Source organism: Phyllostomus discolor, chromosome 5, assembly GCF_004126475.2.
Source record: "Phyllostomus discolor isolate MPI-MPIP mPhyDis1 chromosome 5, mPhyDis1.pri.v3, whole genome shotgun sequence".
NCBI classification, from domain to species: domain Eukaryota; kingdom Metazoa; phylum Chordata; class Mammalia; order Chiroptera; family Phyllostomidae; genus Phyllostomus; species Phyllostomus discolor.
This window is the reverse complement of record NC_040907.2, coordinates 16,724,109-16,846,004: the sequence shown is the minus strand read 5'-3', so window position 1 is coordinate 16,846,004 and position 121,896 is coordinate 16,724,109. Positions and strand designations below refer to the sequence as shown.

The following is a 121,896-nucleotide window of genomic DNA, read 5'->3' as shown; positions in this document are numbered from 1 at the left end:
GAGCACGTAGGAGGCGGCACTGAGAGGAGCGAGAACTGAGCAATTTGCAGGAAGTGCTTTAGGGTTGGGAGGGAAGATCGAGGGCGGAGGCGGGAATGTGAAAGCCGAGCCCTAGCTGCGGAGTTTGTACCGAAGCTCAAGAGAGGCGGGGCGAAGCTGGGGTGAAGGGGTTAGTCAGTAGACAGGCAAGACAAGCTACCTCCCCCGAAAAGAGAGGGCTGGGAGCGGGGGAGGCTCAGAGGTGGCGGCTGAGGAACTTGGGGGGAGGGGGAAAAGCGAACGCGCTCAGGAAAGGGGCGGGAAGCGCGAGCCCACCGCACGCATGCGCGCGCCCAGCTTCAGAGCTCGCAGGCCTGCGCTTCTGACCGCGCACCCAGCGCCGACGGTGCGGACCATAGAGGAGAAGGAGGAGCCAGGCAGCCCTTTGCCACCCCGCTGGGACTTATGGCCGGCCGCGTGTCCCTCACTGTGGCGGGTCGCCACTTGTTTCTCCAGTGCTGATTTAGGGAACAGGGAACGGGAGCAAGTTTCCTCTCCCCCTCGCTCTTTTCGTTCCCCTCCCCCACGAAGAATGGGGTGGGAGCTCCTGGGCGTGTCAAGGAGAGTCCGCTCCGGGTTTTCCCGCCCACTTTAACTCTGTGAGCACTTCGACCGCGCGGCGCTTCACCGGGCGCGCCCGAGCCCTCCGCCGGAACTCGTTCCGCCTCCCCCGCACTTCTTTCCCTAGGAATGGAAAGCGGGAGCCCGGACTTCTTTCCCTGGTTCTCTTAGGCCAGGCCGCCACTCCCTATCTTTTCGGGTTTCCGACTTCGACAGCTCCTGGCAGCTAGAATTCTCTAATAAGGTCGCTCTGAGGGACTACTTGATGTCTCCGTGCGCTCGGTGGTGCGACACTCTCTAAGCTCTTCCTGGAAACTCCCGCCTCGGAGCCAGGAGAACCCGGCCGGGGGGAGGGGAGCGGAGGGGACGCACACGCCCCTCTGTCCCGGGGGGAAAGCTCTGCTCCCCCGCCCTTTTCCCGGTGGGGAGGGGAGGAAAGGCCAGAGAGGAGGAGGGGAGGGAACGGGCGCGGAAACGGGAGAGGCGGCTTCCCGCCCCACCCCCGCTCGGAGAACAACGGGTTCCCGCTACTGCCCCCTGCCGCCCACAGCGCCCGGTGACCCGCGCCCCAGCCGGGCCGCGAGAGGGGGTCGGGCGCCGCAGCCGCTGGGGCCGTGGGAACCGGAGCCGAAACTTTTAAGAACTGACCAGTTTTCTGTCAGAAAACTTCCAGTTACTTCAGAGAAGCCGGTTGGGCCAACTTGGTCCCAGCCGGAGTTGGCCACATTTCATTCCAGCCTAGTGATGTCCCTTCTACTTCAAAACAACGGGGAATAAATTTGGGGGGAGCAGTCGGTGGATAAAAACCAAGAGCTACACCACGTTGTATGCTGACTCAAAGGAAGTTAAAATACTGATTGTGGAGAATTTTAAAGGGCTACTAACAGAAGCAACTTGGGTTTTCCAAAATAAGGCCTTTTTTCCTTAAACATGACAACGGTTTAAGTCATGAGAGTTTATTACAGAAGTACATCTACTTGTAAGCTGACGAGTTTGTGCCGCCCCCCCCCCAAAAAAAACAACCCTTTGTGAACTTTTAGGAAGATAAACGTCTGTTTCTAAATACAACAGGAAAAAATACGAAACAGCCTGAAAAAGTTCAATTAGACTAGCAGCCACATTTCAACATTTCCCAGATTTTGCAATATTAAACTGTGAGGGTTCGTGCCAAATTTTAAGGCAAGAATTCTTTCTGCCAAAATTACAAATTTCTCAAAATGAGGGGTGTTCAACCAAATTGCTGCCAGACCCCATAAACAGGCACTCACATAACTGCTATAATTACATCTTATTACCTCCCTCGCAGCCTTATTTGCTTCACTGCCGGAGCCTTTTTCTGGGGCTGAACAATCACACACCTCCCGCGCCTCAGGTTGTCCAGCGCCGCCTCAGCTGTAGCGCCAAGCGCCCTCTATTCCAGTCTCCACAGTCGACGTCTTCCTAAAACCCAGTCTGTGAGGTTATTTCCACCCCAGTTTCTCTAGGGAGTAAGAAATGTGGAAGATGAAAACAAATTTATCAGAATTACAAGAAAAAATGTTTTCTTTGAAGAGAAATTTAGGCCACGGAAACAAATTTGTTGTTTAATTTGAGCCCCCTACAGGGATTTAGCATAGTGGGTTGAATGCAGTTAAACTAGCTTAATCATTTTCTTTGTTCTGGGTTCTTTGCATTTATTTAATGTGTTTTGACACAATTTCACACAACCTAAACTAATTTCTTCTGTTCGTGTAGAGTCTACTCTGTAGCCCATACAACACAACCAAACTTAAGTTTGTATGGAATCTTGGACATTTTGTAGAATTTTGTACTAAACTGCTCTATGACCAGGACTAAAAAATATGGTGTTGTGTTCTGGTCCGGTAGCCAAGTTGGCCGAGGTGTGGGTTTCATCCCTTGTCAGAGCGCATACGCGGATCAACCATTGAATGTATAAAGTAAAACAAATTGATGTCTCTCCTCGCCCCTCCTCTTTCTCTCTAAAATCAATAAATTAAAAAAAATTAAGTGGGTTTTTTTTTGGAGGGTGTTGGGGGAGTGGAAGAAGTCATGTTTTCATTTTTTTAAATACAGAGATTTTAAAAGAGTGCCCATTATAGACCACTTGATTCTTTTGGTAAAATTTATAACTCCACAGCCCTCACTAGGACCCACATTTACTCATTTTTGTCTGAAAGCTCCCTCCCCCGCCAGGCAAAAAAGGATCTCTTCCCCAATAGATTCTAACCTTTACTCTCCCTCTGAAGTAACTCTTCTACCCAGCTTCTTCTCAACAGCCCCAGGTTGAGGGGCATTCATTCACAAATGACTCGAGCCTCCTGACTGCTTCCTTATAAAGCCAAAACCTCAGTACTGTGGCTCACTGAAATGAGGCCTGCAAGGATACAGGCAGAAAACCTAAGTGCCTGAAAGAAATCATCTCTTCTGTTCTAGCTATGAATTCTCTTCCAACATTCAGGAATAGTGATAATATCTGTCCTTTGCTATGTGTGAGCCAGGAACTATTCAAAGTTCTTGATACAAATGAACTCAGGACAGGCCTTAAATGTGGGTACAACTGTTGCCACTATTTTATAGAGAGAAAAACAAGGCAACAAAGGATTTAAATAACTAGTCCAAGACAACCTAGGCTGGAACCTACAGAAATAGGATTTTGAACCCAGGATGTAACCTATTATGCTTATTATTCAAGCTGGCTATCACCTTAACTAACCTAGAGTGAAAAGTTACCATTAATTCGCCACCTTTTACATTTAGGATGTCCCCTATGTGACCAAGTCCTGGGCAGTGTTTTTTCCTCTAGAACTTCAGTTAAAGTGAAGTTTGTTGAGATTTGCTTAAGAAATGCATTCCAAAATCACATTACTCCCTTGAAAGCCCGCCTCAAACTGTCAGCATTTGCATTGTAAATGCTAACTAGGACAGACACATCCAGCCTCACCAGATTCAGAACATGCCTACCTCACATTATAAAGAAGCAAGATGTTAGAAAATGATTTGCATTCTCTGATGTTGAAGTAGGTAGAAACCAGAAGTTGAAGTGGGAAAAAATAAGGTGATGGAAGCCAACAGAACATAAATGTAACACATGTGCACATAGTAATACTGTACAGAAAAACGAAACACGATCAAGGTCATGCAGAAAAGAAGCATGTGGGTGCGTTATGACAGAACTAGAAAAGGAACATAAACATGAAAACCAAGTGCGTGACAGGGAGAGGTAGTGGGGAATCAGATTGTTTTTTCCCCCTATAGAGCTTTAGATAAATTAAATACAATTTTAGGCTGGATTAATAGAAATACAGCATCAGGAACAAGCAAAGAAAGAGCTCTACTTCATTTTGTTAGACCACATCTAAGTAACATGTTCACTTTTAGAGGAATGTAATTAAGAGCAAACATCCAAGATAGGAGACTTGAAACCCTGGCTTACAAGAAAGAATTAAGTTATGAGTGATCAAAGAACCATCTTGAAATATCTGAAAGGCTACTGTGTAAAAAAAATAATTAGATTTGTCCCGAGAGGCTCCCCAAAACTGATGGTTAGGAGTTTCAGAGATATACATTTTAACTTAGAATATGAAAGAAGTCATGAAAATACTGCCTTAATGTAACAAGCTCCACATCCATTGCTGAGGCATTCAAAATGCACTTGGTGGATGGACTAATGTTTAAGGTACCCTTCATCCTCATTCTGTCATTCACTTGGACACTAAAACAGGGGGAAACAATATAGCCTACCACATTAGGTTGCTGAAAAGAATTTTGCACTCACTAAAAATCAGCTGATAACATTCTGAAGTTCTAAGATTCGGTATTTCTACATTTATAAGTGAGCAATTATTTAAGTCTTGTGTTTATAGATAACTGTTTTAGCATTACCAATATTATCCTAGCTCTGGATGGTGTGGCTCAGAGGACTGAGTGCCAACTTATGAACCAAAAGGTTGCCAGTTCAAATCCCAGTCAGGGCACATGCCTGGGTTTTGGGCCAGGTATCCAGCTGGGGGCAAATGAGAGGCAACCAATCAGTGTATCTCTCACACATTGATGTTTCCCTCTCTTTCTCCCTCCCTTCCCTTCTCTCTAAAAAGAAATAAATAAAATCTTATAAAAATATATATTATTCTGAATGTTGGCTTGGGTATCATTTGGTACCATTAGGATATCCTAGTGTCATTAAATTTTATTTAGTAGCATCCAGAGCTCAATATTGTGAATTCCATGCTACCAGGATCTTAAAAATCAATGGCAGACTGAGAGAATTCAAGCAGTACAGCTTTGTGTTGAAGTTTGAAAAGCAATAGCAGAGGAGTTCAGTCTTATATTTCACATACAGTATTCAGATAAGATGGCCCTCATCTTAAGCAAAAGTTGTCATGAAGCCCATGGAACCAGCTGGGTAAAGCTGGGTTCAAAGACAAAGACAAGCCAACCAGTGAAACTAGTTCTGTAAAGATTTTGCTGTTTCATGAAGATAAGGCTGACTTCAGCAGCATCTTTAAACAAAAAGAAAACATGCACACTATTAAAAGGGGCAATGAAATTGTCTTAACAGCCTTGTTTGGTTCTTTCAACCCAAAAGGGAAAATGGAGAGAAGGCAGTATGGCAGTAAAATAGAACAAACCTGGGACTAGGACCCCATCTCTGCCTCTACTAGCCAGTTTTCTCATCTGTGGAATGGAAATAACACCAATATCATTGCATTTTTGTGAGGATTATATGATATATTACATGTAAAATATACTTAGGAGTGTGCTAATTCAGAATTAAGTTTTATCGGGGATGGGGGAAGAAAGTGTGGCTATAATTGTGCTTGTGATACAGATTTTGCTATTATAGACATAGTGACATTATACAAAGGAAATGGAGAGCCATGACCATCACAAAACCGTCTCATCTTTGGTCACTAAAGAGCTTAAAGCTTAAAACATCCATAACTTATAGGAGATAGCCAGCTGAAATAGAATTTTGCACGTGTCCTTGCTCCAGATGCAAGGTAAATGATTTCCCTTCTCTCTCCTTTGGTCCTGTTTTTCACTTCATGCTTTAATCGTTTTGACACCAAGCTGTACCAAAGTAATTTAAAATTAACATGTCTGACACTTGGTAGCTAGCAGAACCTGATTCTGAACCCTGCCCCCTCTCCAGAGCAGCCAAAAGGCTTCTTTGATTGGCTACTGGTCCTGCAGCAGCTGATGAAGGGCCTAGGAAAATACATCCAACAATTAATTTGCTAATTTAGTTTTCTGTTTAATTTGAAACCAGAAAATCCTCAATCACCCAGGAGCTTGGCTTTCTGGCTCACACATTGGCTTTTAAAACTTTTTGTTCAGGGTTCAGCAAAGAAACAGAAGAGAGAGAAAGCTTACCTATGTACATACCATACCTCCTGTGTCCTTCCACCCTAAAAATGTTTTTTTACAGCATCACAATCCACAAGGCCTTTTTTAAAAAATATATTTTATTATTATTTTTTAAGATAGAAGGAAATGGAGGGAGAGAAACATCAATTGGCTGCCTTTCACATGAGCCCCAACTGAGGACTAGGCCCACAACCCAAGCGTGTGCCCTGATGGGGAATTGAACCAGCAACTTTCACTTTGCAGGATGCTGCCCAACCAACTGAGCCATGCCAGCCAGGGCCACAAGTTGTTTAACCAGGAGAATTCTGAGCAACACATTTTTACTCTGTGTAGGTAAACTGCTTCCTGAGTTACGGGGAATTTACAGGCCAGTATGTGCTCAGGATTTAGAAAACTACCTTAGGGTTACAGACAGAGCCATATGGGTTTCTAGCATTAAAAGTAAGCATTGCTCTAAGTGTGAAGCAGCTTTCAGGTTCCCTGGGAACTTTTCTGCTAATTTCAAAAGGAAGAGGCAAAGGGAATTTGTATCAGAGATTGAGAAGATTTGTATTAGAGAACTGGGTGAGAAGAAAAACACAGGTATCTTCCCACAGGTCCCTCTGCTAGTTTTCCTGTGCTGGAGAGAACCTCAGAATTAAGAGGAGGAAGGGGAAAACTTAACCTTCAAGTGTACACCAGAACCCATACCTTTTCTGCCACTCAGAGAGGATTTTTCTCAGTTAATGGTTTAATTTTACTCTCTATTTTCCCACCTCAGGAAGGTTAACTACTTCTGCCTGACTTCCAAGACCATGTATAATCTGGCCTAATCCTACCTATCAATCCCTATTGCTTATTCTTCATTAAATATGTGAGTGAGTATATTCTTTTTTAAAAAGGTTTTATTTATTTATTTTGAGAGAGAAAGGAAGGGAGGGAGAAAGAGGGAGAGACACATCAATGTAAGAGAGACACATTAGTTGGTTGCTTCTCCTACACCCTGACTGGAGACTAAACCTGCAACCCAGGCATGTGCCCTGACCAAGTATTGAACCGGTGACCTTTTGCTTTGTGGGATGACACCCAACCAAGTGAGCCACACTGGTCAGGGTCAAAGTATATTCTAATCTGACCAGACTCAATATTCTGAGAGTATGCTTCTGTGTTCCTGCCTCTGAACCTTTGTTCATTTCCCTACTGATTCCTCACCCTCCACATGCTCCTCTATCCTTTTATTCAAATCCTATTCGAAACTCAAGATTCACCAAGATCTTACTTATTCTATTTAATCTTCCCCACCACTTCTCCTCTTCTATCTTCACATTGGTAATATGTGTATGATGTCGACCAACCACTGTGCCAAACCATGTTCAGTTATTTCTTATCTCAGTTCTAACTTTCCAAATAACTATAAAGTTATAACATTTCTAAAGTCAGGGTCCATGTCATACACAGTACTTTGTTCATTACTCTCACAGGAGTTCCCCTGGGGATTCATGATAATCATCAGGTCTTTGTTTTATTATTATTTTTTAATTTATTTTCAGAGAGAAAAGAAGGGAGGGAGAAAGAGAGGGAGAAAAACATGGATGTCATTGCCTCTCACATGCCCCCAACTGCCCCCAACTGGGAATCCATCCCACAACTCAGGCATATGCCCTGACAGGGAACTGAGACACACCAGCCAGAGTCAGGTCCTTATTTGTTTGTTTGTTTGTTCGTTTTAAGATTTTATTTATTTTTAGAGAGGGAAGGGAGGGAGATAGAGAGAGAGAGAGAGAAACATCAGTGTGTGGTTGCTGGGGGCCTTGGCCTGCAACCCAGGCATGTACCCTGGCTGGGAATCGAACCTGCAATGCTTTGGTTTGCAGCCCGAGCTCAATCCACTGAGCTACGCCAGCCAGGGCAGGTCCTTGTTTTAAAACACAAATTATTAGGTTGTACCCTCCCTGAAATTCTGTTTTTTTAGATCTAAGATGGGACCCAGGGATATGGATTTTTTTGCTCCAGGTATAGCCAGTCCCCTAATAGAAGTTGGAGAATCACTGCTCACAGCTCATGGCATAAGAGTCACTCAACTTGAATATAAACATTTGGGTATAAACTACAATATGTGTAATTATTTATATTACATGATGACCTCATCAATGGGCACTCCCACTGCCAAATCTACACCTCAGGGCACAAATCGGGAGGTTAGATAGCCTGGCTTGCTTTGTGTGATACCAGTTTGGTTTGTTAGGAATCCAAATCTCCTCTTCCTCCTTAAGATCTCTTTGAAATTACAATTGCAGAGATCAGGTTGATAGAATTGAGGGAATTTTAGCTAGTTAGAAACACAGATCTTCCTTGATCAGTTGCAATCTATAGTATTTGTGGAGTGTTAGTTAAGGGCGCGGGGAATTTGGTAGGTGAAAAAGCTGGTCATCTTCTCCCTCAGGCACAATCGTAAAATTAGTAAAATGAGTGTTCCTGCCCAGTCCTTACCCCTTATCCTAAATCCAACTCAAGTGTTAAATGGTGAAGGATTAAGCTGTGATCCCTTTGTGGGGTATTTGTGTTTCAGAGAGAATGCCCTGGAAGTGAGAGAAGAGGATTATCTTAATGATTCCCAAACTTTCTTGACAGCCAACTGCCAGAGCCCAAGATTTGGGAGAACATTCTCTTAAAGAGATGACCCTGGGTATCCCTCTGCTTCTTCCTGTATTCTACTATCCTCAATAAAGTAAATAGTGACTATAACAGTTTCCAGTAATTATCTCAGAGTTGAGAGAAGGGGACCTTTTCAGTTTAAATGTGGACATTTTGGTCTTCTGTGCCCCATGTAAGAAGCTTTTGAGTACCCAGAGTCCCATCACTGGTTTGTCAAAATGCCATATTTTAGATTTTTCATATTCTTACACTATTAAATTTAAAGAGAAAATCCAGTGATATTTTTTAAATTTATTTCACAGATATTTACCAAGTGTCTCTTATGTCCCAAGTACTGTTCTATTTCTAGAGATACAACCATGAACAGACAAAATTCATGGAGGTTACATTATAGTAGTACAAGATATAAACAAATTAAATAATTATACATTAAATGATAAATGCTATGGAAAAAATAATAAGCAGAAAATGGAAATGAGAAATGTTGTGAAAGTTTTAAATTTTAAACTGAATGGGCCCTGACCCATGTGTCTCGGTTGGTTGGGCGTCATCCTGCAAAGGGAAAGGTTGCAGGTTCAATTCCCAGTCAGGGTACATGCCTGGGTTGCAAGTTCTGCTTGGTCAAGAATCTATTGGTTTTCTCTATCATCAATATTTCTCTCCTCTTTCTCCCTCCCTTCTCTTCTCTCTACAAATAAATAAAATTTAAAAAATTTTTTTAACTGAATGCGCAGGGAAGCTCTCACTGCAAAGGTGTCACTAGGTAAAGACCTGAAGGAGTAAGAAAGCAAGCTATGTGTAGGTACCTGAGAAAAGAAAATTTCTGATAATCTCGCAGATAAGTGGTTAAGAGTTAAAACTTGCCAATTTTAACCTAACTCTAGTGCCTTTGCTAAATGCACAATAACCTCCTCTTTGAAAGTTATTCAATCCTGAAAACTATAGTCTTCTAAGGCTTAATTGAAAATTTCATATCAAAAAGTACATTTTTTTTTCCTGAAAGCCAAATAGTACCAACACAGTCATCACTTAGATGTATGGAAGTCTACCCCCAAAACAAACAAACACATAAAATTTCTTTTAATTTTCAGCTAAAAGATTCTCATTTATTTTAATTATCTACTTAACTAATATGTATTCACAGAAATAGACATTGGATTTTATTTTATTTTAATTAAATTTATTGGGGTGATGTTGGTTAATAAGATTATACAGGTTTCAAGTGTACATTTCTATGATTCATGATCTGCACGTTGCATTGTATGCCTACCACCCAGTCAAATCATCTTCTGTCACCATATATTTGACCCCATGGATTTTAAATGAATTATTTATTTTTTTAAATGAAAAATAGTTTCTTTCATTTGGTTCTTAAAACAAACTGAAATCTGCGAGACTGGTACTATGCTCACTTTACACATAATGCTAAGGCTCAGAGAGATTAAGTGCCTTGCTTTAGGTCACACATTTAATAAGTGTTTGAGCCAGTGTTAAAACTCAGGTCTCTTGATTCTAAATCCCATTTCTTCCCTCCATCAGAGCTGCTATTTCAGTTCCCAAATTAGGAAAACAGCTCCACCACAGTATTTACTTACAGAATTTAAGCAACCTCTAGATGCCCTGTGAAACCACATCTGTCGTATAAAAGGGAAATATCAATAGTATATTGTAAAAGCTAATTGTGAAATTAAACTTATAACTAAAAGGACAGACAGCTGGCACCAGTTCCTAAGGCCTGAGTCTTAAAGGCTAGAAGTCTAAATCACAGGAGAAATATTATACCTTTCTACCACTGGGCTCTGGTACAAGGAATGCTTTCCACCTTGGACAGAGTAGAAGCTGAGAAGCAGCACAATGTTCTATTAAGTACTAAAATTTATCAATACCCTAGTTCAGGCAAAAGCAGATATAGATAAAGAAGTGGTTATATTTCTGGAATTTGGTTCTTTTTCTATTTCCACTACCACTCTAGTCAGGACCCTTGTCACTTACTCCTCATATTTCTATAAAAGCCCATTATCTGCTTTCCCCACCTCTGTTTCTCCCCTTTCTCTGACCTCTTTCCCAAACGCTTATTGTACAGTCTCCAGATTAACCTTCTTGAAGTGCTGTCACTCATTTACATAAAACCTTTTAATGACCCCAAAATATAGTTCATTTCAAGAAAACATGGTTCAGTTAACATTCAAAGCCTTATCTAACACAACTTATTGCCACAAGAGGCAATAGAATATCTGAGTTGTCCTTTAACTATTAAATAAATTGAATTTGTTATGAAAAGTCCCTAAAGAAAGCTCTAGGCCCAGATGGTTTCACTGGTAAATGCTTTTAGGGAAGAAGTGACACTGATCTTACGTGAATTCTTACAGAAAATAAAAGCGAACATTTCCAACTCACTAGATCTTATGTAACCAACCTGACCTTTGTCACTTCTGCCCCAGTCACCAAAAACTATGGGTGTTTCCTGAGTATTCCATACACACCAGGCTACATGCCATTGCTCACAATTTTTCCCTTTCTTGGACTGTCCTCCTACTCCCTTTGCGTCTGCAGTAATTTGGGTGGACAAGAGTGAGGATTCTTAAATAAATTGAAGCTTAGGTCTTTTTTTTTTTATTACCTGCCTCTAAAAACAAGTACAGCTTTGACAAGTGAGCACACACAAAAAATAGAAACCAGTGTTAGTACTATACATAGACATTAACCCCAACATAGTGTACACAAGAAAAGAGTCAAGGGCTTTCCTGATTCAACCAAGAGAAATGTTTCCACTTAGCAATGAAATGCAACAGAGCTGTGCAAAATGTAGAGAATATAAGATGTAAAAAAAAAGAATTACAGTAGAATACTAGTAAAAGTCTTATAAATCATCCAACATTCAACAAATATTTGAGAGCTGACTGTGAGCCAAGTGTTATGCCAGGTATTTCACATATACTGTGGTGGTCCCTGGCTTTATGAAACTTATAACCTTGTGGAAGAGACAGATAATAAGTGGGTAGACAGAATTTATAAATTGTGATTAAGTTATCTAAATGAAAAAGAACAAACCCTGCAAGAGAAAGAATAATGGGGGAAAACAATTTTAAAATAATGGTCAGGAAAGGCTACTCTGAGGAAATAAAGTCTCTTGCAATATGAGAAGGTATCAACCACTGATACCGAAATTCAACTGACACATCGAGTATCTTTGTACCAGGTACTTTTCTAAGTATTTTCACATCCCATTTAATTTTCACCATAGACCTGTGAGAGTGGTATTAATTAATATCATCATTACCACTTTCTTACTGATGAAGAAACGAATGCTCAGAGAGCTTCAGTGACTTGCCCAAGATTACACAACACAGAAGCCATGAATTTGAGATTTAGTGTGACCTCTGATTGAAGGCCTCTGTTCATTTCACTAGATTACCTAATAGTCACTCAGACCCAAACATCCACAATATCCAATCCTCCCCCGTCGTATTTGACTCCTCTCTATTTCTCATAAACCCCCGCCCACCACATCCAGCAGCAAATTCTGGGACCTTTACCTTCAAGATCTAACCACTGTTACCACCTCCACTGCTGCCACCCTGACCTAAGCCACCATCGTTTCTTGCCTCGATTCCTGCAGTTGCCTCCTAAGTGTTCTCCCCGCTTTTGCCCTTGTACTCCTATCTTCTGTTTTCTACATAGCAGCCAGAATAAACCTTTTAAAACATAAGTCATAACATAAAACACGTCATTTCTCCAGTGGCTTCCCATCTCACTCAGAATAAATACTTGCAATGCCTTACAAGGCCGTATAAAGTCTTCTCCCTGCACTTCCACTTCCCTGACCTATCTCTTACATCTCTCTCTTGGCTCACTCTATTCAACTACACTGGACTCCTTCAACAAGTAAACTTCAGTCTCAGGGTTTTTGCACTTACTATACCCTGTATCTGGAATGCTCCTCCCCATCACATTTGTGTGGCTTGCTCGCTAGCTTCTTTTGTTTCAGCTCAGGGAGTCTTTTGACCATCTTTAACAAATAAAAAACTCTCTCCAAACCATAATTCCTATCTCCCTTACCTATGCTCTCTGATTCTCCATAACTTATTACCCTTTGGTACACCATATGCTTACTTATATGTTTATTGTTTGCCTTGCCCCTTTAGAATGCAAATTCCAAGAGGACAGGAATTTTATTTTATTTTCTGTTCTTAGAACAGTTTTCAGCTCCTAGAACACTGACTGGCACATAGTAAGTATTCAATAAATAGAGGCAGGTGACTAAAGAACAGACCCTATTCTTTCAATGACTGAAAAGTCATTCTGAGGATGGGAAAGCACTTTGTAAACTAGGAAGTAGCATAGAGGTTTATTTCTTCCAGTTGGTTCTTTGGTTTCTAAGCCTAAGAACCACTTAGGTCACCAACTACATAACTAGAAACTCAGTCTTGCTCTCCTTGTCTTCTCCAGTTTACTGACAAAGCCAATAAGGACCCCTTCTCTTTTCTAAGGCACCCTTGCATGCATGTGGCTTTTTAGAGTTTTTATTCTGGACAATGGGAGAGATGGTTGGTGCCCTATCTGTGGTTGGGATTCTATACAGGGAAAGTCATTCAATTAAATCAAGCAGTATTGAATTCTTAATTGACACAAATGAGACAGACAGACAGCTGGAGGAGTGGGGGAGGAACAGGGAGCAGGTGCTCTACATAATAGAGAAAGAAAGGGGCAGAATATAAATTCAAATTGATGTTGTAGAAGCTCACTTGTGAGTCTAGATCTTGTAATACATAAAAGGTAAATGTTGCCATGACTTACTTTACATATAGCAGAAAGGACTCAGTGGTGTCTTTGCCAAGGATAAGGCAACAGGTTCCAAATATTTGTGCCATTTTGTCTCACCTGATGGCCAAGACTGTTTCTCTTCATGTACTTTCATTTCTGAAAATCACTCTTGGTAAAGATCGTTTTTTTTCAAGATAAGCTTATGAGATAATGCTTGAATAAAAGAAACCACTTTTTAAATTCCATTTCTAAAAAGAAAAGGAGTGGGGGGGTTCTTAACACATGAGTCAGGAAAGGAAAGGAGAGGATGTTTCCATATCTTCAAATGTCAGTTATAAAGGTATTCCTTCAGAAAAGGCAGGTCCATTGACAACTCTGAAATTTCCTCTGAGAATGTTGGGGGGCATTTCTCTTCTCAGACCCATCTTGGTCAGAGCTTTGACTCCCCAGCTCAGACAATTCTTCTCTGTATCCATGGGAATTGCTCCCATAATTAGCAGTGTCTCCTGCCTGAACACAGAAAAGTAAATGTTCAAACCTGGCAGCTGATCCTGGGAAGGAGAGCTGATTAAATCTTTTCTGTTGAGAGGCACCTCTTTGATTTGAATGTGACACCTACATCCTCTACCTCAGGTTTGTCTGAGGGAAGCAATTCCACTTATACCTTCATAAATGGAGATCCTAATATTTAAAGATGCATTTAATCTTAAAAGGAGCCCACTGACATGACCTAGGGAAGAGCATAGGCTTTTCTTCTCTCCCTCCTAGACCCCTCTCCACTAAACACCACCCTGTGTTTGGTATGATGAAAGCTCCTGCTGCACAGGTATATCAAATGCCACGGGACTTGAGGAATGGAAGGAGTTCAGAACACCACTAAGCACAAACAGTATTAACTACAAATGGAAGAGTAAAAGAGTGGGCAAAGTATTTGGAAGTTTTTAGTAAGACAGCCTGGAATCATCAAACCCCAAAGTGAATACTCTTGGTGATATTACAATCCAGGAAAGCTTTCTGTGGGAGGAGGTGTAGTCTTATCTGGATGTAGCTAGGATTATGTACTACCATTCAAACATGTTCAGGAGAGACAATATCCATTTTCTTTTGACATCAAGGTAGCCTTTTAAGTTTATTCAGATTTATTTTGGTTAGTGTAATAAAAAAGCCAGGTTGTAGAATTGTGTCTAACAAAAACAAAGCCATTGTATGCTTAAAGTTTCCCTCTGAAAGTCTGCTTTTAACGCCGTTTGCTGCTCCAGAGCTCCAGTCAGCTCGCAATACTTGCATTTAGGAAGGTTGGCTATGAACAAAGCAAATTTGCTTCACACGCAACAGCCCTAAACCTACACTGTCAGGACAAAAGTTTTTCTTAGCAATGTTTTCTACACGGGTCTGGTTAACAGCCATTCACTTACCTCCAAACTCTTTCTCCTGGGAGACAAAGGCACCTTTGGGCTGCAGTGACACGGGAGAGTTAGAATCAGATTTGTTATCAACATTGCAGCCTTCAGTTTCAGTAAGAGGCTAAGTCTGTCTATTCCAACTACAGGAAGGCAGTCTTTATAACCCCTGGAGCACTTGGCCAATTATGCACCTGCAAATATACCATACAGGACATTTCAGGTTCCTAAGCACTTTGAAAACTGATACTTAAACAGTCTCAAGGGATCCTATCACCCACCTCGAATAATAGCTGCTTTGGAATCTGTTGTTGGCACCAGAAAAGGAAAGAATCCTCTGAAGTCATTCTAAAGCCATTTTTATTGTGTATTTTCAAACAAAGGACCTCACCAAAAGAACTTCTGTTACAAAATCAGGGTAGAAAGTCAAACTCATCTCATCTAAGAGTCAATTACCCTGGCAATTTTGTGAAGGGATGGGAAATGAGTGCTAGGGGAGAGGGTTATGGGGAGGGAGTGAGATTGGCTTTTAAAATCCCCTGGGTGAGAAGGGTGTTCCCACTGACTCTAAACTCTAACAATTACAACAGAAGGGCCTCTGTGACTTTCTGGCTATAAACTTTTTATGATTATTAACTGGGGAAATCTAGAATATGTGGAATTTTAACAATCGGCTTTCAACTTCCATTTGCTACTTTCTGAGAAATTTGTTTTGTACAGACATAATAACCTAAAGCTCAGAATTTATTTTAGCTACCTTGGTATTCCTTGCTGGAAATCCACCTTTTTATATATCTTACTTTCAGTGAAGAGACACATACCCTACATACTATTTATCTCAGGAAAGAAATACATGTGGGAAAAGCAATTTCTTCTCATTGCAATTAAGTCATGACAACCTGTTGTGGGATTATCCTGCCATCTGCTGTTCAGAAGAGAAACAACAGCCAAGAAATGGGATGACCAAGGTAACGGTTTTGGAAGTTAAAATCTTCCTTCTTTTAAGAGTATTGCTCTCTATTTTTATTATTGTGAGGTAGAGAAAATGTGATTAATAGCAAGAGTTGCTGATGGCCCTGACTGGTGTGGCTGAGTTGGTTCAGTGTTGTTCCTCAAAGAAAAGGTCACTGGTTCAATTCCCGGTTAAGGCACATACCTGGGTTGAGGGTTCAGTGTCTGTTCAGGAAGCTTAGGAGAGGCAAATACATAAAATCTTTAAAAAAAAAGAGGTCCAAAAAATGTGGGTACAATCCTTTTTGAAAACACTTGACAATATTGTATCAAGAGTGATAGAGAATGTTCTTTGCTTTGACCCAGTCATTCCACCCTGGAAACCTGTTCTAATGAGTGAAGCCAAAATTCAGAGAAAGCAATGTGTATAAAGATGTTTATCGCAATGATCATTTTATATTGACAAGAAAATTTAAGAAGCACACCAAATGTCCACCAACTAGCAAATGATTAAAACTTGGTGAAATATTCTGAACCTAGTAAAAATATTAAAAGTGTGAGAATACATGATCTAGTGTTTATTTTATAATGTAACATAAAAATAAAACAGATTAAAACCTAAACATAGAAAATAAATATTTCGGGGGGAAAATGCCACACCAAAATACTATCGGGAAGGTCTTTATAAGGCCATGAAGGACTAAACACTTTTTCCTAATTTTTAATGTTTTCAAAAATTTAATGACACATTAATTTGTGCAATGGAGGAAAGACTCATTTCCCCTAAAAGATGCCTGGGTTCTAATTCCATATTTTATTAAGCTAGATCAAAGGAACAATTCCTGTGTGACTACAGGCAACAAGCTTTGCTTCTCTGTGGTTTAAGACTTTCATCTGTCAATTGCTTCCCTCCTCCCCCAGGGTTGTTCTAGGATCAACCCAATAATGGCTGTGACAGTACTGTACTTTGAAGAGTCTGATATTCCATATGATTTGTTATTAATAATTTATTTTGGCTACAGGTTCTCCCCAGTCTTATCCGTAATCCCTGGTTTCCTGCCTGGGATCAATCCTTTACAATTGGCAAAATAATACTTTCTTTTCTTGGTTAAAAGACACCACTCTCCACCCGGGAATCTAAGTCGTGTGGGTGCTTCCCCTGAACTCTTGATTTGGCCACTCTAATCGTCTCCCCTCTGATCTCCCTGTCTGGTCTCTCTTCCACCACTGCTGCCTGCCTAGTGATTGTTCTAAAATGCAAAGTTGGTCAAGCCATTTCCCAGCTCAGAATTCTTCCATGGCTCCCACTGCCTTCCAGGATTAAGTTTAAACCCCTAGGCCTGGTATTCAAGGCCTCTGTGTTGAACTTTCAAGTCTCCTGATATATCAGGCAGTTCCATACCTTTTTTTATTTTGTTTGTGCTATTCCCTCTACCAGAAATGCCCTTTCTGGCTGTCTGCCTGACAAACCCCTCCCCATCTTTTAGGCATCAGCTCAATCCACTTGAAAACTTCCCTGACACCCTGCCCTGTACCACTGGCTCCATTTCCCCACTGTTACTTTAATAACATCACTTATACACTGTCAGATAATTTTCTATTTCCTTATGACTCCCTCACTAGATTAAAAGTTCCTTAATAGTTTACAAATCCTGTATTAAGATATATATCATCTCTATCCCAACAACTAGTACTGTGTCTGATTTATAGAAGTTCAGTAAATGCTTGTTGAATAAAAAAAAATAATAATTCATCTAACATTTTAAGTTCCAGAAGGCTTTCATTATGTTGTTGCATTTGATCCTGGTAACTAGCAAAGCAAGGACTTGAGCCCCACTTTTCAAAAGAGGGAAAAAACCCAAATCCTATAGCAGATAGTATTCTTGCTCAACCCATACCTTTTTAGATCTCTTACCAGTTTCTCTCACCCTTCCCTTGGCTGCTGTTCACTTTTGCTTCCAGTAACCACTGCCTGAAGCTCTTCTGAGAAGGATGGTCCTAAGGCTACCAGAATGGCTTTGATCCTTCATTTCCTCTTCCTTGGTTTCCAGCAAATGACTAATTGGATATGGGAGTTTGAAAGCCCATTTTACTTGTCTCCAATGGAATTTATACTCCTGAGTTCCCTGGGGGATTAAGGTACCCTCACTGGGACTGCCTAAAGTCTCATTTTGCTTGTCTTCTTTCCCTTCCCTGACCTGCATCCCCTATGCCCTTACTGACTTCTTATAACACTTCCTTAATCTCTTACCCAGGAATCTTTGTTTTGGGCTCTACTTCCGAGATTCCCTAGGCATTCACTAAGCATGTCCTTAGTTCCTACTAAATGTTAGAACCCATTAGGGAAAAAAAATACAAAAAAAAAAAAAAGAAAGAAAAAGAAAAAAATAACCTGTTAGGTGCTTTTACAAAAGCTAACTTAATTGACTTCTTACAAACTCTATATAAGTATATATATTCAAATTTTATTACTGAATAAACAGGCTCAGAGAGGCTGGGTAAGGCCACACAGCAGTTGAAGAGTCAACAGTTTGATCTTGGTCATTTTTCTCCAAGATATATTCCACTATGTCTTGATCACTCTTCTAACTCTAAATTCAGTGTTTTTCTCTTTGTGGAGACTATATGATAGGTTGGTCAAGGTAAAAATCATTTGGTAAGAACTCTTATTTTTTATGTTTATTTACATATGTGGTTGACTCATTTGCCAGTTTGTAAACTTTTAGTCATGTCAGAATGAGTGACAAAAGCAGATAAGAAACAAGATCTTCTTCAAAATAGGCTCTCTTTTTTTTCTTCTACTACAACAATTCCTTAGTTTAGCCATAAATCACTCTAATAATGTGAACGCTGGCAAGTTTCCTAACCTCTCTGGGCCTCAATTTTCTTATAAGATAAAAGAACACCTACTTTTTGGGGTAGGTTAATAAAAAACACTTGGAATAGTGTCTGATACAAATTGTGCACCAAATAAATGTTGGCAATTATTATTACTATTAATGTTATTCTCCAAAAGGCTGTTTGTAAGTCCTTTTGTTCATATGTACATTATAGTGCTCAACCACAGAGACTCAGGATGAACAAAACACTAACAATGAGTTACTCACATAAGCCCTGGGTGTTACATACTAAGAGGGAGCTGGTTGCTCAGATATCATTATTGTTATTTTCAAGAGAGTAGATAAAAAATAGTATTGAATTGTTTTCACAGTCTACAAGAGTACATTCCTATTCCTTCTTGCGGTAATTCCTAAAATTACTATTACCACTTAAATAAATCATAGACCTTATGAGACCAAATTTAGAAGAGTTCTTAGAGACTGTTGAAAGGCCATATTTAGTTCAAAGGTTATCAAGCTGAAGCCCCAAACCTCTATATGTCAGAGAAGGTGTTAATGACTATTTCAAAATTTGAAAAAGTCTGGCTACAATTGTTCAATTACCTACGACAGAGAAAAAAATGTTTTTAAGCACATTAACCCTTTTAATCCTCATAACAATCTTTTGAGGAAGATACCACATTATCATTCCCATTTTACAGATGGAGAAGTTAATTCATAGAGATGCTGAATGACTTGCCCTAGGAAACAAATAGCAGAGATGGATTGCAACCCAGGCAGTCAACTCCAGGGCCTATATACTCAATTACCCTGCTGTACAGTTACAGTAATACTAGCTCTATTTTCTCAGCACCTTCTATGTGCCAGACCCCCCAAGCTCAGCTCATATCACACATCCTTACAACTGAGCTGCATTTTGCAGATGAAAAAGTTCAGAATCAAAGGGGCACAAGAAGTTTTTGTGGGTGAAGGATATATTTATTATCTATTTGTGAAGATGGTTTCACAGGCATACACAAATGTCAAAATACATCAAATTGTAGCATGCACAGTTTAGTGAATGTCAGTTTTACCTCAGTAAAGCTCTTTTTGTTTATTTATTTTTAGTAGTTTATTTTTATTGTACTTTTCCCCATTACTATTTATCTCCCTTATACCCTCTTCCAACTCTACCTACCTCCCCACCCCACAATCACCGCACTGTTGTCCATGTTCATGAGTTCTCAGTAAAACTCTTTTTAAAAACAACATGGAGATATCAGAGTATAACATTAGATGGGCAAAAAATTAGAAAGCTGTGTAATGTTAAGTGTTACCCAAAATGGGAGGATATTGGGACTCTAGTGCAGCCTTTCTGGAGAGCAATTTGCCAGTATACAATCAAATTAATTTTGGCTATATCCTACATTCCAGTAATTCTGATCCTGGATCACTATTTAAAAAAGAAGAATCCCATCATAGTCAGACCACACAAAGTCAAGGAAGAGAACATACAAAAATATATGAGAGGAGGACAAACTTTTTGACATTAAGACTTACTACAATGGCATGGCTGGGTAGCTCAGTTGGTTAGAGCATCATCTCAATACACCAAGGTTTCAGGTTTGATCTCTGGGGCACATGCAGGAATCAACCAATGAATACATAAATAAGTGGAACAACAAAAATCAATGTTTTGTTTTTTCTCTCTCTTTCCCTCCTTTCCTCTGTCTCAGATATCAATAATTTTTTACAAGATTTTATTTATTTATTTTTAGAGAGAGGAGAAGGAAGGGAGAAAGAGAGGGAGAGGAAAATAGATTGGTTGTCTCTTGTATGCCCCCAACCGGGGACCTAGCCCACAACCCAGGCATGTCCCCTAGCTGGGAATCGAACCAGCAACCCTTAAGTTCACAGGCCAACAGTAAATCCACTGGGCCACACCAGCCAGGGCGGATTAATAAAATGTTTAAAATTTTTTATTATTTATTTATTTATTTATTTATTTTTTTGGGCAGAATTTTAAGGTTTTATTAACACAAATACAATGTGCACACAATCTGTCTATTCATTTTCTTCACTGCGCAGCCTGGCATTGGGATTGGTGACTCTGATGGCCAGCTGGGCTGCTCTTTCCACAATGGCTTTGCGGTTCTTTGAGGAGACGTTGTGAGCAATCTCAGCACAGTAAGATTTGTTGCACATCAGCAGCACTTCAAGCTCCTTGACGTTATGGACCAGGAACTTTCGAAAACCACTGGGCAGCATATGCTTTGTTTTCTTGTTGCTCCCATAACCAATGTTGGGCATCAATATCTGGCCCTTGAATCTTCTGCGCACCCTATTGTCAATGCCTCTGGGTTTCCGCCAGTTCCGCTTAATTTTGACATAACGGTCTGACTGGTGCCGAATGAACTTCTTGGTCCTCTTTTTGACAATCTTGGGTTTCACGAGGGGTCTGAGGGCTGCCATGGTGCCGAGTAAGAGATGGCTGCCACCTCCGTAGGCAGCGCCGAGGAAGAGAGAGCAAAATTTTTTAAGAATACACTATAAATACTATTAAGCTATGGTAGTCAAAACAGTATGGTATCATAAAGACATATAATCAATACAATAGAGAGTCCAGAAACAGAGCCACACAATTGATTTTCAACAAAAGTGATTTAAGCCCTGGCCCATGTGGTCAGTTGGCTGGAGTGCCATCCCATAGATGGAGAGGTCTTGGGTTTGATTCCCGGTCAGAGCTCATGCCCAGGTCACAGGTTCCATCTCCAATTGGCAACCAATGAATGGCAACCAATGAATGTTTCTCTCTCTCTTAAAAAAAAAAAAAAAGCAATGAAAAGATGTCTTTAGGTGAGGATTGAAAAAAAGGGCAAAAGCATTTTAAAAGGATAGTCTTTTTAGAAAAATGGTATAGAAACAACTGGGTATCCATAAGGATAAAACAAATATCAACCCTTGTTTCATACCATGCAAAAAAATTACTTTGAAATGGATCATAGACCTAATCATAAAACTTTTGCAAGAAAACAGAAAAAAAAATATTTGAGACTTTAGGATATAAAAAGCTTTTCTTAGAACAGAAAAAGAAAATTAACCATAAAAACTTGATAAATTGGACTTCATCGGCATTACAATTCCCTGCCCTTCTAAGATACCATTAAAAAATGAAAAGGCAAGCCCTGACTGGTGTGCTCTGTGACTTAGGCATCCTCCTGCAGACCCAGGGGTCACTCACTGGTTTGATTCCTGGTCAGGGTACAGGCCCGGGTTACAGGCTAGGTCCCTGGTTGGGGGTGTGTGAGAGACAACAGATCGATTGATGTTTCTCCCCCTCTCTTTCTCCCTTCCTCTCCCTTCTCTAAAATTAAATAAATAAAATATTTTTAAAAAATGAAAAGGCAAGTTGCAGACTAGGGAAAATATTTGTAAAAGACCTGTATCCAGAATATGTAAAGAATTCATCAACTTAATAGAAAGAAAACCCAAGGAGAAATAGGCAAAAGATTTGTACAGACTCTTTTCCAAAGAAGACATGTGAATAACCAATAAGCACATGAAGAGATGCTCAAAATCATTAGGTATCAGGGAAATGCAAATTAAGCTACAATGAGATATCTGTGCACATCCACCTGAATAGCTATAATTTAAACTGACTGATAATAGCAAGTGTTGGTGAGGATGCTGAATAACTAGAACCCTCATATGCTGCTGGTGGGATTGTGAAGTGGTATACAGAAGCATTTTGGAAAGCAGTTCAGTAGTTTCTTATAAAATTAAACATATACTGCCCTGGCTCAGCTCCAGGTGTGGCTCAGCAGATTGAGTGCTGGCCTGTGAACCAAGGGGTCGCAGGTTCAATTCCCAGTCAGGGCACGTGCTTAGGTTGCAGTCTAGATCCCTAGTAAGGGGCACATGAGAGGCAACCACACATTGATGTTTCTCTCCCTTTCTTTCTCCTTCCCTCCTCCTCCCTAAAAATAAATAAATAAATAAATAAATAAATAAATAAATAAATAAAATTAAACATATACTTAAATTATGATCCACTGATCGACCATTTGCTTTGTGTCAAACATGGTGCTGGGTAATTTACTTAATTATCTCAGTCCTCTGAAACACCTCTGTAAAGTAGGTACATTACACAGAAGATGATAGAGGGAAAAACTGAGGTTCCAAAAGGCTGGATAATTTGCCCAAAACCATACAGCTAGTGGGTGGTAGAGCTAAGTTTTCAAATCTGGATTGGTCTGATTCCAGGGTCCAGTCTAGTTGCAAGAATTCCTTTGTATCTGGGGGTTCTTGTTTATATCTGTATCTGATCTCCTTTCTATAAATCACTACAGAGCAACAAATTATTCATCTATGCTTCTTCCCAGTGCCTCCTAATATATGCTGTGCACATAATTGGTGTTCAATAATGGTTGTTGATTGAATAATAATATATGCACAAAGTGCTTTAAAAGTATACAATCTTCATTTAAAAACTTAAAACTAAAGCTCTGAGTTGTTCAGTGGTTTGTACAAAATTACACTGTAAAAACAAGATTTCATCACAGGTTTTCTAAATCCAAGTCCACTGCTAGTACCAGCTTTACCATGTTTTAACAGGGTGATCTTGGGTAGGAATTTAACCTCAAACTCATAAGTAAAATGTATATAATCAAAGCTTTACTCCATTTGTAAGTAAGTAAAGGCAAAGATACTTCTAAAGCACTTGGGACAGTGGTTGGTACCAGATAAGCACTAAAAAAACACAAACTATTGCTCTGACCAGTATGGCTCAGTTGGTTGCAATTTTGTTCCACAAAGCAAAAGGTTGCTGGTTTGATTCCCAGTCAGGGCACAGGCCTGGATTGTGGGTTTGGTCCCAGGTAGGGGTGCATTAAGAGGCAATTGATTGATGTTTCTCACATCAATGTTTTTCTCCCTCTCTTCCCCTTTCTCTGAAAGTAAATAAATAATTTTTTAAAATCATGAATTATTGATTAAGGAATTTAAGTTATTTGATATTCTATTTGATTTAAGTTATCTGACATTCCATTTTTTCATGTGTAAATGGAAATACTACTATCTCCTTCCCTAGAGATTTTGATAATTAAATGAGCTGAAGCGGTTAAGGCCCATAGTAGAGTGCTGAGTGTGTAGAAAATGGGAGGAAGGAACAGAGGTTGCCTTTTAACAAATACCAAACCAAAGTCATACTTTTTTCTTCCAAAAAATTAAGTGTTGGGTGGGTGCCCAAAAAATGTGTGTTGACTGACAAATGAGCAGATGCCAACATCGCTGCAATGTGTAATATAATAAACAAATTTCATCTTTCTAAAATATGTTGTTTTTTAGGCAATCAAAATATTCACCTACCCGTATGTAGGCTTTCTAGCTTCTTGGGTTGGGGATCAGTAAGTCATTTTCTTTTTGCCATAGTGTCCCTGTAAAGTGTCTGGGGATTAGTTAAGGCTTTCCTTTGATATCCTAAAGGCAGGAAGATGGCTCTATAAGACTATGGTCAAGGGTACAGCCTGCTATTTCTGAATCTCCCAACCTCTTCAATTCTTAGGATAAATGCTTGGGGCAGGTCTGGGTTGTGGAAACACACACAAACACACTTTTTAAAAAAATGTGTGTTTATTTTTCTAAATTCATATCTTCATTTTAGAAAGTTTTGTCACATATTGAAAAACACAAATAAAAGAATCATTGTGAGTATTTTGTTTCTACCATTTTGTTTTTTTCCTCTACATATGACATTTTAAAAATAAATTGATCTTGCCTGACTAGTGTGGCTCAGTTGGTTGGGCACCATCTGGCAAAGTGAAAGGTCGTTGGTTCAATTCCAGTCAGAGCACATGCTTGGGTTGTGGGTTTGGTCCCCAGACAGGGTGTGTATTAGAGGCAACTATTGATGTTTCTCTCCCTTTCTCTCTTCCCACCCCTCTTTCTAAAAATAAATAAATAAAACCTTTAAGTGTTTTCTCACCCTTTCCCTGACTGGCGTGGCTCAGTGGATTTAGTGCTGGCTTTCAAACTGAAAGGTTGCTGGTTTGAATCCCAGTCAGGGCACGTGTCTGGGTTGCAGGCCCAGGTCTCTGGTTGGGGGCTTTATGAGAGGCAACCAATATCCCTCAATAGAAATGTTTCTTTCCCTCTCTTTCTCCCTCCCTTCCTTTCTCTCTAAAAGTAAATAAATAAAACACTTAAATGTTAATCTCATCCTCAAAACAAAAAACACACACAGTAAACTGAAACTTATATGTATTTAAACCCTTGCTTTAAAATATATTTTATTTATTTATTTATTTATTTATTTTTAGAGAGAAGGAAAGGGAGGGAGGAGGAGGAGGAGAGAGAGAGAGGTAGAGAAACATTGATATGTTAGAGATACTGGTGATCCGACCCACAACCCAGGCATGTGCCCTGACTGGGAATCAAACTGGTGACTTTGGTTTACAGGCTGATGCTCAGTCCAGCCAGGACAACACCTTCTTTTTAAAAGCCATTATATCAGCGCTGGCTGGTGTAGCTCAGTGGATTGAGAATAGACCTGCGAACCAAAGGGTCACCAGTTCAATTCCCAGTCAGGGCACATTCCTGGGTTGCAGGCCAGGTTCCCACTAGGGGACACATGAGGGGCAACCACAAATCGATATTTCTCTCCCTGTCTTTCTCCTTCCCATCCTCTCTCTCTAAAAAATAAATTAAAATCTTTAAAAAAAAGCCATTGGCCCTGGCCAGGTAGCTCAGTTGGTTAGAGCACCATTCCCAACACACCAAGATTGTGGGTTTGATCCCCATTCAGGGCACATACAAGAATCAACCAATGAATGCATAAATGGGTGAAACAGCAAGTCAATGTTTCTCTTTGTCTGTCTCCCTTCCATTCTCTCTCTCTAAAATCAATACATTAAAAGACATTATGTAAAGAATACTTTCTCATGTTCTTAATAATTTTCTCATAGTCACAAATTTTAATATAATATAATATAATATAATAAATATAATATTGTATCATATTATAACATCATATATTATACTCTATGCGTTTGGGACTTTATTGATATAATTTAAGTTTGACCAATTTTCCACCAATATAAAACACTGTGGAAAGAGATTAGCTAAAGAACATAGGCAAAGCCTGTGGACACAGATAATAGTGTGGTAAAGGCCAGGGGAGGGGAGGCAGGAGCTCAATGGAGGTAGGTAAAGAGAGAGGGGAAAATGTGGGACATTTGTAATAGTGTCAACAGTAAAAAATTACAAAAAAACCAAAGCACTGTAGGGTATACTTTTACATAATTTTTTATATTCATTCCTAATTCTCTCTTTAACATAAATTCAGTGGTATGTCAGAGCCTATTTATACTGGCTCATAAGGGTTAACTGTGAGCATCTCTTCCCAACTAAACTTTCTTTTTTTTTTTAAAGATTTTATTTATTTATTTTTTGAGAGGGAAGGGAGGGAAGTAGAGAGAGAGAGAGAAACATCAATGTGCGGTTGCTGAGAGCCATGGCCTGCAACCCAGGCATGTGCCCTGACTGGGAATCGAACCTGCGACACTTTGGTTCACAGCCCGTGCTCAATCCACTGAGCTACGCCAGCCAGGGCTAAACTTTCTTGTTAGTAGCTTGAAATTGGCCATCGTGAAAAAAAATTACATCACAAAATCAGTAAAGGCTACAAATCAGGGGTCCTTCCCTCTGCCCCTGTCAGTTGTTAAACATTTCTCAGAATACCACTATATAAGTTCCTCAAAGTAGTATTTCAGAAGCATAGAGTATGTATATTTTATGCACATTTAAAATATTTTGTTATTACCACATTGCCCTCCAGGCAGTTCTACTAGCAACTTATGAGAATGAGGCCTGGCAGAATTGTTAATTTTGTCAGCTTCCCATGGAGAAGCCAGGATAATCCTTGCAGATTTTAAAAGTAGAAATCAATGAAATAGGCAAGAGAAAAATAATACAAAAACATTAAGGCAAAAGCTAGTTCTTTGAAAGTATCATCTGATAAACCTCTAGGCAGACTAGTCAGAAAAAAAAGAGAAAGACACAAATTACTAATATTTGGAATGAGAGAGGGGATGTTACTAAAAATATCAGACATTAAAAGAATAATTAGGAGATATTATGAGAACTTTATGCCAATAAATTAGATGCCAACAAACTTAGATGAAATTCCTGGAAAAACACAAACTACCAAAGTTAATTCAGGAAGAAATAGATAACTTGAATAGCTGTATAGCTCAGAAATGCAAGGTTCATGCAAGATGAACAACTAAAATCAATCTTGGTAATTCACCACATTAACAGATGGAAACAACAACAACTAAAACATATGATCACCTCAAGAGGTACAGAAAAAGCATTTGACAAAATCTAACATTCATTCATGATAAAAGCTCTCAACAAACCAGCAAGAGAAGGGAACTTATTTAGCCTGATAAAGGACATCCAAGAAAACCCAACAGGTAACATCAAATGTAATAGTAAAAGACTGAGTGCTTTCCCCCAAAGACTGAGAGCAAGGCAAGGATGTTTTAAATTTTAATATTGTACCAGAAATTCTAGCCAATACAATAAGCAAGAAAAAGAAAAAGAAATAAAAGTCATACTGATCAGAAAGGAGAAGATAAGACTGTCTATTTGCAGAGGATAAGATTGTCTATGTAGAAAATTCTAAGGAATCTACAAAAATAGGTATTAGAACCAATAAGTTAAGCAAAATATCAGAGTACACAGTCAATATACAAAAAAAATTGTATTCCTATATACTAACAACACACAATCGAAACTGAAATTTAAGAAACAATGCCATTGACAATATTTTTTAATCAAATAAAGATAAAGTCAATAAAAGATATGTAAGATCTGAACACTGAAGTCTACAAAATGTTGTGGAGAGAAATTAAAGAAAACCTAAATAAAAATGTACTATGTTCATAAATTGGAAGACTCAATCTTGTTAAAATGTTAATTCTTCAAATTAACCTATAGATCTAATGCAATTCAATAAAACTTTCCAGATATTCAAAGTTCCCAGAGTAAGCATCACCTTGGCTTAAAATTATGGAGGGTGTAAAGTTGTAAAGGTGGAGCAGGGAGTTCCAGGTTAGATAGACAGATGTGAATTTAATCCCAAGTTCTGTCCTTTACTAGCTGTGTGCCCTTAAGTTTATTCAACTTTTCTGTTTAGGTTTTCTCATCTTTCAAGTGGAGATGATGAATTACCTCATGGAGGTGCATGGTGCCAAGGGCTCAGTAGTTGGCAGTATACTTTTCATTAAAATTATGGATTTCCCTTGAATGAAAATCCTGTGACCATTGGATTAAAAAAATAATTTTTGGATAGGAAAAACATGAAACAAAATTAAAATTTGAGAAATAATTTGTATTTTAGAAAAAATTAAAACTTCTGCTCTTCAAATAAAATGACAAGTTACATATTGGAAGAAAATATTCACTATACATATATCTGACAAAGATCTTGTAAGGAGAATATACAAAGAAGTTTTTACAATCTGTAAAATGAATAACTCAGTTTTTAAATGGGGCTAAAGATTGGAACAGACAAAAGAATATATAGAAATAGCCAATAAGTATATGAAAAGATGTTCAGCATCATTAGTCATTAAAGAAATGCAAATTAAAACCACAAAGGGAAACCACTTCACACCCACTAGAAGGTCTAGTTAGAAAGACCAATACCAAAGATTGGCAAGGATACAAAGCAACTGGAACTCTCCTCTATTGTGACTCAGAGTATAAAATGTACTTTGGAAAATAGTTTAGTATTTTTTTTAATTTATTGACTTTTTTAATTTTTAAAGATTTTATTTATTTTTAGAGAGAGAGAGAAACATCAAGGTGAGAGGGTTGCCTCTGGTAGGTGCTCTGACTGGGATGGAACCCACAACCCAGGCAAGTGCCCTGACTGGGAATCTAACCAGTGACCTTTTGCTTTGCAGGACAATGTCCAACCAACTGAGCCACATAGGTTAGGGCCTAAATTTATTGATTTTTTTGATGGGGGGAAGGGAGAGAGAAAAAGAGAAAAACATCCATTTTTGTTGTTCCATTTATTTATGCATTTATTGGTTGATTCTTGTATGTGCCCTGACCAGGGATTCTTGTATATACAATCTGGGTGTATTAGGTATCGGGATGACACTCTAATCAACTATGCTAGCAGGCCAGGACTATTCAGTAATTTTTTTAAAGATTTTATTTTTTTTTAGTTCTAGAAAGAAGTGAAGAAAGGGAAAAAAGAGAAGGAGAGAAACATCAATGTGTGAGAGATACAATGATTGGTTGCCCCTAGCACATTCCCAGATGGGGACCCAGTCTGCAACCCAGGCATGTGCCCTGACTAGAATTGAACTAGCAACCTTTGGGTTCACAGGCCAGCACTCAATCCATTGAGCCACACCTGTCAGGGCTATTTAGTAATTTTTTACATAGTTAAACATACACCTATCCTGTGATGCAGCTATGCCCCTTCCATGTATTTACCTATGAAAATAAAAACGTTTCATATAAATACCCTACATGAATATTCATATTAGCCAAAAACTGGAAAAAATGTCCATTAACAGATAAATAGATTAAGCAATTGTGGCATACTCATCCAGTAAATACTACTCAGCAACAAAAATGGGTGAATATACAATGGCATGGATGAAGCTTCACAGACATTATGCTGAACAAAAGTCAAAGAAGAGAACATACTGTATGATTTCATTTATACAAGTTCTAAAATAGGAAACACTAATTCATGGTGATAAAAATCAGAATAGTGGCTTCCTCTGACATTGGGGGAGAGAGAGAAAGGGACATAAGGGAATTCTGAGTAATGAAAATGTTCTACATCTTGAGAGTAGTATGGGTTTCACAGGTGTTTGTCAAAACTCATCCAATCATACTTAAAAACCTATGCATTTTATTGTATGTAAAGTAAACCTCAATATAGTTGATATAAATATATATGTAGAATTCCCTCATGGTCTGTGGCTTATGTTAGAGTTTAGGAAGGGGAAATCCCTCCCTAAATTGGCTCAGAATAGGACTAGTCATAGAAAATGACCTGCCACCTGCAGGCAATTCATCAGCACACCCAGGTGGTGTGCTGACAGGTCCAATCTGGCTCTCTCAATGTGACCTCAGGGCCTTTCTTATGGAATGCTCATCCTGTTGGTCTTGGCCAACCAGAGGGAACTCGGGCAAGCCATAGACCTTTGAGAGCACCTCTAATGAGATACAAAGTGGACAGCTTTGCAGTCAGAGATCTGGGGTTCCAATCCTAGCATTCTGCTTTCTTCAGAAGTGTGTGACCTTGGCTGTATAAATCGCAACCTCTCTGAAGCTCAGTGCTCCAGAAGGGCAAGGAGTATTTGTCATTGTATCTCCAATGCCTGGAACACACATGACTATTAAATGAACAGCACAGTGCTGGGGCAGGAAGGCTGTTCTACATACTTATAAAGCAAAAGTTTTAGTTATCTGGTCCCCTGGAGACAATGGTTGATATTGTGGGAGGTCACAAACCACATTAAGAATCTGATGGCCCTGACTGGTGTGTCTCAGTTGGTTGAGTGTTGTCCTGCAAAGCAAAAAATTGTGGGGTCAGGGCACAGGCCTGGCTTGCGGGTTTGGCCCCTGGACAGGGTGCGTATTAGAGGCAACTGATCAATGTTTCTGTTTCTCCTTCCTTTCTCCTTTCTTTAAAAATCAATTTAGCCCTGGCTGGTGTGGCTCAGTGGACTGGGTGCTGGCCTGTGAACCAAAGGGTCACTGGTTCAATTCCTAGTCAGGGCACAAGCCTGGGTTGCAGGCCAGGTCAGGTCCCTGGATGGGGGGGGGCATGAGAGGCAACCACACATTGATGTTTCTCTCCCTCTTTTTCTTCCTCCCTTCATCTCTGTCTAAAATAAATAAATAAAATCTTTTTTAAAGGTTTCACTTTTTAAAAAAGAATTATTTATTTTTCAGAAAGAGGGGAAGGAAAGGAGAAAGAGAAGGAGAGAAACATCAATGTGTGGTTGCCCCTCACACACCCCCAATTCGGGACCTGGCCTGCAACCCAGGCATGTGCCCTGGCTGGGAATTGAACCAGTGACACTTAGATTCACAAGCCCATGCTCAATCCACTGAGCTACACCAGCCAGGGCAATAAATAAAATCTTTTTAAAAATCAATTTAAAAATCTTTTTTAAAAACTTAAAAAGAATCTGATGAAAACCCTATATTCTCTTTTCCCAGAAAAATACACATACAGACACCATTTTACATATCATTTTCACATTCCTGGGAAGCCCATGGATCCCACATTAAGATCCTCTGGTTCTGGATGGTCTCAATCTGCTCTGAAGATTCTATCAAGAATTCTTTTTACTTTTTAAATAGATGTTTTTAGGGGGAGAGAGGGAGGAACATCAATTTTTTCTTCACTTATTTATGCACTCATTGGTTGATTCTTGTATGTGCACTGACTGGGGATTGAACCACAACCTTGGTATATCGGGATATCACTCTAACCAACTGAGCTCCCTGGCCAGGGCTATCAAGCCTTCTTGCAACTCAGCTACTATTTATTTTGTACCTAATCTCTTCCAGAACATTTGCTCTTATAACCCTCTGAAGATGGTTTACAAATGAGGAGAATGAGGCTCAGAATGGCCCAAGATCACACAGCTAGTCATAGCTGGTATAGAGATTTGATTTCAGTCTCATGCTTTCTGATTCCAACCTTCTACTTAATTCTCTAGGTAAGAATTTAGTTCTCTTCAGGTCCTTTTGGAATCCTGTGCAAAGGAGCTAGTAACTATAAAGCTCTTTAGTGCCCAAATCCAGCCTGGTAAGAACATTCTGCAATGAGTGAGTGACTCCAGGCCCATCCCAGGTACACCCCTCACGCCCAGCTCAAACATCTGCCCCTTGATTTCTCAATTCAGCCCACAGCCTGGGGGGGTGGGTATGGAGTGGAAGAGGGAAGAGAAACAGAGGAAATTACTTAAAAAAGAAGTTTCAGATTGAGTCATAAGCATGAGTTATAACTCAAAGAAAGGCTTTGGGGTAGGAGGGAAAAAAATAGAGAAGATCCTATGAGAGTACTCCCTCTTCTCCCCATTGGGTGAAGATGCTCAGATGAGCTGACTTCTCTCCAGGCTCTGGATGTGGTTCCCCCTACTAAAACAGGGAAGACAGAAAGGGAGAGAACTGAGAGGTTGGAATATATGCTCTGGGAGGAGTGCATAGTAGCTGACACGTATTAAGCACTTCCCATGTGAGGCCCTGTGCTATGTGCTTCTGATGCATTACCTTGCTTCACCTTTGCCAAAGAGTAGAGCCATTTTAAAGATGGGACAGAGAGGTTAAATGATTTGCCCAAGGTCATATAGGCAATCTGTCAAAATTGTATTCTAACCCAGGACTGTTTATACTTCAAGAAAAAAGTTAAAACACCAAAACAAGGGCAGCCTAACCCCAGAATCTGCACGTAACCACAACTCTAACAGCTTTTTATATCCTGGTTGCTGTTTGCTTGTAACTGAGCAGCTCTATAGAAGCTTCACACACCCTCTCCTTTATTTTTAATTTGTGTTTAATGTTTTATTGATTTTAGAGAGAGAAACATTGACTTGTGGACCCACCCATCTATGTGTGATCCACCCATTGGTTGATTCACATATGTGCCCTGATAGGGGATTGAACCCACAACCTTGGAGCATTGAGATAATCTTTAACCAACTTAGTTACCTGGCCAGGGCCATACAACTTCTTCTTTGATGTTCATAGTAGCTCTGTTTGACAGTTGAGAAAACCTCAAAGCAGTGAAATGACTTGCCTAAGATCACACAGAAGGTCACCGTTGGGTTTGGGACGTGATCCCTGGTCTGTCTGATTACATGTCCAGTGCTGCTGTTCCTACTACCCACTCACTACTGCCTTCACAGATGAGTTGGGCAGAAGTTGAGGTGGGAGCACATTGCAAATCCCTGGGAAAAAGGGGATGATAGTGTAGGAGGCCCTCCTGCACACCTCAAAGGGTCTTTCTTGTTAGTGTATAGCCTTAGCACTTTTTTTTGCCTGCCACTGCAGCTACCACCACTGGGGGTGGGAGTGAGGGTGGGGGTGCTCATTTAGATTTCCCTCCTGCCACTGTTGAGTCATTTCTCTGAGCTCTTTGGAGTTAGTGGGAACCCCCCAAGAAATAGAAGCTACTCAGAAGATCTCAGTTCAAAGTGCAAGAACTTTCCAACCACGAGGGGGACTGCTTTGTGATGTGGCGGAGTCTCCATTGCAGGGGGCACTTGAGTAGAAACTGGATAACCGTCTATGGGAGATTCCTGTACTGGGTGGAGATCAGCCTTTAGGGCCCCTTCAACTGTGAGATTTTTATGAGTCACTGTGGAATAAAATGTAGCCCATGCATCAGGGTGGTACAGCATGAACTCTGGGGCCAGAGAGACTTGGGTTCAAAACTTAGCTCAGCCACTTCCTTGCTGAGAGACTGTGGGCAAGTTTCCTGTCTTAGCCTCAGTTTCTTGTGATAAGATAGAAATTATAATACCACCCTCATGAGATTGCTTTGAGTATTGGGGGGTGATGTATATATTGTGCCTTGTATAAAGCAGAACTCAATAAATCATGCCTACTATTATAGCCATTACAAATGAATGATGGCCTTTTATTACAAGTTTGGGTGAGAGAATTGAGTCCATGTGTTAACTAAAGTACCAAATGTTTGGATACTTAACATATGTAGAAAAACAGCTTTTTCTCTGAAAGTGCCTGTCTCACAGTCATGGAAAACATGATACATAAGTAGGTAAAATGCAAGAAATGCTGAGAATCTGATACTTTGACTCAGAGGAGTCATGTAAGTTCATCTAAACAGTCCGAGACTGGGAATAGGAATCTCCTCCAAGATTGTGGCAAGTGTCATTAGTTTTCTGTGTGTGCAGCCCAGGCAATGGGGAACTCACTATTTTATGAGACTGTCCATGGGAAACTCCCCAAACTCCCCAGCTTGTTTCCTATTGTTTGCCAGCTGGGAAATGTAACTTTCTAACTTCAACCCCTGAATGAGACCAGACCCCAGTATTGTAGGAAACTTTATGACCACAAGGTTGGCTGAGGAAAAGAGCGATAACCCGACAGGTCTCTGGAACATTGAAGTAGTCTCAGAAGCAGAGAGGTGAGGCAGCACACTGGTTAAGAGTGAGTTTCAGAATCACACAGATGTCCTTCTGAGTTCCACTCTTACCATTTAGCTGTGTCCTTGGACAGATCACTTAACCTCCAAGCCTCAATTTTCTCATGTATGGGATGGAATTAATCATATCTCCTTCACATAAGGATCAAATGAAGTACAGCATGGAAAATACTTGGTATTCAGCACTTCCACATAGTATTGGTTTAATAGATTAGAGCCACTTGGGAAGGAGACCTCTACAAGATGGGAGCTCAGGGATTACTATTTGAGCATTACAGGCAACAATGACTCTGGAATTTAGGGACCTCTGGATTGGCAATTTTTTCCCTCAAGCCAGTTACTTCTATTAGTGGGTTTTGCCCAGGGAGTCAGCTCGCAGAAAGGGAAGTTCCTGTCTGAGATGCTAGTGGCTGGGAACTGTGTTTCTGGAGTCTACTGAGTTCTTAGGGGACTGTCGTAACCTTTGTAAAACTTAGAACAAGCTCACGCCTTAGCCAGATAGCTCAAGAGCATTTTTCTGATATGCCAAGGTTGCAGGTTCAATCCCTGGCCAGGGTATATATAAGAATCAACTATTGAATGCATAAATAAATGGAACAACAAATCAATGTTCCTCTCTCTCTCTAAAATCAATAAATTTTTTTAAATTAAAAAAATATAGCTCTTGGTTGGTGTGGCTCAATGGATTGAGTGCTAGCCTGCGAACCAAAAGATCGCCAATTCAATTCCCAGTCAGGGTACATGCCTGGGTTGTGGGCCAGGTCCCCAGTTGGGGGCATGTAAGAGGCAACTGATAAGTGTTTTTCTCACACATTGATGTTTCTCTCCCTTCCTCCCCTCTAAAAATAAATAAAATCTTTTTTAAAAAATAGAGCAAGCTTAACTATACAGGCAGCATTTACCTTCCTAAACTTATTCATATTTACTTGTTCATTTGATCTTTAGGTAATGCTGTGAGAGGAGTGTGAATTATGACCCTATTTAGCAAATGGGAAACAAGCTCAGAGAGGTAAAGTATTTGGATTTTGAAGTTTAGTTGTCAATGAAGCACCTGTGGACTCCCACTCCTCCCATCACCATTTCCTGGATTTTGGTGCCTGGGGAAGATGCTATCTGCTCTGTGCCTCAGTGCACCAGCTTCCCTTTCTGACCCCCAGATACCTTTCCAGGCTCTGGAAAGTCTGAGATGTAGTTTCTATTGCTTCTCCCAGCATCATCAAGTCCATGGGTCCTGCATCCTCTTCTACTCACCCATTCAACAAACACTAGCTGAGGACCAAAATATTGTGCCAGGCCTGGTGCTACGTGCTGGGGAGTCCTGAAGTGAACAAAACACAGCCCATGCCCTTGAGTTCACAGGCTGGTGGGACATGGAAGATGAGTGTCTGGGAATTTCAAACAAGGGCTAACAAACCCTGTCTGGGGTGTCCCAGTTGGCTTCCTGAAAGGGTCACTTGGGCTTTTCTAAAGGATCATTAGACGTTAGGCAGAACATGCAACAGCAGAACCAGTGGAGGGAGGAGCATGGCAAGTTCAAGTCTGAGAGCTGATACTGGGGTTCAGGGTGGGGGACCAGTTCACCAGGACACTGACTGTCAGGCTAGGATACCTGGGCTCTAGCTTGTGAACAATAAGGAGCCACTGCAGGCAGATGTTGGGTCAGACTTGTGATTCTAAATGGAGGATGCTGCGGACACAAGACTGGAGAGAATCAGTAGTCTGTGGCAAAAAAAACAAACAAACCACAAATAAAAGGACAGGGAGGAAGATGAGGGCATGGAAGCCAAAACTATTTAGGAGATAGAACTGATGGGGCCAGGATGAAGATTGAATGTGGAAAGTGTGGGAAGGAGTCAGAGAGGATGCTCGGGATTCCAGCTGTGGGGTCCAGAGTGGACAACCTTGGGTGGTGGGTGGGACAGGAAATGGTTTCACTGTACAGGTGGAGAACTAAGCCTCAGAGAATTACAGCACACCCAAATCAGGCTGTGTGTCAGTGTGTGTTCAGCCCTTGGGGATATAATATAGCCTTCCCTGCTCCTGTGGGGAGGCTGCTAGCTCAGAATCTTCATGCTTAGGCCAGTTCTGAAGCCAAGTGGCTAGTGTCAGAATCTCCTTCCCTTATAACAGAATTTATTCACCTCTCAGGCCCTGGCTTTCTCATCTGTAAAGTGGGGAGGTTGAGAAATAACATGAGCAGAAGGACCTGGCTCATAAGGCTTTGAATCTTCCAAGACTGTCAGGTCCCTGCTATCACATCGCAGTCTTCTCCTGGCTCTCCCTTCAGAGGTGCCATCTTTAAACACTCGTATGTACTAGGACACAATCACAGTCCCTGCAATAGCACTTCTCAAACTTTAATATACACACAAATCATATGCAGATTGTTAAAATGTAGATTCTGACTAAGCAGGTCTAGGGATGGGCCTGAGATTCTGCATTTCTAATAAGCTCCCAGATGACAGCAATACTGCTAGCCTACTGACCACACTTTGAAAAGCCCAGCCTCTCCAAACTTTCTCCAAAGTAATGTTCCCAAATTTATCCTTATAATCCAGGCCCCTCTCCAGAACTCCAACTTCTAATTGCAACTCTTAGTCAACAGTTTTCTTTGGATATTTAAAGGCATCTCCCAAAGAGTTCTCAAACCTGCTCCTCCCCAATTTCTCCCTCAGTGCTCACTTGTTTAAGTAAAAAATCTAGAAGATATCCATAAATCTCCTTTTTCTCTTAGTCTCTACACCCAAACTACTAGCAATTACTATCTGCTTGACTTCCTAAGCTTATCTTGACTTTGTTCACTCCCATCTCCATTCCCACCATCCTAGTCCAGGCCACCTCATCTCATCTGAGCTCCTGCAGTAGCCACTGACCTGGCCTCCCTGCCCACCCCTTCCTTCCTATCAATTCTCCACCTATTAGTTAGAGTGATCTTTTAGCAACGTAAATCAAATCATGTCACTTTCCTGCTTCAGTTCTTTTGGTACTTGCATGTCATTTAGAATTAAACCTGAACTCTTCACCCTGGCCTACAAAGCCCAGCACAACTGGCCCCTGTCCGCCTTTCCAACTTCATCTTGTGCTGACCCCTGATCCTGACATCACAGCTACACAGGCTTCTCTTTTGGAACTGAGCATGCCCAGATTGTTTCCTCTCTGAGGCCTTTATCCCAACACTGCCTTCTGCTTCCTGGTCTTCACTTGCCTCTTTTCATCATTCAGATCTTAGCTTCTGGATCATGTCCCCAGGGAGGTCTTTCCTGATCACCCTATCTCTCACCCCAATTTAACTGTGCAAGTCCTATCAGTAGTGGAACTTGATTTAGTAACTGTCCATTTTCCCTACTAAGTGGTAAAACCCATGAAAACAATAACCGTGTTTTCTATTTGGTTCACCAGTGTCTGAAGCAGGGCCAGAATAGGTACTCAAGAAAAATTTTATTGTGTAAGGCAATGTCATTTCTTCTCTGAGACTCAGTTTTTCCATTTATAAAACAGGGATAATAATAGTATCTACCTCACAGGGTTAAGATTAAATGAGATACACACATAAGGCCCAGGCACAGTACCTGGTACTTGGTCACTGGTGACTATAATTCCATTACTATTATAAATAGCATAATGAATCCCCTGGCAGGAATGTTAGGGCAGAGGTGGTGGGACTCCCACATGCTCCCCAAATGACTTGAGCTGTAAGCACCTGGGCTAATTGGCCCTTGTCCATTCCTTGTCTGTCACTGCCAAAGTCCTTACCACCTGAGAGCAGAGAGAGGGAAAATTCAGGGATGAAAAGGAGGCAAGCGTGCTTCAACTCAACTGTAAGTTTATTAGAAAGGCCATGAATAGATGAACCCTGAGTTACCAGCTGAGGAAAAAATTAAAAAAAAAAAAAAAAAGCCCCTGTCCCTCCTGACCCACCCCAGAGGCCTCCTATGAATTCTGTCCTGTGGCAGACTCCAACAGAAGTCAGCTAAAAAGTGCATTCCAGATCCTCCTCTGGGAGCAGCCCAACTTAACTGCAGGGGACCCAGTGGAGGGGCTGATGTGGATGCTGGTGCCTGGAGCTAGGAGCCATGGGGCCTTGGTCCTCTCCTCTACCAGGAAGTGGTTCCAGACCCCCCAGCAGAACAGTACAGAAAAGGCGCTGACTGGGGATACAGCAAGTTCTGCTAAACAACCAAGGGCTCTGGAAGCTGATGCTGGACTGTCTCAGAGGTGGGTGCAGATGGCTATAGAAGGCCAATCATGGGGTTCCCAGGATAGGACCCCAAAGCTGCTCTAAGGAGTCTCAGTCACAGAGAGCCCTAGTGTGACTCAGTGTGCCTCCTGGGGCTGCACTGGCTACTTCTGCTCCCAGAAAGGCAAATGGATCTTGTAGAAATCCATGGTGGTTGATGTCATTTTTCCTTAAAAAAGGTAAGAGTTTGTACAGTGAATTGATTTCAACCAGCAGAGCCTGAGCTGAGAAGAGTCTGTTCTTGGGAAGAAGGCACTTCTCACACCCTCACCGGGGTGATCTGGGCTGGCTGCTTCCTGGGCCCCTTGGGGCTCTGCTCCCTCTGGCCCTGTGACTCAGGCCTGCTCTCTCCGGGAAGTGTGCCACCTCCACTGAGCTAGCACTGCCCTGCAGCCTGGATGCCCTGGCCTCTCACAGGGTGGTGGATGGCAGCTTCCTCACCCGCCGCTGGGCCAGGATAGATGACTCAATGGGCTTCAGCTGAGGGGTGGGCTTGGAGCTGTTGAGTGCAGAGTATGTAGCTGCCATGGCTCCCTGGGAGAGAAGGTAAGAGGTCAGTTCATGATGATGGGAAGTATAGGCAGGAGTGGGGATATTGTATTCTAGGGCCAAACCAGCTCCTCCCAGCATTCTACAAGCCCACCCAGCCCCCTGTTAATGCAGCCTTGGTGGTCCTTCATGGTTGTTAATCCCATCTCCTATATCAGAATGAAAGCTTCAGAGGTAAGGGGCTGTGTCCCCAGAGGAATGGAGACCTTTGAGTATACTGTTGACACCACACTCAATTCTGCATGTTAGACTGGGGCTCCAGGACAGACATAGCATCTCCTGGCTCTACCACCCCAAGTCCTTGACATGGAACCCTGGCCTGGGCCCCCACATGCCCAAGAGCCTGGGGTGGCCATACCTTCACAAGTTGTAGGTCCTGGTGGGACAGCTGGCTCTGGGGAAGCTTGTCTTTCTGGGTGATCCACGGATGCTGCAGGACCTGCTTAGCTGTGAGGCGCTGATGGGGATCCACGTGCAGCATCTTGGACACCAGGTCCTGGGGACACAGCCAGCAAGGGGGTTGGTAAGAAGGGCCAGCAGGGGAGCAGACAGTTGTGTCTCACTGATGGGAAATGGGAAAGGCAACCATCTCCCACCATCTCTTGCTGCCTAAACCCTGGCAGTAGCCTCTCCCTGTGATCCATTCCCCACACTGCTCCAGGGCCTCCCTGGGCACAGGACGTTCTTTGGGAGTTCTTCCTAGAATACCATTTCCTTTCTCTTTCACCTTCTAGAAGTCATGCAGAAAGGTGAGAAGAACATAAGGTAGGGGGTTAGGCAGACTCAGGTTCAAAACCTGACTCCGCTGCTCATCAGTTGAGTATCCTGGGCCATTTACTTCAACTCTTTGAGCCTCAGTTTCCCTTCTAAGAAACAGAAATAACAGTAATACCTGTCTCATAAGGCTGATATAAGGTGGTACTATTCATTAAAGGCTCAACCTAGTGTCCAGCACAGAGGTTCCCATAACTGGAAATCTGCTAACATTGAAAGAGCAAATGTACCCTCCTCAGAAAAGGCCTCTCTGCTTGGCATGGTTAATAGCCCTGCTCTGTGCCTCCATGGCCCATACCCCTGGCCAGGAATACCCATCTCTCTCTGCTGCCTGGCATCTCTGTTCCCTGTATGCAAGCCTGTACCTCCCCCCACACTAAGTTCCCACAAAGCATAACCACATCCCTCTGTGCCCTGCAGGCCCAGAACATGGGAAGGGTCAGTGAATGATTACCCAATTGTCCCAACAAGGTGAGGGGGCAGCCTGCCTGGGAATCTTCCACTTGGAGAAATGAGATTTCAGGTCATCTGTTCATAATTTGCTGAAAAACCCAGCGATGGTACCCTGCCTCCCCACCCCAGATGATCTGGGTCCAGGCCTCACAGACTAACCTTGGCTGTCTCTGAAACTGTGTTCCAATTTCCCCCACTGAGGGTAAACTTCCCACTGCCGATCCGGGTCAGGATTTCCTCTGGTGTGTCATTGGGTCCATTGGCAAATGGAGTATATCTGGGAAAAAGTCCACTTAGTCGGCGTATAGCCTCTAGCCTCCATCCTGGGGCTAGAGGTAGGGGGCCGTCTCTCCTTTCAGATGGGGAGCTCCCAAGGGCAGCATCTATTTCCTTAAGGTGAAGCATACAAAGATAGGGCCAGGCCCCTATCTTCAGACTTTCCTGAGGCAAGGCTAATTCTCTCCCATCATACAAGCACCACCCCAGCCTGTACATTAGGGCTGGAGGGAGGGGCAAGTGTATTGGGAGGAGGCCCAGGCCAATGGGACACTTACCCTGCCAGCATGGTATACAGCAGAATGCCCAGGCTCCAGATGTCACAGCCCTCATCATAGCCCTGGCGCTTCAGCACCTGGCAGGAAGAAAGACAGGAGAGTAGTCAGTCTGAAGGACAGTGGCAAGTGGCCCCATATGCTTACCTGCTATTCCCAGAAGGGTAGGACATGGGTCCCAGTTATAAGCTGGATCCTCCTTGATACCAGGGCCAAGGCCACCCAGACTGCGCATCTTCACTTGCAACTGAAGCCAGGCCACTCACCTCAGGTGCCACAAAGTTGGCAGTGTAGCAAGGTGTCATGAGGAGCCCATTCTCAGCCCGCAGCTGCTTGGCGAAGCCGAAGTCACAAATGCGCAGGCACTCAGGGTTCCCAGACTCATCCACATACAGGATGTTGCTGGGCTTGAGGTCTCTGTGCACAACCTGGGGACAGAAAGCTGGTCAGTTCTCAATGTGGGCAGACTGCTGTAGCTCAGATCAATGCCCAGGATGGGAGAGTTAGGAAGATGGGCCCAGAGGGAGGGAGAAAAGGAAGCAGAATCTGAAAGGAGGGGAAGGGGCTGAAATGGGGCCTTTAATGCTGCTGGTACTGCCCACTTGAAATCTCCATGTCATTGTCTATGGGCCAGCTCTAATTTCACCTATTCACACTCAAGTCCTTATTTCTCCCCTCAAATCTGTTTGTTACACAATCTTACCTAATGGCAACTCCATCCTTCCAAATGCTTGGGTCAAAATCTTAAGAGGAATTCTTGTTTTCTCATATTCCTCAACCAATCAATCAGCAAGCTCTGTTGGCTCTACCATTTAAATAGATCTAGAACCCATCCACTTCTCAGCCCCTCTACTGGCAGCACTCTGATCTCAGCCCCTACCATCCCACCCCTGTATTTCAGCAAACAGCTCATAATTGGTCTTCCTGCTTCACTCTCGTCCCCTACAGTCTTTTCTAAATACAGCAGCTAGAGCAATTCTGTTAAACGTAAGTCAGATCACGTCATCCCAGCTAAAAAACCTCTAAGACTTCCCCTCTTAAGAGGAAAAATCCTTACAATGGCCTAAGGAGCACCATGTGATCTCTCCCCTGCTCCTCACCAGTATTTCTTGCACTCTCTGGTCTAGCCACATCAGCTTCTTTGCTTTTCCTCCCACATGCCAAGCACACTTCTGCTTCCAGGCCTCCTTCTCGAAGACTCTTCCCTCAGGCATTTACCTGGCTCATTCTCTGTTTCTTTTAGGTCTCAGCTTGCATGTCACCTTATCAGTGAGATCTGGGCCATTCCATATAAAATAGCAATCACCAACCAGTGCTCCTTGGTTTCCCTTCCCTATTTTACTTTAATCCATAGCATTCACCATCATTTGACATAATATTTACCTAACTATTTTCTGAATCTACCTACTAGAATGTAAGCTCCATGAAAGTTTTGGTCATTGCTATATCCCAGCCTTTAAAAACTTCCTACCACATAGTAGATATTCAAGAAATATCTGTTGAATGAATGGATGAATGATACTTACTATTGAGGCCTTAAGCAAATGACTTTTCTCTACCCCCCATTTGCTTATCTGTAAACTGAGGGGGCTGGATCACTTCACTTTTCATCCTCCCTCCTCCCTCTGTACAGTTCTATTCAGCCACTCCTCTATCACCTAATTATTGACAACTCAGGTCTCTGGCCCTAGCCTGGACCTTTCCTGAGTGTAGGCTTCTACAGCTGCTTACCAGATGGCAACCACTGGATATTCCACAGACCCTCCTCACACCTAACACAACCCAGACTAAACTCATACTCTCACTCCTGCTCCAGCTCCCCAGAGCTAATGGTACCTCCTTTGGCATTGTCAAAAGTCTTCAATGGCTCTCTTTACCTACAAGATAAAGCCCACAGTCCCCATCCTGGTGTGGGAGGCTCGGCTATCCGTTCTAAGCTCATTGTCCACTATATCCCTCAAATGTCCTGAGCTCAGGCCAGTGGGGGCTCCTTTGGCCATAAACAGCCTTATCTGTCTGTGAAATGCCTGCTCACTTCCAGCACTTAGCACAGGACCTAGCACAGAGCAAGTGCTAAGTGAATTCTGCTCAGTGAATGAATGAATTACACCTCCAAAACATGTAAGCCCTTGGAGGTTAGATGCACTGAGTCTTGTAGATTAGCTGGCTTTATGAGATGGTCCTTTCATAGTCTCAATTGAGTCCTGAACCCTCTAGCACAGGGGTCCCTAAGCCCCAGTCCATGGCCTGTTAGGAACTGGCCGTACAGCAGGAGATGAGTGGCTGGCGAGCCTGTTAGGAATGGAAAAATTGTCTTCCATGCAAATGATCCCTGGTATCAAAAAGTTTGGGGACCACTGGTCTAGCAGATGTCACGGGGTGGACAGGTTGGAAGGTAAATATGACCCAGGACAGTCCACCTCTACATAGAGAGAAAAGTGTCAGTTAGATGAGAAGAAAAGGCTACACTGGCAGGGCTGTCCTGGCGATGCTGTGAATTGCATCCACGCCACAGGGAAGCACCTTCCTGGGCAATGCCTGACCAGCCTCTAGGGCTCTCTCCTTCTGGTCCAAAGGACAAGCCCAGGCCCTTGAGAATGTAGACTCTTCTCTTTTCCCTGCAGAGGGCGCAGCCAAGATTACCAGATGTCAGGGATGCTCAGCTTGGCTGAGGACATCAACCATGCTGGACAAATGATCTTTCTGGTTTACAAAATACTTTCCCAACCACACTCTCTCTGGGACCCATTTTACCTTGGTAGGTGTGCAGTGCAGGGACTACAGGCTCTATTTTACAGAGAAGGAAACCAAGGCAATGAGAGAATTGACATATTGTGTAAGTAAGAGCAGAGGTAAGACTTTGATCCCAGCTCTGACCTTAATTCCAGTCTTTCTAGTTTAGTGTAGCATAGATGACACTTTTGGGAAACAGGGATATGAAAGTTTTCAACACAATACAGAAAAACAACAAACTCCTGCGGGGAACTATGGCTCACCATGGCAGGTAGTCCCATAAGTGACTGATACCTGTCCCCTAGGTTATATGTAGGGAAAGAGGGGAGTATATTCTGACATCTCACTACACTGAAAAGTGCAACAGGCTGGGCAAACAATGAGTGAAGCCAGGCTGAGTGGGAGCCATACCAAGAAATCTAAAGAGGTATCTGTTACTTACTCTAGCCTATAGTCACCACGTAACAACTCAGGCCTAGGTTCTAAAAGCAGCCACATTACCAAACCAAAGCAAACTCCAAAAAGAAAAACACCCCACATCTTGTAGGCCAAATGCAGACACTGAGTCATTAGGCAGAGTTGTGATTTCAGTCAAGAGTCAGGCAGGCCAAGGTGTGAATCCTGGCTTTACCAGATGTAGCTGTGTGACCTTGGGTATGTCATTAACCTCCCTTGCCCTTGGTTTTCTCACTTGTAAAGTGGGGCTGGTAATAGTGCTCAGCCCCCAGGGCTGCAGGAACATGAGTTGTTTATCAGGAATACTTAGCAGAAGGCTTGGGAAATGGCAGCTGCTGTCATAGTAACCCCAGCACTCCCTGGGGCTGAACCCCATCATAATGAATGTTAAGATATGGTGATTGCTTGCCAAGTGCACTTAAAAATTAGAGGGCAAGAAGTACAGGTGCTATCCACAGCAGTATCTGATCACACACAGTTAGGAGCATAGACTCTAGAGCCATATTAACTATAAGACTTTTACTTAAGCTCCCAGAGCCTCAGTACCCTCACTTATAAAATGAACATAATGACAATACTTGCTTCATAGGTTAGCTGGAACAATTAAATGAGTTTAAATATAAGTGCTTACAACTCTGTCTGGCCTGTAGAAAGTGCTATGTAGTGCCAGCTGTCACTAGTAGCAATAGCATCTCTGTCATCACCAGCATCATTGGAGGATGTGCAATGAGGTGCCCATGACCAGCCAGAGAATAAAAAGATGACCTTCTTTTATGTAAATCATCTGTTAAACAGAGAAGGCAAGGTGTGACTTTCTACCAAGTTCTCAAACAGGCTGTCCCTGGCATGCTGGGGCCCTTACAGAAAAAATATGAGGGAAGCCAGAGACTTAAAAGGGTTCCACATGTTAAACAAAGAACTCTTGCAAAAGAGGATGAAAAAGGCAGACAACCCAATTTTCAAAGATGAACAAAGGACTTGAACAGACATTTCATAAAAGAGGCTGTCCAAAAGGCAATAAACATGAAGAGGTGCTCAACTTCACTAAACCATCAGGGAAATGCAAATTAAAACCACTATGTGATACCGCCCCACATCTACCAGAATGGCTATGATTAAAAAGATGGAAAATAACAAGTTTTGGTGAGTATCAGAACTCTCACGTTTCTGATCAAAGTGTAAATTGGTAAAACTTTGGAAAACTGTTTGGCAACCTCTACCGAAGATGAACATACATATACACTGTGACACAGCAATTCCAGTGCTAGGTGTACTAAAACGTACATATGTTCACCAAAAAACAAGTACTACAATGTCACAACAGCATTATTTATCATAGTAAAAAACTGGTACATAACAACCCAATGTCTAATAGTAGAATGGACAATTAAATTATGGCCTATTCACCCTGGCTGGTATGGCTCAGTGGATTGAGTCCCGGGCTGCAAATCAAAGGATCACTGGTTCAATTCCCAGTCAGGGAACATGCCTGGGCTGCAGACCAGGTCCCCAGTTGGGGGTGTGCAAGAGGCAACCACACATCGATGTTTCTCTCCCTCTCTCTTCCCCTCTCTCTAAAAATCTTAAAACAACAACAACTGTAGTCTGTTCATACAGTAGAAACTATACATCAAGAATGAAAAAACTGCAGCTACACTACAATGTGGATTTCAGAGAATGTTGAGTGGCAAGAACCAGACAGATATAAAAGAGCATGTTCGTATAAAATTTAAAGATATGCAAAACCAATCTAAGCTATTAGAAGTTAGCTTAGAGCCCTGGCTAGTGTGACTCAGTGGATTCAATGCAGGCCTGCGAACCAAAGGGTCACTGGTTTGAGTCCCAGTCTAGGGCACATGCCTTGGTTGCAGGCCAGGGAGGGCCCCAGTAGGGGGCGTGTAAGAGGCAACCACACATTGATGTTTCCCTTTCTTTCTCCCTCCCTTCCCCTCTCTACAAATAAATAAATAAAATTTTTTTAAAAAGAAAAAGTTAGCTTAGAATGATTATCTGGGAGGTAGCTGGGACAGGAAGGGGCACAAGGGGATTTGGGAAAACCAGAAATATTTCATGCTTTGATATGTGTACTGGTTATATTGGTGCATTCACTTTTTGAAATTTATTGACTTGTACATAATGATTACGTTTAAATAATACTTCAATAAAAAGATATAGGAGATCTCAGTGAACCTTGCTCCCAGTTACCCCCTTCCCATCCCTTGGTTCATATGGGAGTACCAACTTCTAGGCCACAGATACTGCCAGTGTGTAATCAGCCCAGAGAATCTCCCTCTATATTTGGACTCAGCAAAAGCTTCCCATTTCCTTATCATCTGCCCCTGATTTTTGGAAAGGGCCAGAAGCTTTGGAGACCCACAGACTTCTGGCTTTGAGAAAGAGACAATTTTCTCCCCTAACACCCCCACCAAGTGGTGATCTGTGCTTGGATCAAGTGGAGGAGTCCACTACTTTTTTTGGAAGCAGTTTCCACTCTAGAAAAGTCCTTCCTTGTTCTGACCCACCTAAACTCACTGCTTTAGCCCTGTCTTCTAAATCTTCTTGGGGGTAACTTTAGTACCTACCTAAGAACAAAACAGGAAAAGGAAACAAATTTACCATCTGACCTGACATATTTAAATATTAGTTTGCTGAACCTGGCCATTTCAAGAAACCAAAACCACTTCAAATATGACCATAACAGTACATGTGGTAACCAAACTGAAGTTCTGGTTATGAGGTGAAATTCTTTTTTATAAAAGCATCCCCCCTAATAAGTTAAACAGAATCAGACATTGCCATCTTTTGCAAACCATAATTGATTCAGGCAAAGATCCTAAGGGGATGGAATCATTCTGTAAGATGACGTTGAGGATCTTTACCATCCGTCCCACCCACTGCTGGCCACCTGTTCACTTATCCCTGGACTGTTACCACCTGACATGATCAATGACTAATGGGGGCAATGTGACATGGCACTTTGGTCGTATGAAGTACGTCCCATGAAGTAGTCTTTAGCTCCTCGCTCTCAAAAAGAAACTAAAACTGAATCTAAGTGAGATGTTAGAGCACTTGAAGTTTACAGAAAATACAGATAATAGAGAAACAATTAAAATGATGCCATAAGGAAGCAGACACACTCTGCATAAGAACTGATCTCTTCAATAAGACAGTGGCATAAGGCCCTAGCCGGTGTGACTCAGCTGACTGAAGCATTATCCCATAAACCAAAAGCTTACGGGTTGAGTTCCTGGAGTTCCTTGTCGGGGGCACACGTCTTGGTTTTGGGTTCAGTCCCCAGTTGAGGCATGTGCCAGAGACAACTGATCAATGTTTCTCTCCCTCTCTCTCTCCCTCCCTTCCTCTCTCTCTACAGTCAATAAGCATATCCTTGGGTGAGGATAAAATAGAAAATAAATAAATATAAATAAATAAATAAAAAGAAGGTGAGGTTTTACTCTGGAGGTTACATGGATGCCCACATTTAACAAAACTCATCAAACTGTATAGCTAAGATTTACTGTGTGCAAATTTTACTGCAATTTTAGAAAAGTAACTTAAGGAATATAATGAGTGAATAAAGGGTGTGAACCTTACAGAGACTGATTTCAATAAACCAATCACAAAAAGATATTTTTGAGAGGACAATCAATAGGGGAATGTGTCTACTGACGGGATACTATATGAAAACAAGTAACCATTAAATTTGTTACATGTTATGAAAGAAAATGTTTGCTTTCTTTAGAGTTACAGATATATAACAAAGATGCTATGAGGTCTGAGATATGCTTTAAAATATTTTAATTATACATAGTTGTAAGTCAAATGTCATGTTTTCAAATTCCTTTCAAATGTACCCATAAAAATTATATATATAGAGAGAGAGAGAGAGAGAGACAGAGAGACAGAGACAGAGAGACAGAGAGAGAAACAAAGGAAATGTGTCAGGCTGTGAAGATTTGGTGAATATAGGAGGGAAAGGATTTTATTGTATCATTCTTTTAATTTTTTATAGGTTTGAGCTCTTTTGTCAATAAAAAGTTAGGAAAAATACATCAGCAACAAGAAAGAAAGAGAAAGAGAAAAAGGGAAGGAGGGGAGAAAGGAAGAGGGAAGGAAGGGTCAGAAAAATCTTGATAATTCTTGAGTCCAAGTGATGGGGATCTGGGGGTTCATTATCTATTCTTCTAGTTTTATATAACCTTGAAAATTTTCATAATAAAAAGTTAATTTTAGCCCTGGCTGATGTGGCTCAGTGGATTAAGTGCTGGCCTGTGAACTACCAAGGGGTCATTAGTTCAATTCCCAGTCAGGGCACATACCTGGGTTGCAGGCCTGGGGTGCCCAGGTGCCCTGGGTGGAGGCAGGCCTACCGTGCCTCCAGTAGGAGGCATGAAAGAGGAAACCACACACTTGTATTTCCCTCTCTTTCTCCCTCCCTTCCCCTCTCTCCCTTTAAATAAATAAATAAATAAATAACTTTTTAAAAATAAAAAGTTAATTTATTAAAAAGGCATAGCAACGATCTGGTCCTATTTCTCCCTAATGTTTCCGTGGCATCTTCCACTGGCCTGCACTGGACCATGGTGGCTTCCCAGTGCAGCACCTCACTGTATCCCTCCTCCGTGGATGGAGGTCTTGTTACTGGAAGTTTGTAGATGACAGGTGAGAGAGTATCAGAGAGGTAAGACTTTCCCAACCTCTCACACGGGACTGGAACACAGCCAGTCAGATTCCAGAGTCTACATTCTTAACCCCCACAGTGTCTGACTGGTAGCCCTTAAAACATCATCTCCTCCAGAAACTCATGCTAGCTCTGTTTTGGCTTCAATACACTATAAGGAAATTTTCCACCTCTGCCTTGTGCAATGATAAAGGCTGAGTTCTACTGTTTGGACATGCTCTTTTTCTGTAGCACCTGTTATGTTTCCAGCATTTCCTCCTACATCTACTTCCTCTGTCCTAATGGCTGAACTCACAGCCAAATTCACCTCCCTGAAGCACTGAGTGCTCCACAGTGACCCTGCTGCTTCCTAACTCAAAAACCCACTTTCCGCCTGTAGCTGCGCACCCAAATTCCTCAGTCACACATCCTGGCTCAATTCTTCCCTGGCTGTGTTATCTTGGGCAAGTAAGCTCACATCTCTGAGCCTCAGTCTTCTTATCTGTAAAGTGGGCTAGTAACAGCACCACAGAGTTTTGTGAAAATCAATTGAGATAATGTAAGGAAAGAATGTAGCAGGTGCCTAGCACAAAGTAGGTACTGAACAAATGTTGCTTTTCACAATTTGGCCTTGTCTTTTCCTTCCTTCTCTCCCTTCCATTCATCCACTCACACACCATCCACCCTTAGCCTCCCCTCTATCTGGTTGTTGAAGATTGTCACTGCCTGGGCCAGTCCACAGCTCATGAGTTCTGCTGATGGTATGACCCTCTCATTCAGTGGCTCCTACACCAGACTTACCCCCTGGGAGTGAAGATACTCTACAGTCTTGCTGATGGTGTACAGGACAAAACTGGCCTCCCTCTCTGAGAAGAATTTCTGCCGTAGGATCTTGTCCAGAAGCTCCCCACCCCGCATCAGCTCTGTCACCAAGTACACGTGTTTGCCATCATCATATACCTGCCAAAGACATTACCATCAGGTCCTTCCCCTCGATGTCAGGCCTGGGCCCCCTGGTCACCAGTTCACCAGGCCAGGAAAGAATGATACAAGCTCAGGCATATGTTCTGCTCTGTGCTTCAGTGGCTCTGGTGGGGCCTTCGAATGTTTGGGCCCCTGTCCTCCCTTGACAGGAGGATACTGATACTTGTCCCCTGATGGGGGCCTGCTGGGGTACAGCCTGACCAGAGGCACCAGGGTCCTCCCCCTCCCATGAGCAGAGGAAGATCAACAGTCAAAGGAATGGCAGCCTGAGACAAATCCTAGAGTCAAGTACCTTAGTCTCTACCCCATTTCCCCCCACTATCACTCACATCTTTTAGAGTGATGATATTGGGGTGCTGCCCATACCGCAGAAGAATCTCAATCTCTTCTGAGGGATCCCGCTTGCTCTTGTCAATGACCTGAGGAAAAGAGTGCATGTGACAGGGTCAGGGAAACAGTCTCCAGAGTCCTTCCCTGACATGGAGCCCACACTGCAGGGCCTAGGGTCCAGCCACACACCTTCATGTATCCACAGAGCCTCAGGCATCAACCCTCCTTGCCAAAGAGCAAAAGCTACATTGGCTTCCCCCAAGCCCGGCAGCCATAGCAGATGCATGTTTGGAGGCTCACCTTGACAGCATACTCCATGTTGGTGGCCTTGTGGACACAGCGCTTGCACACGGAATAGGAGCCCACACCAATCGTCTCCTTTACCACGTAGCCATCGCTAAAAACCAGGTTCTTCCCATGTAGTTGCTGCAGAGACCAAGAGGTGGGGCTGACCTTCTGCTTTAGAATACAGGGAAAGTTCCCCAGCACCCAAGGCCTTGGCTCAATGGAGATGGCACCAAGCAAGAACCAGGAGGCCTGGGGTAGAATGTTGGCTGTGTGACCTTGGGTAAGGATCTGCCCTTCTCTGGACCTGTATGATGGGCACACTTGCTGGCCCCCACCCTGTAGTCAGAGGGCAGTGAAGTGGGTAGGCTTGAGAGGGATGCAGGAACCTGAGCTAGGTCCCAGCTGTCCCTGGGCTAGGGAAGGCAATGGTGGCCTTGGGCAAGTTGCCTTCCCTTTCTTGGGTGTCACAACCTACCTCATAAGGTGTCTCAAGGTCCTGAGACATTAACAATAGCAAATTCTTCTATAATGCTTAGTGTATGGCAGGCACCATTCTAAGCACTTTCTATCAGGTAACCACACATCCCATAGACAGCCCTAATTTATGCCTGTTGCTCTCACATCCAGTTTGGTTTAACATTTGTCCTGGACAAAAATGTCCAAGTTGAGCCCGAGCCGGGTGGCTCAGTTGGTTGGAGCATCGTCCCATACACCAAAAGGTTGCAGGGTCAATCCTGGGTCAGGGCACATACCTAGGTTGTGGATTTGATCCCTGGTTAGGGCGTGTACAGGAGGCAAGAGATCAATGTTTCCATTTCACATTGATCTCTCTCTCTCTCTTCCCCTGCTCTCTCTAAAATCAATGGAAATATCCTCAGGTAAGGATTAAAAAAAAATTCCCAACTGGATAATAAATTACAGTTACATTAACTTTACACTAATTAACTTACATAATCCTCACAACCTATGGAAAATTTTTATCATCACACTCATTTATAGATGAGGAAACTGAGGCACCAGGAGGATAAGTGTCTCAATCAAAGTCCCTCATCTTAGAAGCTCTGAATACAGGCAATGAGCTCCAGAGTCTATATTCTTGCCGCTCAGTTCTAAATTTTCCACAGAGCCAGGGAAGTTGGAAATGGGGGGAAAGTGTGAGCAGACATGAGACCCTCCTTCCCAGCCCTGTTGGGAACTTGACAGCCAACCCCCAGCACCACCAACCTGGGCACCTTCTTGAACTTAACCAGGTTCTACAATGTTCCTGGATGTGCCAGAAAATTTACATCCACGCTATCATTCTTGTTTTACAAATGGGGAAACTGAGGTCCAAGGAGGTTTGGAAGCCCAATGGGCTACATGGTGGCAACCAGGGTTTGAACTCAGGCCTGTCCAACTCCAGAGCCTGTGTTCTCAGTCATTCTGCCCATAGCTTGTAGGTGGAAAAGGACAACTAGGCAGCAATTTCCTGGACCCCTCACCTGTACCACTGAGTGCAGTGGTGCCTGCATGGTCCGAGGCTTGCTGTCATCCTCCATCAGACCAGTGGCCACGAAGCTGAAGCCACGGAACAGCTGATGGGCGCCAGCGCTGGGGGGGATGCCTGGGGAATCTACAGGGGTAGGAAAGGGATGTAAGCCTGAGGAGGCGCCCATAATCCCGAGGTAGCCCAGCAAAGGGTGACTACAGGGCTTCTAGGCTTGCCTCAGCAGCTGGCCATAGTGGGAATTTGGGCAGGACCCCTCATCCCAGCCCTTAACTAGCCCATCTGTTCATGTGTGCTTAGACCAGCCCAGCCATGATATTAAAGAATAAAAGACCCCACATCCGGTATCCAGCCCAGGCCAAGACACTTTATCCCTTCCTGGATGCCTCCTTCTGGCCTCCCTGCCTCAGGTCTCCTCCTTTAGATCCATCTTCTGTGCATCAGCCAGAGAGGTGGTTCCAACCACAAATCTATCCCTATACCCTTCAAATGCTTCCCTCTGCCCACGGGAAAAAGTCCAGCTCCTCGGCCTGACATTTGAGGTCCTTGTGACCTTAGCCTCCTCTCCCTCAGACTTCTCAGATCCTTAAAGGAGACCCTGAGCCACTGCACATGCTGTTCCCTCTCACTAGATAATTCACTGCTTGTCTATCCTTCAAGGCTCAGCTCACCCACTCTCTCCTCTGACAGGCCTTGCCTGAGGCTGCTTCTCCAGTCCCTTGCCCCTATTAAGCTGTATTTGTCACTGCCCAGTAGCTAGTTTCACGTCTCTTCCCCCACTGTAGCCTGAGCCATGTGAAGTCAGGGCCTGAGTCTGTCTTGTTCACCATCAATCCCACCATGGCTGGCATACAGTAGGGACCAAATACATATTTGTCGGATAAATGAAGAAAGATGGGACAAAATGTTTGGAGAAGTGCTAAGTTCCCTGTCATCAGACATGTGCAAGCCACAGTGAGAAAAGCACCCATTCTGCTAAAACCTTCCTCTCCAGAACGCCCTCCAGAACTAACTCTCCACGCACCCCCCCACAAAAACTGGCCAAAATGTCAAGATTTACCAAGCTTCCTCCCAGAAGCCCCTTCCTTGGCTTCTTACAAGGAAAAAAGGGACTGAGTAGGTATACGGCTGAGCCCATACACCAGGTGAGTACACTGAGTCCTGGCAGTAGAGTAACTAGAGCAGTTTCTCACACTTGCCCCTGACCTGTGGGCGCTGTCACCTCTGCTCTGCCAGATCATCTCCACCTCATTTTTACTGGGTCAGATTCTTTACCCCTGATGTGAATGTGAGCCTGATGTTTTTGGTCTTTCCAGTGGGCTGGAAGATGCCTGGGGCAGGGGTCCTGACTTTTCTATTGTGGCCTTAACCACCCACTCACTCCCACCCCCTCACCCAGACACAAAGAGCCCATAGAGCCCCAAAGTGGGAGAGTCAGGCAGAACAAGATGGGGACAAAGAGTCAGAGATCCACCCATATGCCTGCCCACACACCTGGGCCTGCCAGAGTCGTGGCCACCCCTGCATCTCAAGGTGCCCCCAACTTCCTGCTTCCCCCCTATACCAGCTCAAGACAAATCAGACAAGGGACACACCCTTGGGTGTACGGGATGTGAACTCAGTGTCAAAGTAGAAGGTGTCATCAGGTTGTGCCACAGCTGGCTTGAAGGGTGGCTTGATCTCGCGACGGTACAGCTTCTGCAAAATGGAGTGGGCATTCAGTTCACTATGGCACCCCCACAGCCTGCCAGAAGCCCCATGAAGGAGGAGGTGATAGGCTTGGAGCAGTCTACACAGACAGGGGCACAACTGCTCACCCTCCCAAGGCCAGCCCTTGCCTTATAGGCCATGCTGTCACTTAGGTTTCACACCTAAGGCCTTCATCAGTAAAAGCCCCTCCCACCACAACTGAAACTCTGATGGGGTGACAGACATACTCACATTCCAGTCAATGGTGGAGTAGAAGATATGCCGCTTGATTTCCTCTGCCCCATCAGGGCCGGACCCTGAAAGAGCCCAGATGAGGGGTCTGCAGATAGTTCAAACTCCAGACACCACCGAGCAGCCTCACTGGTCTGAGACCAGCAGCTGGAGCAGTCCATTGGGAGCAAGGGGGATAAGCTTATCCTGCCCCAAATCCACCCAGCCATCACTCTAAGGCCTTTTGCCCACTCAGCATTTTCCACTCTCTGGGGCCTCTTATCATCAAGCTCCAACATACTGATAAAAGAAGGAAGGCTCAGAGAGGTTAAGCAACGTGTCCAAGGCCACACAGGACAGAGCCTGAACTTGTTCCAAGATATGCCGAGGGCCTCTACCTCCCTCCCATGCCAGGCCTCATCTCTGTTATTCTTATCCCACTGGCCATGTCAGTCACCAGACAGGCTCTTTTTCCATTCAACCCCAAGGACCTGGTTCATGGCTCATTTGAACACAGGAGCCAAGACATATTGAGCAACTAGTACACACCAGACACATTCATGTGATTTCATTTAATCAGCAAAGCTTGAGGTCATCCTATCCCACAAAGATGAGGACCTGGTGCACCAGGAGGTGAAGTCAACTGCCTTGGGTCACTTAGTTCATAAACGGCACTCATTCATTCAACAAATATTTATGAGGGACTACTGCATGTCAAGCAGTGGGAGGACCAGACATGGGTCTGGGATTAGGACCTGAGCCTTCTGGCTCTTGAGCTCATGCTCTTCCTCTTGTGCCAGCAGCCTTGGCAGAGGAGCTATGTGGGGCCTCTGTCCTTGTCCCCAGGGGAAGTGGAGATGACTCAGTTCCTGCCCTCCCCCCTACACACAGGTCACCCCACTGCCCCAAACACCACACATGGAGCCAGAAAGCAGGATGGCCAGCGGCATTGTCTGCCCACACAAAGGACAACGGTCCCTTTCAGCCCCAGATGTGGCCCCGTGGCCTGGGCTGCAGCTGTATCCCGCTCCCCTCCCGAGCTGGGGTAGCTTACCGAGCCGATTTGCAGGATTCCGCTTGAACAGGGCCCGCAGGAGGCTCTGGGCTTCCGTGCTCAGAAACTGGGGCATGCCTAGCTTTGCCCTGAAACAGCCCCCAGGTCTCATCAGGGCCAAGCTCTGCCCCTGAGACCCCATTTCCCCTCCCACTTCTGTCCAGGTCTAGTTTCCAGCTCAGTCCTGACACAAGCCATCCACTAACTCACCTTCTGGGATTCCCCTCCTATAGGCCTTGGTGGATAAACAAGGGGCCTTAGAATGCTTTGCCCAGAGGAGTGTTCAATTAATGGAAGAATCTGAGGCAGGTATAGGGTAATATTCTGGCCACTCAAACTAGGCCCTGAGGGGACCCTAAGGTGTCAGGGAAGAGTTGATGCTTACTTCAGAATCAGTGTCATGGTCTCCTTTCGGTCCTTCCCCTGGAAGGGCAGGGAGCCTGTCAGCATCTCAAACTGCAGAAGACAAGGGTCTATTCAGGCTTTGGTCCCCATCTTCTATGACCCCCACCTCCTCCCACCAGGCCACTTAGCTCCATTCCCAGGATTCTTGCTGGCCTGTTGGAGGTTCACCCGAATCAAGAATTGATTCCCCCTCCCCTCTGTTAGAACACCAGGAGTAAGAAGTAATAAGGGCCCAAAGCTGGGGAGAGGCCTGGGCCCAGTCCCAGGCTGGGGGCACCCCAGGTGGGTACAAGCCTAAAATTCTTCCAAGGAAGGAAACTGCAGCTGGGTAGAAGGTGAGACCAGCTTGGCTATGAGAGGAAAAGAGAGCCTTAGAGACCATCAGTCCCCTGATTGTATGTATGAGGAAACTGAGGCCTGAGGCCTGGGTCAGATACATTACCCCTGTCTGGGCACTCACCATCAACACCCCATAGGACCACCAATCTGCACTGTGGGTGTGGCCCTGGCGGTTGACGACCTCAGGGGCCATGTACTCCACCGTCCCACAGAAGGAATAGGCCTTCTTCTCGTGGTCAATGGCCTCCTTGCTCAGGCCAAAGTCTGCAGCAAAGAGGGGAAGAGGGTACATCTTCAGGACCCGCCAACCTTCTTTGCCACCATACCCTGCACAGCCAGCCTCCTTGCCCAGAGGCCTGAGTGCATTACCCTCAGGACATTCAGGAGTAAACTTAGGCCCAGAGAGGCTAGGTAACTTGCACAAGGTTACACAATGGGAAGCTGGGGTTCAAACCCAGGCTATTCCAAGTCTGGGACCTCAGCTTTTGACCACTTCTGAGTGCCCGGCACAGACCCTCAGGAAGAACGGATCCCTCAGCACTCAGCCAAGGCCCATCAAGAGCCCATCCTGCCCTTTCCTGGGACTGGAGGGAGCGGGTGCCCTTCACTCACCGGTGAGTTTGATGTGGCCCTCCTCATCCAGAAGGATGCTGTAATGGAGAGAGGGGAGTCAGGGCCCCTCAGCTGTGGCTCCTTGATGGGTTTTAGTGACACCATGGGGGCTGTGGGGGTTGGCCCAGCCCAGGGAAGATGATCTACCCAGATGCATCTAATGAATGGGTGGGGGAAGCAGGGTGGTGGCAGTGTCATACAGGTGAATTCGCTATCTTCTTTGCTAATCTTTGAAATACTGTGTGAGGTAGGTACTACTATAGCTGTATTTTAACAATGGGGAAACTAAGGCTCAAGGAGGTTAAGGAACTCCCATGGTAACAGAGCTAGTAGGTGATAGAGACAAGGTTTGAATTCAAGTCTAACTCTAAAGCCAGATCTCCTTTCAACTTAGCACCTGCCCCTGGCTCCCAAGTTACCATTTAAGGATATTTATATGTTAAGGAAAATTCTAGAGAGGCCATATCAAGGAATGACCTTTAAAATGGTAGCATCTCAGGTGTCATGCTGGATTAGCAAAAAGGTAGGCAACACACTTTCATGGAGGTACCTGGCCCTTGGTAATGGTAACACTAGTGATTAGGCAGCCCCCCAGGTAAGCCTGCCACCACCACTCCACTGTACCCACCCATTCATGGGGCAGCCAAAGAGAGAAAGATTTTTTGGGGGAGAGTCACAATCAGCCTCATTGGTGCACCCCTGTCCTAGAAAAAGGCCCCAAGGCCTGCCTCTGTACTCCCCAGGGAGGCCAGGGGGAGGCTGGAGCTTCACTCACTTCTCAGGCTTGAGGTCTCTGTAAATGATGCCCAGGCTATGCAGGTGGTCTAGGCCCAAAGCCAGTTCAGCCAAGTAAAACTTCACGTCCTCCTCTGTGAACATAACCTGCAATAGGCAGGAGGAGGCTTCAGCTGGGATTGCCTCTCCTTCAGGAGCTGGGGCACTAGGCAGTCAGCAGCTTCCTAGTCCTGAGGGTCCAACTTGAGGAGGACCTTTAGTGACTCCAGTGTCATCCACCCTACTCTTTATAAAAGGGTTTGAGGTGTGAAATGACTAATATACATGTCACCCACTGTGGCACTGCTTAGAAATAGCGTAAGGTTGGAAACAGCCCAAGGACTGAGGAGTAGAAGATGGAATAACTGCCTCTCCCTGCATGACGGAGTGCTGGGCAGCCATAAACTACAGAAAGGAGTTTCCCGATGTTCTGATACGGATTGATCTCTCAGAAATACTGCCTTGAAAAAAAGCATGGTACAGAACAGTATCACAGAATAATACTTTTTATGCAAAAATGCGGGGGTTGGGCCCTGGCTGGTGTGGCTCAGTGGGTTGAGTGCCAGACTGTGAACCAAAAGGTTGCCAGTTCAATTCTCAGTCAGGGCACATGCCTGGGTTGTGGGTCAGGTCCCCAGTTAGTGGTGTGTGAGAGGCAACCAATCGATGTGTCTCTCGCACATCACTGTTGCTCTCCCTCTCGTTCTCCCTCCCTTCCCTTCTCTCTAAAATAAATAAAATCTTTTTTAAAAATGTGGGGGTTGAGATTCAGAACATATATAAGAATGGTGTATATTTCCAAAGAGACATGGGAAGCTTAAACAAGAAACAAATAAAAATGTTTACCTATGTGGGGGTAGAGGGGATTGGGGTGGGCTGAAGACATCTCAATGATCTTTTTCAATTATATAAATGTATTATCTATTCAAACATTAAAATAGCATTTTAAAAAATTTTAAGTTTAGTTCTCTTCTAAAGTTTGAATCGTATTAATAGTCCCACTTTTATATCTAGCTCAAATTCTTTTAGGTCAGTTAAAAATCCTTTTGATTAGCACATGGAATATAACATTAAAGTATCTAGCTTTTGGGGTGGATTTGGGCTTCTCCCCATCCTCATGGCCCTGCCCAAGGCAGCCCTGGAAGAATGGAGGTGGAGAGGTAACAGCCACCCTTAGCTCCAGCATCACAGTGACATCAGATCCAAGACCTGATCCTCCTCGACCCATCTTAGGGGAAACTCTCTAAGTCTTTGAGAATGTGAACTCTGTCCCAGGGTAGGTTCCTGGGTCAGGGACTGCTACACAGGCCTGGGTGGTTCCAGGTCCAGGCCACAGTGGACATAGCGTTCACAGGGCCCTGGAATGGGAGGAATTGTCCTTTCAACTTCATTCTGGGACCCTCTGGTAGTAGGTTGCCACCTCACCTCTTTGGAGAGCCGTGTGAAGAGATCTCCGCCACGTAGGAAGTCCAGAATAAGGTAGAGCTTGCCCTCCGTCTGGAAGGCTGAGGAGAGGGGAAAAGGCAATGGTAGGGCCAGCTGATCCCTGACCCTCTGTCTCCAGCTCCTTTGGCTTGCCAGATGGGCAATGTACAGAGAAGATAGCAGCCCATAGGCAAGGGCAAAGGCTGGCAGGTAGGGTGGTAACTCAGGGAGGGTCTGCGGTCTCACCATAGTGCAGCTTCACCACAAATGGGTGGTTTACATCAGCCAGGATGTCTCTCTCCATCTTGGTCCGAACACGGTCACGCACTGGCCAGAGGAGAAAGGAGGTAGTCAAGAGCCTGGTCACTCCCAAACCCTGGCTGAGAAGAGTTCTCTTGTCTGCCTGCTACTCACACTTCATGGCAATGCCCAGGGCTGGGCCCTTGGTGCCCTGCCCATCCCTCTGGCCCCATGTCAGGCCATTTAGCCCAGTCAGTCTGAGCAACCTGTTCTTCTGTGTGCCCGCAGCCTCCTTTGCCCCAGGGCTCCCTCAGGATGCCTTCACAAGCCCTCTCTCAATCTGGCAAGATAAAAATCCCCAATTCCAGTCTGGAGGCTGGTGAGAACAGTCACTTAGGGAGCTACTTATAAAGGCAGATTCCTGGGGCATCAAATTCAAACTCATAGGTCTGAGCAGACATACTTTTTATTTTTAAAGAATAAAAGTCCTGTCCTGACTGGTATGGCTCAGTTGGTTGGAGCGTTGTCCTGCAAACCAAGGGGTCACGGGTTTGATTCCCAGTCAGGGAACATGCCTGGATTGCAGGTTTGGTCCCTGGTCAAGATGTGTACAAGAGGCCAATGAACGACGTTTCTCTCTCACATTGATGTTTCTCTCCCTCTGTTTTGCCCTCCCTTCCCCCTCCCTAAAAATGAATAAAAATATTTTTTTAAAAAAAGAATAAGTCCCTAAGCAAGTCTGATCATCATCAATTCCTTCTTTAACTTAGTTTAGGCCTCAACTCCTCCAGGAAGTCTTCCTTAACCCTGCCTAGCTAAGTTAGGGCCCTCTCCCCTACAGTGCTCTGCTTCTCCCTCTATTTTAATGGTTTTGTTTCCCTCACCAAACATGTCAGGGACCGTGCTGGAGTTAAGTATTCCAGTCACTGTTTCCCAAATACTGTATGCCTTATATTTTCAAACCACTCCTATGATTTTGTCAAGGCAAACAGTTGCTCCTTCCTGGGGTACCCTTCCTTTCCTATTTTCAGTCTGGAGAACTCCCAACTCATCCTGCAAGGCATTGTTTGACTGGTTACTCCTTATATGAGCCTATTCCCTGGGAGTCTGCACCCTCTCTTCCCCAGAGCTCCCTAGTCACAGCACTGACTGCACTGCACTACAGGGTCTGCTCAGCCTTTCCAGTCCCAGCCTGGGAGCCCTTCAAAGCAGGGACCAAGTCTCTTCATCCTTCTCTTCCCCTATGGCTCCCATCATTACTCCTGGGGAATGACTCTCACCCCTAGCAGGCTGGCCTTGGGAAATCAAAGCTACCTTACCCCACGGACAGCCCTTTGTGGGCCTGTTCTCAGCCATCCCTTACCCTGCACCCCACCTTACCACGAAGACAGGGTCCGTTCACAAGAATGGACCTGTAACATCCCCAAGGCCAACATTTCCAATTTTCCCCATCTCACCCTAGCCCAGGCCCACCCTACCTGGTCAGTGGCTATACTGGCTCCCAGGCTAATTAGAGTCACTGCCCAGCCCAAAGCCTACTACCAACTACCCCCATTCCCTTCCTAAGTCCTGGAATTATAGACCTGGGCTTGGGCTCCCTTCTGAACTTTGCCATCCTCCTCCGTGGCCCTGCTTTGACTCACCCTCTCCTACCTGCCCAGCTGCCTCACATCCTTCTCTACCCTGAGAGGTCTCCCTCTGACTCTCCTAACATCATGAAGCACTATGCTGACTGCAGGCCTCTGCCCAAGCAACCTGACACCTGATGGGCCCCACCACAAACACACACCCTCCTTCTAGATATTCACCTTCAGCTATAGGCATTGGCACTTGGTGTCGGGGGTGGGGGTGGGAATGCAATTAACCCCAGAAGTCTTTTCTTCTGAATGGACCCTGTCTTTGCTATACAGTGGGATGCAAGGTAAGGGGTGGCTGAGAACAGGCCTGTTTCTCCACCTTCAGACCAGGAGCTCCTGGAGACAGAGCTATGTCTTCTATCAGACACAAGGCCCTGGAGAACTGGGCTGTCTCCCTTGATCCGGTGCCCAGCCTGGGCTCTGCATGTGGAAGTGCTCTCCACTTACCTTTCAGTGTTGCCTTTTTCAGTACCTTCATGGCATATAAGTGCCCACTGTCAGGCCGTGTCACCTTCCGTACCAGGAAGACCTAAGAAGGCAGTTGGGGGGAAAACAGAGAAGAAGCTGGGGTCGGGGCTGAGCCCATCAGCTCCCATCCTCCAAATCCCAGAATGAACTCTAACTTCCCTGCACCCCACGTTGACTTTTTGTCTTCCCTGGGTACTAAGGTGACCTCTTGTCCTACCCTCAGACCCATCAACCCTCGCCCTCTGATCCTTTGAACCCTAAGGTGTCCCCTCACTCCCACCTCTGACATAACCAGTGCTGCCCTCCCAGCTATGGGCTCAAGACTCACTTTGCCAAAGGATCCCTGGCCCAGAACCTTGAGCAGCTCAAAATGGGATGGATCAGCCTTCTCAGAGCCAGCCTTGACATGATGTGTGATGGAGATCTCCTTGAGGACACCCTCATCCTGATGGACGGATAGAGCTGGTGAGCATGGTGAGCCCCATCTGGGTCATATGGGGCATATCCCCCTTCCAAGTCCACTCCCACCAGACATCAGCAGACAGGGCCCTGCAGGCCCTGACAGGGACAGCCTCCAAGTTCATCAATACCAAAGGGCTTCAAAGGCCAGGGAGGGTCAAACTATCAAGGTGCCAGGTGAGGTAAGGCACTGCTCCTATTGCTTCGGCCTGTTTGGGCCCAAGGGGATGTGCAGGCACAGCCAGGCTGGCCAGGCTGAGCCAACCGCAGTCTCTGGCTAAGCCCCAGAGACCTGCCTCAGGTCCTCCCCTCCCCCTGCTGTAAAGGTTTTGGTTTTGCCACAATAGGAAGTAGGACTTGTTCTCATATTGGGGAGGCAGAGCTGGGTTTTTGTCCCTGAACAGGATGGGTGACAGGATCCCTCCAGCCAAAAGGACAGGGCTGAGATGCATAGAGACCCACAAGTCACCTGAGACTCCCCAACCAACCAAGTAAGTGCCAGTCTGGGATGGGCAGGAGCTAAGGCCAAAGACTCAATGCCTCACCCTTCAAAAGTTCTTTCATACAAATCTACTAGAAACCCCTCACCAGGTCATAGTTGTTCTAGAACCCTTCTACCCTCCCTCCAATCTGTCCATGTTATCGTGGAGCCCTAAATTGCCTCCTCACTTCCCCAGGAAGCAAGTCTGGCCAGAGTCCAACCACCCAGCAGGGCCAGGTCTGGGCTAGGAGAGCCCAAAGCCAGCTGAGGCCAAATTGGCTGCCCAGGCACCTGCTCCAAGGGCCACAGCCAGGCCAACTCATCTGGGCACACTCACCGAGTCCCGCCTGGGGCCAGAGCCAGGGCCAGGGGCAGGCAGAGAGATCTGGCTGATCCTGGGCCGCTGCTTCCTGGGCAGCCAGGGGAGCAGGGCCCAGAGCCGCAGACGGGGCGGCTTGGGATCCTGCTCCATCCGCCCAGCAGGGCCAAGGCACCATGGCAGGAGCAGGCAGCCTCCGGGGCTGCCTCAGAGGTGGCCAGGCCCAAGGCGGATGTGCAGGTTGAGGGCGGGGGCTGGGCCCAGGCCGCCAATCACTCGGGGCCTGTGGTTTCCTCGCTCCAGGCCTACACCCTTACCACGTTCCCTTCCTCTCTCTTCCCCCTCCCCATCGCCTGAGGGCTGCCCTCTGGCCCTCCACCCCCATCCTCCCTGTGGGCCTGCAAAGGGAAAGCCCCATGGCAACTTAGCTGCTGAGGAGCAGATAGGTACCCAATAGGCAGAGACAGGCACCCAACATGTCGAAAGAGATAAAGAGGGACACCCAACAGGCAGAGGCAGGCACCCAACATGTGAAGGCAGATAAAGAGGGATATCCAGTATGTAGAGGCAGGCACCCAACAGGTGAAAACTGATGAATGCGGGCAGATGTAGAGGCCAGAGGGCAAATATGCCCAAAGGGTAGGGACGGATAGAGACACCAACCCAACCTGATAGGCAGAAGAAGAATACATATCCAACAAGCAGAAGCAGGAGAGGACTCACATCTAACAGGCAGAGGCAGATGGGGACACATTCAACAGGCAAAGATAGATGGGGACATGTGTCCAACTGACACACACAGAAGGGGACATGAACCCAACAGGCAGAGGCAGATGGGGACCCAACAGGCAGAAGCAGATGGGGACTTATATCTAACAGGTGGAGACAGATGGGGACATGTACTCAACAGGTAGAAACAGAAGGGGACATGAACCAACAGACACCTAACACATGACATGTACTCAACAGGTGAAGACAGGCCCTCATCAAGCAGTAACAGACAGGAGCCCAGCAACAGAGGCAGATGGGCAGCAGACAGAGATAGCCGGTCAGTGAGACCCAAGTAGATAGACAGGTACCCAGGGCAGACACACAGGCAGGAAAGACATAGATACCTAGGAAGTCAGACCCTGAACTCGAAGGCAGAGTTCTGGTTCTTGCTGGTCTGCCTAGGGGTGGGAAAAGAGGTGAGAGGATGTCGCCTGAAAACCCCTAGCACTTGGGAGAACAGTCCAGCATTTGTGGCAAACCCATCTCTAAGGTCCTCCACTTCTGAGGGGGGCTCAGAAATAAAAGAGTGGGCAAGTGGGACATCTAAGTGCAAACTGATGACTTTGACTCTAATCTAAATATCCTAAAGACCTACGCCCATTTCAGGAAGAGAAAACTGAGACTCAAGGGACAGTGACTCACCCAGGCTCAAAGTAAAGTGGTGGCAGAACCCAAGTCCTTCCCCTGGTTATTGCCGGGCCTGCAGCTGGCAGGCCTCAAATGCTAGGAAAGGGTGGGTAGGTAAGTCACCCATCCAAGCCTGCCCCCTCCCTCTGTACTAGGGTCAGTCCGGGGACTTCCCATTCCAGGTCTTGACCCTCAGAGACACAGCCAAATCTTCAGGGCACCCTGAACAGCCACAAAAAGCTGCAAGCTAATCAGGCCTGTGTGTAGCACAGAGTCACAGGTGATAAGGTGCCGATGCAGCGGTGGGACAGGCAGAAAGCTACACGGCAACCCCTCTCCGCCCCACCCTGAGGTCTGAGCTTCCATTTGCTTATCTGTCTGTGACTGAGAACACTCCTAGCGACAGAGGCAGTCACCCGGAAACCCCAGGGGACAGAGCTACCCCCATAGCCATTCCTTGCCCAGAGTCATGGTGACAGACACTGCTGGAGGCAAGCCAACCCTCTGCTCACCTTTCTGGGACAGGAGAGTGAGTCTTTTTCAAACCTAAGGAAATCTGCCGGGGTCTGCATGGTGGGGCTCAAGTCGGTGGCCACAGTGCCCCATTGCTCCTTTTACTTCTGCTTTTTCAGCCTTCCCAACCCAAAAGGCAAGGTCCCTGACACCCTCCTTCTCACTTCCCCTTCTGCAGGGAGGAGGGACACAAGATAGGTCAGGCTCCCTTGCTGAGGAGGGGACTATAGACCCCAAGCCCATGATTGTGGGGTAGGGGAGGGATACACTCCTCCTGTCTCCTCTGATCCTAAGGAGGGAAGACTAGAACACAGAGTCACAGTGATGAAGTACTGACAGCGGGCATGCAGCACCTGTGAACATGCCTTAAGAAAATGAGAAGCAGAAGTCAGCAAGCCATGAGCTCTGACTACCCTGGACCCAAAGAGTAGACACTCCTTACCCCATAGTGACTGTCCTATGGCCCACCCAAAGTGACAGCCCATAGAGCAGGCACCACCACACCCAGACCTGTCCTGAAGAGCCTGACAGTCCAGGGCCCTGGGATGGGCAAGGGGGCTGAAGGCCCTGGCCAGGAACCACAGAGCTCTGAGATGAGGAGCAGGTAGCCTTAGGCAGGGGTTGACCAGGCCCAGCCCCCTTCCATGTGACCTTGCTGCATCACTCACACCAGTATACCCACAGGAACTGACACACACACAAATACACCAGGCCGATGATCGGAAATCATTTCCACACACATCCCCTATGTGGAAACACACGCCCCCGCATACACACGGACTTCCCCTTCCAGTCCTCAGAGGGCCTCCAATAGCAAGGCTGATGATGGCCTGCCAGGGTTATAAAAGATGCCTCCTTAAACTGGGGTTTCTCATTGCACTCTAGCTTCTTCAGGCAGGAGTTTGGAGGCTGGGACAGCCTGGGACCCCCTAACCCTTGAACCCCTGAGAAGCAGAGGAAGATTCTCTGTGGCTAGCAGGGCACAGGAAGGGGCAATAAGAAGGAAAAAGTCTCAGAGCTGCCTTCATTCAAGGGTATGTGCAGGGCCCATGAGGCCTCTGGGTGGCAGAAGGGTGAGGACAGGCACCAGACCACATCCCCTGGTCCCTGCCCCATTCCCCTCTATAGATACTTCCTCTTATTTACTTCCTCCCACAAGGCAGCTGGGAGAGAAGACCAGAGCCCCCTGCCTGATCCCTTGTCCCTAGGGTTCTTAACCTGGGCCTTCCTCCACCAGCCACAGTCCAAGTCCAACTGCCAATCTCTGGCTCTAACAAATAGCAACAGCCCCTTCCCCAGCTGGCAGCACCTGTGGGCTCTTCCAGGTGCTGCCCCTCTAATAGGACAGCTATCTACAGACATGTCTCCCAGCATGCCTCTGGGCAGGTGAGGAGGGGTCCACAGTTCCCAAGCATCCTTGATGGGGGAGCTGGCCTCAAGCACTAGGTCAGGACTGGCATGGAGTGACAATGAGAAATGTCTCCTATTATTGAGCCATTCATTGCATGAGGCCATTCTTTCCTTCAACTGTTGATGGTATGGATTCTGCCAGGCCCTATGTCTTGGCCCCATTTCAGAGATAAGGAAACTAGACTCAGAGATAAAATGACTTATCCAAGGCTGCATGGCTAGAAAGTGGGAGGGCTAAGAGCAAAATCAAAGTCTGTTTGTTTCCAAAGCCTACAGACACTCCTAAGCATTTTATTATTGCCCTCCTTGCAAGGCCAGCCAGCCAGTGTCCCATCTGGACATCACTCACAGCTACTGGCCCCCTGCTTTGTCCTCCAGGCCAGGAGGCAGACACTAGAAAGCACACACGTTAAGGCAGATGCCAGCCTTGACCTCAGGTAGCTCCAAAAAATCAATACATAACAAAACACAATTGAACAGAGATAGAGCTACAGTCAGGGGCTGTGGGTACCCAGAGGCTGTAACTATCTGCATAGGGTGAGGTTCAAGTACCTTCCAGAGAGGGGGCAGTCTAGCTAGACCCTGAGGAAGAACAGGTGTTGGCCAAACAGAAAGCAGAAAAAAGACACTTCATGTAGAGAGACCAGGGTGAACAAGAGGTTTAAGGCTACAAGTCCAGGCTGGGAAGTTAAGAACTGTCCATTCACTAGCTGAGCGCTCCCAGGCAAACTCTCTCCCTGCCTAAGCCTCAGTTTCCTCCTCTATAAAACAGAGGTTAAAATGAGATGTTGTTTCTAGAAGCAAAATGGGCTACAGGAGCAAAGGGACATAGTAAACAGAACTTCTCTCTGGATTAGTGGGCAGTCTTACTGCGGCAGTGTCTCCTCTGGGCAGATGGAAAGGACACAACCCAGCCACAGGGTCCCAGGTGCTGGGAGGGTGGGCTAGCTTGCCCTAGCCAGTCCAGGGGAAGTTCCCTACAACACCTGAGGCTACCCGAAGTCCACAGTCACATCCTGCCTGAGCTCCAGCCAGGGGAGCAAGAGGGATCCGGGAGGGATCAGGGTTTCATAAACAGGAAGAGAGGAGGGGAGGGGGGAGAAGCTCAGCTCTCAAAATAGACCTACAGGCACTTCAAAGGGTCCAGCTCCGGAGATAGCCAGGGGAGGGGGCCTGGGGTGCCCAGTCTACCCCCAGGAAGGAAGGGAGGGTAAATGGAACCCCACTGTGCCTGAGGATACCAGGTGCACCCTAAGTACTGAAAAGATCCAGGGAGCTCTCACCCTAGACTGCTGTCTGCACTACGGCTGCTAACCCCAAATCCCCCCTTCTGCTTGAAACAAACAAATTTTGAACACCAACACTGTACCTCACACCTTGTTAGATTTTTTTAAAAGATTTTATTTATTTATTTTTAGAGAGGGAAGGGAGGGAGAAAGAGAGAGAGGGAGAGAAACATCAATGTGCAGTTGCTGGGCGCCGTGGCCTGCAACCCAGGCATGTGCCCTGACTGGGAATCAAACCTGCGATGCTTTGGTTCGCAACCCGCGCTCAATCCACTGAGCTACGCCAGCCAGGTCAGATTCTTTAATTTATACGCATCCCATGCCCACCTCCATGCTTCCCTCTGGGTAGTCCTGAAGGATGGACTCAATTCTACAGAAAAAGCATCTGCGCTTCAGAGGAGCAAACCACTCACCCAAGGTTATGAGGCAAACAGGAAAGAGGGGAAGGATTCTGAACTCAGAACACCTGACTCCCAAGTCCCCCTCCCACCTCTTCTCCAGGTGGAATATGCACTTTTCTCTCAAGCTGCCCAAATCCTGCCTTTCAAGGCCCTGCCAAATGCCAGCTCTATAGGGAAGATGGCCTGGTGCCCTGCAGCCTTTCCCAGTGTTTCTTCCTCTGCCAGTAACCATCCATCTGGTCCACGCCCAGTCCTAAGCTCAGATGCCACTAGCAGGGTTCTCCAGGACTTGCTCATGTCACCACACCGAGAGAAATGTAGCCATTGGAAGGTGGTGTATTTCTGTGACCAATATGGGGCCTGGCACAGAATGAAAGTTCTATGTGCCCATAGTCATCTTCTCCCCCATCACAGTGCCCCCCACATAGCTTTCCTGTCTCCACCTGCACCCCTGGGAGCCCCCTGAGGGTGGGGATATTGCTTTCATTTTGTAGTTCCTAGTGCCACAGCAGGGTGCACTGAAGGTCTGAGGAAGCAAAAGATAAACCAGCCCTTTGCCAGCTCATTCCAGTATACAAAGTGATGAGGTCCTGACCATAGGCTGAGCGCCCCCTAGTGTGTTGGGCCCAGAAGTGAGCATTGGGGATACTGTGCCGTTCTGGGGAAATGGAGAAGGTAGATAAATAAATTCCTAGGAATGGTGGAACTTGGGGGTCACAGGAACCCAATGTTCTTCCTCTTCAGCACTGAGTGTTCCCTGGGCTGGGAGGAATGGGCTCTGTGGTCAAACAAGCCCTGACTCCTCTGCCCACCAGCTATGAGACTGTGGGCCTCAATTTTCTCATCTTATAAAATGGAAATAATAACAATTTCTACCTCTAGGGGTATTGTGAGAACTAAAGGGATAGCTCCTGGTGTGGTGCCAGGTGTGTGTTAAGTTCTTTTTCTTCTTTAATGTGGCAGTTGAGGCTCTCACCATCCCACTCATTCCCGGCCTCGTCTCCCCTACCCCAGAATTTTCTTCTTTAGAGCAGGAGTCACAGGCTTGGGGGATCAAATATAGGTTACCTGACCGGGTAAGCTCCGGTCTTCTCTCAACCAGCCCCTCTAGCTCCAGATGAGAAGCTGTACTTACCACCAGCTCCCCCCCCCAAAGCTGCTACCCCCAGAACCTTAGCTGAAGATATGTACATACTAGTTCTTCACTGGGGACCTATAGCCCCTTCATTTTTGTTACCAGGCAACTAGGGGCATCTACTGTGTAGGAGGAGATTCTGTAGACATGGGGCCAAGCAAACCAAGGGGCCCAATCCCCACCACTTGCCTGGCTTCTGGTGGCCCAAGGTTGCCATAGTAACCAACAGAAGAGCGGGTAGGAGCCTACTTCTCTTACCCAGCCCTACCCCAGGCAGCTCAGCAACCTTATCTTAGGAGGCTGAGTCAAGACAAACATGGGGACCAACCCTGGGTCTATCTCAAAGGTTGAGCTTATGGCTGGTCTAGTGCCCAGGCAGACCCATGCTTGGAAGATGTGACTACTGGTAGGAAGTGGAGTTGAACCAGACACTGGGATATTCATGCTGCTGATGCTGAAGTCACTGTTTGCCAGGCAGTTATTATTTCATATGTCCTTCCCATCACTTCTATGAAGTAGGCACTGTTATCCCCAATTTACAGATGAGGAAACTGAGACTCAGAAAGCAGAAGAGCTTCTGGCAAAATGGTGAGGGTAGAGCCAGGACTTGAACCCAGGTCTGCTTTATTCACACTCTGCCTGCCTAGGTGGCTTCCAAAGTCTCTTCACAGCCAGCAACTCCGTGACCTCGCACAATTGAGTGTGGGAGGAACCCAGGGGAAGCAGAGACAGCAGGGGTGAGGGACCAGCCTCATGTTGGGAGCTGAGAGCCCTGGGAAATAGCCTGTGTGCCCACCAGGTCCCCTCCAGCATCACATGCCCAGATGATGTCAGGCCCAAATGACCTGAGCCTCTCCCATCACTCCTTCAGCCCTCTCCTTATAGCCAGCCAAGCCACCAACAGTAAATAAACTAAGGAAGTGTCTTAGCCTGGGTGATAGGTAACTGTACTTCTAACATGAATTCTGCTTCTGACCCTGCAGTCTGGACTGCAGTCCTCTCACCTAAGGAACAGGAAGGGATGAGCAAGTGATCTCCACGCACAGGGTTGCCTTGAGGGTTAACTAGAACCAGAAAAGGAAAGCTGAACTGGGAAAGGGGTGAGAGGCCAGGGCCCTCACACCCAGGTGAATTGAGGGCAGGTCTCCTTCCTCCTCCATGGCCATGTAAACAGTGCCCCCCCACAATCCCTAGCCCAGGCTTCTAGCCCTAGTCCTCACCTTGGATGGCTGAAGTCCAGCTTCTTCCCCTGAGGCCTGTCCATTCTAGAAAAGAGAAGAGAGATTAGGGAACACTGTCAGAGTTTACCAGCATGGGACAGAGCAAAGACAGACCCTGTGAGGCACCCCATCTTCCGCTGTTCCCAGTAACCAGAGAGGCCATGGAGGTGGGATAGGAGTTCGAGATGGGTCTCCCACCTCCACTTGTACAGTGCGGGCACAGGTATCAAGCCCTCCTGCAACAGCCTCTCACCACCCAGGCAGTGCATTTCCCGATACTCCCTCACTCAGCTCTCTGCCTGGCAAAGAACACTATCTTTGAAGACTACCTATCTTTAAAGACTCAGCTCAAATGTCACCTCCTCCCAATAAAGAAAGAATATGTGTGGCTCCCAGCTCTGCCAGAGACAAACTGTGTGACTTTGTGACAACTGATAGACTGTAAGTAGCCTCAGTTTCATGACCTGTGACATGGGGATAATTACAGCTACTTCCCAGAGATGCTGCAAGTGTGGAAAAACAGTCTGGGTAAGTGTCCAGCCCAGAGACGGTGGCTACCCTGGCCTTGCCTCCTCTGGGACCCTTGCCCAGCCAGACAGAATTGCTGTTGGCCCACTATGCCCTGCAGTCCACTATGCACTGTACCACTTGTCACATTGCAGGAACTATTTACACACACACTTGCCCTTCCGAACAAAGGGAGTCCTGGGAGGGTAGAGATTACAGCTCCGTGCTAACAGCTGCTCTCTTCCGAGCCCCTGTCATACGCCAGGCACTGGGCTCAGTGCCTCACACCTGTGGCATCATTAAATCCTCATGACCTGGGAGGAAGGACCTAGCCCTACGACAGAGAGAGAAACTGAGGCTGAGGGGCCTAGTAATGATACCTAAGGTCACACAACTGATAAGTGGGGATTCAAATTCTGGTCTCTGACACCCAGGAAGTGCTCAAAAAAGTTCTGCTGAACAGCAACCCACACCCCAGACAGGGGAACAACTTGCAGAGGAGTGGGCACTAGGCCCCATCTCTGGGAAGTCCTGCTTTTTCCAGTCCCCAGACTTCACACTCAGGTGGACATTATTCATCCTGGGGTATCCCAAACCCAGTCCATCCCTTTCCCATGTGATACAAGGTGACTAACTTAATTTATCTGGACCTTGGGGAGCTGAAAGGAGGTGTCCCTACCTGTCCTGGCACAACAAGAGTGTGGTAAGGCAAACAGAGACTCCTAACAGCTAGGCTGGGAAGATACAGCCTAGGGCAGGTCAGGACTTTGGAGTCAGAGGCTGGGTCCAGAGGGCAGCTGTGGCTTTGCTTGGCGGCAGCAGGCACAGCTGTGTTCTGCCCATTACGTAATCTCTCTGCCCCTGGAACAGCTCCCCCCTGCTGCTCCCAGGACATCCTGCCCCCTGAGCCCCTTTAATGCCCCTAATCCTCCCCAGGGTCAGTGTTCTGCAGGCCCCCTGCCCCACACACACATACACATATATGTTGTCACTTCTCAGCAGCCTAAGGAGAAAGGCCAGGTTGATCAGAGCCTAGGGGAAGAAAGGGTGCATTTGTAGTTTGAGCTTCACTTCATCCAACATTCTAAACTCTTTTTTGATTTTTAGAGAGGAGATGGGAGACAGAAACATCAATGTGTGGCTGTCTCTCACGCGCCCCCTAATGGGGACCTGGCCGGCAACCCAGGCAAGCTCCCTCACTGGGAATCAAACTGGCAACCCTTTTGTTCACAGGCCAGTACTCAACCTACTGAGTCACACCAGCCAGGGCAACTTTCTAAACTCTTGACAAAATTCCCACAGATGCTCTCAACAGCCTACACACCAGCCCCACACTCCAGCCTTCCCCTATCCCAAACTCTCATCCTTCCTAAAACTCAACTGTGATCATTGCACTTGAGTCACTCCCTCACTACTTACTGAGAACCTGCTATGCATCAGGCCCCAAAGCCTTCCGTGACTTCCCAATGCCTGCAGAATACAGTCCCAGCTCCTTGGCATGGCATTCAAAGCCATCATCTCCGACTGCCCAACAGAAGTGATTAAGAATGTGGGTTCTGGCCCTGGTCAGTGTAGCTCGGTTGGTTGGAGTGTCATCCTGGGTACCGAAATGTCATGGGTTTGGTCTCTGGTCTGGGCATATACAAGATGCACCCAATCGACGTTTTTCTCTCACATCGATATTTTTCTCCTTCCTTCCCTTCCCCCCTCTCTAAAATCAATAAGCATGTCCTCAGGTGAGGATTAAAAAAAAAGAATGTGAGTTATGGAACCTAACCTTGTGGATTCAAATTCTAGCTTCTACCACCTGTATGATCCTGAGGTTACTTCATTTCACAGGGCTTCAGTCCTCATCTGTGAAATGGGGATAAAAGTAATGTACCTCTTCAGGTGGCTATAAGCAAAAAAGTAGTCTAAAAATATACACACCTAGCAAGTACTAGGTGCACAAACAACAGACATTATTATTATTGGGCCCTGTTCTTAAGCTAAACTGGACGACCTGAAACCCTGAACAACCAGTTTACTTCATATCCTTAAACATTTGCATGATAGCTCATTCCTTCTACCAAGAAAACCCTTCCTGCCTTGTTACCTTGGCAAACTCCTGGTCTTCTTCAAATATAATCTCTTCTGTCCACACAGCCTGAAGTCCTTCCCTCCTTCCTCTGGGTCCCACAGCACTGAGGAACCCTCAGGTTAACTCAGGAAGGAGCCCGGGCTTGTCTGTCATCATGTCCTTGGCACCCAGCTCAAGCTCAACCCAGCAAAGAGAGCAGGGAGGCCAGAGCAGGGTCTATGACTCCCATTTTTCAGACAAGGCTCAGAGAGCAAAGGGATTTACCTGAAGTCCCTCAGCTAGCAGGGAAGAGCCATAGGGCCATAATGCAATGTCTTGTGGTTGTAAGCCTAAATCCCTGATGAGGGAGGGGAGGCAGTGGGTGTACCCAGAGGTGTGAGCTTACTGAAAAGTGTCCTGGATGATTCAGGGGACCCCACAGGCCCTGTTTGGCTGCCTCCAATCCCAGGGTCTCTGCCTTGGGTGCCATCCTCATGTAACCCTACACCTGTTAAGAGCTGATGCGTAAAGTCTCTAGCAGGGGATGGGAGGCGGGGAGCGAATGACAACCCTGGAAAAAAGACCTCGAGTACAAAAAAGGACCACAGGTGAGCTTGCTCCTCAGAGCCAGGGTCCTGGGAAGATAGGGTTCATTTGTCCTTCTAACCTGACTGCTACTTGGATGGAGGAAAGAACACGGCTCTGCAGCCATGAAGACACAGCCACTAATACTAGCTGTGCCAACCACTCACTTTGACCTTGAGTTTATCACATCATGTCTCTGAGCCTCAGTTTCCTCATCTGTCTTGTACACAGCTGCATCCTGCTACTTGGAATAGCACTTGTCACATGATAAGTACTCAATAAATTTTTGATGAATGAATGAACGAATGAATGAATGAATGGAAGGGGACAATGATGCTGACATTGCAGGATACTGAATGATGGACCTCATCTGGAGTCTAGTACAGGAAGGGCCCTTCAGCCTCTTAGAAGGTGGAGACCCACTCTCCTCATTCTTTTTCAAAGAGCCCTGTTCATGGGGACAGCAGCCCAGGGCCCCCACAGCACTATGCCCCTTCCCTAGAAGTCAGAGGTTAAGTTCCAACAGGCATCCTTCCCTTCTACCCAAGCAGCTCTGTTTTGGGAAGAGAGGCAGGCCCAGGGCATTGTCTAAAGAAGCCAGGCAGCAGATGGACAAGGACAGCACATGCCCTGCAGGCAGGAAGTGGCCCCAGGAGCTGGGTTCAGAGCCCAGGATTGGCAGCCCTGTACACTGCTGGAGGCTGGGGGCCAGGTGCCACGGATGGCTGGCACCACTCATCCTCAGCAAAGGCTGGACAAGGGCCCTTTGGGACGAGGAGTCTGCCAACATCCGGAGCCTCTCTTGGAGTACCTTCCACCTAGGTCAGTTTGATCCCAACCCTTCCCCATCCTTAAGCCTCCGCCAACATGAGAGACCTGGGTTCCAATACTGACTCTGATATTACTTCACAGGCCTATTCTCGGAGTTCAGTTGTCTCATATGAAAATGGGGGTAATAAAATTGGAGTAACAATCCCTACCTTGAGAAGTTATGAGAATTATTTTATTTAAATAAGGTGACACAGGTGAAGCAGGGTGGGTAGCACATAGTAAAGCTCTGTACAAAGTAGGGCCACGCCTGGGGACAAGGTTACAGCTTTCAGCAAGGCCAGGGAAGGCCCAAGCAGAATCCTCACCCACACTTCCAATGAGTTTGCTCCACCTGGACCACACCCTGAGCCAGGCCCTGCCTCCCAGCAGCCAGTTTTCAGCAGCGTCATGGGGAGGGCAGGGCAGTCCAGATCCCAGGCCTCTGCCAAATGCCCCCGCCAGTCCCTTGTCTGCCTCCTTCCCGGCCAGGAGCCAGCAGCAGTGCCTATACCTGCAGGTCAGGCTGCTGTATCACTTACATGTCACCTGGGCTAAGAACAGCGAGGCCCTGTTCTCCAGTGAGAACAGCCCAACCTGTGCCCTGGCTGCCCCATGGCTCCTGTTACCCAAACAATAACACCCAGTTGCCTGGCGCCTCCATGGAGTGGGGGCAGGGGAGAATGGGCAGCAGTACCAAGGGCTTTGTACCCTCTCATGTCCATGAAGCAGAGGCCAGAAGCCAACCCTGGCCACTGAAGAAACAGAGGCCCAGAGAGGCTAAGGACTGACTAAGGGTCACACAGCAGTTCCAAGGTGAAGTTCTGAAGAAATCATACCTCCTCCCCAATCCTAGGAATTAAGCAAGCCTTTTCCTCTCACAGAGTTTAAGTGCAGTAGTACTCAAAACTGAGTTGAGTTTCCTATTTATACCTGGCCTCCAGATTAAGCTAGCAGGGCCCTGCCCCAGGATTCCTTAAAGGGAAGCAGGAAGTAGTTCCTTGGACTGGGAATCAAACTCCGGGGTGTCTGCCCTTCCTACCTCCAAGGTAAGTCCTTGGGTGAAGTTCCTCCCTGGCCTCTCCCAATCTACCTACCTCTAGAGAGGCCTATGGTTGCAGGGACATGCCAGGGCAGAGTAATCCACCTCAGAGCTCCCCCCACCTCTAGGCCCTAGTAACCTAGTCCTGGGGGCAGAGGGTAAGTGGGGATAGGGGCTGCAGAGGGCAGTGTTTCTCACCTCAGAAGAGGGTGAGTCAGCGAGAGAGAACCTCTAAGAGCATGCAGGGCCTGTAAAAACCCCATGGCAGGAATCCCAGAGCAATTTACTCCAAATTGCGCCTTCAGGTTGGTTACCTAATCCTGCCTCGCCCACCCTCCAATAGCCAGTGTCAGCCATGACCATCCCTTTAAAGGGGCAGCACACCTTGGATGCTAGGGACCAAGGGTCCTCACTCTGATCTCAACCCGAGACCCTAGAGACAGGGCCCTTGGTGGTTGCCCCCGGTAAGAGAAGGTAGAAAAGGGGACCTGAGAAGAGAAGGAGACCTAGGCAGAGGCTAAGGGCCCTAACCAGGAGAAAATCACCTTGGCTCCCAGGCTCACTGAGGTTTCCACACACTCCCTGCATAAACCCCACATCCCCTTTGGAAAGGGAGTATCACCTGCCTTCTTCCCAGCAAAAGGCTGAGAGGAAATTTTTTTGACCTGCTCCAGGGGCTTGACCTTGACCCTGGGGGTCAAAGGGTACAGGAAGAACTGGCCTCCTGCATGCTTAGGGCCTGGCACCATAAAATTCTCTGAGGAGGGCAGGAGTGGCTTCTGGGAGAGGCTAGGCTGACAGAAACCAAACTACTCAGGGTCCCAGCCCTTCTATGGGAGGGGGCACCAGAAGGTAGCAGGCACCGAAGTCCAGCACCTCTCCAGGAATAATCTTCACAAGGTCGAAGGGCTTGTTCCCACTCTCTTCTCCATAGTGTGGGACAGAGAACACAGGTGCCCTCTGGCCCTAGCCTCGGGGTAAAGAAAACCAAGAGTTTCAGTCCCAGACCAGCAGTAGCACCCCACATTCCACAACTGCCAAGGGTAAAAGGGGACAATCTTTCTAGGGGCAGCAGCGGAGAAGCTGGGAGCTTTTGGAGCAGGACGCTGGGAGACGTCAAGAAGCGGGCGTCCATGACCCTTGTCTCGTAGAATTCCAGACATCAGACACCCCAGCCCTGCCCGTCTGAGCTAATAGAGGAAGCCCCGACAGCTCCCGGCATGGGTCTAGGTGTGCGGGATGAGGGAGGCCAGCGCTCAGCGCCCCACCGGATCCCTTCTCCGGACTAAGCGGGTTCTCGACGCTTGGCGGAACTGTCCCTCACACAGACAAACCCGGGGCAGAAGGGGGTGGAGCCGAAGAAGGGGCAAGAGATCGGAGGGCCCTCGCAGACCGGAGCGGCGCCGCAAGCCGCCCCGCCCCAGTGGGGATCCGGGATCGCCGGCTGCCGGCGCCGGTCCCCCACCCCGCTAGCTCACCTCCGGGTCCAGCGGCACCAGCTCCATGAGCGGCCAGGGCTCCTTGAGCTGAGCGAGCGGCATCGCGCCGCCCCCGGGCCGCTCGCGCTCCTCCGGCGGGCGGGGCCGGGACGCGCCGCCTCCGGGGTTCCCGGGTCCCCGGTTCTGCGCCCCCGCGCCCCTGCCTTTCCCTCCCTGAGACCCCCTCGCTCCGGCTGGGCCGTCCGCACCGACACAGCCACCACCGCCGCAGCCGCCGCGGCACTCGCACTTCGGCTCCGTCATCCGGCGCCGCCGCGCCCATTGGCTACCTGCGTGAGGGGCGGGGCCGCAGAAACCCCGCCCCAGTCCTCGAGGCAGGACATTCCCAGCGGGACCCCCGCCTGGGTAGAAGGGGATCACTGACGGGTACTTCACCTCAAACCCCTAGCCCTGCGTTCTGCTCCGCCTACAAGTCCTCCTGACTCCTCCCTCCCAAACCTCGTTTCCCCCCGCAACCCCACTTCACCACCACCCCCTCGCCCGGCCGCGCCAGGTCCACCGCTCTCTCCCCCACTCAGCTCATTTGGAATCGCTTTCTAGGTGTGCCTTGTCCCCAAAGTGGGAGAGAATCCCCCAGCTTCCCCCCCGCCCCCGCCCCCCCCACACACATCGAAAGTCCCAGGCCTGATTCTGGCTTGAAAGGAGCCTGGGCCCCACTCCCCTGAGGCCTTTCCTCAGGAGCCTTTAGGGATCCACCCTACGAAAGTCAACACTGGGATCCCGTGGGGATCTCATAGATCCATCCCCAGGTAAGTTCTAACACAGTTACCACCATCAGAAACCACAGTTTCCCCAAAGTGACTTCTTAATATGCATTTTTTTTGCAACCTGTGCTTGAGGGGAGCTCATTTCATGCCAAGTCTCTCCAGAATCTTTCAGCTGCAGGCACAGAGCTGGGCTGATTTGGACTCACAGCTCCTCTGAGCAGGGCAGGGACTAGGCTCCCAGGATAGACACACTTGGGCTGCTCTTGGAGTAAAAGGCCAGGGAGAGCCATTCTCCCTGCATAGATTCAGCCTCCACCTAAAGAGGTGTTAGGGGTCCAGGTGTGATAAGTTTTATTCACACATGGATGAATGGAGGGATGAGCTTGCAGGTTCATGGTGGGGAAGACTGGATGTTTACAAAGCTGTTCAGGGGGATGGAGAGGGTTGTTTATCAAAAGCCTTCTGTGAACCAGCCTCCACCAACGTGTAATTTCCTTGAATCCAAACCACCATTTAGTTGACAAATCATAAAACGGCCTCAGAAAGATGAGATGACCTACCCAAGGCCACACACAGAGCAGGTCAAGAACAGATTAGGACTTTAAAAAATTAAAGTGGATGAGGATTTCTCCTAAATCCAGAGTTCCCCTCATTCCTTGTTCCCAGGGCAGTACCTCAGCTGTTGAAGTGAATTGAGTTTTAGCAGAAAAGCCTTTGGAACCCAGTAAATCTGAACTTGAATCCCAGGTCTGTCACCTCCTTCACATTGGAAAACTCATTTTATGTCTCTAAACCTCAGTTCCTTCTCTGTAAAAGGGGAATTATAATCCCAAACTTTCAGGTATATGCTGAGGACTAAATTCATTTTAATTCAATAAATATTAATGACTACATATTACATGCCAGGCCCTCTTTCTGAGCGTATATCATAAGCCAGGCCTACTTGTAGATGCTGAGGAATAAACAAAACAAGGCCCCTGCTCTCATGGAGTTTACATTCAGTCTGGTGTGATTAAATAATTACAGCTAACACTAATATAGCACTTACTATGGACTAGGCACTGTTCTAAGCATTTGACCTGCATAACTTCATTTAACCCTCATAACACTATGAGGTCGGCGCTGTTATTATTGCCGACGTGCAAACAAAACTGAGGTAGAGAAATCAATCGTCTCTTTCTCTGGGGCCCTCCAAGGTTACACAGCTGGAAAATGGCAGAGCTGAGAGACAACCCTGCAGTCTGGGCCCAGATTTTGTTCTCTTGTTCACTCACTCTCCACCTTCCTGATGAAAAAGTGAGGAATAAACCCAAGGTGGCCTAGACTAGAGTTGGCAGCCACTATTAACATCAGTGTTGGTATCACCCAGTTCAGTTGCCCCAAACCACCTTGTGATGCCCCAACTGCCACTGCTCAGGGATAACATTGTAATATTTGGACATAATTGTTGTTTATCTAAAATTCAAAATTACCTGTGTACTCTGTATTTTGATTTACTGAATCTAGTAATCCTACTCAGGGCTCAGAACAGATTGCGGACAGGTACCAAATATCTGGCTGCAAGCCAGATTGAAATTAGATTTAGGAAGAGACACTGAAACCCAGAGAATAAGGCAAATGACTTGGCTAGGGAGATGAATGAGAGTGGAGAAAGTGAGGGAAAAGCAAGAGTGATTTTTACCTCCCGTCTGCCCCTACCCTGAGGCCTCTCTCTAGTCCTCTCTTTTCCATCTTACAGAAAAGGATTTTCTATCAAGTATCTCATCTCAATTTAAGGACTGAGTAGTGATTGTGTTTTCCTATGAATTACTTTCACTTCCTGTGGCCCCTCACCCAAGAGTATTGGAAAGACAGTGGGTCATGATGAAAAAAGGGGATCCAGAGCACATCCAAGCCCTGCCTGGGGAGCTTGTGTAGGTCAGCTTGCCCATCTGTGTTGTAGGGACAGCGGTTGCTCAGTAGAGAGCTATAGAGACCAAACCACAGTCTGCAATGTGCTGATCCTGCATCCTGAGCTCATAGTTTTTCCTCTATTTTTCTCTATGCTTCAACCACAGGGCCTTTGCACATGCTATTCCCTATACTTAAAACCATCTTCCCTCTTCCTCAGGCCAGCCTATCTTCACAATCACTTCCTCCAGGACACATTCCCTTACCTCCCTGTTGTACACACTCATAGCAATGGATACTTCTTAGCACTTTAGCATTCCTCTACCTGAAACCCTCCTATGGTTCCCCCATCACTCCTCAAACCTTTATGAGTGTTTACATGATTTGATTCACATCTGCCTCTTCAATTACATAGTAAATTCCGAGAGGGCAGCAGTCACATTTGTTTTCTTGACTCTTCATTGTCTTTCTGGCATCTGACACACTGCCTGGCACATAGTAGGTACTTAAATAAGCTAAGTCATATGTCCAACATCACCTAACTACAAAATGGTGCATTCAGGACTTAGACCCAGGCATTTTAACCTCATGCTCTGAAATGCTACACTCTGAGTAGTGGATAAATGCTAGCTATTATTATTATTAATAATAATGGGGTTAGTAAAACGGGCTGTTCTGGGCGGTCGCTTGAGGTGTTAAATGAGTGTGACTCATGAATGTGAAAGGGCTTTGCTGGACCCAACTGAGATTATTATTCTGTACCCAGTTGAAGAGATCATTCTGGCATGGAACAGGGTGCTGTACTGACAGGGGCTAAGGGCCAGGGCATATGCTTGCTATAATATTCAAGAATACAGGTTCTAGATGAGCCCTGCCCCAGGGAGAGAGGGGAGGGTCTACCATCATTCTTTCTTGACCTTTCATGTAGAGGAGGGTCTTAGCACATGTGTCTCCTTGGCAGTAGATGGCACAGAATGAGGGGAATAATCAGAATAGTAGCTACCTTTCACAAAGTGCCAGAACTTAGCACTTTATTTAAGTATTTAAATAATAAATAATCACCAACTATGAGGGCTTATCGAAAGAGAAATATGTGGCCTACCTGGAGCTGAGTGTTTTACAGGCAAGAACTCATGAAATCATCCCAATAATACCATGAGACAGAAATTATTGTCCCTATTTTCTGGATGAGAAAATTGAGGCTCCAAGATGAGTAGGATTGCCTATGATCAGACAGCTATAAAGTATCGCAGCTGGACTGGGAACCCAGTTCTCTCAGACTCAATTACTTCACCACACTGTAAGCCCAGAAGGGGGTGCAGAGCCATTCAGTGTGCAGACAGTGGGTAGTGGTAAATAGGGGAGGGGATGGAGTCTCTTGTTTGCTTCATCCAGGTCTGAGGGAGAAGGGTGACAGCAATCTCCTGCTTGAAACCCTCCTATAGCTCCCCCATCACACATCAGACAAAACCCAAAGACTACCAGCCTGCAAAGCCACAGGACCTGGTCCCCTGCCCCCTCTTGTACCTCCTCTCCTACCACTCACTCACTGCCCCTGGTTGCTCACTGACATGTCAGCTCCACTCTCACCTCTGGCTTTTACTCCTACTGTGTCCTCCACCTGGAACATTGTTTTCTTCAACTCTCCTGAGAGCTCACTCTCTCACTTCTGCTCAAATGTCACCTCTTGAGAGAAGATGCATGTTATCTAAAATAACTCCCAATCAATGGTATTACTTATTTCTTTTCATGGCATGCCTCTCTTCCAGCAATCATATTGTATATTTACCTATTTATTGTTTGCTTCTCCTACTAGAACAAAGCTCCATGAGGCAGGACTTATATATTTTGTTTACTGCTATATTCCTGGATACATCTGACATATTGTGAGCCCACAGTATACAACTGTGAATGGAGCCACACCAACTTGGGCTTTAATCCTAGCTCTGCCACTTCCTAGCTGTGTGACTCTGAACATTTTAGTTAGTCTTTCCAAGAATATGTAAACTAGGAATGGTTATATGAGTATAGTCATTTCTTGGTGTCTGCAGAGGGTTGGTTCCAGGACCCCCGCTGAAACCAAAATCTATAGCTTCTCAAGTAATTTATATAAAATAGAGTAATATTTGCATATAACTGGCATCCTCCTGCATGCTTAGAACTCTAGATTACTTATAATACCTAATACACTGTACGTGTTTGTTACATTGTATTGTTTAGGAATTGGGGCTTGCAGAGTTCACTGGGTGGGGTCTTCATTGGTGGGTGATGACAATATGAGAAGAGGCTTCAGTTTGAAGGAACTCCCATGATTGTGGTCATGAAGCTGGTAAGAATGAGACCAAAGATGGAGCAACGAGGAGGAACAGAAGCACACAGGTGCAACGGTCCCAGGGCTCCCAGGGAACTGACCAGTGGCCTCTTCTACTGACCTGGAGCCTGGTGGTGAGGCAGAACCTTGTTGCTACTGGTTAGAGAGGATGGGAGGTGGCCCTAGAGGTGGACACAGTAACAGCAAGAAAATGGAATGGAGTTGCAGGTAGAGAGACAGAAGAGGAAGCAGTTGGTCATCAACAGACACTTATTGGACACTGGCTATGTGCCAGGCACTGTTCTGGGCAGTGGGGATACAGCAGAGGAGTAGATAGAGAGAGTTTCTGTCCTTTAGGATAGAGGTGGGTGAACTATAGTCCATGGACCAAATCTGACCTACTAATTTTGTACACCTATGAGCTAAGAATGGTTTTTACATCTTTAAATGATTGAGAAAAATCAAGACTATTTCATGCTGTGAAAATTATATGAAATTCAAATTTCGGTATCCATAAATAAAGTTTTATTGGAACACTGCCATGCTCCGTTTACGTATGGTCTAGGGCTGCTTTCACACTACAGCAGCAGAGTTGAATAGTTGCAACAGAGACCATATGGCTTGGAAAGCCTAAAATGTTTACTAGCTGGCTCTTTAGAAAAAAATTATCAACCCTTACTCTAGGAACTTAGAATCTTTGGGGGGAGACAGTTAAACAAATGGGTAAGTGAATTTTAGGGTGCTTTGGAGGACAAGAGCCAGGTGGCATTAGCATTTCCTCACACCCTGCTTCTGCCTGAACCACCTCCCCCCAGAAAGGAAGCCCTCCGTCCAAGTGAGCTACAATACAGCAGCAGAGGAACTGGGGTCCTTGTGATCAGCCTCTGCCTCCCAAACCAAGAGGATGGATCTAGCCTTTTTCTAGAAGGGAAAAGTCACACATAGTGATTTGAAAAGTCTAGCACCCACTGGATTCCCCTTCCCCTCTCCCAGATCCTTAATCCAGGAATGACTTCTATTTGATTTCAGAGGAACATTATCACCTTTGTCATCAAGGCCTGTTTACCTGCCACCTGTGTAGCTCACTCTTTACAAAAAGTCTTCTTCCATGCTACCTCTTGGAGCTCTCAAGGCATGGATGGGTTGGGTTTATTGTTCCCATTTAGCAGATGAGGAAACTGAGACTTAGAGAAATGACCTGACTTACCCAGAATCACATAGCTTGAAATAGCTTGCAGAACACTGGCTGGGTAGCTCAGTTGGTTAGAGCATCATCCTGATAATACCAAGGTTGAGGTTTTGGTCCCTGGTCAGGGCACACACAAGAATCAGCCAATGAATGCATAAATAAGTGGAACAACAAATTGATGTTTTTCTCCCTCTCTCTTTTCCTCTCTCTAAAAATCAATTTTAAAAAATTGGCCCTGGCTGGCATAGCTCAGTGGATTGAGGGCGGGCTGCGAACCAAAGCATCGCAGTTTGATTTCTAGTCAGGGCACATGCCTGGGTTGCAGGCCACAGCCCCCAGCAACTGCACATTGATGTTTCTCTCTCTCTCTCTTTCTCCCTCCCTTCCCTCTCTAAAAATAAATAGATAAATAATTTAAAAAAAAAGAAAAAAAATTGAAAGAAAGAAAGAACTTGCAGAGCCAGAATTAGAATTAGAAAGTAATGGCATGTCAGCTTTGGAAAGAGGCCTTTGGGACTGTCTTAGCCAGGGATGGAAGAAAACTGGTGGCCTGAGGCAGAGGTGAATCAGGTAAGGGTGGTGGCATGGCGTATCCTCCATGTGCAAGAAATAAGGCTTCCATTGTCTGTAGAGAATTTAAAAACATTAGTGAAACTGGGCAGGTCTACTTTTTATTATCACCATGCCCTGACAATTCTAAACAATGTGGGTGATAAAATCCTCCTAAAGATATCTTTCTGTTGGTCTGAGTTCTAAATAACTGCTGGGATTATTGTCAGTTTTAAGAATATAATATATATGTAAGCTTCAAATGAGGACATTTTATCACCTAACTTTTAATAAACAATTTATCTAAATGGAAGCTAATTTGGAGAACTTCCCATTACACAACTGGCCCCCAATATATACCTTCAGTTGAAGAGTTCACAGCAGGTCAGAATCATTGGAGCTCACTTCAGGAGTGTTCTTGTCCTCATATCCCAGCATTTACACAGCAGACTTGAAGTTAACAATGATAGCACAGTGATTATGAAAGCAAAGGGGAACAAAATTTGAGTTACTGCAATTCTGTTGATCTCTGTGCAAATCATTCTTTCGACCCCGTCAAGTTGTTTCTTTTGGAGATGTTTCTCAATGTGTGTGTTCCTTTTTGCAAAAGAAATAAAATATGTAATAAAAACTATTAGTCCATTATTTTCTCTCTTTGTACTGTAATTTTTACTGTACTTTAAAAAACTGTATTGAGCCCTGGCTGGCGTAGCTCAGTGGATTGAGCGCGGGCTGGGAACCAAAGTGTCCCAGGTTCGATTCCCAGCCAGGGTACATTCCTGGGTTGCAGGCCATAACCCCCAGCAACCGCACATTGATGTTTCTCTCTCTCCCCCCCCCCCTTCCCTCTCTAAAAATAAATAAATAAAATATTTTTTAAAAAGAAATACTAATTAAAAAAAAGATAATTCTGTTATGTCAGGGTTAAAAAAAATGTTGTGTTAGAAAAGGACCCACAGACAATGACATCATCTTCTCAATCATAATCGTTGTTATTTTATTGAACGCCTACTTGGTGTCAGGCACTGTTCTAAGGTTTGACATGTATCATCTTTCTTTTTTTCATTCAACAAATACTTATTAAGATCCCACAGCCCTGACTATTGTGGCTCAGTGGACTGAGTGCTGGCCTGAGAACTGTAAAGGTTGCAGATTCAATTCCCAGTCAGAGTACGTGCCTGAGTTCTGGGCCAGGTCCCCAGTAGGGGGCATGCGGGAGGAAACCAATGCATATTTCTCTCACACATCAATGTTTCTCTCCTTCTCTTCCCTTCTCTCTAAAAATAAATAAATAAAATCTTTTAAAAAAAGATCCCACCATGTGTGAGGCACCATTGTAGGTGCTGGAGATATGGCAGTGAACAAAGTCAAATGCTTTCTCTCTCACCCTTTAACCACAGGGCCTGCAGGTAGGATGGGGTTCTCCTTATGTATTATTTCATTTTAAAATTCAGACAGAATCCACAGGGCCAGGATTAGGGTGAAGTTGTGAGGCCATGTCAGTGCAAGGTCAGATCCTGTTTTTATTTAAAACATTGATATTTTAGCCCTGGCTGGTGTAGCTCAGTGGATTGAGCGCGGGCTGGGAACCAAAGTGTCCCAGGTTCGATTCCCAGCCAGGGTACATTCCTGGGTTGCAGGCCATAACCCCCAGCAACCGCACATTGATGTTTCTCTCCCCGCCCCCCCCCCCGCCTCCCTTCCCTCTCTAAAAATAAATAAATAAAATCTTAAAAAAAAACATTGATATTTTGTCTCTCGTGGATTTTTTTTCTGCACTACTTTTGACTTTTTTAAAAAAAAAGATTTTATTTTTAGCCCTGGCTGGTATGGCTCAGTGTGGATTGAGTGCTGGCCTGTGAATCAAAAGGACACTGGTTCAATTCCTGGTCAGGGGACATGCCTGGGTTGCGGGCTAGGTCCCCAGTTGGGGCATGTGAGGGAGGCAACCGAACTGATGTATTTCTTGCACATTGCTGATTGTCTCCTCTTTCTCTTTCCCTTTCTCTAAAAGTAAGTAAATAAACTCTTTGGGAAAAAACCAAAGATTTATTTTTATTTTGTAGAGAGAGGGAAAGGTAGGGAAAGAGGGAGAGAAACATTGATGTGCAGGAGAAACATCAATAGGTTGCCTCTTGCACACCCCCAACTCAGGACCTGGCTTGCACCCCAGGCATGTGCCCTGACCAGGAATGGAACAGGGGACCTTCAGGTTCGCAGGCCAGTGCTCAACTTGCTAAGCCACATCAGCCAGGGCACTTTTGACTTTTTAAAAAGTATATTACATTAAAGTATTAGTTATCTTGATTGCTGTGATTTTTATTGGTGCCCTCTTAAATTTTGCACCCAAGATATGCCTTCAATAAACCTCACTCTAGTTTCATCCTTGCTCATTTAATCCTCACAACAATCCTGTGACGTAGGTACAATAACTATCCCCATTTTACAGATAAGAAAAGCAGCGAGGTGTCCTGGCTGCTTGGTGTGGCTCAGTGGATTGCACTCTGGCCTATGGACCAAAAGTTTGCTGGTTCAATTCCTGGACACACAAGATTATCAGATCACTGCCCCCCTCCCCACCATCCACCATCATCTCAACTCCTCACCCATTTCACTCACTTGTTATCTGCCTGCTCCTGGGAGCATTTGGATTTGGACCCCTTATCTGACCATTTCACAAATGGAGGAATCCAAGCCTCAGAGACGAAAAGGTTTACCCAGCTCAGGTAGCATTTGTATGACAAAGCTGGACTTCAAGCCAGGCCTCACACAGCCCCTCAGTGACGGGAGACAACTGTGAGTGACTTTACATGTGATGGGAGCTTTCAGTAACTAAGTTCCCTCAGATCAAGCTAACTCCCATTTCCCAAGCACCTTCCACTGGCTGCCACAAGATGGGCATTTCTATGGCCACATCTCATGTGATCCTTGCGGCAACTCTGGCAGGTTAATCTTGATGACCTCTGTCTTACAGGTAAGAAACTGTGGCTTGGGATGTTAAGTGACTTTCCAAGGATCTCACTGCAAGTTTGTGGCAGATCAGTCTAACTTCAGTTCACAAGCTCCTGACATAAGATCAGAGGAATCTACATCCTCCCTCCAACTCCCTCTCTCATTCTTCCTAGAACTTTCTTGGACTGAGGCTGGAGTCATCCTTGGCTACATTTGCACTCTTCCAGGAGGATGCTGACATAGGGCAGCCTGAGAGTCAAGCTGGAGTTATCAAAAACACCTACTATGTGTGAGGCACGTGCTAGATGCTTTTCACAAGGCTTATAGTCCATTTTTTGTTTTTATTTGCATCCTCTAAATTTCCCACAATGAACATACTTCCTGTAAAGTCAATTGCTTGATCTAGGCCTGGAAATGATTCTGTTCAACGTTTGGGAAAGTTTGCAAATCCCCAATTTGCAGTTAAGGAAACTGAGACTCAGAATAATTGCCTGGGGTCACACAGGTAACAAGTGATGGTCAGGATTCTGTCTGAGTCCAAGACCTGTGGTCTTTCCATTCTACTGCTCTGCCTGCCTTCCACTTCCCCCCCATCTTGTTTCAGAAAGGAGTTCAGACAAATTATAAAAAAAAAACATGAAAGGGTGCTGTCCTGTGTGGCTCTGTTGGTTGGAGCATCATTCTGTACACCAAGAATATACACCATTCTGTACATTCTGTACACAAGATTGGGGTTTTAATCCCCAGCCAGGGCACATGCTTAGGTTACAGGTTTAATTCCCCAGTCCAGGTACACATGGGATGCAACCAATCGATGTTTCTCTTTCACATTGATGTTTCTCTCTCTCTCTACCCCTTCCGTTCTCTCTAAAATCAATAAACATTATTTTTTAATTAAAACAAAGTAAAAGGAATCAAGTATTTATTCTGTCTTTCCTGTATTTCAGAAAAATCAAATAATTAATGAAGCAAAGTTTTTTATAGAATTCCAACTAATGAATGCAAAAAGAATGTGCTGGAATTAGAAAATTACCATTTTGTAACACCTAATGAAATAATGGATCATTAGTGGGTGCCAAAGACCAATACATAAAAAGCTGATGGCGAGTCTTATAATGAAGAGAGTGGCCAAGAGTTCTGAATTCATGGATCAACCAGTAAAAACGTTTCAATTAAATATTATGTGCCTCCAAATGTAACAATAATAAGCATACAGCACCATCTCCCATAAGGTATTCCTGCCAAAAACATTAAACCTGAGTCTAATCAAGTCTCAGATCCAACTTTCAGTTTATTGGAAATACAAGAAACAGAAAAACAAGTTAAACACCATCAGGAAGCAATCAGCCAAATCTTCTGGTATGTGGGAAACTTTACAGGACAAATGCTTTGATATCTTTTACAAATAAATAACCTGAAAAAAGAAATGAAAGAAAAATGGAACTGTTACCGATTAAGTTTCCTGAGCCACAGCAACTAAATGAAATGTATGAAACTTATTTGAATCCTGACTGGAACAAAGAAATTTGAACATGCACTAGGTATTAAATGATTTTAGAGAATTTGCATTAATTTTGTTGGGTATGGTAGTTATGACTGAAAAAGCCCTGTTAAAAATATATGATGAAATAATTTCGGTGAAATGATATAATGTCTGGGATTAGTGTTAGGATACTCCAGAAAAAGGGAAAAAATGGGGAGGTAGATGAAACAAGATTGGCAAATGATAATTATTGAAGATGGGTGATAGGTACAGGACAATGTGTTACATTCACTCTACTCTTATGTATGTTTGAAATTTTCCACAATCAGAAGTCTTTTTTAAGGCTGAAAATAACTAAGAAAACTGGGACAAAGAGAAAATGAATGCAAGAAACAGAAAACTTTCAGGCTTTTTAGTAGTCCAAGCAAAAGAGGAAAGCAAGAGTCATGCTAGCCTGGGGTTGAGAAGAGCAGTCTTGTGTCTGCCGTCTTTTGACCCCCACTCAGCTGCACTGGAATGGGCCCTGGACCTGTAGCACTTCCTAACCAAGAGATGAGGAGCCCACACAGCCTTTGCTGGGTCTGTCGCTTTGTGTAGGAATATCTTTCCTTGTTTTTTTCTAGATGCAATGGGTATTCTTTTGTCTTTGCTTAAAAGCATGTGCATCAGCCATTGGGTATCTGGCCAACCCTATTGCTGTGTTTCTTCTCTGGGAGGTGACAAGGTTGGTCTTTCCACTGTAGCAGGAGAAAAAGTTAAGTAAAAGCAAATTGTCCTGTGTTGGCCTATGGGAGAGAACTATGCCCAAGACTGAAGCTGATCTTGCTCTGTCTCTTCCCTATGTGGGTAAAGCAGTGATTTTCAACAGGTGTGCCACAAGAAATTTTAAAATATGCAATACCTGACTATTCAGTCAGGCACACTCTTTTCCCTTAAATTGTCCAATTAAAAAATGACAACAGCCAACACAACAAAGGCTGTCTGGGGTGAATGAATCAAAATTATACCTATTTTTTGTTGTCAGATTGGCAGAAAATAGTATTTTTTGGTGTGCCACAGAATTTTAATAGTTTATGTTTGTCATGAGATGAAAAAAGTTGAAAATCACTGGAGTAAAGCACTGTCCCATCCAGTGCTTGACTACCTGTTTTGTCCTTGATGACTCAGATACCAAGATGCAATGAATTAGGTTTCAGAGACCCCCCCTGGGATTGGTAACCAGTGCACAGTGCTCTGCTCTCTTGGGATTGATAACTGGTGCACAGTCCTCAGTGTGACACCAAGAGATTTGGAAAACCAACAAACCAGCATAGTTGCTTGTAATCAAAGAGATTTTGGTGATAAAATTTCCTCTTAATATGGCCTACCAGGTCATGAGTACATAGGCCAGTCACCTGTCCTGATTTGGGCCATAATAGGGAACTTGCAAAGAACTGGGGGCAACAGGAGGGATAAAAGGTGGAGCTTAGAGGATGGAGAAAATAGAGGGGAAGGCAGGGCATCTTAAGTGTAGGGTCTGAGTGAGCAAGGACAGAGGTTAGCTATATCATTTTCATAAAAGTAAACATATTATAGAAAATGTATGTGAACCCAAACAAAGCTGGTCTTTTTTTTTTTTTTCTCCCTTTTCCCCAGAAGAAATCTATCTAACTCCAGAAAGCACTGACAGGAAACAAAACCTTTATCAAAGGTCCCTGGAGGGCACTGCAAAGAGATACATAGCATACCTCACAGCAAGGCGTCCTTTCAAAATCCTCCTAAATCTCTCTTCCTCAAAGTTCCAGGCTATCAGAGTAACTTCCAAAACCTTGCTTTCCTTTCTTTCTCTTTTTTCCAAATTCCTGACCACCCAGACTGCCAGCTCACACCACTGCCTTCTCTCAGTAGTAGCTTTTCCTAGTGGGACCAGGAGGAAATTCTTCCAGGTCACTCCACTCTTTTGCTTAGATCTATTTCTCTCCCTGTGCCCTCCTTACAAAGACTCCTTAGAACTAAGTCTGGGAAGCAGGAAAAGCCATGAATATTTACATGTGAGTATTTTTGTTCTCTTGCATTAAAAAACAAAGATTGGAAGGAAATACACTGCAATGTTAACAGCAAGAGGCCAGCAGACCTTGAAATCAGATAAAGTTGGGGCCAGGTGCTGCCTCTGCCACTTTCTAGTTGTGCGACCTTGGACAAGCCTGGTTAGAGGTATTTCTCCAAACCTCACGTTGCTGTTCCGTGAATTACTTAGCATGGTATTTGGCATATACTAAGCACTACATAAAGTTTAGCTTAAAAAATAAAGGAGTTATCTCTACCTGATAGGAATATGGTGAATTTTATTTTGTATCAATATTTTTGCCTTTATCAAGATTTTACAGCCCTGGCTGGTGTTGCTCAGTGGATTGGGCCTGCGAATCAAAGGGTCCCTGGTTGACTCCCAGTCAGGGCACATGCCTCGGTTGCAGGCCACCTCCTCTCTCCCAGGGCATGTGAGAGGCAACCACACTGATGTCTCTCCCCCTCTTTCTCCTTCCCTTTCCCTCTCTCTAAAAACAAATAAATAAAATATTTTAAAGAGAGGAGAAAGTTTAAAGGGGGTGGGGGGGAACAGGTGGGGAGGGGTTTTCCAGGCCCTTTCCATGCTAGTTTCCAGAACATGCGTGGCCGAAGGCAAAAGACTCCAAGACCCCCAAGACTCGCCGCACCTCAGTCCTATCTATGCAGTTTGAGCTCCAGCCTAATGGATTGGGGTGCTGGGGTTAGCCGCACCCGTCTTCAACCCTCCAGGTCAGCCCCCTTGTCCTTTCTTGCAAAGACTGCGACATAAAGGAGCCAGTTGAGATTTCCTTTCTCCCATTTCCTTCCCTGTGGTGACACCTCTAATACCTCCGCTAAAGAGTCAGGTTTGCTGGAGCCACGAAGAGGGCTGGGGTTAGAGAAGGCCCCAGAGCCTGATTTTTCTAGATGTGACTTGTGGCTCCGGAGACTTCCCCTCCCCCAATCTTGTTGAAACTGAAGATGGAGGGCTCTGGACGAACTCAGTATGGGATCCGCCCTGCACCGTGTGGAGGGAACTGCTGAGTCCTTCAACACTTGGGGGACAAGCCTGAGCAGCTCCTGGAATGCGGAGAAAATGAGCTCGATGACACACTGGGGGCCCCTATCAGCCGTCTCTATAAAAACCATGGCATCCAGATCTAGCCCCCAGATTAAGTCCCAGGATTTCCTGGCTGGTTCCAAGAACCCTGCCCGGAAAGTGGGCGGGGTTCCTGCCTTCCCCTCCCCTTCCCCCTCCGGCCCTGCATGTATTTTGGCCCTAAATCCTAGTCTAACCCATTCAGCTCTCAGGTCTAGCCCGCCCCTCTCTCCTAAACCCCTCCCCGGTGCCCGCCGCTCTCCGGCAGACCGCTGTCCTGCGCCCCAGGCCTGGACCTCCCCCAGCCCAATTTCCGCACAGTTCCCGCTCCCAGCACACCGCGCGCGCGCCTCGCGTACCTCCTCGGCCCTCGGTAACCCGAGCCCGCCGCCGTACCCCAATGCCCCACCCCCTCCTAGGCCCTGCCCCAGCACGTGCTCGCGCGTGCTCCGTCAGCCTCTGGGGGCATGCAAGGCAACCCCCTCCCAATCTTTGGCCCTAAGCCAGCACCCCGTGACCCGCATTCCGAAGGGGAGGCCGAGTCACGGCGTTCCGGAAAGCCAGAAGGTGCAGAAGATAGGGCTTGAAGGATGAAGATCCCACGCCCACCTCCTTTCTCCCGGGCGGGCTCATTTGGGAGCGGGAGGAGACCACCAGCTTTGGCTGAGAGGGGACAAAACCCGAGTCTGAGAAGGAACAGGTCTAGTACCCGCCAGGTGCGCTGCTGGCTGCTGGGCGGGACGGCCCCAGGAGCGGTTGTAGCACGGGTGGAGGGCGTCACATGAGCTGGAAACGTCCGACCTAAAATAGGGAATCCAGAGCCCAGCCTAGGTGAGCTGAAGCCCCGCAGTTTTCTCGGACTGGATGCAGGTGACCTGTCCTGGCAGGGGTGGGGGCCTAGGAACTTATAGGGCGCTGCCTCCGCAGAGCCTCTCAGGTGGATCGCGGAGCTCAGCTCTACGCCGCCACCGTGTGGTCGGAAGGCGCAGCGCCTGCCTGGCCCCCGGAGCTCCTCAGGACTGGGGGTGGGGGGACTTGGCCCTGGAGACCAAGGGGAAGACTCGCTTTCGTGACCCTGTTGCTCTCTAACGCTGTTCAAGGACTGGGGTTGAGGTTGCCTTAGCGACGACGGAGGGGTCTCCGCACTTTTTTCTGGCCGCTTTGCATCTTGCTGAGGACTACGTGGAATTCTTAGCATCCGCCTCCCATCCTGCTCACAAAGTTACGTGGTGTGGATGAGCATGATCCCTCCCAAAGGCAACAAGGCCTCCAACAATCAAAACGCTTTAAGTACCTAGTATGTGAAAGCCATACAAAATAGAATAATTAAAATAAGTAGGGAAAGCTCTCTCATATTCTTGGCTCCCCATTCTCGTAAAAATAACAGGTAACAGAAAAAGGGCTTCCTCTATGCTAAGCATTTACTGAGTAGTATACATGATGACGTTAAATCCTAACAATTCTCTAAGGGTAGGCATTATTATTTTCTATCTAATAGATGAGGAAATTGAGGTTCATAGAGGTTAAGTAATGTTTCCAAAGTCACACAGCTAGCCGAGGATTGAATCCCTAAGCCATGGCTCTTAGTTTTTTAATAAACTTTATTTTATGAGCAGAAGGTGCAGAGAATTTCCATATACCCCTTTCCACCACACACTCAGAGCCTGCCATGCTGTCAACATCCCACAAAAGAGGGGTGCATTTATTATAATTAATGAATTTACATGGACATATTATCCCCCAAAGTCCAAACTTTACAGTTTCTTCACCTTGGCTTTTAACCACCGTGCCAATCTGATTGAAGGCCACTTTGCTGAAGGGGGACTCAGCTGGGACTTTGGAGGATGCAGAATTTCCAAAGCAGTGGGTGTGAAGGGCATTCTAGGCAGGAAAGTTGTATATACAGATAAGGACATGGAGGGATTTTCAAGGTACTTTGTGAGTTTGACTTGAGCAGGAGGCCCCAATTTTTAGTCAATAAATTGACTATCATCCTCATGAAGTTTGTCCTAAATATTAGTGGCCATGAAATCATGGGTTTAATATGCAAGTTTTATTTTTTGAAATAAATATGTAGCTTTAAAAAATATTTGGTCATATACCACAAAAATCATCACCACTAGAGCCCCCAGTGGTAGTCATATCCCATTCTGGAAAACTGCCATAGGGAATTAATGAAGGTGCCCTGAGAAGGTAAGATAAAGCCACTGTTTATTGAGCCAGGATCATCTATGTACCAAGGGGTTTGCTGCTTTTCATAATTCTCTTTGACCCCCAGACCTACCAATGTATCTAATCTTTTCTGGTTGGGAACACTTGTGACTCCCTATACTCTTCTGCATGGACAGTAAACGTCTTAATATGACTTACAAAGTCCTTTGGGATCCTGGGATAGGGCCACCATGGCCCTATCAGGCTGGTGAAGAGAGGAAGATCGGAGACAGGATCTTCTGGAAGAAGTCACATTTGAGCTGAAACCTATAGGATTTATAGAAGAGAGCCCAGCGATGGTGTTGAAGAGCTTTTTAGGTAGAAGAAATAGAACATGAAAAGTTCCTGGGGCAGAACAGTGTTCATGTGAGCACCTGAAAGAGGCATGAGGAAGAGTCAGGGAGAGGAGTTTGCCAGCTCTCACCTCTGTTGCCTTGGAGGCCTCACAAGATCTTAATTGTTTGCTATGCCCTATGGGGAGCCATTTAGAGTTTCAGGTAGGGGAATGACTTCTAGTCAATTACTCAAATAACATCCTTTTGAGCACCTACTTCATGCAGAGGGCTGGTAAGTGTATAGTAACAAGACTCTTCTGGTCCCTGTCATCAGGAAGCTTCTAGTCTTCTTTTATAAATAAAAGTTACACATACATATAGTTGAAAGAAATAACAAGTTTTGATATTATAAAGTTTTCTATGAAAACAGAAGGCAGTCCGCTACCCTCTTCCCCCATTTCCACTTTCCTAGAGATGCCTAATTTCAATTCTTTTAGCTGACTATATAGTTATCCCCATTATCTCTAAGTAACATGCTTACTTCGCTGCTTTTTAAAAAAAAATCCTCACCCAAGGATATATTTATTGATTTGAGAGAGAGGGAAGGGAAAGAGAAACATTGATCAGGTGCCTCCAGTTTGCACCCCGACCGGGGATCGAACCTGTAACCTAGGAATGTGTCCTGACCTGGAATCAAACCTACAATCTCTCGGTGCACAGAACTACCCTCCAACCAACCAAGCCACCCAGCCAGGGCATCACTTGCTTAGTTTTTATGTATTCCACTCTCCACCAGATATCTAAATCTCAAGATGTCCGTACCAATCAGGTGTCTCAGGTCGATGTCTTTGGAAGTAGACATAGAAATAGAGATGTTTATTAGGTAGGGATCAACACCTGTGAAAGGTAGTGGGTGAAAGCAGGGTTGAGCATGGAGAGAAGTCCAACTGCAATGAGGCCTGGCAAAGCCTCTGCCAATCTGCCAAGGAGCTCTGGAGCAAGTATTACCATCAGAGTGTCCTGAGCCCAGCTGAAATGGCCAGGCCTTTATACCCTGCCTGGCTCAGTTACCCAGTATGGGCTGCCCCAGGGGAGGATGTGATCTTGGCTGAGGCAGCTTTCTGCATCTGAGGCCAACCCTGATGGAGCTGACAGCTGGAGGCAGCCTGCTGTCCAAACTCCCGCAGCTGGGCAGCAATCCTTCCTGAAGGGGTCTCTAGGAGGTGCATCTCCATGACTACCACATCATGTATTCTGTCAATTTCATTTCCTTGAAAAAACATTTTTTTTTGCCTCTTCTTTCTGCTTCAGGCTGGAATGTTTGCTCTTTATTCTGAGCAAGGGAAAATCCAGATTTTGTAGGATTTGAAGTTTGTACAATCTGGGGGCCCTTAAAAAAGGTACAAAATTAGTTATAATTTATTTAGATTGATAAAAGAAATCACTAAATCCCTGGAGCTTCAGACCCCTTGGAGTCTCAGGACTTTTTCTTCTGAGATCTCATTAGGTAATATAGCAGAAATGCTTTCTGATTGGATTTTCCTGCTAGCCTAGAACTGCCTACAACCTCCAGCATTCACAGGGGGTGATAGAAGTAGAGGAACCTGAAGCTTAGGCTATAGGAACTCAGAAAACTTGCCTCTGATCCTAGAGTCTTTTTCACAATCATCCTAGGGATTCTCCTCACCTCACTCCTATGCAACATTTCCCTGGAATTGCTTTTTTCTTGATTTACTCCATCCTTTTGGGGAGTAGTTTCTTGGGAAAAAGGGTGTAGGAGGTGATATCTTTGAGACCTTGCATGTCTTCAAATATCTTCATTCTACTTTCATCCCTAATCATTTGGCTGGGTACAGAATACATGGAAAACTCTTAGAACTGTACCCAATAAGTGCTGTATGAGTTTAGCTAACATTATTGTAAAATTTTTCAGTGTGAGATTATTTTCTTTTAGTGTTGTCCATGAGAAGTCCAAAAGCATCCTGATTTGTAAGTGCTTTGTATGGAATCTCCTTTCTGCTTTGGAAGTTGTAGGATCTCTTTGTTCCTGAGGTTCTGACATTTCACCATGGTACCCTTGGTATAGGTCTAATTTCATGCATAGTGCTGAGCACTTGGAGATACCTTTCAATATGGAAACATATGTCCTTCAATTCTGGGAACTTTCTTCCATTTGTAATTGATTACTTCTCCTCTTTGTTTTCTATACTTTCTTTTTCTGTAGTTTTCTATTATTCAGACATTGAGTGTCCTGGGCCAGCCCTCAAATTTTCTTAAATTTTTTCTCTTTTTCCATCTCTTTTTCTCTTAGTTTTACTTTCTGGAAGATTTCCTCTAATTTATCTTCCAACCCTTCCACTGAATTTTTCATCTGCAAGGACTTTTTGTTCTTGTTGATGTTTGTTTCTTTTTAAAGTAATGTCCCATTCTTGCATCATGGATGCAATAAGTTCTCTTATCTCTGAAGATATTAACAGTAATAGTAGGCCCTTCCTCTTGGCCTGGTTACATTACCTCTGAGAAAACTTTTCCTGATCCCCTGCTTAGAGAGCAAAGCTATGGCTGCCAGCTTCCTGGGAGGCAAGTTGGGGAACAGGGTTGGGGGGATGGGGTCTCAGTATTCACAATATTCACGGTCACTTCATCACCCGATTTGGGGAGGATACCCCTGCCGTTCACTGTGCCTACTGTTTCACATTTCAATGCTCTTGTCATACCCTCTCTAGAGAATAAACCTTAGCCTTCTGCTGGAATTGGTGAAGGAATCCAGGGACATAACATTTCTGATCTTGAGACAGCTCGCAATCTCTTCTCCTTATTTCATTCCCCCCACCTCATTTAAACCTTTTGGGGAGTCTGTGATCTAAATTGGGTTGGTTCTTTTCCTTCCCCACATCCGTCTTGGGTTTGCTGTGCAGTTACCACCCGGCCATCTGTGCTCTGGCTTCCAAATGCTGTGCTCTTGTCTCTCCCTCATTCTCCTCATGTTAGTGGGTTTGAGCCTTAACAAAATCTCTTTACTGTAGTTTTAGTGGGGTTTTGGGATGGAGTGAAATTAGATGCATGTGTTCAATCTGTCATAATTTTCAGAGCTTCCATTTTTACTAGAGCAATAAACATTAATAATTACAGACTGTGAGAGTTACAGAGGAAACACACATGAGGCTAAGACAAGAACAATAGGCAGGAAGATTCAGATTTAAGAATGCAGATTTCCCTGGCTGGTGTGGCTCAATGGATTGAGTGCTGCCTTTCAAATCAGAAGGTGGCTGGTTTGATTCCCAGTCAGGGCGCATACCTGGGTTGCAGGCCAGGCCCCCAGTTGGGGGCACGTGAGAGGCAACTACACACTGATGTTTCCCCTCCTTCTCTTTCTCTAAAAACAAATAAAATCTAAAAAAAAAAAGATGAAAAACCTGAGGCTCCTAGAGATGAAGTGACTGCCCACAATCATATTGCTGATTAGGGAGTTAAATCTGGGTCTGCCAAGTATGAAGCCCACCTTCCCCACTGCACTCCAAAGGCTAAGCAGGAATACAGGGAACCTGGGGTTGGTGGGAGGGGGTGTTCATATTGTACTGACAACACAGGTGGGAGCAATATAGCACAGTGATGAGAAACACAGACCTAAGAGCCGGTGTGTTCAGGTTCAAGTCAGTTCTGATGCATCCTATACCTCAATTTTCTCTCCTATAAAATAAGATTGCGATAGTACTTACATTATAGGGTTGTTGCGGGGATTAAATGAGGCACATAGAAAATACTATGTATGTGTTGTTATTATTTCCCTTCCTAAAGCCCCCCTGCTCCATCAGGATCAGCTGCTTCTCTGACTCTACTCAGTAGTGGACACCAGGGAGTGGGGGTTCCTCTCTGGGGGCTGAAGACAGGAGGAAGTATAATTTCCTACTATCTCCATTTTATAGAGAAGGGAGCTGGGTCTCAGAGAGGGGAGGTCACTTGCCCAAGGTCGCAATCAGGGATAGAGCCCAGTTAGAACCTGGGCCTACCCAGACCCTGAGCCTGGCATCTTCCCACTGCACTAGCTGCCTTCCTAGCATGTTGTTGACCATCTGTAGGCAGGATAAGAATGCTTCCTTCACTAGGAAACCCAGAATTCTCTCTTTCCAGACCTAAGGTATGCATAAATCCCCTCACATCCAGCAGTGAGGCTCAACCTCTCTCCCTCATCTGCTGTGCTGGGCCAGAGTCCAGTCCACAACTGCAGCTCAGGAGATAGTGACATACCTGCCCCACCCCCACCCTAGTGGGCCCTAGGGACAGCCAGTGGTGGAGAGTCTGTGCACAGAAGTCTGGCCCAGGCTGGTAAGGAAAGTGGATCACAGGCTTGGAACCAGGAAACCCTGTGTTCAAATTCAGCTCTGCCACCAGTTTACCGAGTGACTTTGGCTATGTCACCTCACCTCCCTGAGCTCAGGTTATTCAGCTGTAAAATGGGTGTAATAAAACATTTCCTCAGGGCTCTTGCAAGCTTGTTGCTTTAAAGTTGGTGCCTGGTAGACACCCAGTACTTATTTGTTAAATGACCAGCTGAGGGGCTAGATACATGTAAAAGGTTTGTTAGTACAAGGCCTGGCTCAGGAATGGTGGCTTCTGAGGTATGGCTCCTTGTACTTGGCCCTGCCCTGTGCTGCTCCTTAAATGCAGTTTTCTCTCCAGTCCCATCCTGTCCTGCATGGGTCCTCAGCCTGCTAGGCCACCCCCTACCAGGCGCTGCTGCTCTCACCAACTCCAGTCTGTGGTCTCTTCAGTGCTTTCCAACCAAGCCCCACCCCCTAGCTTCTGAACATGTACCCCATTGTCCTACCTCTGGCCCTACTTATAACCTCAGACCTGAAGCTTTTCTCTTTTCAACATCATATATTCACTCTTAAACATGCTTTACTTGTTCTCATAAATTTTACTGTTTGGATCCTGTATAGCGTCCAACAGTAGAGGCCTGGCTGGATAAATTATGATACATAAATACCAAACAATATTGGATATTCACAGTTGCATGGCAGTTTCGAATTTAACTTTGATGAACTCAAAATGCTTGAAGTCAAATCTGAACTTGACCACTCACTAGCTCTGTGACTTTGGGAAAATTGTTTACTTTTCTGTGCCTGTTTTCTCATCTATAAAATAGGATGGCAATAGTACCTACCTGGTAAAGTTGTTAAAATAAACAGCCTAGAATGAAAGCTCTATAAAGGCAGGGATTTTGGTCTGTTTGTTTCATTGCTGTATCCCCAGTGCTTAGCTTAGTGCCTGCCTGACACATAAAAGCTATTCAGTAAATATTTGTTGAACAAATTTGTAGAATAATGAGGTAATGTATGTAAAGCAGTTTTGTTTAATAGAAATATAATGTAAGCCACATATATAATTTTAAGATTTCTGCCCTGGCTGGTGTGGCTCAGTGGATTGAGTTCCGGCCTATGAACCAAAGGGTTGACAGTTTGATTCCCAGCCAGGGCACATGACTGGGTTGTGGGCCAGGTTCCCAGTAGGGGGTGCTTGAGAGTCAACCATGCACTGCTGTTTCTCTCCCTTTCTTTCTCCCTCCCTTCCCCTCTAAAAATAAATAAGTAGAATCTTTAAAAAATTAATAAATAAATAACATCTTTAAAAAGAAAATAAAGTTGTAAAGAAATAAAGTATTTAACAAATCTTTCTATTTTTAAATTTAATTAAAATTAAGTAAAATTTAAAATTTAGTTCCCCAGTCATACCAACCACATTTCAAGGACTCAGTAGCTACATGTAGTTGGTAGCTGTCAGATTGGTACAGCACAGAAATAAAGTGCCTTGCATAAGTTCAGCTGTTATTACTGCTGATCTGGAAGATGTCTGCTTTAGGTTGAGTGAAATAAGCAAGTTGCTGAGCCCTGTGTACAACATGATTTTGCTTGTGCAAACAAAGAAAAACTCCACCCCTAAACTATTTATCTGTGTTAAATATGTAGTCCAGATGTCAGCAGAAGTCTCCTTGCCTTGTGAGAGCTCCAATCCCAATCCATAAGAGCAGCAGGAAAAAATAAAATGTACAGCCAGATGCCTGCTAAGGAGGGTGGGCCCAGGACGATGGAAGGCCTTTGTTAGCTCCATGAAGAGTGGGATAGAGGAGCTGGGAAGCTGAATTGCTTTGCTAAAGAAGGTAGGAGAATTTGAATTCCCTGAGTCAGGGACGGACAGGTGAAGGATAAGATGGTAGAATACAAAGAGCAAAGGGCCAGGGAGCACCTTGCATTGACAGGGGATGGCTGAAAGGACTTTGAACCTGTCACAGAAACGATGGTTAAAATTGTTTGCTGTGTGGGGTACAGTGTGAACCTTTCATGATGTGTACTTGATTGACCTATGTCTGTGTGCAAGAGTTTTAGGGTAGCATCTAGAAAGACCTGAGCTTTTCACCTGGATCAGAGGAAAGGTGGAGAGGGCAGAACCAAGAGTCAGACACAGAGGAGCCTGGGAGATCAAACACAGAAAGGCCCCCCTCTTTCTTCCCACACCCTTCTTGGGACTCAGAGAAATCTGGAGGTAACTTTCGACTTCCCATAGTTCATGGAGGTGGAGGTTTGAGCCCATCTTAGCATCTCAGGTACATCACAGAGTAAAGGGGGCCTCAGAAGATACCTGGACCCCTCGGGGTTTGTACATGCTCAGAAAAACCCTGAAAGACTCCACACCAAGCTTGACGGTGGCTGCCTCTGAGAGGACAGTGGGTTTGGAGGGGTGAAGGGGATCTTCACATTTGTTTTCTCTGTCTCTATTGCTTGAATTGTTTCAAAAATATTTTTACAGTGAGCAGGTAATACTTTTATGTTTAGAATTAAAAGAAAACAGCCCCTTCTGCACCTGCCTCTCAGCCCACCCAAGGAACACATGACTAATGTGGAAAGTTTAGAATGTACAGACAAGTGAGTAGGACTAAGAAACAAAAGCCATTATTTACTTATTACCCAGCTCTCTCCTCATTCACTGCTGAAACCCTGGGGAAATGCCCAGCCTCTGGGTTGACCCTCCATAGCAAACATCCTCATAGGGCCTCACAGTTTTTTTCCAGCTCTTGAGTAGACAAAGGTCAGAGTGAGCCAGAAAGGTTTGTTTAGGGCCCAAGGCTATGGGAGTCTTGGCCCCTGTGCCTGGAGTGCCTTGATGGAAAATGGGGACCTTGGTTTGACATGGGCCTGATACAGGCCTTGGGTATATCTGGGCTCAATTTAGGGGTAGTGCTGGGAGCATGGGAGACCTATCTGCGGCATTGAAGACACTGCCTTCTCGTGGCATAGAGGTCAGGAGTTTGGTTAACTTACTGTGAACAAGTTGCTTAAACTTCAGTGTTCTGCCCTGGCTGGCGTAGCTCAGTGGATTGAGTATGGGCCTGTGAATCAGAGGGTTGCCGGTTCAATTCACAGTCTAGGGTACATGCCTGGGTTGCAGGCCGGGTCCCCAGTTGGGGAACACATGAGAGGCAACTACACATTGATACTTCTATCCCTCTCTTTCTCCTTCCCTTTCCCTCTCTCTAAAAATAAAACCTTAAAAAAAAAAAAGACAGAAAAAATCCCCCCAAACCCCCTTCAGTGTTCTTTAACGTGTTGTAAAGGTTAAATGAGATAATGTACGTCATATATTTAGCACAGTAATCTTACTAAGAAGAAAAATGTACCAAGAACTAGTTTTTGCTCAGCTAAACCCTTCAGCCCTGGTGAAGGAGTTAAGAGGAGGTGACGTGTTTTTCTGTAAACAGTAGGGGTTAGGAGATGGGGTCCAAAAGGACAGTATTCTGTTTGGTAGGAGACAAAAAGAGACAGAGTTACAAGAGTCCCTGTCCTGGAAGAATGGGACCAGCAGGGAAGCTGGGCACTTCCAAGGGTTCATTGGTAGAAAATGGTGGATAGTGGGGCAGCAGTTGGCAGCTTTATGGGCTGGGGCATATCGCTAGGACCAGACCAGTGTGGAGGCAATTATTGATTCTAGTCCCCACTCTGCTGTGAGCATGGCCCAGGGTGCAGTACTGGGGACTCGCAGTAGTGTGGAGGTTTCTCATGGAGCCCTCCGGCTCAGACCACTCATGTCTAGTTAGCTGCCAACTGACTATGTGATTTTGAGCAAGTTACTGAACTCTGCTAGTGGTTCAATTCTACCATCTGTTAAATGGGAACCAGGATGTTACTAGGTTGTTGTGAGAACTGAATGAGATAATTCAAATAAAGCATTTAGAACAGTACCAGGCTATAGTGAGAGCTCAGGAAGGATGCAGTTCATTGGTGTTTCCAGTCTGCATCATGGGAGTGACTGATGACCCTAGGGTTCGTTCTGGTTTTAAAAATCATCATCTTTCAAGGGTCTGCCCCAGACTTTTTGAGTGCAATTTAAGGCCAATCCCACTTTTCAGTTCTACCTGTGGCCCTGAAGAATGACAAAGCTTTAGAGTAACTGAACAAAATGTTCCCTACCCCTGCCTTCTTCTGGGAAAACAAAGGATATGTTTCTACGATGGTCAGTTAGTAATGTTTCAACCTTCCAGTACAGAGTCCAGTCCAGGATCTGATAGTTTATATATTTTCAAGCCCAACTCATTATTCACACAGCAAATGCTAACTGAGCCAGTTTGCAGAACAGGGTGGGTTCTGGAGCCAGACGGGTCTAGGCTGGGCTCCTGGCTATGTCACTATAGCACATGTAAGCTTGGAAGACCTCACCCTCTCCAAGACCCAGTTCCTTCATGTGTAAAGTGGGAAATTAACTCCTACTTCTCAGGTCAGTGCGAGGATAAAGTGAAATCATCTATTGAATCAGAACTGTTTTCAGCTGCAAGTAGCAGATTATCTGACAAGAATAATAAAGGTATTTCATAGGTATTTGGAGTTTGGTAGCTATAAAGTTGGTGCTGCAGCTCAGTGATATCTCAGGCTCTTTCTGCTCTGCCATTTTCAGTGTATTGGCAATATTTGGCCTTATGGTCACAATGTGGTTGCTGCAGCTCCAAGCTATGCATTTTCATTCATCACCACCCAAGCAGGAATTAAGGGGGGGAGAGAGCAACAAGTTTTTCTCCTTTAGAAACTCTTTTTTTCTTTTTTAAAGATGTTTATTTATTTATTTTTAGAGAGGGAAGGGAGGGAGAAAGAGAGAGAGAGAGAAACATCAATGTGTGGTTGCTGGGGGCTGTGGCCTGAAACCCAGGCATGTGCCCTGACTGGGAATCGAACCTGCGACACTTTTGGTTCGCAGCCCACGCTCAATCCACTGAGCTACACCAGCCAGGGCAGAAACTCTTTTTTTCCCCACAAGAAAATCTTTTCTCAAACTTTAGCAGGCCCAAGAATCACCTGAACAGCTTTTAAAAATCACAAGAGTCTTGGGCTTTCTCCAGAAATTCTGACTCCCTGGATCTGTGGCAAGAACTACATTGCTAACAAGTCCACCGGTCTGCTAAGGCTTGGCGCCAGAGAGAATGAATGGTGGCTTGGACTGGGGTTGTGCCTTACTGTGGTGTTAACTTTGGTCCTTGAGAATGACAAGATTAAGGAAAGTGCTGATACTTTATTTGGAAGATGAGAGCCCTAGGTGATGTGGGTGAGGAAGAAGGAAAGATGTAAAGCAATGAGATGTGATGCATTATGTACTGCCTACTGCCTCCCAACCAGCTGCTAAGAGATACAGTAGGTCACTCAGCAGTTGTATTTATTTGGCACAAGACACTTTTCCAGAACAGCTGAAAGGAGGAACCTTGGAGAGAGGGAGGAGGAGATATTATCAACCCAGTTCCCTTCCTTTCCATCTCCTGTTCCGTATTTTTCTATGTTTATCTCTGGGGAACAAACGTCGACACAGTTCTGGACTGAATCAACTAGCCTTTTAGGAAGTCTTGGTAAGGTTGAAGAGACTAAGGATATTTATAAAAAGGCATTAGTATAAAGTTAACCATTGGCCCTGGCTGGTGTGGCTCAGTGGATTGAGCACTGGCCTGCGAACCAAGATGTCACCAGTTGGACTCCCAGTCAGGACACATGCCTGTGTTGCAGGCCAGGTCCTTGGTTGGGGGCATGGGAGAAGCAATCAATTGATATTTCTCTCACATTGGATGTTTCTCTCCCTCTCTTCTCTAAGAACTACAAGAAATTCTTAAAAATGGAAAAACAAAACAGCTTAACATATACGTGTATCCAGTTAGTAGCAAGCCACACAGAGAAGATCCATACATACTAAATAAGTTTAAATCACAGTAAATTGACCATATAGACCTACTAGGAAATACTCCCAAGAAGAACTGCAAACAAAACTTAAAAATTTTGTTGTATTTTTTTCCATTACCATTTATCCCTCTATAGCCTTTACCACCTCCACCAAACCTCCCCCTCCCCGCAGTCACCACTCTGTCGTCTGTGTCCATGATTTTTTCCTCTTTCTTCCTTTTTGGCTCTATCTCTCCACTCCTCTCCCTGCCCAGAACTGTCAGCCTGCTATCTATGTGTCTCCATTTGGCTCAGTTTGTTCATTAGATTCCACATATGAGTGAAATCGTATGTTGCTTGTCTTTCTCTGACTGGCTTATTTCACTTGGTATAATGTTTTCCAAGTCCATTCATGTTGTCTCAAAATGATAAATTTTCCTTTTTTTTTTTTAGATTTTATTTATTTTTAGAGAGAGAAGGGAAGGAGAGAGAGAGACAGAGAGACAGAGAGACAGAGACAGAGAGAGAAAGAAACATCAATGTGTGGTTGCTGGGGATCATGGCCTGCAACCCAGGCATGTACCCTGACTGGGAATTGAACCTGTGACACTTTGGTTCACAGCCCGCGCTCAATCCACTGACCTACGCCAGCCGGGGCTTAAATTTTCCTTCCTTTACAGTCAAGGAGTATTCCATTGTGTAATGCACTGTAGCTATTTTATCCACTCATCTGCTGCTGGACATCTGGGCTGCTTCCAAATCTTGGCTATTGTGAATAACACTGCCATGAATATAGGGGTGCATATATTCTTTTGAATTAGTGTGTCAAGTTTCTTTGGATAAATTCCCAGAGTGGAATCACTGGGTCATAAGGCAGTTTCATTTTTAATTTTTTTTAGGTAACTCCATACTACTTTCCATAGTGGCCATACCAATCTGCATCCCCACCAATAGTGTGCAAGGATTTTCCTTTCTCCACATCCTCACCAACACTTATTTGATGTATTGATAGCCATTCTGAACAGGTGTGAGGTGATAACTCATTGTGGTTTTAACTTCCATTTCTCTGACCATTAGTGATGTTGAGCACCTTTTCATATTTCTATGGGCCATCTATATGTCCTTTTGGGAGAAGTGTCTATTCAGGTCCTTTGCCCATTTGTTAATTGGATTGTTTCTTTGGTGTTGAGTTTTATAAGTTATTTATAAATTTTGAATATTAACTCCTTATCAGATGTATCACTGAATATGTTCTCCCAATAGACAACTCCCAGGGTTGTCTTTTCATTTTGTTGATGGTTTATTGTGCTGTGCAGATGCAAACAAAACTTTAACCTGCCTTTTGTTATTCTGATACTGTTGTGTAACATGAGATAAGATAATTGAGTCATTGTGATGTTCTCATTTTATAATTCAGGGTTTAAATGAGATTCTTGGCATTGAGGAAAATATACAGATGTAAGAAGAGTTAAGAAAAATCTGTGAAGTCTTGAATTTTAATTGAAAGCATCACTGTATTTTATCTTTAAAAAGATGTGTTTTATCTCAAAAGCATATCCCAGGTCTGTGCACCAAAAAGGCTGGAAACAGTGACCAAAAAAGCAGCCAGGGGTATTGTAGAGACTAGATTTAGGTTATTGCAATGCCATTCACCATTAAAAAGAACAAAGATTTTTGGTTTTTCTTAGAGAAAAACCAGGTCTGGGACAAGAAATGTACAAAATAAGTCTGGAATATCCTATCATACTAGATAGCAATGAGATTACCCAATACTACTAATTATCAAAAAAGTTGTTATCAAAGGGACTCAGGAGCTGGCTTGGAGAGGCCTCCACTAGACAAAAATAAGGACAATTTGAGCATCATTAAAGTTTAATAACTGCAATGAACTGAAAACCATAAGATATAGTTAATTCAGTGATCATATTATAAACACTAAAAAACTACCCACTGGTCACTTTGGGAGGATTTTAATAAATCAACTCTATTTTGAAAACTAGCAAAATATTTGGACATTTATCCTTTTTCCAATATAAACTGTAACTCTGCATAACCAAATAACAGATAAGTGAAATTTTCTCTTTATAGGTATTTCAGGTATTATAAGGAGAAGGAATGTTAGAATTAGCAAACCACCATTTTGCAAATTTTGGTCAATAGATCTAGGCATTGAGCTTCAATGGCTGCAACATACAGTCTTGCTCCCAAGTCTGAATCTAATCACATCTCTATACCTATTCGTTTTTTTAAAAAGATTTTATGTATTTAGAGAAGGGAAGGGAGGGATAGAGAGAGGGAGACAAACATCAGTGTGTGGTTGCCTCTCATGCACCCCCTACTGGGGACCTGGCCTGCAACCCAGGCACGTGCCCTGGCTGGAAATGGAACCGGCAACCCCTTGGTTCTCAGGCTGGCACTCAATCCACTGAACCACACTAGCCAATAGGTTCTCTATTTTTAATTAACAGCAATACAAAGGATAGATAAACCTGTTAAATGACATCATAGAGATATAACAGCAAAATCCACATTGGGAAACAGATGAAGCTGCTATAGATTCAAAGAGATTCGAAGGAACATGCTAACCATTTGCATTATTATTTTGAAAATTTTTATTGTATTGGGGTAACATTGATTAATAGCATTTGTAATATTTAGATCCTGTTCAGATTCTCAAATAAATTACTTAAAAAACACTTAGGCAATTAAATTTGACAACTTGAATATTTTATATTAAGGAGCTAGTATTAGCCCTGGCTGGTGTGGCTCAGTGGATTGAGTGCTGACCTGCAAACCAAAGGAACTAGTATTAATTTGGGGGGTATGTTAATATTATTATAATTATTTTTTAAAAGTCCATATATATACTAAAATATTTATGGATAAAATACAATGTCAGGTTATGGTAGTGGGCAAGAAGTAGGCAGTGGTATAAATTAAACAAGGTTGGCCACAAGTTGATAATTGCTGAGGCTATGTGATAGGAGCATAGCAATTTACTGTATTCTCTATTTGCACATATTTGAAATTTTCCATAAAAAGTATTTTTTTCCAAAGTCAAGTTTAGGCACTCACGAGAAATGTGTGATGATGAAAAACAAGATCTGGGGTATCCCTGGCTGGTGTAGCTCAGTGGATTGAGCATGGGCTGCGAACCAAAGTGTTGCAGGTTTGATTCCCAGTCAGGCCACATACCTGACTGGGAGGTATGCCAGGCCACAGCCCCCAGCAACCGCACATTGATGTTTCTCTCTCTTTCTCCCTCCCTTCCCTAAGTAAAATCTTTTTAAAAAATTATGATACTCATAGTATTGATAAATATTCAAAAAGTGGAAACAGCCCTGGCTGGTGTGGCTCAGTGGATTGAGCACAGGTCTGCAAACCAAACGTCTCCAGTTGATTCCCAGTCAGGGCACAAGCCTGGACTGTGGGCCAGGTTCCCATCTGTAGGTGTGTGAGGCACAACTGTTTCTCTCCCTGTCTCCTTCCCTTCCCCTCTCTCTAAAAATAAATAAATACAATCTTTAAAAAAAACAAAACAACAACAAAAAAAAAACCCCCAGCCCTGGCTGGTGTAGCTCAGTGGATTGAGTGCCAATTCCCAATCAGGGCACATGCCTAGGTTGCAGGCCATGGACCCCAGCAACCACACATTGATGTTTCTCTTCCTCCCTCCCTTCCCTCTCTAAAAATAAAATAAAATCTTAAAAAAAAAACCCAAAACCGGAAATGGCCCAAATGTCCAACTGAACAATGAATAAAATATATCCATATAACGGGTATTTGGCAATAAAAGGAATACATGCTCTGACATGGATGAAAAAACATTGGAAGTAGTCAAAGAAAACAGTCACAAATCTGCATATTGTGATTCCATTTAGATGAAATGTCCAGAAAAAGCCAATCTGTACAGAAGGATTATTGTTTAGTTGCCTTAGGCTAGGGAAGGAGACTAGAAGAGCATGTTTTCTTTTTGTGTGGGGCTTTTTTGGAGCAATGAAAATATCCTGAAATTAGAGAATGGTGATGCTAAAAACCACTAAACTGTATGCTTTAAAATAAGTGAATTTTATGGTGTGAATTATAGCTCAATCTTTTAAAAGGTAGGCAGGCTTGTGCTAGCAGTATAAATGCTACAGTGAAAGCAGGCAAAGTGAGGCCTGGAGAAGAGCATGGGGTCAAGTATAGCATGGCCATCCACTTTGCTAGGGTTAGGGTACACTTTTTCCTCTTGGCACCATCTGTCCCTACCCTATTTAATTCCAATTAATTCTGTCTGAGTCCTAACCATTCCGTGGTTCCATCATTCCTGCATGATTCATTTAAGAGTGTGCAGGTGACTCAGTTCTGCCCAGTGAAACTCAGGCTGAGAAGCTTCTGGGAAACAAGAGAAAAAAATCACAGGTCTTCTGCCTCCAGACTGTATGTGTCAAGTTGAGGCTTGAAGCAGCAGACTTAGTGAGGTAGTGGGACAATATATTGAGGGACAGAGAGAACAAAAAGGTTGTAAAGGACTATTTGGGTCCTTAGAACCAACCTACCTCAGGACTTCAGATAAACCCTTAATTTTTTTAAGAGCCAAATGTATCCTAATGTCGGTTACTGTTGACTGTTTCCAAGATGGGTAAGAAGGGGCTTGAGACAGGGCTGAGGGGAAGGGAATCCATTTTTATAATTTTCTCACTATGACCAGATGGTTCAGGCCAGGGCTGGCACTGAGCATACTATTCTGGCTCTTAAATGTCCCTACGATATTTTCATATCTCGATCTTTTCATATCTGGTTTCTTGTTTTTTAAGCCAGGTACTATCATGGTCCACAGCCAATAAAATCAGGAAACATTTTCCAAGAAGTAAAAAATAAAAAACCAACTAAGTTCATCCCACCCATCCTAATTTCTAGGTAACAGAAAGAGGGTTACTGAGTTTAACCTCAACCAATTAACGAGTTTGTTTCTTAACTATAAAATGAGGATAACCTACATAGGACTGACCCAAACATTAAATGAGCACATGGCAGAACTTCTAGCATAGCCCACAGGCTCAACACATTTTACTGAATATAAACTCACACAGATATTGATAAAGTTAACTGCAACTGTGGCTTTCTCAGATTCTGCAACTTCTGCTCAAATACCAAGTTGCTATACCCCTTTCTCTTAACACTTGTAATGGTTTCCACTCTGGAAGATAATACCTCCCCCCCCCGAAAAAAACTAATAATCTATGATCTATAACTATTTCAGCAACAATGAAAGCAAATGGCTGGAAATTGCCTAAGCTCACAAATTTTTACTAAAGTTGGGGGTTTGAATCCTGAGTACTCATGAGATGTACACATAACCCTGAACAAGTTACTTCATCTGAACCTGTTTCCTCATCCATAAAATTGGTGTTAACTTGCATTACACAATTGTCCCAAGAGTGAAAATCAGACATAATAAAGAAAACTGGCCAAGGAAGAGCTTAACTGTATCCTATCTTTTTAACTAAAGAGATAAAGCAATGTAAGGTATTTTCTGGTAGTCTCCAATTTACTCAATTCCCCTCAAATAGAGATGCCTTGTAAAAGTAAATTTGAATTGCATGTATTACAAATTCTATTTAACAGATTAACTTCTTGCTATATCCCTGGAGGAAAGGGCTCTCTCTGCAGGGTCTCCATGGCTTTATTTTTGGAGCTTGAGCTCAGCAAGGACAAGAATTTAATTCACAGAAGACTTGCAGGTTTGCTTAAAAGCAGTGTCATCTGCCTTCATCTTACGGTCAAATGTATACAGAAAGATGTACTTTCTCCTGACACAAGAACTATAATTGGATCTATTAACTTTCTAGTTTTATGTAACTTTTAAATGTGAACTGACGGGGCTTTTTGCTGTCACTTCCCAGGCTGAAATCTCAGACCCACCAAAGTACTCTGTAGATAATGCTGCACAACCAAGTACAGAAACCACTTCTCCACTCCCAGCCACTCATTAGTCTACTTACTACCCTGGGATTTGTTCTAACTCCATCTTGCACTGTGTTCTGTGCTGGTAATACCTCTTTTTTTAATTAACAGGACAGAACTGTTTATTATGGATTGCACACGGAACCTTAATACCTCACAACAGAATGCACCCTGTCCCTAGAGACTTGGAGAAACTGGGTTGGCTCACCCACTGCTGGGAAAAATTAGAGGCAGCATTCCAAGCCAAACTGTATCCAGCTTTATTAAAGATACTTTTCATAAACAATCATGGTATTTCAGGCAGGACATGGGCAGACAACCGTTAACAGTATACAACAACTTTCAAACTCCCTTCTTCAATGGACTACCAAAATCAGAAAGCCACTATAAAACCCAATGAAGTCTTCATTTGATGCTCTGAACAGGGAAAGTTTAGAGTGAGGGTTGACATTTCACATTAGGCATGTTGTCTAACAACTTTTCACAAGCCGACCCTGACTTTCAGGAAATGAAATGAAAATGGCAGAATTATCAACCTGTAGATCCACAATCTAAAAAGGGAACTGCTGCTCTTTTGAGGGATGCCATCTCAATGGTGACAACCAGAAAGTCCAGATTGCCCAACATACTGGTAACCAATTTTTGGGGGGTGGGGGTGGGGAGGGAGGGTCAGGTCCCAACAGGTCTCTGGGCTTTAGGGAGTCAAGTCTATGCTTAAAGTGGAGAGGGAGAAAAGGACATAAAAATGAATTTTAGTTTTCCCACACCACAAGGTGTCTGTGCCAAGGTGGCTAATGTGTCAACATCAAGGGATCCCTCCTCCCTGGAACCAAGAGGAAGTCTCTCAAAACTAGAAGGGAAAGGTGTTTTTTTTCCTATGACAGTCCAGCTTTGGAGACATTCTATTAGTACTATATGTCCTTCCCCCAAAAAACAACAATGAAGTGTTCTGTGTGCTAACAACATAGCTTAAAAAAAAAAGTAAAACAAAATTCTGCATTTTTATAAAACTTGATAAAAAATAGTATTTCAAACTGTACAGTCACCAGAAATACACAGTTATCAAAAATGCACACACTTCACTTGGCATCTCCAGCACCTTCAGCTTTCTGTGCCTGAAAGAAAAACAGACCAATTAATACAACGTGTAGAATTTGAAACTATCTTCATCCATAACATTACTCTGCTCCTGGGCCAAAATTCAGGAACAAAGTTCAGGTTTTAGGTACTATGACATGGAAACTCAGTACTTCTTTTAAGAATGACTTGGTAGGAAACTTTGCTAAAGTTGGGGAAGGGGACACATCACCATTAGAAGATCCGAGATTATTTTCAGCTCTGTGTAGCACAAATATGGCAGGACAAAGATCAACACTACAGGGCCCTTTATCAAATGACAAGTGACTTCAAGACCCCAGGATTTAAGCTAACAGGAAATCTCAAGCAAATTCTGGACTAAAAGATACACTTGTAGTGACATAGATGCAGGAAAAAGGCAACTAAGATCTTTTGTCACTAAGTCAAACAAGCAGGCTTTATAGAAAATGAAGAAGCAGCTGTACCTGGTCTGTTTTGGCATCTCCATTCTCTGCAGGGTTATTCCCATCCTTGCCAGCATCAGCTTTCCCCTTCTTCCCTTTGGGTACCTTCTCTCCCTTCTAAAAGAGGAGAGAGAGAAAAGGTGTTTCTCCTAATCTGTATCACCAACATGTGGTCCACAAAGTTATGTACAAGGCAGGATTGTTTACTACTAATAAAACATATACATACTAACTACATATATACTTTTTCTCACTGATAGAACAATTGCTCAAAACAAAGCCAAATTATCTTTAATTTTCTGGGGTCACCAGTATACAAAATTTTTATCTCAGTGTAAATAATACAATTAAGACAGCTTAAAACTTGGATGTTTAATACTCAAGTGCAGTTTTCTCAAAACTGGTGATAGAGTTCTTGATACACAAATTTCAGGGATAAGGCAAGCTATCAAAACAATTTAGAATATCCATTAATTGAGTCACCAGTGTGCTAAACTAAGATACTGAAGTCCTCACTCTGTGAACGTGACAAATAAGAACAAATTATAAGGTCCAGATCTATTAACTGTCATATTTTAACTATGCCAACAGATGAAGTTGTTATACAGCAGGTCTCCTGTAAGCAAGAAGGAACCCTGCTCAGCCTTATGTGACTCCTAGAAACACCCTGTGTCCCAGTCCCACTCACCTTTGCAGGGGCCTTTTTAGGCTTGGGCTCTGGCTTTGGAGGAGCAGGTTTCTTTTATTTGGAGGAAAAGGGAAAAGAACATTAGATGGACCAAAGACGACACACACACAACCAAATCACAGTACCAGCAACACAAGTATTTCCTACTTTGTAAAGATTCTGTGGCTGACCTCCCATTCAAGTTTCCTATTTTCAGAAACCCACTCAAATAACACTCAGAAGTGTTCTACTTTGGCATGAGAATTTCAGAACCAGCAAATCTCAAATGGGTTCAAGTTCACGGTGGAGCAGTTCACTAAAACCAGCCACTGCCCATCACTCATGGGAAGCGGGAGGGATTGTTTCTCAATGCTTTTTAGTTTCAGGAATTAAGTGTGAAAATCAAAAGCAGATACACTTACAGCCGATAACCTGGCGGATCTTCTCTGTGGCTATTAAAAAAATTGAGAAAGTTAGAATTAGGATAGTCAAAGCACTTAAAGACAAAACCACATTTTAGTGCCAATCTGTTCTAAACTATAGGAAGTGAACAAAACCTTACTTAAGCAAATTCAGGTTATGCAGTTATGGTTTATTACCACCAAAAGGACCCAAGCTTTGTAAAGCGACAAAAGAGAAAAAATAAGACTTACTTCATCCTTCACCTTGGCTTTATCTCCTTTAGCATCCCCTTCAGCCTATATAAAAAAAAAAAGCAACAAAAACTAAGAAACCCATAGCTCCTGCGGCAATGTGTAATGGTTTACTAAACTTAATACAGTCCTAAGAAAAACTCAAAGGAAGTCTTGCACCCAACTTCTCTAGGACTTACAAATCCTTAGTGTTTAGCACCTCCCACCTCTTATACAAATACCCTAAGTGCTTAGAAACCTGTGGGAGTGCTTATTTGTGTATGTATCTCTCCTTATCCAGGCCAAAGCGCACAGGTTGTCAGAGCCCAAGCCTTTTTTGGAGTCTCCGCCAAGAGGCCCCGTGGAAGCGCGCACTAAGCAGGGGTGAAGAGTGCCGCGCAGCCCATGCCACTGCACCACACAGAAGCAACAGCTGCAGCTGGTGCAAACAAACCCCTCCAGAGGCGGGGCCCCAAGTGCCGTTGCTATGGCAGCCATCGAGGGCGGGAGACGTGAGGCGCGCGCAGCCGGGGAACTCGTGGGCGGCAGCAGCGCGAGTCTCGTGTGCCCCGGTCGTGGGCAGAGGCGGGGCCAGACATCGATGCCCCGCCCCTCACGGCGGCGGTTTTTTGGCGGCAGCGCGTTACCCCGCCCGCCAACCCCAAGCACCTCCTTCCCGCCCTTTCGGGTTTGAATCGCCCGCCCGCGGAGGGGGGGGCTACCGATGGGGGAGGGGGCGCGGGGCGGGCACGTCTAGCCCGAGGGGAACGGGATAAACAGCCACCAACATGGCTCCTCCCGCCGCGGCCGCCGCTCCTCCAATATGGCCTCTGGCGCCCGCGGACAGCCGAGCCACGCAGGGTTAGCTCGGGGCCGCCTGACACCGTCTCGAGTTCCTGCGCCTGGTGGCACAGCCTGCTCCAAACCGGCGCCAATTCTCGTGCTCCAAAGCCGGGGAAGCGGCAGTGGCGGTGGAGACGGTGGTAGTGGCGGCCCAGTGCCGGGGGCCCTCGCGCCACGTACCTTTCTCTTGGGCATGATGGCGACGGTGGCAGGGCGTTAGGGCTGGACGCGGGGATGCAGCAGCGTGCAGGCTTTGGCCGGTCCAGGGGTCGTTCTCGCCTCCTCTTCACACTGCTAGGGCTCCGGGGGGTTTATAAAGTTTTTATAGCGCTGGGAGCCCCGGACCGGTTAGAACCGGATTTCACCTCCCGCCGCCGCTCATTGGCCCAGCTGGGGTCACGTGGGCGGGGTTTAAACTCACCTCCTCTGGAGGGAGTGAGGAGGGGGTATGGGGGGGAGGGCGCGCGAGACGGCGACGCGCCTAGGGGGTGGGGGCGCAGTGGGGGGAGGTGCACGTTGAAGGCAATAAATGAGGGGGGTGGGGGGTGGGAGTCAGCGGGTTCTGGATTTCGGCTACCGCTAAGAGCCAGCTTTTGCAAACTACCAAGTTCCTTCCACCTTATGCAACCGAGCTACCCACTTCTCCAAGCCGTGCGACACTTAGAGCCATCTCAGCCGCTTTCCTTCCTGTTCCCACTGGGGGCCCCAGAAGAAGGGTTTGCAAGGCCTGGACACACCATCTTTCTCCGCCAGAGGCGGGAGAAAGCGCGCGGCTTGGAGGCACAGGCTGCAGTTGCCAAGGCCAAGGCCAATGCTTAAGTCGGAAAGAGCGGGGAAGCCAGCTTGGCGCAGCCGGACGTGCATCGTTCCAAGCTGCCACTCCGAGGAAGCTTTTCTTGCACCTCACCTGGAAGGCGGTCCACTCGAGGTGGAGTGGGAGTTCGAGGGGGAGACTTGAAGCACAGAGGTTACTTTCGGGTGCAGTGGGGCAGGTAGGAGCTGTCCTTTCAGCACCCGTTGCTCAGCCGCCTCCCCAAATAACAAGCCCCCCGCCAAAGCCTCGGGTAGCGTCCTGAGGTCCCTATATTCCAGGACTTCAGGACCTTGCCATTGAATGATGGAGATCGGCCGCCAGGCCTACCAGCACTCCCCTCCCCCTACACTCCACCCGCTTCAGAGACAGCTAGCTCAGCTGCCCCCAACCCGACTCGGTCACCAAGCCTGGGCGCTGCAAACGCAGCTGGCGAAATCTCTCCTTCCACACTGGCAGGCTGGCTTCCTTTTACATGCGCGAGGGAAAGGAAGGTGGAGGAAAGCGTCCAGGAATTAGGAAACAAGTAGAGAAACAGGTGTTGTGATGGCAAAAGGGCCCTTCCATTGGCTCTTCCCACCCCACACGCCCCAAAGCTAGGGATCCTGGAGATAGCCAGGTGCATCTGAAGGAGGTAGACAATTGCAGCAGCAAAACAAGCTGTTCTTCCGCCGCACTGTTAGTAAACAAGTTTTATATCTAAGAGTTCTTAAGTTTCTATTTGACACCCAGGAGAACGCGATAAATATCCTCAAGTGGGGGCTTGGCTCACAGGTGGGAGGACAGTTAAATAGGTCCATCTAGTTTATTGAGGCAAGGGTTGAAGCTGGTTGGTACAAATTATACCTGTAGAAAACCACACTGAGTTCAAATCAACTACTTGCAGCCCCTGCTCCTGGGCAGCAGAGGCCCCTCAGCCTCTTCTTTTTCACCTCCACAGTGCGCCTGGGGCAGCCTCTCCCCAGCCCACCCAGCGCACCTTCCCGAGAATAGAGGACCTCAGGCCAAAGAGAGATACCGGCCCCCTTAATAACTCCTCTGCTCTACCCCAGTCATATCAAGGGAAACCCAGAACGGAGACAAGGCTCGGTCATACTCACAGAGCAGATTCCGTTTGCTGCCTCCGGCCCCTCACTGCCTTCTTAATTGTAGGGCTCTGCATTATAGTCTCATAATTCATGCCTTCCTAATTAAGGCTGTCAACAATTCCATTGTAAAGCTGGAAAATGTACAGCACCTGCTCCCTGGGAACTCTGTGCCAGGTGTGTGTGGGGGACTTGCCAAAGGGTGCATTGATCTGCTGCTCAATCGCAGTGTCTGGCATTTAAGCCTGATTTTCTTGTGCCAGGTAACTAGCTAGGCAGGAAGGTGGGGAGGAGACTAGAGCATGCTCGGGTCTGCTCGCAAGACCCCACCCCTCCCTTAGAGGGAGGTGCTGGGGAAACAGTTTTCAGAAAGTAAAATGGAAAAACTAGAGTAGCCATTGGTTGGTATTACTGGCTGGTGTTTGCTGCTCTGGGACACCTGAAGCAGAGTTGCTCAGGCAGATAACTCTTCCAAGGCACTAATCCTCTCAGCAGCTCTGCAGTGAGGCCTGGCAGGGAGAGGTAAGGGAAAGGACACAGCCCTTGACTGGACCCTCTTTTTCCTGCTGGGCAGCCCTGGCCCTCACAAGCTGACACTCTGACGTGCTGGGAATAAATTATCTCAGGGCCTACTTAAGGGACCAGGTCAAAAAGCTGGGAGAAGCCTCAAAGACTGAGGAGGTGGGAGGCAGTCAGTTAGAAAGTGCTTCTTTCTGTGTTCTTGGTCCTGATGTGTTTCAGGGAAAGAGGCATGTGCTGGACTAGATTCACCAGGGCCTATAGGCCCTCCTGTTACCCTGGAGCCATAGAGGGGGCCTGTCTCACTGGGGAGTGGAGCCTGGCCCCATGCCCTGCAAGAGGAGGATGAAAGCTTGTGTGGGCTGAGTCGACAATATGTAATTGGATTGTAATCACCCGCCTGGCTTCTGCACCGCTGGGGGCGCTGAGCCTTTCAGTGAGCAATCAGCACTGCATGGTGGGAGGGGGTACAGATTCAATAGCAAATCCCAGGTGGAGAGCAGAAGGGGGGAGGATCAGCAGATGGGCAAATTTTCTGTCTCTCCCTCTCCTTCCTTGCCCAAATGATGCTGGCTGCCTATTAGTTATTTACCAGCAGATTGGAGGTGGAGCCAAATCTTTTGTGAAAGTCACATGGAAGGCTAAGATGGATGGGTAAACGGTGAGGGTTTTGGGGAGACTTCTTCCCTACAATTGTACTGAAGGGTGTGCTGGTGAAAAAAAAAAGTGCATCTGGAAGCACAGGTAGAGATGACAAAGGGGAAAGGAGAGGCAGCAGAAGAGCTGGGGCTCCCTGCTCTCCAAACCTATTGGTGACCAGAGCTGCGTTTAGTGTACTTGTGGGAGACTTTCAACCTCAATCTTCCCAAAGGGGCCATTGTCCCAGGCAAACCAAAGGTATCTACGGACAGCATAAACTGGCCTCTGGGACTCCCCCTGCAAGCAAAGGGAACACAATTCATCATCAGGAGAGAGGTACCCTTCAAGAAAAGAAAGAGAAGTGGGGCCCTGGAGGTAGAGGGCAGGGCAAAGTAGTAGGAGGCCAGCCTCACTCAGGCTGATGCAGTGCCCAGACGTGCCAACCAGTCAGCCCGCTTAAGTTCCAAGGCCTGCAGGAAGCCTTGGACTCTCTCTTCCCGTCTGGCTGAGAGTTTGTGCAAGAGTGTCCGTCGGAGCTGGGCGTCCCCACTGGCCTGGAGCCCCTCTCGCAGCAGCTGCTCTGTCACTGCAGCCTGGTCCCTCTCCAGCTGCTGTCTCTTCCGCTCCTCTGCATACATGTCTCGGGCCTTCTGCTAAAGAAAAGTGGGGATTGGGGATGATCACTGGGTGTGGTTGGAACTGGGATGGAGGAAGTAGGGGGCAGGGTACCGGGCGGGCCAGGTTAAGTGGAACAGTAGGGTGTTTGTACCAGATTTGGAAAGGTTTGGTGCCTAGGTTGTAAAGGGAAGGCAGTGGAAGTTTTGAGTCTATCTTGGTTTGTCTTGTCTGGAAGCATCTGTCTTTCTTGAAATTCTCAGGTTTGCACTTAGAAGGGAACCAGCAAATATGAATTTGACTTCTGGTTCCTCCAACTAGCTTTATGGCTTTGGATAAATCCTCTCCTAACCTCATTTCTTCATCTGTAAAGTGGGGGTTGTGCCTACTTTGAAGAGTGGTTTTAAGGATTAGAGATAATACTGTATATGTAAAACCCTCTTTAGCATATTAGCAGACTCTCAAACAGACAGCAATTTTGTAAGTTACTACTGTCTATTTCGTGCTGCAAGGAAGGTTCTATTTCCTGCCTGGTACACATCTGTGGCGTCATTTCTTTTGGTTTTCCAGGTCACCCTAAGGGTGCCATCCTCTCAACTCTTTAAGCTGTTTTTCAGAGTTGGGCTCCAGTCTTGCCTGCCTTATGGGTACCAGCCTAACTCTTCCAGCAAATACCCCTCTGTGAAAACTGTAAGAAGCAGGTTTAGCACTCAAGCCACTTTACTACTTTCTGCCTAGTAGGCTAGTATTAATGTCCCTAGTCCTAAGTCCACTTTTTCAGTTGGAAAATAAGACCTTGAAGGCTCCATTGAACCCCGCCAGAGCTCCTGGAACTAGCTCTGATGCCAGGTAGGTAATCATACTCCCTGGCAGCACTTCTTATACCCTGTATGTGTCTCCAAACAAATCATAAACTCCTACAGGGCAGAGACTATGGCTTCTCCTCTGGCACTTGGGGTGCCCTGTATACTCAACTGACTGACCATGTGATCCCAGGAGGGTAGGGAGGATGCTTGTGGGGAGAGGAAATCCCTTTGGAGCAGAACCAAGGCCCTGCTCTTCCTCAATGATGCACCTTGCCCCTCCCACTCTAACTGGCGGCAGAGCCACTGCACCAGAGCTCCTCCTGCCAAACCCACTCCATGTGTGAGAGACTGCTTTGCTGTGGACTTGGCATCCTATACCCTGATGATCCTTACCACATAATTGCACCTTATATTACAGCATTTGTGTACGTGTCTCTGTCCTACTCAGCCTGTAAATGCCTGGATGACTCTGTTTATCCTTGAAGGAAAACCTTCCAAGTGCACAAGCACTTGACCCTTGCAACAGAGCTGGGAAGGTACTTCCTGTAGGAGATAGACATGGAGGCTGAGAATAAGAAATTGATTTGCTAAGGTCTCTCAGCAATAAAGACTCACTGAATAAATGAAAATTCTGGAATATTCCCCCTCTAGGCATTCAAGGGTACTCTTTTGTTATGATAATGAGCTTATACATGGAGCTATGAAGACTTAAATGGGCTTAAGAAGTTGCCTCGGTCAGGAGGAACCCCGAGTCCTATGTACAGGACCTTACTGGGGGATATAGAGATGTTCAGGATATAGTCTAAGCAACTCTCATGTTTAAAGGCTGATTAGGACACAGATCTCTATACAGAGTCCCATCATATAAGGTAGAATGTGATAAGTGTCATCATGGAGGCAAGAGAAATAGCCATGCAGCCTAGAGGAGAGAAAAATATGGTTATGAGGGTCAAGGAGCAGTGAAACCTCATGGACAGGCAACATTTGAGCTGGGCTTTCACCAATGGGAAGAAATTGCATAAAGGTGGAGTGTGTATGGAAACGGGGGGAATATCAGGTAGTGGGAATAATGGGCAAAGATACATGAAATTGATTGAAGAGCTTGATCAGGCCAGTGTGATTCCTCCTGCAGCACAAGGGGTCTAGAAGTTCCTGTCCAAAGAACTCTTACCTGTCTAATCCTAATTCTTTTTTCTTTTTTTAAATAAGAGTTTATTTTAGCCAAATTGATGACATACACCAGCAGTAGGATCTTAAATGCTTCAGTCCAAGCCTAATTCTTAATTTGCAAAATGGGGATAACAGTATCTACCTCAATGGGTTCACTATTCTTTTATGAGCACCATTTGTGGGTATGGCTAAATAGGCTATATTCTGGCCAGACAGAAAGGATGGGGGCCACACGGGGGAAATACAGAGCTAGTTAAAGTCACTCCGTGAAGCTAAGGCTTCTTCCAGAAGTGCCAGGCAAGAAGGCTACAGACAAGGCAGAGCCTGGCCCCTATTTGCCAGGAATTGGCAACTCACTGTTAGGATGATGGAGTGAGGGGAGAATCCTAAACACCATCTGCTCTAGCCTCCTCACTTTAGACAAGGACACTTGAGGCAGGAGGCAGGAAGGGACCTGGCCTCAGTCACACAGTGGGTTGAAGTTCCCTTGGTGTCTCCACTAAGGTGACTTCTTGAGAAGGGTTAAGCAAGAAAACTTACATGAAAACACTGAAGTTCTTTAGCAGACCCTCAATATAAGCTGCCACTGTCACACACACACACACACACACACACACACCCACCCATCATTATTATGAATCCTAATCAGATGCAGGTGACTCTGCCTCTTAATGAAACTTTAAGATCTGGTGCTCAATGTTGATACCTTCAGAGAATAATGGTCAACCTCTCTGAGAATCCTTTCCTGAATTTCCATGGTAAAAAGATTAGAGACTTGTAACTTGAATCCCAGTTCTTTCTATTCTAGTTGTGTCCTTAATTAAATAATTTTTTTTCATTTGCACAAGTGGGTCTAATAATACCTACCTCATTGGGTTCTTGGGAACATTAAATGAGATAGTGCATATAAAATATTCACAGTGCCTGACACATGGTAAATATACAGTCAGTAATAGCTACTATTAGTATTAACATGCTTATTAGCAAGTGTCTGGTATATATATAGTAGGTGGTTAATCAATGCTCACCTTTTCTTTCATCCCATCCAGTGAGGCCAGCCCTGAAGCATGCTATGGTTCATCTAGAGCCACACCTGATGAATGTTATGGTTCATCTAGAACCACACCTGATGAATGTTATGGTTCACTTGGAACTAACCTGAAGCATGCTATAGTTCATCTGGAATTGCAGGATGGCTTCACAGAGGTTCCAAAACATGTATTCTGGCCACAGAATGGGCTGGAACACCAGGCAGGAGTGGGAGGTCTGGGAAAGGGCAGGAGGAAGAGAGTTTAGTTTAGTAACATGTTGCTGGAAACATCCCTGGGCAGGGTTCCAAAGAAGGAGCAGGCTGAGCAGGACCCAGAAGCCCACAGATGAGATCACACAGGCATCCTGAGCTGTAGTTGCTGCCACCAGCCCTGATTCACTGACTAATATGGGGCGGGGTCTTCTGAGGGAGTGAGATCACCTGCCTGCAGCAAGGCAAAACTAAAACAAGACTAGACCAACATTTCCACCAGGATTTTTCTAAGAGCCAGATTTAGGGCTATGTAATAACATCTGGATTATGTTATTGGCTCTTGGCCCTTAGAGGTCATCTGGGAGACACACTGTCTGATAAAAGTCAGCAATGAACAAATGGTAGCTGCCATTGTTATTTTTAAGTAGCAGAATGTCTGACAGTGGTTAAGAGCATGGACTCTGGGGCTAGACTGCTTGGCTTTGAATTCCCCTATTCACCATCTATTTAACTTGAGACAAGCTACTTAATCTCTTTGGGCCTCAGTTTCCTCAACTGTAAAACTGGGAAATAAAAATACCTAGTTTTTAAAGTACTGTGAAAATTAAACAAGTTAATATACATAAAGCAGTCAGAGCACAGAGCTGGGTGGACTTTAATAATAACCACTTGTGGGCTCTCTTTAAAGCATACCCACACCCTTCTTCCCTCTCAAGTGTGCATCTTTAGTTTTCCCTCCTAAACTCTTACGGTCCCCATGAGACCTGCAGCCAGGGGAGCAACAGGCAGTGGCAGCTCGTCCTGGGCTCAGCCCTGAACTGTCTCCAAAGCCTCCTCTTCTTTGACTTCCCAGTGAGCTGACAGCAACCCTACTGTGGCTCACTGCTTTCCTATAACTTTTCTAGGGAGCCAAAGCAGAGCACTGCCTGGGCTCTCCCCTGTTGCTTCTTCTACCCTAAACCCTTCCTTTGTTTCACTGTCCCCGGCTTTAATAAATGTGGTTTCGATATAAATAATAATAATAGCCAATGATGTGAGATTCCCTTTGGAACATTCTTGACAGCCACTGCTGGATACCTTTAGGGGCAAGGGAGGGATTCAGTGCCTCAAGGAGGATAACTCTTGTTGCTGGATAGCTTGTCATGCTAAAGCAATGTCACCTTCTCTGGAACTTCTACCATGCTCTCAGGTCTTTTCTCTGGATTAAGTTTGTTTCGTCCTCAAAGTGACAATCTTTCAAATGAAGGCTAGATTAGAGCCGCCTGTTATCTGTTTCCAAGGTTGTAATGACTTGTTCACTTTGACTTTGCAAACAAGCTATACATTTGAAGATAGTAGGGATTATTTCTGACTCAGTCATTGCAATTTTCCCAGGACAAAAGAGGAGCTCAATATATTGCCCAGGGGAAAAAAACAGTCACTATGCTTCCCTTTTCCAGACCACTATCCTTTACTAATTTCTTATAAGACGTGAGTTCCAGATTTCTTGCCATCCAGGTTGGCCTCTTCTGTTAAGTCCTCTAGTTTACCATGTAGTAGTTTCTTAACACTCAGTGCCCAGAAATAAACTTTCCAGATGTGATATGACCAGCAGAACCGTAAGATGCACATTATACTTCTTTCAATATAGCCATATACTGAAAGTATTTTCACTAGCTAAATCTTGTTAGTTTACTTTTAAGACTATGGTCCATTAGAATTTCTAGAACTTTATCATGTGAATTGCTTCCAAGCTGAATCTTTCCCTCCAACCTCTCCTTGAACAAAGACTTGCCCCTGTTGTGTGTACCCAGGGGCCAGGTCAACAGGTGACTTTCAAGCAAAGACGAACTTATTTGACTAGAAGCTTTTGGGGGGACCACTACACTGCGGGAACTGAGCTGAGAGACAATGGCCACTAAGAAAGAGTTTGCATTGTGTTTATATCCCTTGTGGACTGTGCTTATATCGATGCAACCCTTTATTCTGAAGGACAGAGACTAGCAACTGAGAAGCAAGGTTCTAGCCAAGAGGGGCTGGGGTACCTGGCAGGTCACCAGAGCAGATTATACTCAGGAACAAAAGTCAGAAGTCCAGTTCCTTGAACAAGGGCACAGGAGACATTTTCAACACAGACAGATATCCTTGATCTTTTTTTTCCTCTAGGAACTTTAGAGAGCAAGAACCAGACAGGTTCACATAGGCAGGGAGAAATGAGACAGGGACAGCAAATGTTACCAGGCACAGCCCAGAGACACTTCTCTAGATTTTTGGTCCCTTCCCCCACAAGGTTCTCTGGTGCCAGCATAACTGGGAGTGAGGATGAGCCCCTCTGTGGGTGCAATAGCAGTTTTCAGCTGACACAAAACAGAACAGTAGTTCAAAACTACTTACTTGCCAGAGCAGGAAGTCGCTGAGCCTCACCTCCCCGGAAGTCCGTATCAAGATGTCCGGGTTAGGAGAGTGGTAGGTATAGAGGCACTTATCAAGCAGAGACTCGGAGACATCACTAAGGTGGGGAAGAGACAAAGATAAGCACACATCTCTTTTTAGATTATTCCTTACATAAGGCTTCCCAGATTATAGAATACCATCAAATATATGAGTAAATACTACCTGATACACAGAAGGCCCTCAAACAACGTCTGATAAAGTAATTAATGTTTTTAATCCTCTCCACTACACAAGGTATTTCTGTCCTCATTTTACAGACAAGGAAACAGGCTCAGAGAAGATGACTAGTTGGCCAAAAGTCTAAATAGCCACAGGCCTAAAACCAGACAGACCCACTAGACTGTATTGTCCTTCATGTAAAACATCATTTTTTACAATGCCTATACCTTATGACCCTACAATTTGATGAAATACTCTGTGACTATTTTTAATACAGAGAAATCTAAATGCATTGATTGGAAAGATGTATAAACCTAACATTAAATGAGAAAAGTAAGTTTTAGAAAAATTACAGTGTGGAAAATACACTCAAATACACACGTGAATATATGTATACATAAACAAAGAACAAAGTCTATAAAGGCACATACCATACTATCAACAGTAATTACCTTTGGAAGGTTGGATAAGGAAGGAAAGATATGTCTCTTTACTTTATGTACCTTTGTTGTTACTTGAATTTATTGTGAAAAAATTTTTAAACCTTAAATTTAAGTCATATGAACCTTGAAACACTGCAAAAAATCCCCATTACTTAGGATTTGAAAAACAAAACAAAAAAACAAAACAGCAAAATGACCAGGCCTCTTGTGTTTAA

General features: G+C 45.2%; 4 protein-coding genes and 1 long non-coding RNA gene across 10 annotated transcripts in view; all 5 read right to left on the bottom strand.

The window, feature by feature from the left end:
- Positions 1–6,871: 6,871 nt before the first annotated feature.
- LOC118500543 lies at positions 6,872–24,974 on the bottom strand. The gene is made up of 2 exons (XR_004903109.1): positions 24,936–24,974; positions 6,872–6,966 (listed from the first exon to the last, which is right to left on the bottom strand). It is a non-coding gene; the product is annotated as an uncharacterized LOC118500543 (long non-coding RNA).
- Positions 20,549–21,065, bottom strand: LOC114496478 (60S ribosomal protein L32). Its single transcript, XM_028511938.2, has one exon. The coding sequence runs from the start codon at positions 21,005–21,007 to the stop codon at positions 20,600–20,602; it is 408 nt and encodes a 135-aa protein (XP_028367739.1). The 5' UTR covers positions 21,008–21,065; the 3' UTR covers positions 20,549–20,599.
- A 12,581-nt stretch (positions 24,975–37,555) lies between the features above and the next one.
- RPS6KA1 (ribosomal protein S6 kinase A1) lies at positions 37,556–75,475 on the bottom strand. Of its 3 annotated transcripts, XM_028511677.2 has the most exons (22): positions 75,228–75,475; positions 68,750–68,794; positions 60,456–60,572; positions 60,107–60,188; positions 58,029–58,109; positions 57,783–57,862; positions 56,359–56,465; positions 55,584–55,621; positions 55,093–55,235; positions 54,613–54,683; positions 54,228–54,316; positions 53,195–53,259; positions 52,849–52,951; positions 51,249–51,379; positions 49,780–49,905; positions 49,479–49,568; positions 48,967–49,125; positions 40,583–40,744; positions 40,320–40,396; positions 39,925–40,042; positions 38,897–39,034; positions 37,556–38,523 (listed from the first exon to the last, which is right to left on the bottom strand). In XM_028511677.2, the coding sequence occupies exons 1-22, from the start codon at positions 75,288–75,290 to the stop codon at positions 38,401–38,403; spliced, it is 2,208 nt and encodes a 735-aa protein (XP_028367478.1). In that variant the 5' UTR covers positions 75,291–75,475; the 3' UTR covers positions 37,556–38,400. The 3 variants fall into 3 exon arrangements, with proteins under 3 accessions (XP_028367478.1, XP_028367479.1, XP_028367477.1); XM_028511678.2 differs by lacking the exons at positions 68,750–68,794; positions 75,228–75,475 and adding an exon at positions 63,297–63,428; XM_028511676.2 differs by lacking the exons at positions 68,750–68,794; positions 75,228–75,475 and adding an exon at positions 61,405–61,611.
- Positions 75,476–108,311: 32,836 nt separating this feature from the next.
- Positions 108,312–112,150, bottom strand: HMGN2 (high mobility group nucleosomal binding domain 2). The gene is made up of 6 exons (XM_028512981.1): positions 111,939–112,150; positions 110,937–110,981; positions 110,706–110,735; positions 110,305–110,355; positions 109,638–109,733; positions 108,312–109,190 (listed from the first exon to the last, which is right to left on the bottom strand). The coding sequence occupies exons 1-6, from the start codon at positions 111,951–111,953 to the stop codon at positions 109,155–109,157; spliced, it is 273 nt and encodes a 90-aa protein (XP_028368782.1). The 5' UTR covers positions 111,954–112,150; the 3' UTR covers positions 108,312–109,154.
- Positions 112,151–113,332: 1,182 nt separating this feature from the next.
- The window catches only part of DHDDS (dehydrodolichyl diphosphate synthase subunit), a 24,803-nt gene continuing 16,239 nt past the window's right edge, over positions 113,333–121,896 (bottom strand). For 2 of the 4 annotated variants that reach the window (XM_028512103.2, XM_028512101.2), the window contains exons 7-9: positions 121,020–121,134; positions 118,562–118,669; positions 113,333–115,465 (exon numbers count right to left, since the gene is read on the bottom strand). In XM_028512103.2, the coding sequence (XP_028367904.1) occupies positions 115,226–115,465; positions 118,562–118,669; positions 121,020–121,134 (463 nt within the window). In that variant the 3' untranslated portion in view covers positions 113,333–115,225. The remainder of the gene's footprint in view (positions 115,466–118,561; positions 118,670–121,019; positions 121,135–121,896) is intronic. The other 2 variants (XM_028512104.2, XM_028512105.2) reach the window with 1 other exon arrangement.

Bases quoted from the DNA above. Each gene is read 5' to 3' on its own strand.
- LOC114496478 (XM_028511938.2), bottom strand. From the start codon at position 21,007: ATGGCAGCCCTCAGACCCCTCGTGAAACCCAAGATTGTCAAAAAGAGG.
- RPS6KA1 (XM_028511676.2), bottom strand. From the start codon at position 61,539: ATGGAGCAGGATCCCAAGCCGCCCCGTCTGCGGCTCTGGGCCCTGCTC. The intron at 49,906-51,248 runs GTGAGGGGTCCA...TGGTCTCTGCAG, and splicing joins CACTGCACTCAGTGGTACAG to CAACTACATGGGAAGAACCT. The intron at 40,745-48,966 runs GTAAGTCTGGTG...TTCTGTCCCCAG, and splicing joins AGTATCTTCACTCCCAGGGG to GTTGTGCACAGAGACCTCAA.
- HMGN2 (XM_028512981.1), bottom strand. The intron at 110,356-110,705 runs GTAAGTGTATCT...TCCAAATAAAAG, and splicing joins GATCCGCCAGGTTATCGGCT to AAACCTGCTCCTCCAAAGCC. The intron at 109,191-109,637 runs GTACAGCTGCTT...TTTTTCTTTCAG, and splicing joins GAGATGCCAAAACAGACCAG to GCACAGAAAGCTGAAGGTGC.